The sequence below is a fragment of the Passer domesticus genome, chromosome 25 (assembly GCF_036417665.1).
Source record: "Passer domesticus isolate bPasDom1 chromosome 25, bPasDom1.hap1, whole genome shotgun sequence".
Lineage (NCBI taxonomy): Eukaryota > Metazoa > Chordata > Aves > Passeriformes > Passeridae > Passer > Passer domesticus.
The window spans coordinates 3,864,932-4,000,000 of NC_087498.1; the positions used below are offsets into that span (position 1 = coordinate 3,864,932).

The window sequence follows — 135,069 nt, forward strand, 5'->3', positions numbered from 1 at the left end:
CTGGATTGTGACAGGGAACAAGGATGGATGATGGCAGAAAGTGAGCCTGGATGGTGGCAGGGAGTGACACTGGATGGTGACAAGGAACAAGGCTGGATGGTGGCAGTGGCAGCAGCCGGTCGTGCCCTTAATCTTCGAATTCACTAAAGCTCTTTAATGAAGATTCAGAGCCAGCGAGTTCTCAATTAAGGGATGAGGCAGCTCTTGATCCGCGTTTCTGGGTCAGCCGGAGAAAGGTTCCCGACCTTTGATGTTTCCAGGGAATGCACACCTGGCTGTGCAGGAGCCGCAGCCCCGGGTCCGGCCCGGCTGCTCCTGACTCACGGGCTCCTTTTGGGAGAAAGTGGAGCTGCTGGAGCGGGGCCAGAGGTCACGGAGTGCTCCGAGGGCTGGAGCATCCCTGCTTGGAGCCAGGCTGGGAGAGGAGGCTCCAGGAGAGCTCAGAGCCCTCCCAGGGCCTGAGGGGGCTCCAGGAGAGCTGGAGAGGGATTTGGGACACGGCTGGAGGGACAGGACACAGGGAGGGCAGAGGGCAGCCATGGATGGGATTTTGGGAAGGAATTCCTGGCTGTGAGGACGGGGAGGCCCTGGGATGGATTTCCCAGAGAAGCTGTGGCTGTCCCGTCCCTGGAAGTGTCCAAGGCCGGGTTTGTGGGGTTGGGACGGGGGAGGGTGTCCCTGTTCCCTGCCCAGCTCTCCCGGAGCCACGGGGGGCTCTGCAGTTCAGCGGGACCCTCTGGCCTCATGGGTGGTCCCCGCCCCGCCGGGGCCCCCCGGCTCTCCAGGGCTCTCCAAACCCTCTGTTTACCTCAACAGCAGCCGCCCGCACGGGTGTTAATTGCAGGAGCCGGCAAGGCACTAATTAGGGGATAATGAGACGCCTTTGTGTGTGCTTGGCAGCCCGGCGACAGACGCCGTGCTCCGAACACCCGGGGGCCGGGGATGGGCCGGGGCGCTGGGGAAGGGCCGAGTGCGTGATCCTGGATCGTGTCCTTGATCCTGGATCGTGTCCGTGACCCTGGATCGTGTCCTTGATCCTGGATCGTGTCCCTGATCCTGGATCGTGTCCTTGATCCTGGATCGTGTCCGTGACCCTGGATCGTGTCCGTGATTCTGGATCGTGTCCTTGATCCTGGATCGTGTCCGTGACCCTGGATCGTGTCCCTGACCCTGGATCGTGTCTGTGATCGTGGATCGTGTCGGTGATCCCGGGCTGTGTCCGTGATCCTGGGTGGTGCCCGTGATCACCCCCCAGGTTGTTTCCATAATTCCCGTGCCGTGTCCGTGATCCTGGGCCGTGTCCGTGATCCTGGATCGAGTCTGTGACCCCCCCGAGCCGTGTCCCTGTTCCGTGTCCCTGATCCCCCCTGTCCCTGTCCCCCGCCCCTCTCCGGCTTTGTCCCAGCCCCGCTCCCATCCGCGCTGGCCCCGCAGCTGCTCCCGCGCATCCCTTTGTTCCCGGCCCGCTGGGGACATCCCGGTGCCCTCCGCCAGCCCGGGGACCGTCCCTGCGCTGCTCGGCACCTCCCCGTGCCTGGGGGGCTGCAGCCGGGGGGCTGGGGCTTGTCCCGGTGAACACCCGGGATCCTCCCGGTGAACATCCCGGATCCTCCCGGTGAACACCCGAGATCTTCCCGGTGAACATCCCGCATCCTCCCGGTGAACATTCCGGTTCCTCCCGGTGAACACCCGGGATCCTCCCGGTGAACATCCCGGATTCTCCCGGTGAACACCCCGGATCCTCCCGGTGAACACCCCGGATCCTCCCGGTGAACACCCCGCATCCTCCCGGTGAACACCCCGGATCCTCCCGGTGAACACTTCCCGTTCTCCCGGTGAACACCCGGGATCCTCCCGGTGAACATTCCGGTTCCTCCCGGTGAACACTTCCCATTCTCCCGGTGAACACCCCGGATCCTCCCGGTGAACACCCCGCATTCCCGCCGGTCCCGCCGCTCCCGTTCCTCCCCCGCCGCCGTTTTCCCCCTCCGAGCTTTCCTTCCCAAACACCGGCAGCCCCTCGGTGACCGAGGCCCGGGCCCGGTGGGGAAAGCCGGGATGTGGCCGCTGGATTTCCCCGGGTGGGGCGGGAGCGGCGCTGGGGGGGATTTGGAGATCCTGGAGCTTTTGGAGAGACCCCCAGGAGGGTTTTGAAGGTCTAGGAGGACTTTTATGGACCCCCCAGGTGGGTTTTGGAGGTCCAGGATTGTTTGAAGAGATCCCCCAGGAGGGATTTTGAGATCCAGGAGGGTTTGGAGGGACCCGCCACAAAGATTTTGGAGATCCTAGAGGGTTTGGAGAGGGCCTCAGGGGAGTTTTGGAGGTCCAGGAATGTTTGTAGGGACCTCCAGGAGGACTTGGGAGGTCCAAAAGGTTTTGAAGAGACCCCCAGGAGAGATTTTGAGTTCCAGGAGCATTTGGAGGGACCCCCCAGGAGGGTTTTGGAGGTCCAGGAGGGCTTGGAGAGACCCCCAGGCGGGACTTTGAGATCCAGAACCATTTAGAGGGACCCCCCAGGAGGGTTTTTGAGGTCCAGGAGGGTTTGGAGAGACCCCCATGAGGGATTTGGAGATCCAGGAGTATTTTTAGGGACCCCCAGGAGGGATTTTGGAAGTCCAGGAGAGCTTGGAGAAACCCCCAGGAGGGATTTTGAGATCTAGAAGCATTTAGAGGGACCACCAGAAAGGTTTTGGAGGTCCAGGAGTATTTTTAGGGACCCCCAGGAGGGTTTTGGAGGTCCTGGAGCTTTTGGAGACCCCTAGGAGGGATTTTGGAGGTCCAGGAGTATTTTTAGGGACTCCCAGGAGGGTTTTGGAGGTCCTGGAGCTTTTGGAGAGACCCCCAGGAGGGTTTTGGAGATCCAGGAGTATTTTTAGGGACCCCCAGGAGGGATTTGGAGATCCAGGAGTATTTTTAGGGACCCCCAGGAGGGTTTTGGAGGTCCAGGAGTATTTTTAGGGACCCCCAGGAGGGATTTTGGAGATCCAGGAGTATTTTTAGGGACGCCCAGGAGGGATTTTGGAGGTCCAGGACCCTTCGTGGCGGGCGCTGAGCTGGGGATGAGGTGCTGCTGATCCCTGGGGACAGGGCTGGGGACAGCCAGGACGGAGCAGCCCCCAGGGGCTCGGTGGCTCCGCGGGGCTGTCCCGGAGCCCCGGGGATGCCGTGCCGTGCCCGCGGCCCCGGTGGAACAGCCGGGACCGGTCCGGCAGCCCCGGCCGCCTCCCCGCCCCGCCCGGCCGGTCCCGCGGGGCCGAGCCCGGAGCTCCCGGAGCTGCCGAGCGCCCGGGGGGCTGCGGGGCACGGGGGAGGCTGGGCAGGGGCTGTGCCCACCCAGAGCCCACGGCTGGAAAATGCCATCCCCCCGGCACTGCCCCCGGCACCCACAGCCCGGGCCGGGCACCGGGGGCGGAGGGAGGGACCCCCGGGGGGGTTTGGAGGTCCAGGAGGGTCTGGAGAGATTTCCAGAAGGATTTTAGTGCTCTAGGAGGGAGACTCTCAGAACTGTTTGGAGGGACCCCCAGGAGGATTTGGATGTCCAGGAGGGTTTGGAGAGACTCCCAGGACTGTTTAGAAGGATCTCCAAGAGAGTTTTAGAGGTCCAGAAGGATTTAGAGGAACCCCAGGAGGGTTTTGGAGGTCCAGGACTGTCTAGAGGGATCCCCAGGAGGATTTTGGAGGTCCAGGAGGGTCTGGAGAGACCCCCAGGAGGGTTTTGGAGGTCCTGGACTCTTTGGAGAGACCCCCCAGGAGGATTTTGGAGGTCTAGAAGTGTTTGGAGAGACTGCCAGGACTGTTTAGAAGGATCCCCAAGAGAGTTTTAGAGGTCCAGAAGGATTTAGAGGGACCCCAGGAGGGTTTTGGACGTTCAGGACTGTTTAGACGGATCCTCAGGAGGACTTTGGATGTCCAGGAGGGTTTGGAGACACTCCCAGGGCTGTGTGGAGGGACCCTCAGGAGGATTTTGGAGGTCCAGAAGGATTTAGGAGGTCTTGAAGGAACTCTCTGAAGCATTCTGGAAGTTCAGCACTGTTTAGAGGGATCCCCAGGAGGATTTTGGAGGTCTTGGAGAAATATCCAGGAGGATTTTGGAGGTCCAAGAGGGTTTGGAGGAACCTCCAGGAGAGTTTTGGAGGTCTGGAAGTGTTTGGAGAGACCCACAGGGCTGTTTAGAGGGACCCCCAGGAGGATTTTGGAGGTCTTGGAGGGACCCTCAGAAGCATTTTGGAAGTTCAGGACTGTTTAGAGGGATCCTCAGGAAGACTTTGGATGTCCAGGAGGGTCTGGAGAGACCCCCAGGAGGGTTTTGGAGGTCTGGGAGGGACTCTCAAAAGGGTTTTGGAGGTCCAGGACTGTTTAGAAGGATCCCCAGGAGGGTTTTGGAGGTGCAGGCGGGTTCGGAGTGACCTTCCCGGCGGGCTGTCCCTGCCCCGTGTCCCGGCTGCGGCCGTGGCCGTGCCAGGCACGCCCCGATAAGCGGCATCCCGCAGGAATGTCACTCACGGGCCCAAGGTCACCTGCCCTGGGCACCCCCGGCCCTGGCAGGGGGCCAGGGGACAGGGCCACCCCCTCCGGGTGCCACCAAACCCCACTCCCGACCCCATGGGATCATCCCGGCGCGGGTCTGGGGGCGGAATGCGCCCCCTCAACCAGGGAAACTGAGGCACGGAGCCGCGCGGCGTGCCGTGTCCCACCTCCGCTCCAGAGGGGTTTTTTGGGATGGGTGGGATGTGCACTCGCCTGGGGCGCCCAGCAGCCCCATTTCCCATTTCCCGATCGGCTTTGGGCGTTGCCACCGCGTAATTAGCGGTAATTGCTCTCTAATGAGGCGGCAATCCTGCGGCGGGCCCGCGCTTCCCCCGCCCCGGGCCGTGCCCCCGGCGGGGGTCGCGGGGACATTTTGGGACATTTCGGGACATCCGGGGAGAGGGCGCGCTCCCCGGTGGTGGCGCTGGGGACAGCGGGCGGTGGCGTGTCCCCGCGGTGCCCGTGCCAGGCTGGCACCGCCCGCCGCCTCCGGGGCGCTTCCCCTGCCTCGCCCCCGCTTGTCCCCGCTGGTGGTGACACCCCTGGCGCTGGGCCACCTCGCTGACAGTGTCACCCCACTGTGGCAGGGTCACCTCGCCGGTGGTGTCACCCCTGGGGCGGTGCCACCCCGCTGTGGCAGGGTCACCTCATTGTGGCAGCGTCACCCCACTGACAGTGTCACCTCTCTGTGGCAGTGTGACCTCGCTGACGGTGCCACCCCACCGTGGGTCATCCCGCTGGCAGTGCCACCCCACTGTGGCCCTGTCACCCTGCTGGCGGTGCTGCCCCTCGGGCAGTGTCACCCTGCTGTGGCCCTGTCACCCCTCTAGCAGTGTCACCCCTCTGGCAGTGCCACCCCGCTGGCAGTGCCACCCCTCTGTGGCCCTGTCACTCCCCTAGCAGTGTCACCCCTCTGGCAGTGTCACCCCTCTGGCAGTGCCACCCCTTTCCCTGCCCCTCTCTTGCCCTGCCCCAGAGGAAAAGCCACCCCCCGCCAGCCCCGTGTCCCCGCCATGCCACCAAGCGTGTCCCCCCTCCTGTCCCTCGTGCCACCCTCCGCTCCCGCCCGAGCGGTGCCGGCTGCTGGAGCCTGGCAGGATGCCAGGGAGCGGTGCCACCCCAGGGGGGCATTTTGGGGTTTTTTCCCTTTAATTCTCCAATTTAACGCCAGGCCGGCTCTGCCAGGGGGTCCCAGGCGCGGGCACATCCCGGGAATGTCCCCGAGGGTGCCACCGGGAAGGGGCACCGGGGCTTGGCACAGCTTGGGGTGACCCTGGAGTCTCTCCCCTTCCCGGACTGTGTTTCCCTCCTCTCTTTTTGGGGTGACCCCAGAGTCTCTCCCCTCCACGGGCTGTGTTTCCCCCCTCTTTTCCCTCGGGGCAAGCTCAGCCGCGGTGCCCCAGTGAGGAGGAGGAGGAGGAGGAGGAAGGCTCGGGTGCCAGGTCCCCGCGCGGGTTTGTTTTCCTCGGCTCTCCTTTCAGCTCGGCTGAGCAGCGATGATTTGCAATTCCAGTTTCCGCACACCTAATGCTGGGTGTGCCCCCCCGGCGCTGGCAGGGGAGCCCTGACGCGTTATTTGCTCTGCTTTGGGATTTATTTGTTGTTTTGCTTGCGTGGTTTTGTTTTTTTTTTTTTGGTTTTTTTTTTAATTCAACTTTTCCCCTTTCCCCTGAACCAACGCTTTTCCTGATTGGGAAAGAACAACCACAGGGGAACGGGGTGGGAGTTTGAAATCTCGCCCAAGCGAGAGGCTGATGGGGGGGATGTTTGGGGGATGTTTGGGGGAGGTTTGGGGGTGCTGGACCCCTCAGCCTTGGGGCGCAGGGCTGCAGGAAGGGCTGCAGATAGCGCCGGGGCTGCCGGGCCTTATCTCACCCCGGCTTATCAGCAGACAAGCCTGAGCTGCAGATAAGCGGGGCCTTGGGTTCAGGCTCGGGTTGCTGGAGCAGGGCAGGGGGGACGCTCCGTGTCCCGCTGCTGGGGCGGGGAGGGAGGAGTTGGGGGGCTGAACCCCCCCTTTGGGAGTGGGGGAGCCCCCCAAAAGCTCGGTGTGGGGCTGGGGTCGCAGAGCAGCCCCTGGGCGAGTGGAGGCTGCGCCTTTCCGTGCGTGGATGGGGCAGGAATTGGGGCTGGGAACGGCCTGGGGGGTTGGCTCTGCTCCTTCTTCTCTTGAAGGGAAAGAAACTGAAGAGAAAAGTTCATATTTGGGGCCAGTGTGATGATTGTGCATTCAAAACCCCCATGCAGAGGCTCCCAGTTTCTCCTCCATCGCCCCCAAATCTCTCCCTGTGCTGGCAGGAGCCCCAGCCCGTGCTGGAGCTGCTCTGCTCCATCCCCGGGGATTTTTGGGGTGCTGGAAGGGGATTTTGGGCGCTGCCAGGCCTTGAGGGGGGATTTTCACACCAGGGGCACGGTGGGCGCTGTCCCCAGGAGCCAAACCCCTCGGGGTGGCCCCGGGGAGGAAATCCCCACCCCACTCCACCCACATTTCCAAATTTTGCTTTTCCAAAACGCCTCTGGGGGACGCTGAGGCTCAGCGCGTGCACCCCCTGCTCCGGGGAGTGTCCCCACGCCCCTGGCCGCTCTGGGGACAGCCGGTGGCCCTGCCCGGCCATCCGGGGGTGGATCCAGGAGCCGCAGCTCTTCCTGCCGGGCTCGGGCGGGCAGCAGGTGGCGGCTGCTGGTAAACAGGCTGGGATTGTCCCCAGGGCCGCTTGAGCAACCGGGGCGGGGAGCTGGCTGCGAGCGGCTCCCCGCACCCCCCCGGAGAATTCCAGCCTGGATCCAGCCCTGGCAGCGCAGGGAATACGGGCTGCCCCTTCCCAAACTCAGCTCCGCAGGGCTGGGGTGTCCCCCCAGATGTGCCCCCGGAGCTGGCAGAGCTCCCGGGGTTCCCCCTTTTGGGGTAATTCCCGGGATGATCCCGGGATCAGGACACCCCGTGGTGTGCGACCGTCCTAGTTTGGGGCTGAGCCTGAAAAATTGGGAAAAACGGGGCAGGGTTTTGTCGCCAGGAGGGTTTTGTCGCTCTGCAGGAAGGGCGGGAATTCCCCACGCACGAGGGAGTCCCGCGGTGGCACAAGGAAGTCGGCGGTGGCACGGTGTGCTCCTGGCCATCGCCACCGTGTCCCGCCAGGGTGGCACCGGCCGCGCTCTGCCCTCGTCACTCCCCTGGTGTCACCACTGAGGCAAGGGGACATTCATTTCCCACGGCCACAGGTGCCCCGCGCCGCGCTCAGCCCCTCCCACCCGCATTTTTAAGGCTAAACCCCGCGTTTTCCGCTTCCCCCCGCACGGCTGATTCCCCCATTCCCCGGAGCCCACCGGGGGTCCCGTCCCCTTCCCGGACCCCCGGCCCCGCTGCCAGCGCCCCTGGAGCACCACCCCGAGCGGGAGAGGCTCCGCCTGGGGCTGGCCCCGGCGAGGGCAGGGCTGGCACACGGGGCCCGGGCAGGGCTGGCACACGGGGCCCGGGCAGCGCGGCTGTCGCTGTGCTGTGGCTGTCACTGTCGCTGTCGGTGTCGCTGTCGCTGTCGCAGCGGGAGGGGCGGCGCGGCCGGGGGTGTGCGCGGTGTTTATATAGCGAGGAGCAGGTTCGCGTTTCAGCCCTCGCTGCTCCTGCCGGCTCCCCGAGGCCACCGAGGCTCCTCCCGTCCCTTCCCCGCCCGCCCGGGGCTCCGCGAGCAGGTAACCGAGGCGGCTGCCTGCCCGGCTTCGCAGGGGTTAAAACGGGATGGGGGCGATGGAGCGGGAGCCGAGGACGGGGTTTGGAGCAGCCCGTGGGGAGGGGACGCGGCCCCGGTGGCGCACGGGGAGAGTGGGACGTGCAGGCTCCCGGGGGGGCACGGGCCGGGCCGTGCCGTGCCGTGCCAGGGGTTAATTCCGTGCCGGAGCTGCGGGAAGGTGTGGCAGCAGAATAAGGCTGGCACGGCCGGGAGCGGGCAGGGGCAGCCGGTGCCTGCACAGGGCTCTGCTTCCAGCGGGACTGGGGGGAATCTTGTCCGGTTTTGGGGGATCCTGGGGAATCCTGCCCGGTGTTAGGGGGATCCTGCATGGCTGGGGGGGGGGATTCTGCCCGGCTTTGGGGGGATCCTGGGGGATCCTGCCTGGTTTTGGGAGGATCCTGCCCAGCTTTGGGGGGATCCTGCCCAGCTTTGGGGGGATCCTGCCCTGTTGGAAGGGGATCCTGCTTGGCTCGGGGGGGATTCTGTCTGGTTTTGGGGAAATCCTGCCCGGTTTTGGGGGATCCTGCCAGACTGGGAGGGGACCCTGCTTGGCTGGGGGGTCTCTCCCTGTGCCGTGGGCCAGGCCTGGAGCCTGGGGGAGCAGCCCTGAGGGAGCTGGTTGGGATTCTGGTGGAGATTCCAGCTCAAATCTCCTGGAAATTCTGCTTCAAATCCCCTGGGAGAGACCCCGCAGTGACTCCTGCTTTGTTCTCTTTAAAGGGATGTTTTAGGAAAGGCTTTTTTGAATTGACCCTTCCCTGTGGGCCCTGTCAGGCTTCCCAGAGTTTTCCTGGAGCCTGGAAAAGCCCTTTGCTCCCCAAATCCCAGTGTCAGGTGCCCCAGCCCCTGTTTGGCAGCACCGAGTGGGTGTGCTGGGATTCCCTGCCCTGCTGTGGGATTTGGGATTTGGGATGGCTGTGGTGGGATTCCCTGCCCTCCTGTGGGATTTGGGATGTGGAATTTGGGATGTCTGTGGTGGGATTCCCTGCCTTCCTGTGGGATGTGGGATTTTCCTTCCTTCTGTGGGATTTGGGATGTGGGATTTGTGCTGGCTGTGATGGGAATTTCCTGCCCTGCTGTGGGATTTGGGCTGGCTGCGGTGGATCATTCCCGCCCTGCTGTGGGCTGTGGGATGAGGGAGAGGGATGTCTGTGGTGGGATTTGGGATGTCTGTGGTGGGATTTGGGATGTCTGTGGTGGGATTCCCTGCCCGGCTGTGGGCTGTGGGATTTGGGATGTGGAATTTGGGATGTCTGTGGTGGGATTTGGGATGTCTGTGGTGGGATTCCCTGCCCGGCTGTGGGATTTGGGATGTGGGATTTGGGATGTCTGTGCTGGGATTCCCTGCCCGGCTGTGGGCTGTGGGCTGGCTGTGTTTCCATGCCCTGGCTCCCAGCCATCCCTGGGATGCCCGGGAGCTGGGATGAGCTCTGCAGCGCTGCCGGGGGCGGGTTTGGGGCTGAGCTCAGTCCCAGCTCCATCCTGCTCCGTCCTTCCTCGGGCTGGCGCCGTCCTGCTGGGCAGGAAAAGGCGAGGGGGGAAGGCACCGGGGCAGGCCGAGGGCAGGATGGCTCTGCCTGCTTCCCAAGGGGGGAGCTTGGGAATCACATTCCCGCCGTTCCCAGGGGCTCCTGGGCTGGGGGACTCCAGTCACGTGGAGCAGCATCCCTGAGCCAAACCCACGGGAAACGGGAGCCACAGGCACCTGGGGAGTGATCCCCCCTGGAGCCACCTGGGATCCCCCTGGAGCCACCTGGGATCCACCTGGGATCCCTCTGGAGTCACCTGGGATCCACCTGGGATCCCTGCCCGGGATCCCCCCCTGGATCCCCCCCTGGATCCCCCCCTGGATCCACCCCCGGATCCACCTGTGATTCCCCTGGATCCACCTGTGATCCCCCTGGAGTCACTTGAGATCCACCTGTGATCCCCCCCTGGATCCACCTGGGATCCACCTGTGATCCCCCTGGATTCCTCCCCCGTTATCCCCCTGGATCCAGCTGTGATCACCCCAGATCCACCTGTGATCCACCTGGATCCACCCCCGGATCCCCCCCTGTGATCCCTGCCCTGATCCACCTGTGATTCCCCCCCTGGATCCACCTGGGATCCCTGCCCTGGATCCCCCCCTGGATCCCCCCCGGATCCACCTGGGATCCCCCTGTGATCTCCCCAGACCCACCTGTGATCCCCCTGGATCCACCTGTGACCCCCAGCTCCCTCCCTTCCCACGCCTTTATCCCGGCTGTGCCCTCCGGGAATGCCGGACGGCCTCGGGCTCTTCCCAGGGCCGAGCAAACCCATCCCAGCTCCTCGGGGCAGCCCCTCGGTCCCAGCCCGTGAGGATCCTTGGAGGGACCCTGTGACACCCTGGGAGGGACCCTGTGACATTTTGGGAAGGATCCTGTGAGCATTCCAAGGTGGGGATCCTGTGACATTTTAGGAGGATCCAGTGTTCAGTGAGCATCCCAAGAGGGAATCCCGTGGGCATTCCAAGAGGGGGCCCTGTGACACCCTGGGAGGGATCCTGTGACATTTTTTGAGGGATCCTGTGACACCCTTGGAGAGATCCTCTGGCACTTTTGGGAGGGATCCTGTGGGCATTCCAAGGCGGGGATCCCGTGACACTTTTGGTGGGATCCTGTGACACTTTTGGAGTGATCTTTTGACCATTCCAAGTTGGGGATCCCATGACACTTTTGGAGGGGTCTCATGACATTTTTGGAGGGATCCTGTGACGGTTTTGGGGAGATCCTGTGGGCATTCCAAGGTGGGGACCTTGTGGCATTTTCAGAGGGATCCTGTGATGGTTTTGGAGGAATCCCGTGACACTTTTGGAGGGATCCTGTGGGCATTCCAAGGTGGGGACCCCGTGACACTTTTGGAGTGATCCTGTGGGCATTCCAAGGTGGGGACCCCGTGACATTTTCGCAGCGGTCCTGTGACATTTTCGGAGAGACCCTGTGAGCATTCCAAGGGGGAATCCTCTCCACCCCAAGGGGTTCATCCCGAGCTGCTCCCCCGCCCCCAAAGGCCCCTCCGGGGGCTCTCCCGAGGCGGGGCTGGCCCGGCTCCAGCCCGGCTCAGCCATCCCGTCCTTCCAGCTCCGCTCCTCCCCGCGGGGCGGAGGAAGGGCCGGGGCCGCGCTTGTTTGTGTGGGAGAAGGAAGGGGGAGCTGGCACGGCTGGGATTTCTGGGAAGCGGCGCTCTGGCGCTGGAACTGTCCCGATTCCCGACTGGAAGCATCCCACGGTGACCAAACTCCACTCCCCACTCCGTTGCGCTGGGAGGGGGACAAGCGCCACGGCCAGGGCTGTTTGGTGACACAGAGGTGTGTCCCTGTCCCCGCGCCGCCTGGGAGGCTCCCAGGGTTTGGTTTTCTGCTCTCTCTGTTTTTCCCCCAGCAGATTCCCGGCTTTTCCCCCGCAGCTGCTCCCCGGGGCTTGGGGCGCTGATGAGGACGCGGGTGGGAAGCTGGGAACGAGCTGTGATTCACCGGGACGCCGTTCCCGGGCACACCAGGGCGTGGTGGGCTGGAGGTGACACTAAATCAGCGCTGTCACATCCGAGGACAGCGAGGGAAAGGCTGCGGTTCCCCCCCGGGGACGTCCCGAGGGAATTTCCAGAGGAAATCCTGGCAAAATCCTGAGCCTGACCCTGCGATTTGGGGAGCCCCGAGAGTGTTTTTTTAGACTTTTTTCTTAGGACAAACCCGATTTGGGGGGCTTTTGGCTCTTTTTGACACGGAGGTGGGCACGTGCCCGTTTTTTGGAGGGGCTGGAGCTGCCGTGCCACCCACGTGCGCCAGCCTTGGCTCCACGGCGGCTCTTCCCAGGCACTCAGGAATGCTTTTGGCCGCTCCACGCATTTCCTGGCACCCACGCCGCGGTCCCAGGCCGCTCCCGGGGCCGTGGGATGTGCCCCAGATGGGATTGGGGCCGGAGAGCCACCGTGGCCAGCCCGGAGCCGGCGCTGATCCCGTCCTTGGGAGCTGCTCGCTGCACAGCCCTTGCACAACCGGCACGGTTGTGTCACCGCCGGTGACAGGCTGTTCCCAGCCCCGGCAAGGTGTGGGATCAGATCTAAAAAAGGACAATTTCCCCATTCACACCCAGCCCGGCGCAAGGGACGCGTGGCACCGCACCAGCAAAACAAGCGGGGACGCTCGGCGAGGCGACAACTCCGCTGTGTCACCGCAGCGCCGCCGCTCCCGCCCCGCCATCCCCGCCCTGGCACCGCGCCTGGCATCCAGAAATCTCCTGGCAGGGCCTGCATGGTGCCGCTGGCAGCTTCCCAGGCTCCCGCTCCGGCAGGTGTGGGGCTCCGGGTGCCGGCTATGCCAGGAATGTGCCGGATGTGCCGGGGCTTGACTGCGGGAGGTCGGGGTGAATCGGGGGGGCTGGCAGCTCCCGGGCTGGGCAGAGCCAGCGCTGCCCGAACCCCCCGTCCAGAGGCTCCAAACAGCGCCGGGAAATGGGATCCCATGGTGGAAGCTGCCGCTGCCTCGTGGCCCTGAGGTGCCGCGCTTGTGGCTTTGTTGTTGGTCCTGGAGTGGAAAATTGGGGGGTTTATCCAAAAAGCATCAAGAGGCTCCACAGGGAGTGGCACGGAATGATGGAGCCCAGGGGGGCTCGCCCCGAGCCCCAGCCCGGTGGGCCGGAGAGGGAATTGCAGCTGCTGGATTTGCAGAGCCGGGGAATCGCTGCTGGGAGCCGGGGGATGCCTCACTTCACCCCCTGAGCGCTCCCAGCTTGGGGTGTTCACAAGGAGCTCGTGGCTTTATATCCCGGGTGGGGGTGGGGAGTGGGAATTCCCAAAGCTGTTCCCCTTCCACGGCTTCTCCTGGACTCGGGGAGCCAGACCGAGCCCCGTGTGGGGAGTGGGAATTCCCAAAGCTGTTCCCATTCCACGGCTTCTCCTGGACTCGGGGAGCCAGACCGAGCCCCGTGTGGGGAGTGGGAATTCCCAAAGCTGTTCCCATTCCACGGCTTCTCCTGGACTCGGGGAGCCAGACCGAGCCCCACAACTGCCGGGCCTTACCGGCTGCCGCTCCTGCCTCGCTGCCCCGGGCGTTTTTGCGGCCGTTTGGTGGGGTTTGCCGTGACCGAGAGCAGCCCCCGGCCGCAGCCCGGGGGTGGTGCCGTGCAGATGTTTGTCCAAAGCTGTTTGTGATCATCCCAGCCCCCGGCGCCGCAGCTGCGGCCGGGCAAGGGCGAAATTCCCGCGGTGGCCTCGTCGGGAAGGCGGTGCCGGTGCTGTGAGCGCTCCAGGGACGGGGGACAGGGGTGAGGGACAGGGTGGGGACCCTCTGAGTGCTGGCGGGGACACGCTGAGGGGCCTGGCGGGGGATGCTCCTGCGAGCTGTGACAGAAGCGCGGGGTCCGCAGGTGGCACCGCGCCGCGGGGCTGTGCGGGGACAGCCCGAGGTTAATCATTCAACCCCTCGGCAGGTTGGGTAACGCGGCGGGGGCGGGGGGAGGCGACAGCGACATCTGTGCACCCGCTCGGCAGGGGACAGGGGACAGCGCTGTGCTCCTCCTCCTCCTCCTCCAGCCCCTCTCCGTGGGGATGCAGGTGCTGATCCCGGTGGTCCCCTGGGGAGGGACAGGGGGGGACAGGGACGCTGTGACAGCGCCGAGTGGCGGCTGAGCGGGAGCCGAGCTGGCCCCCGGCGCGGCTGAGGGAGCCAAGAGCCGCAGCTGGGCTGTAAACACGGCGGGGTAGAGTTACAGCCATTGACGATCCTTGGAAAGGCGGCGGGGAGAGGGAGAGGGAGCTCCGAGAGCCGCGAGCTGCGGCCCCGGGGTGCGGGGAGCGATCCCGGGGTGCGGGGATCAGCCTTGGGGTGCGGGGATCAGACCCGAGCTGCGGTCCTGGGGTGCGGGAAGGGATCCCGGGATGCGGGGATCACCCTTGGGGTGGGGGGAACGGCCCCGAGCTGCGGTCCCGGGGTGCGGGGATCAGCCTTGGGGTGCGGGGAGCCGTTCCGGGGTGCGGGGACCAGCCCCTGCCCCTCGGGAGCAGCCTGAGCGCGGGGACAGCGGCGGTTCCAGCCGCTCCCGCCGGGATGTGGCGATTCGGGCAGCTCGGGACACGCGGGGCTGCTCCCGGCGCTCCTGTCCCGGGGACACGGGACGCTGCAGGAGCGGCCGCGGGTCCGTGGCGGTGCGGAGCCCCTTGGAAACCCTTTTTCCTGCGGGGCTGCTGTCCCGCGGTGACTTTCCGTGTCACGGTGCCACTAAAGGCGCTTCCAGCGGGAGCGGGGATGGCTCCCGGCCGGAGCCGAGGGGGTTAAAGCTGGCGGCAGCTGCGGCGGCTGTTAATGATTGATCCCAAGGACGGTCTCCATGGGCTTGGAAGGGAAACCATCCGCCCCGGCCGGCTGCGGGAGCGCCACCGGCTCGGCGAGGGCGAGGCAGGCGGAGGGGACGCGCGGTGGCACCGGTGAGGGTGAGTGTGTGTGTGAGTGAGTGAGTGCGTGTGTGCAGCCGTGTCACGGAGCCTGGTTGTGTCACACGGACCCCAGACGTGTCACACGGACCCCAGACGTGTCACACGGACCCTGGCTGTGTCACACGGGGCCTGGTTGTGTCACACAGAGCCTGGATGTGGCACATGAACCCCAGACGTGTCACACGGATCCTGGCCATGTCACACGGATCCTGGCTGTGTCACACGGATCCTGGCCATGTCACACGGACCCTGGTTGTGTCACACGGAGCCCGGCAGTGTCACACAGGGCCGGGCCATGGCACTCGTGGCCATTGTCTGGCCAGCAGCGGGTGGCCCGAGGGTGGTGACAAGCAGAGCTGGCAGGAGCAGCGCGCCAGGCACGGCCCCGTCACACCTGGGTGCGATTGTGGAGCCCAGGGCTGGGGGTTTGTCCCTGCGGGATTTTGGGGTTTGTCCCTGCAGGATTTCCCCTGCGCTGACCCTGCAGGGAGGGGTCGGGGCCGTGCTCCTTTGATGCCGGGGATTGCTCGGGACAGGAATTCCCGGCCGTGGAAGCGGCTTCCCAAAGAGCTCAGGGAGAGTTTGAACCCTGCAGGTGGCGGCTTGGAGGTTGTGGTGGGAACGGTGGCACTGGGTGGGAACAACGACTCCAAGTGGGAATGGTGGCACTGGATGGGAACAATGACTCCAAGTGGGAATGGTGGCACTGGATGGGAACAATGACTCCAAGTGGGAATGGTGGCACTGGATGGGAATAGTGGCACTGGATGGGAACAATGACTCCAAGCGGGAATGGTGGCTCTGGATGGGAACAATGACTCCAAGCGGGAATGGTGGCTCTGGATGGGAACAATGACTCCAAGTGGGAATGGTGGCTCCTGGTGGGAATGGTGGCACTGGGTGGGAATGGTGGCACTGGATGGGAATGGTGGCTCTGGATAGGAATGGTGGCACTGGATGGGAACAATGACTCCAAGCAGGAATGGTGGCTCCTGGTGGGAATGGTGGCACTGGATGGGAACAATGACTCCAAGCAGGAATGGTGGCTCCTGGTGGGAATGGTGGCTCTGCAATCCCAGTGATCCCATGCCCAAGGAGCTGGGGCTCTGTCCCCACCAGGGGACCATGCAGCGACACCAGAGCTGCCCGGGCAGGGCCTGTCACCCTCTGTGCCCTGCTCCAGGGCTGTCACCCTCCCCACGTGTCCCCCCGGGCCCAGGATGCTGCTCCAGCCCCGGCAGCAGCAGCGGCGCTTTTTGGCCGCCAGCCCCGCGGGCCGCGCCGGGGCTGGAGCCGGCGTTTCCAGGGAGATAAAACACAAACTCCCGGCGCTTTTTTTCTGCTTTTCTTGTGCTTTTTGTGCTTCTCCCCGACCCCAGCTGGCGCGGCAGCGGGGGACTCGCCCTCCCCTCGGCCGCCGGCCGCGCTGGCTGCCAGCAACCGCTTTGTTCTCTGGAAATCCCGGCCTTGCCTTTCCATCATCCCCCGGGAGCTTCCCCCTCTGTCCCTCCCCAGCCCCGGGATGTCCCCGGGTGACGCTGCTGCTGCCGCCCGCCCTTCCCGAGGACTTTGCCCGGCTTGGCGAGGCTGGCACCGCGGCCCGGCCGCTTCCCGGGGCTCCCGGCTCGGCCCCGGCCTCCCCTTCCCTCCCTGCGCTGCTGCCACGGGGACCACGCACGAGGGGCACTGGTGGCCAGCGCGTCCTGCAGGACAGGGTGGCCTGGGATGGTTCCTGGGGTCTGGGTTACCCTGGTTTTTGGGGTCTGGGCGGCCCTGGGATGGTTTCTGGGGTCTGGGTGGTTCTGGGATGGTTTTTGTGGCCTGGGTGGCTGTTGGGATGGTTTTTGGGGTCTGGGTGTCTCTGGGATGGCTTCTGGAGTATAGGTTACCCTGGTTTCTGGGGTCTAGGTGGCCCTGGGATGGTTTTTATGGCCTGGGATGGTGTTTGGGGTCTGGGTGTTGCTGGGCTGGTGTTGGTTCTAGGTAGCCCTGATTTCTGGGGTCTGGGTGTCCCTTGGATGGTTTTTCAGGTTTAGGTGGCCATGGGATTGTTTCTGGGGTCTGGGTGGCCCTGGGCTGATGTTTGGGTGTAGGCAGCCCTGGTTTTTGGGATCTAGGTGGCCCTGGGATGGTTTTTGTGGCCTGGGTGGCCATGGGATGGTTTTTGGGGTCTAGGTAGCCTGGGTTTCTGGGGTCTGGGTGGCCCTGAGATGGCTTTTGGGGTCTGGGTGGCCATGGGATGGTGTTTGAAGTCTAGGTGACCCTGGTTTTTGGGGTCTGGGTGGCCCGGGTTTCTGGGGTCTAGGTGGCTATGGGATGGTGTTTGAGGTCTAGGTTACCCTGGTTTTTGGGGTCTAGGTGGTCCTGGGATGGTTTTTGGGGCCTGGGTGGCCCTGGGATGGTTTTTGGGGTCTAGCTGGCTCTGGTTTCTGGGGTGTGGGTGTCCCTGGGATGATTTTTGGGGTCTGAGTGTCCCTGGGATGGTTTTTGGGGTCCGGAAGTTCCTGGGCTGGTGTTTGGGGTCCGGGGGTTCCCAGCCCAGGTGACCCCACTCAAACCCTCGAGGTGCTCTGGAAATGGCTCCGCGAGCAGCAGGGGAGGAGGTGACACTGGGGACATCGCTGCGGGCACAGCCTGGACGGGCCGTGGCTGCTGTCACCTTCCCTGCCCTCTCCCAGGGCTGCCGTGGGGTTCCTGCAGCTCCAGCAGGCCGAGGTCTCACTGGCCCATGTGGAGATGGAAAATGGAATTCCATTTATTTTTTCGATCCCTGTGGTCCCTGCAGGATGGGCCCAGCGTGCAGAGAATCCCTGGGTTTTGTGCCTTATAATCAGTTTTTTCCCTGGTTTTTTGTGCTTTACAATCCATTTCCCCCCTGGTTTTTGTGCCTTATGAACTGGTTTTTCCCTAATTTTTTGCCCCCTGGTTTTTTATGCCTTATAATCTGTTTTCCCCTGATTTTTTTGCCCTCTGTTTTTTTTTTTTTTTTTTTTCTGTGCCTTACAATCCATTTTCCCCCTGTTTTTTGTGCTTTATTATCTGGTTTTTCCTGAATTTTTGCCCCCCATTTTTTATAGCTCATAATCTGGTTTTTCCCCTGATTTTTTCCCCCCTGTTTTTTAGTTCCTTATAATCTACTTTTTCCCTGATTTTTTTTTCCTCCCATTTTTTAATGCCTTGTAATCTATTTTTTTCCCCTGATTTTTTGCCCTCTGGTGTTTTTGTGCCTTACATTCCATTTTTTCCCTCCCTGGGCTCCTCTGTGGAGCGGGGCTCAGCGCTTTGTCCCTGCTCCCCCGAGGGCGGATTGTCCCTCTGGGGACCGTGGGTGACAGGGTGACCTCGACAGGCCACCCCTGGGTGCTGAGAGCTGCAGATCCCAGGAAAGCAGAACGGGAATTCTGAGGGATGGGAGGGGAAGAAAAGGGTTGGAAAAACACAGAGCAAGGAAGGGAAGGAAGGGAAGGAAAGGGGAAGGAAGGGAAGGGGAAGGAAGGGAAGGGGAAGGAAGGGAAGGGGAAGGAAGGGAAGGGGAAGGAAGGGAAGGGGAAGGAAGGGAAGGGGAAGGAAGGGAAGGGGAAGGAAGGGAAGGGGAAGGAAGGGAAGGGGAAGGAAGGGAAGGGGAAGGAAGGGAAGGGGGAAGGAAGGAAAGGGGAAGGAAGGAAAGGGGAAGGAAGGAAAGGGGAAGGAAGGAAAGGGGAAGGAAGGAAAGGGGAAGGAAGGAAGGAAGGAAGGAAGGAAGGAAGGAAGGAAGGAAGGAAGGAAGGAAGGAAGGAAGGAAGGAAGGAAGGAAGGAAGGAAGGAAGGAAGGAAGGAAGGAAGGAAGGAAGGAAGGAAGGAAGGAAGGAAGGAAGGAAGGAAGGAAGGAAGGAAGGAAGGAAGGAAGGAAGGAAGGAAGGAAGGAAGGAAGGAAGGAAGGAAGGAAGGAAGGAAGGAAGGGAGGGAGGGAGGGAGGGAGGGAGGGAGGGAGGGAGGGAGGGAGGGAGGGAGGGAGGGAGGGGAGGGAGGGAGGGAGGGAGGGAGGGAGGGAGGGAGGGAGGGAGGGAGGGAAGGAGCCTCCCTGTTCCTGCCACGCTGTCCCCAAAGTGTCCCCACAGCCTCCCCTGGCAGGTGCCATCCCGCCGTGGTGGCAGCGCCACCGGGCGAGCCCTGGCAGTGTCACCAAGGAGGGCTGGCACTGCCCGCGGCCGTTAGGGGACCTTGTCCCCGGATTCCTTGGCTGGTGGCGGTGGAGGAGCGGGCGAGGTGGGGACAGGGGGACACGGGGACATGGGGACAGCAGCACCGGGGCGTTTGGCACTGCTTCAGCCCCTGGCACGAGGCCGTGCTGCCCGTGGGCGGTGTGGTGCCCGGTGCCTTAAAAAGGTGGATTTGGTGCCTTTGGGTTTGGCTTAGTTTGGATTTTGTTTTGGTCTGGATTTGGTTCCGTTTGGGCTCGGTTTGGGTTCGGTTCAGTTTGGATTTGGTTTGGTTCAGATTTGGTTTGGGTCTGGATTTGGTTTGGGTCTGGATTTGGTTCAGTTTGGGTTTGTTTTGGTTTGGATTTAGTTTAGGTTTGGATTTGGTTCCATTTGGATCTGATTTGGGTCTGGATCTGATTTGGGTTTGGATTTGGTTCAATCTGGACTTGGTTTGGTTTGTGTTTGGTTTGGTTTGTGTTTAGTTCAGTTTGTGTTTAGTTCAGTTTGTGTTTAGTTCAGTATGGATTTGGTTCAGTTTGGATTTAGTTTAGTTTGGATTTAGCTCAGTCTGGATTTGGTTTGGTTTGTGTCTAGCTTGGTTTGTGATTAGTTCAGTTTGTGTTTAGCTCGGTTTGTGTTTAGCTCGGTTTGTGTTTAGCTCGGTTTGTGTTTAGTTTATTTTGTGTTTAGCTCAGTTTGGATTCGGTTCCGTCGCTGCCGCAGCGTTGGCACACTCTGGGATGGGCTGGCACCACCGGTGGCACTGAGCTCACCCCAGAGCGGCACAATTCGGATTTTTGGGCGGCAGACGCGGTGCTGGGCCGTGTCCCACGGTGCTCCCGGGATTTTCGGGAGCGGGGGCCGAGGCGGGAGGGGAGCCCGGCCGCCGCCCCGAGCTGCGCTTCCTTCTTTGGAGCTTTCCTGGCCGTGTCGGCCCTTCCCTGCCTCCCTCCTGCCCCGGGATTCTCCCGCCCGCCCTCAGCGCGTCGCGTTCCCTTCCCAAAGTCCAGGCTCACCCCAAATCCCGCTCTTCCCGCTCCCAAGGGCTCCCCGGGGTGGTTTTTGGGGGTGCTGATGCTCTGCGGGGTCTGTCCCCCCCTCGTTTGGTGATTGTCCCCATCCTGGTCCCCAAGATTTCCTCCCGGTGTCCCCTGGGGAAGGAACAGGCGCGAGGAGGAGGGTGACACACCCGGGGATGCTTTGGGACACCCGGGGGTGCTTTGGGGACACACGAGGATGCTTTGGGGACACACGAGGATGCTTTGGGGACACACGAGGATGCTTTGGGGACACCGGGGATGCTTTGGGGGACACACGAGGATGCTTTGGGGACACCCGGGATGCTTTGGGGACACACGAGGATGCTTTGGGGACACTCGGGGATGCTTTGGGGACACACGAGGATGCTTTGGGGACACCCGGGGATGCTTTGGGGACACACGAGGATGCTTTGGGGACACCCGGGATGCTTTGGGGACACACGAGGATGCTTTGGGGACACACGAGGATGCTTTGGGGACACACGGGATGCTTTGGGGACACACGGGGATGCTTTGGGGACACAAGCAGGGGGAAGGGACGCAGCCACTGAATCCAGGGCAGCGACAGAGCTCAGCTCAGCTCAGCGCGGCCGCCCCCCCTCGCTGTGACACCCGCCCTTCCCGCTGCCCTGCCGGCCTGGGGGGCCCCGGGAGCCCCTCACCAGCCCTTGGGAGCCCCCTGAACCCCCCCGAGCTGCCCGTGTCGCCCTTCCCGTGGCACCAGCGGCTCCCCGGCTCCGCACCTGGGCTGGGGGAGGCGGCTGTGCCGCGCTGCCCTTCGCCTCTCCTCTGCGGGGACGCGAGCGGGAGCTGCTTGTCCCCGCTGTCGCCTTCCCCGCCGGCTGCCGCACACCGGGGCTGCCCAACCCCGGAGCCCCCCGGAGCCCCCCGAGCTCCGCCAATGCCACCGGCGCGGGGCGCTGGCACGGCTGGCAGAGCCCGGGCAGAGCCCTCGCCCCCCGCCCGCGCCCCCCCGGCCCCGCGGGGCTCCCCCGCTGTCCCCGCTGTCCCCCGGCAGCGCGGCGGTGCCATGCCGGGGGCCGGGAGCGGCCGCTGAGCCCCCGGGACCATGCTGAAGTTCCGGGCGGACCGCAGGGTGAGGTAGGAGCCCGGGGGGCTCGGGGGGGGTCCGGGGGGGTCCGTGGGGAGCCGGCGGGGCGGGACCCCCGCGCCGGGCAGCGGATCCGGGCAGCGGCTGCTGCATTGCAGTGCTGGGAGGCGATGGGCACTGCCGAGGCTCCGAGCGGGGCCAGCCCCGGGCGCTGCTTCCCGCAGCTTTCGGCTGCCCCGGGGGCTGGGGGCGCGGGCAGCTTTGGGCTGGGGGCGGGAGGAGCCGGGGGGGCTGCGAAGTGGGGGTGTCCTGCCCGCAGGGACACCCAGCGTGGGGTTCAGGGATGGGGGCACCCCCGGCTGGTGGGGGCTGGCAGCGCCCGCTTGCCACGCCTGGCGCTTTCGGGGTGCTGCTCTCTCAGCTCTGCGCCCTCCCCGCGCGGCAGCGTCACTGCGGGGGCCGGGACCTGCCCCAATTCCCGGGATTTGAACCCCCCCGGGGGCAAAAAGCGCCCCGGGAGCGGCTCCAGCCCTGTGGCAGAGCTGTGCTGGAGCCGGGCCGGGCACCCAGGGCGGCGCTGGTCGGACCGGGCGGGCTCTGGGGGGGTCTGGAGAGCGAACCCCCCGAACTGTGGGGTGCAGCTCATCCCCCGGGTTTTTAAGGTTTTTAAGGTGCCCCCGGGTTTTTAAGGTGCCCCCGGGTTTTTAAGGTGCCCCCAGCGCTGCTGGAGGGGATCGGGAGCCTGGGGAGCAGCAGCACTTTTTGGGGTGTTAGTGGTGAATGGCTCCAGAGCATGGCGTGGCACGGCACGGTCTTGGCAGCGGCGTTTTTTTGCTCAAACTTCCCCCATTTTGCTGACTGGCAGGAGGAGCTGGTGGCACGCTGGGGCTGCTGGCACCGGGGTGGCTCCGTGTCCCGGGGCCCCGGCGGGTCTGGGGAGGAGGGGGTGGACCCGGTGTGACATTCCTGGCGTGGAGCTCTGAGCCTCGCCCGTTCCCCCCGGGGCACCCCGGGAAGTGTGGGAGGGGGGCCTGGGGTGCCTGGCAGTGCCACCTCCGTGGGACGGGGCAGGGATGTGGCACGAGGTGCCAGCTGGGCCTGGGACAGCCCTGGGACAGGCTGGTGCTTGGGGTCTGAGGGATTCTGGGGTGGTTTTTGGGGTTTGAGTGGTCCTGGGGTGGTGCTTGGGGTCTGGGGGGGTCCTGGGGTGGTGTTTGGGGTCTGAGAGGTTCTGGGGTGGTTTTTGGGGTCTGGGGGGTCCTGGGGTGGTGTTTGGGGTCTGGGGGGTCCTGGGTGGTTTTTGGGGCCCAGCCCCGTGCCCAGGTGACCCCACTCAAAGCTTTGAGGTGCTCTGGAAATGGCTCTGAGAGCAGCAGGGGGGGAGGTGACATTGGGGACATCGCTGCGGGCACAGCCTGGATGGGCCGTGGCTGCTGCTGCAGCGGCTTGTGACGGTGGCCCGTGGTGGCAGCTGGGAGGTGACAGCGGCAGGGGGCGGCTCGGCCACCACTGCCCTGATTTTGGCACCTGAATGAACCCATGAGAGCCCAGGGAAGGGCTGGAGTGGCCGAGGGAGCTGGGAAGGGGCTCAGCCTGGAGAAGAGGAGGCTCAGGGGGCATTTCTGGCTCTCCCTGGCAGGAGGGGCAGCCAGGGGGGCTCGGGCTCTGCTTGCCACCCCTGGGGGTGTCCCACGCAGTGGATGTGGCACTTGGGGACACGTTTGGTGCTGGGTTAATGGCTGGGCTCGGTGATCCTGGACACCTTTCTGACCTAAACGATTCCATGATGCCGTGAAGGATCCCAAATCTGGGATTAGCAGTGTGCTCAGGGCAGGGCAGGGATGCCAGCCCCGGTGCCAACCCCAGCTGGAACCAACAGAGCAGCAAACGTGGCACCAAAGGGACTCCGTGGGTGACAAGAGACCCTGTGAGGGACACGGGGGACTTTGTGGGGGGACATGGGGACTCCTAACACCCACCCCATGGCTGTCCCCACAGCCACAATGAAAGGCGGAACACCTTCCTGCACCCAGTGACGGGACAGCTCCCCGAGGACACCTCGAGGCTTGACTTGCCAAAGTAGGTCTGCTCCCAGTGCCCTTGGGCTGGAGGGGCCGGGGAGGGCTGGGAACACTGGGGGAATCAGGGTGGGCTGGGCTGGGAACACTGGGGGAATCAGGGTGGGCTGGGATGGGAACACTGGGGGAATCAGGATGGGCTGGGGGAGCTGGGGAGGGCTGGGATGGGCTGGACAGGGGGAGCCAGGGAGGGCTGGGATGGGAGACCCAGGGTGGGCTGGGAATACTGGAGGAACTGGGCTGGGCTGGGAACACTGGGGGAACCAGAGTGGGCTGGGGGAGCTGGGGAGGGCTGGGAATACTGGGGGAGCTGGGGAGGGCTGGGCTGGGGGGGGCCAGGATGGGCTGGGAGAGCCAGGGACGGTTGGGAATGCTGGGGGAGCCAGGGTGGGCTGGGAATACTGGGGGAGCCTGGGAGGGTTGGGAATACTGGGGGAGCTGGGGAGGGCTGGACTGAGGGAGCTGGGGAGGGCTGGGAACACTGGGGGAGCCTTGGTGGGCTGGGGGAGCCAGGGTGGGCTGGGAATACTGGGGGAGCTGGGCTGGGAACACTGGGGCAGCCAAGGAGGGTTGGGAGCGCTGTGGGATGACCCCCGCGGGGTGCAGCAGCCCAGACCCGCTGACTCCCCTCTCCCGTGTCGCAGACACAGCTCGGACATGTCCAGCAAGGCGGGCAGCAAGCGGCCGGCCACCGTCCCCAGCGAGCCCCCCAACCACGCCATGGTGGCCGAGGTGCCCCCGGAGCGCCCCGGAGGCCGGGTGAGTGCCCGGGGCGGTGTGACACGGCTGTCACCAGCCCGGACAGGGGACTCAGGGAGTCTGAGTCTGAGCATCTCCTCCCGCCCCGCGCAGGCTCCGCGCTCATCCCGCAAGGGCATCGCCTTCGGGAAGCGCTCCAACTCCATGAAGAGGAACCCCAACGCCGCCGTCACCAAGAGCGGCTGGCTCTACAAGCAGGTACCCCCCCCGTGCCACCCCTCCCGGCCCCGCAGAGCCCCCGGGAGCCCCCGGAGCGCTCTGAGCACCCCTCTCCCGCAGGCCAGCTCGGGGGTGAAGCAGTGGAACAAGCGCTGGTTCGTGCTGGTGGATCGCTGCCTCTTCTACTACAAAGGTGCGGCCACCCCCGGGCCCCCGGCCACCCCCGGGCCCCCGGCCACCCCCAGCCTGTCCCCAGGGCCACCGGCACAAAGTCCCCGGCTCTTTCCGCGCTCCACCCTGTTTTATCCCGGTGTTTGCCGCGCCCAGGGGTTAATCCCGAGTTTTTCCCCGCCTCCCCCGGCAGCTCCCGGGCTCGCATCAATAATTGAGGAGGATGTTTGCGAGCCTGGCACAGCTGCGGGAGCAGCAACAGGCGGGGAGCCGATCCCACAGGTGGGACGGAGCCGGGGCGTTGGGTGGGGGGCTGCACCGGGGGTCCTTCCGTGGGTGTAACCCCCGGATTCACCCCCCCCAGACGAGAAGGAGGAGAACATCCTGGGCAGCATCCCCCTGCTCAGCTTCCGCGTGGCCGCCGTGCAGCCCTCGGACAACATCAGCAGGAAGCACACGTTCAAGGTCAGTGGCCCTGCCGGGGCTGGCAGGGCACGGCGTGGCACTGGCGTGGCACTGGGATGGCACTGGGATGGCACTGGTGATGCCTGGCAGGGTCCCCGCTGCTCTCATGGCTTTCTTGGTGGCGGGGCATGGAGCACGCTGGGGTCACCGCCATGGGTTGGATCTGAGGCACAGCGGTGTCCCCAAGGTCCCCACCCCCTCAGGGTGGGGTCTGAGGCACAGCAGTGTCCCCAAGGTCCCCACCCCCTCAGGGCCCTGCCGAGGGTTGGATCTGAGGCACAGCAGTGTCCCCAAGGTCCCCACCCCCTCAGGGCCCTGCCGTGGGTTGGATCTGAGGCACAGCGGTGTCCCCAAGGTCCCCACCTGCTCTGCAGGGCCTTGCCGTGGGTGGGATGTGGGGCACAGCAGTGTCCCCAAGGTCCCCACCCCCTCAGGGCCCTGCCGAGGGTTGGATCTGAGGCACAGCAGTGTCCCCAAGGTCCCCACCCCCTCAGGGCCCTGCCGTGGGTGGGATGTGGGGCACAGCAGTGTCCCCAAGGTCCCCACCCCCCCAGGGCCCTGCCGTGGGTGGGATGTGGGGCACAGCAGTGTCCCCAAGGTCCCCACCTGCTCTGCAGGGCCTTGCTGTGGGTGGGATGTGGGGCACAGCAGTGTCCCCAAGGTCCCCACCCCCCCAGGGCCCTGCTGGGTGCTGCCACCCCTCTCCCTGCCCTGCCTTCCCCTCTCCACGGCCGCTGTCCCCAGTTCCGGCCCCGTTTGAGCCGCTTGCCTGGCAGGTGTCACCAGCCGGGGGGGAGCTGCCACCAGCGCCCGCTCTGGGGCTGGAGAGGGGAACAGGAGTGGTGGTGGCAGCTGCTGCTGCCCCACATTCATCCCTGGCAGGCTCTGAGCTTCCCTGGCGCTTTTTGGCACCGCTGGGCACCTTTGGCATCGCCGGGCACCGTCCCCAGCCCGGCTGCTCACGGTCATGGGTCACTGTGACACTGCCTCGGGGACTCCAGCGTGCCCTCCCCGTGTCCAGAGCCGGGGCTGGGCTCCCCACAGGGCACTCCCGAGTTTTCCCAGTCTAGGGGAGGGATTTGTGGAGCTGCCCCACCTTAAACATGAGTTTTGGCTCAGCTGGGCGGGGTTTAGAGGGGAGGGATGGCATGGGGTCTGCCCTGTGCCCGTGCCCACGCTGGTGTCACCTTCTGTGACCTGGGGGTGTCCAGGGAAGGGCCTGGGGAGTCCTGAGGGAGCTGGGAAGGGTTTGGAGAGTCCTGAGGGAGCTGGGAAGGGTCTGGAGAGTTCTGAGGGAGCTGGGAAGGGTTTGGAGAGTCCTGAGGGAGCTGGGAAGGGTTTGGAGAGTCCTGAGGGGGCTGGGAAGGGTTTGGGGAGTCGGGTTTGGGGAGTCCTGAGGGAGCTGGGAAGGGTTTGGAGAGTCCTGAGGGGGCTGGGAAGGGTTTGGAGAGTCCTGAGGGAGCCGGGAAGGGTTTGGAGAGTCCTGAGGGAGCTGGGAAGGGGCTCAGCCTGGAGCAAAGGAGGCTCAGGGGGAATTTGTGGCTCTGCACAACTCCCTGCCAGGAGGGGACAGCCGGGGGGGATTTGGGATCTCGTCCCAGGGAACAGGGACAGGAGGAGAGGGAACGGCCTCAGGCTGGGCTGGGGAGGCTCAGGGTGGACATCAGCAGGAATTTCCTCCTGGAAAGGGCTGGAAGGGGCTGCCCAGGGGGGTTTGGAGTGCCCATCCCTGGAGGTGGCACTGAGTGCTCAGGGTGGGGATCGGGCACAGCCTGGACTCGATGATCCCACAGGGATTCTCCAGCCTCAATAACTCCATGATTCTGTGAAATCCCTGTTCCCTGGCACCGAGGGAAAACCTCTCAAAGCTGCTGCCCACACCCCAAGCTCTGCAGCTTCAGGATTTGGGAGAACAGTTTTGTCCAGGGAAGGGCAGAGGGGTTCCCAGCCCACTCCCACTGACCCCGTGTCTGTGTTTCCTCCTCCTCCTCCTCCTCCTCCTTCGGCGGGCGAGGATGCCAGGACAGGAGGGGTTTCTTGGTGCCACCACCACGCCAGCACCCAGCCACCACCACCTAGGTAGTGTTCCACCTTCTCGTGTTCGTGGTGCATGCAGAGGCTGAGGGACCCCGGGCTCGCCCTGCTCCCGCTGATCCCGCTGATCCCGGGGATGGATCCTTCCATTTCCCCTCCTCCCCTGCCTGCAGAGCTTCCAGAACTGCATGGGGGGCTCAGGAGGTGACCCCAGCTGGGCACGGTGGCTGCATGCTCTGGGGAGGATGGCAACTCAAGGGAGGGCTTTAATCAAACCTCGTTTTTCTGTTTTAGTTAATTTTTTTTTTTTTTTAAGAGATTGAACCATTGAAATTCTTTCAGAAGGAGAACTCTGCTTCCTCCCTTCTCTTCCTCCTCGCTTTCCCCCATCCCATTCCACAGGGGGAAGGTGGAACCTTCAAAAAACCCCTCAAATAAAGGCTCCTTCCAGCACGTTCTGGGCGGAGAACAGGCACCAACACCTTGGATCAAAACCGACCCTTTTCCTCCCAAAATACTTCCTGGGCCGAGAAACCACCTTCCCCCTCCCCCTGCATGGACGGTGCTGCTCGGGCGCTGCCGCTCCTGCTGGGCCCCTTTGCCACCCCAATACCGGGGGGCTGCTCCTCTCAGGGTGGGGGCTGGACCCAAAAAACCCCCGGGAGTGACTCCGAGGGGGATAAAACCCCACAATGAGGAGCCTGCAGAGCTTTCCCCCGCACACGGAGGGGACGCAGCGCTGCTGGCAGCCCCGGGGGCAGCGGGATGCGGTGAGGATGGAAGGGGAGCTCTGACCCTGGCTGTGTCCCCCTCCCCGTTGTGTGCCCCCACAGGTGACGGTGTGCCGGGTGGAGCAGCTGCCGGCGGGTAACGGGCAGTCGCTGTCTCCCCAGGCCGAGCACGCCGGCATCCGCACCTACTTCTTCAGCGCCGAGAACACGGAGGAGCAGGAGGCCTGGATCCAGGCCATGGGCGAGGCCGCCCGTGTGCAGATCCCGCCCAGCCAGAGGTGAGTGCCACCGCCCTGCCAGCCCTCCTGGGGACATGGCCTGTCCTTGCCCAGTGCCACCGCACTGCCCTGCCCTCCTGGGGACACGCTGCTGTCCTTGCCCAGTGCCACCGCCCTGCCAGCCCGCCTGGGGACATGGCCTGTCCTTGTCCAGTGCCACAGCCCTGCCAGCCCTCCTGGGGACATGGCCTGTCCTTGTCCAGTGCCACAGCCCTGCCAGCCCGTCTGGGGACATGGCCTGTCCTAGTCCACTGCCCAGCCCTCCTGGGGACACGCTACTGTCCTTGCCCAGTGCCACCGCACTGCCAGGCCTCCTGAGGACATGGTGCTGTCCTTGTTCAGTGCCACCACACTGCCCACCCTTCTGGGGACACGCTGCTGTCCTTGCCCAGTGCCACTGCCAGCCCTCCTGGGGACACGCTGCTGTCCTTGCCCAGTGCCACTGCCAGGCACTCCTGGGGACACGGTGCCCTCCATGCCTGGGGACATCTGGGACACGGTGCTGTCCTTGCTCCACTCCTGGGTACGTTAGAGGTGTAAGGGACATTCCAGAGAAGGGAGCTGGGGGAGTGGTGACCCCAGAAGGCTCAGAGAGGGACAGGGCATTGCCACTCACCCTTTGACCCAGAGGTCAGTGCCCAGTGCCACTGCACTGCCTGTCCCTCCTGGGGACACGGTGCCCTCCATGCCTGGGGACAATTTAGGGTGTAGGAAACACTCTGGAGAAGAGACCTAGGGAAACAGTGACCCCGCAAGGCTGAGGGAGGGACAGGGAACCACCGGCCACCCCAGGGGCACTGCCAGGCCTTGCTGACCCCCCTGTGGTGTCTGGGCACCCCCAGGCACGAGAAGCCGGACTCGGAGAACATCCCCCCCAGCAAACACCACCACCACCACCAGCACTGCAACGCCGCGCACCGCGAGCACGCCAAGGCCGAGCCCGACGCCAGGACCCGCGGCGAGGGCGACGGCCGCGGCTCGGAGAAGATGGAGCGCAAGCCGTCGGAGCGGGCGGACGGCAAGAAGGAGCCTCTGGCCAAAGCCAACGGCCTGGGCGGGCAGGAGCCGCCCTCGGAGCCGGGCAGCCCCTACCCCGAGGGGCCGCGGGCGCCGGCGAGCGCCGAGCGGCCGGCGCAGCCCAACGGGTGGCCGTACCCCTCGCCCAGCCGGCCCGGCAGCACCGCCTTCCCCCCGGCGGGGGACGGCGAGAGCGGGGCCCAGCGCCGCGGCGTCGCCCCCCCGGTCCCACCCCGAGAAGGTGGCCCAGCGCAAGAGCTCCATGACGCAGCTGCAGCAGTGGGTGAACTCGCGCCGCGCCACCGCGCCCGCCGAGGAGCTGCGCAGGTGAGGGTGCGCCAGGGTGGTCCTTGGCTCCGGGGTTGGTCCCTTTGGGAGTGTGCTGCATCTTCTTGTCTGGTTTGTGGCCTCCTGGGGGTCAGAAATCTCGTTTTTCTCGCGTTTTTTCTTTCTCTCGCCGTGCCAGCTCGGAGCTGGGTGTGGGGCATCCCAGAAAGGGGTGGGTTGTAGAGGGGCATCCCTGGGAGGAGGGAGGCCAGGATGGGGGAGCCATCACAGGATCCGTTGGAGGAGGGATACAAGGACAGGGAGCCACCAGGGGATCTCTGGGATGAGGGATGCCAGGACAGGAAGCCACCTCAGTGTCCCTGCACAAGGGAGATGAGGAGAGGAGAGGAGGCCACCACGAGATCCCAGAGAGGTGGAATTCCATAAGGGGAAGACCCCATGGAGTCCCTGGGAGGAGGAATGCCAGGACAGAAAGCCACCTCAGTGTCGCTGCAGGAGGGATGCGAGGAGAGGAGACCACCACGAGATCCTAGGGAGGAATTCCTTGAGGGAAGGATCCCACAGAGCCCCTGGAAGGAGGAATTCCTTGAGGAGAAGCTCCCATGGAACCCCTGGCAGGAGGAATTCCATGAGGGGAAGCTCCTGGCAGGAATTCCACAAGCACGGAACCCCTGGCAGGAGGAATTCCACCCATCCAGCATTCCCGCTCTCCAAGCCACCTCCTCTCGGGCTGTCCTTGCCCACCACCAACCCGGCTCTCACCTCTCTCTCCCCCTCTCCAGCCCCAGCAGGTTCTACCCCGTATCCCGCCGGGTGCCCGATTATTACTCGCCCTACTCGCCGCAGTACCCCGAGGAGTACCAGTACTACCCGCCGGGCGTGCGCCCCGACAGCATCTGCTCCATGCCCGCCTTCGACCGCGTCAGCCCCCCGTGGGCGCTGGAGGACAAGCGCCACTCCTTCCGCAACGGGGGTCCCTTCCACCCCGCCTTCGGCCGCCAGGACGTGCCGCTGTGGCTGCCGGCGCCCGCCAGGCCGCCGAGCTACCTGGACGAGGTGGACGCGGCCTCGGGCTCGCTGCGGAGGATGTCGCTGCAGCCGCGCTCGCGCTCGGTGCCGCGCTCGCCCAGCCAGGGCTCCTACGGCCGCGCCAGGGTTTACTCGCCCGTGCGCTCGCCCAGCGCCCGCTTCGAGCGGCTGCCGCCCCGCGGGGACGAGATCTACGCCGAGCCCGCCAGCTTCGTGATGCGCAGGTCCATCAGCTCGCCCAAGGTGGGCACCTGCGGGGCCGGGGTGTGGATGTGTCCCGGCCGTGTCCCCTCTGTGTGCGCGGCCCGGCCAAAGTGACGCCAAGGCCGCGGCTTGTGGAACAGGGGGGATGGGAGCCTTGTTGATGTCCTGCTAAGGGTCCCTGGTTGTGTTTGTTGGATGGGATGGGATCCGTGGGATGGGATTTGTGGGATGGGATTTGTGGGATGGGATCCATGGGATGGGATCCATGGAATGGGATGGGATGGGATGGGATGGGATGGGATGGGATGGCATGGCATAGGATCTGTGGGATGTGATGCATAAGTTGGGACCCATGGGATGGGATCTATGGGATGTGGTGGTTTTTAGAGGAAATGATGTGGAGTATTTAGAGGAAAACCAAGATTTTGCCCATGGCTTTTGGAGTAAAACCCCGATTTTGCCAGGGGGTTTTAGAGGAAAACCCTGGATTTGCCAATACTTTTTGGAGGAAAAATTTGGGAGCCCAAGATGTGCTCCCAAGCAGGGAGCACTGATTCCCCTGTCCCTTGTGCTCTCTCCCCCTGTCGCGTGTCCCTGATTTTGGGGTGGGGTCCCCTCTCTCCGCAGTACGATTACCTGGGTGACCGGCGGCCCGTCCCGCCCGGGGTGTACCCCTACCACTTCCCGGCGTCCCCCACCATCCACGACAAAATGGTACGTACCTGCTGTCCCCTGGGGGGGTGACCCTGTGACAGGGGGCACAGAGCCCACCCCGGGGACGTGGGGCAGGCTGGGGGTCCTCACTCAGGTGGCCAAGGAGGAGCTGGTGCACTCCAGGGGCAGAGCTGGGCCTTTCCTCGGTGGCTCCGCTCCCTCCTGGCCATTCCCGAAGGAATCCACGTGGGAAGGCCCCTCTGTAGGAACGGGACACCCTCGGACCCCCAGGGTGGTCCCTGGCTGAGTCCAGCCCTCCCCAAACCCCGCTCTGCTTCCTCACATCTGGCCACAGCTGCTTCGTTCTCCTGCCTCGTGTCCCCTCCCGGAGCTGGGGGGTGACACCGGGAGGTCCCCGCAGATCCCAAAACCCTGGGACGGGACCGCCCGAGGAGGGAGAAGCCTGAATTTCACCTCAGCCCGCCCATGCCGCCCATCCATCCCCGCAGCCGGAGGCAGGGTCGCCCTAGAAATAAAAAGAGAAATAAGAAATAAATCAGCTGCCCAAGGTTCCACGGGGCACATTCCCATTCCCAGCAGCATTCCCGGCCCGGGGGCCATTCCACAGGCTCCCCCCTAACTGCTTTGCTTCTTCTTTTATGTGTTTTGCTGCTCGTTTCTTGCCTGCTGGCTCCTGGTAGGATGAACTTTTAGACCTTCAGTTGCAAAGAAACCTAGAATATTTGGACCAGCAGGTAGGCGGAGCTGGCTGCCAGCCTCACCTCACCGGCTGCTTCTCGTCCCCTGCCGTGTGCCCCGTGTCCCCGTGCCCTGCTGCCATCCATCCTCACCCCTCCTGGCATCCCAGCAGCATCCCAGCAGCACCAGTTGTCTTTTTTTTTTATTTTTGGTTTGGCTTCTTCCATCCTCTGCATCCGCAGGGCCGCTCATCGCCCGGCAGAAAAGTCGCCCCCCAACCTCTGGCAGTGCCTCTGAGTTGTTTTTTGGGGGTTTTGGGGCACGTTCCGGCATTTCTGGGGGTTGTCCCGGAGCTCAGGGGGTGCAGCAGCTCTGGAACGCCCCAGGTTGGTGCTGGGCACCCGCACGGTGCCAGCGGGGCCGTGCTGTCCCCAGGGCTGGCACGCTTTGCCCGGGGTGTCCCCCGTGCCAGGGGTGGCAGGTGACATGTGGGGACTGGGGCCGTGGTGATGTGGTGGCCCCTCGGGGGTGAAAGGTTTGGTGCAGGTGGGCACCAAAATCCAGCAGAGCTCAGGTGGTTCTGGAGAGGTTTTTGGAGGAAAATCTTGATTTTGCCAGGGTTTTGGAGGAAAACCTTGGTTTTGAATGGGGTGTATTGAGGAAAACCTTGATTTTGAATGAGGTTTATTGAGGAAAATCTTGGTTTTGCCAGTGGTTTTGGAGTAAAACCTTAATTTTGAATGGAATTTTTTGAGAAAACCTTGATTTTGAATGGGGTTTATTGAGGAAAATCTTGATTTTGCCAGTGGTTTTTGGAGGAAAACCTTGGAGGAAAACTGTGATTTTGCTAGGGATTTTGGAGGAAAATCCTGGATTTGCCAGTGGTTTTTGGAGGAAAACCTTATTTTTGCCAGTAGTTTTTGGAGGAAACATTAATATTGACAGTGTTTTTGGAGGAAAACCTTAATTTTGCCAGTGGTTTTTGGAGGAAACCCCTGATTTTACCAGGGCTTTTTTGCGGGAAAACCCTGGAAGGAAAACCATGATTTTGTGTGGCGTTTTTGGAGGAAAACCCTGATTCTACCAGCAATTTTTAAAGGAAATCTGCACTGACTCCATCACAGGAGCGTGGGGAGGGGGATCCAGCTGGGAGAACTCCAGTGCCGCATCCAGGCAGTGCCCAAAGCCTCAGGCTGGCACGGAGGGAGCTGCTCCCAGCACAATCCCGACCCCGTTTGGCTGCGAATCTCCCGTGGCCGGGATCTGTGTCCGTCTTGGATTGGGGCCAGGATTTCCCACTGCAATAAAAGCTCCTCGCAGCGCCGCAGGCTCTTTAAAACGCTGCCTAAAAAGGTTTGGCATCTCCTCCTCCTCCTCCTGCTGCTCTGGCAGCGGCCTCTGGAGAGGTTAATTCGGAGTGACGCTGTCAGGGGCCTCTTTGCAAGCTCCTCCTGCTCTGTTTGCTCTCTGCTCCCTCGCCCGCTGCAGCCCCAGCAGGGTTTGGGCCCCGCTGTGGTGACAAAGCGTTGTCACCTTTGGGATTTCGGCTGGGGTCTTCCCTGGAGTGTCCTGCTGGGTGGAGCTGCAGTGCTGGTGACTTGAGTGGCTTTGTCACCTGTCACCCAGGGAGCTCGGCCACCACTTCTTGGGGACAGTCGTGTCCCCGTGGAGTGGCACAGACCGTGCCCGGCAGCAGGGATGTGCCATTCCCGGTGCCACCTGGAAAAGGGGACGCCGCTGTCCCCAACCCCAGTGTCGGTCACCTCCCCAGCACCCAGGGCCAGCCCCGGCTGGGCACGGAGCCGCGGGGCAGTGCCAGGGCCTGTCCGTGTGTCCGTCTGTGTGCCAGGCCACGCCGCTGCCGTCCCTGTCCGAGCTCGTGTCCGTCTGTGCCATCCGGCTCTGTTTTATCCATGTTTTCCCCCAAAAAAAGGAGCAACAGCAGCGCCGGGCCACATCCGGAGCCCCTGGGCCATCCCAGGGGGTGGCACTTTGCGTCCTGAGGGCTCCTGGAGGGGTCACCGCTGGCACAGGCGTGTCCCCGCTGACGCTGCCCTTTCCTTCCCTGTGTGCCGCAGATGAGCGAGAGCGAGACCCTCATCACTATGGTGAACAGGATGGTGGAGACCTCCTCCCCTAGGGCCCAGCTCTACATGCAAGTAAGGCTCCGGCCACCGGGCCCCGCATGGCTCGTGCCTGGCGGCCGTGCCACCCCCGCGCCGCCCGGGGTCACCTGCTGCCGCCCGGGGTCACCTGCTGCCGCCCGGGGTCACCTGCTGCCATCGCCACCCGCTCGGCGGCATCCGGCACATCCCGCTCTCGCTCCCGGGGGAGGCGCTGCTCCATCCCAGGCTTTGCTAATCCATCCATGAGCCATTCCAAGCCGGCAAATCCTCGTGCTGGCAGCGCGAGGTGGGCACGGAGCTGCCCCCGGGGTGCCCTGGGGGACAGAGCCACCCCTGGGGACTCTCGGACGGAGCTGTCCTGGGGACTTTTGGGGACAGAGATGCCCTGGGGATTCTTGGGGACAGAGCTGTCCTGGGGACTTTTGGGGACAGAGATGCCCCGGGAAGTCTTGGGGACGGAGCTGTCCCAGGGACTCTCGGGGACAGAGCCAGCCCTGAGGACCTTGGGGACAGAGCCAGCCCCGGGGACTCTCGGATCTGTCTCGGGGATTCCTGGGGACGGAGCTGTCCCGCGGACCCCGGACACGCAGGGCTTGGCTCGTCCTTGTTTCTCAAGGAGAAGCTGTGGGGTGGCAGGGATGCAGCTCTTAAACCAGCGGAATAATTCCTGAAGCAGGGCCAGGGAACGGCCTCTCCCGCTCCCCGGAGGCTCCTTCTGTCCCCAGCGCTGCGACATCCCCGCGGTGTCACATGGCTTGAGCCCCCCCGGTGCCACCCACCCCGGGTTGTGCTGCCCTGGGCGCTTCCTGGATGGGATTTTCCAACAAAAACGGCGCCTGTTTGCCTCTGCTGCCGGCAGGGATGCGCTGGGGGTGGCTCGGGAGCTGCGGGATGCTCCCGCGGCTGGCCGGGCTCCCTGCCCGGGGGCTCCTCATCCCCACCCGCCCCGCTCTGCCTCCGGCCCCGCGGGCACTTCCCAGCTCCGGATCCATTTGCATCCCCCCGGAGCTTTCCGTGGCTCCAAAGCGCCCTCTCTGCTTTCTAGCAACAACATCCCCTCCTGCCTATCTGCTGCCTTTCATCTCCGGCTCCGCCAGGCAGCTAATTGCCGAAGGTCCCATTAGTAATTGAGATTTCCAGGAAAGGAAAATGACTCACGGAGGAGCCGGGCGGGGGCAAACAGGCCCTGCTGCTGCTTTGTGGGTGCTCCCACTCCGCCGAGGTGGAATTGCAGCTCAATCGCGCTGCCTTTGTTTTCCCCGCCGCTGGAATGGTGGCGGTTCGTGATTCACGGGGCTCTCCCGAGCTTTTCCCCGCATCCTTCCCGCTGGGAATGGGCAGGGAGAGGTCGTGCCTTCATCCCAGCGGCTCCCGAGCATCCATGGCTCCTCTGCCCGGCTCGCAGGGAGGGCAGAGGGGGCTGGGGGCTGCCTCCCCTTCCCGGGCGAGGCGCGGAGAGCCGCGCTCACCCCGCGCTCCCCTTGCAGGTGACGCCGTTCCCGGAGCCCTACAGGGACACCCTGCAGCCCTACAAGATCAGCGAGCAGGACACCGATGTAAGAGCCCGTCCTGTCCCCGCTGTGTGTCCCCTGTCCCCGCAGCCGGTCGCTCTGTGCCCCTCAGGGGGGAATCTTCCCGAGTTTCGGTCCTGCCCCATCTCCCAGTTTGTCCCGTGTCACCTCAAAGCCCCTGCAATGACAGCAGGAGTTTGGAACCCCTCCCCCCAGAGCCATAAATCCCGTAAATCCCATCAGTCCTGGCTGCATCCCAGTGGGATTCTCACCCTCCTCATCCTCTCCCCCTCTCTCTTGCCCCGGCGCAGAAGCTGCTGGGGAAGCTCTGCGAGCAGAACAAGGTGCTGCGGGAGCAGGAGCGGCTGGTGCAGCAGCTGCGGGCTGAGAAGGTACCTGGTGGCACCTCGGGTGGCCACATGGGGACCTGGGGGTGGCACCTGCGGGGTGAGGAAGTGACGTCACCACGGGAGGGTTTGGGTTGAACCTGGACATCCAGGTGAGAATGTCCCCTGTCACCTTTAACCTGGACACCCAGGTGTGAGTGTCCCCTGCCACACCCTAACCTGGACATCCAGGTGTGTGTGTCACCTGTCACCCTTAACCTGGACATCCAGGTCAGAGTGTCCCCTGCCACCCCTGAACCAGGTGAGAGTGTCCTCTGTCACCCTAAACCTGGACATCCAGGTGTCTGTCCCTTGTCACCCTTAACCTGGACACCCAGGTGAGTGTCACCTGTCACCCTGAACCTGGACATTCAGGTGTGTGTGTCACCTTTAACCTGGAGAGCCAACTGTGTGTCCACACCCTGCCACCCCTGAACCAGGTCACAGTGTCCCCTGCCCCCCCTGAACCAGGTCACAGTGTCCCCTGCCCCCCCTGAGCCAGGTGAGCAGGTCCCCTGTCCCCCCTGGCTTGCAGGGACATCACAACCTCCCGTTCCACCCCCGATTTGCTATCCCAGGTCTCCCACCTGGCTTTGGGCCCTTCCAGGGGTGTGGCAGCCACAGCCTGGGGACATTTCTGAGCTGGGGGAGACTCCTGGTGTCCTGTTGGGCAGCCAGCACCTCGTGGCTCCGTCTGTCCCCGCAGGAGAGCCTGGAGAGCGCCCTGATGGGCACGCACCAGGAGCTGGAGATGTTCGGGAGCCAGCCCGCCTACCCCGAGAAGCTGCTGCACAAGAAGGAATCGCTGCAGAACCAGCTCATCAACATCCGCGTGGAGCTGTCCCAGGCCAGCACGGTAACCCGGGATTCAGGTCCCTTCTGTCCCTTCTGTCCCTTCTGTCCCTTCCTGGCTGGGAAACGAGCAGGGAATTCCCCTTGGCTGCCTGGGGGCCAAAGTCCTTCACTGGGACAAAGCGAATTAGGCACCCCCCAGATGCCACCTCTGCTGTGCCCTGGGCACCTCAGAGCTTGTCCCCTCTGCTGGCACCCCCTCCCCAGCTCGGGGGGCTGTGCTGGGTGCCAGAGACCCCCCTGATCCCCCCGCTGTCCCCTCAGGCCCTGGCAAACAGCACGGCCGAGTACGAGAGCCTGGAGAGCGAGGTGTCCACCCTGCACGATGACCTCTGGGAGCAGCTCAACCTGGACATCCAGGTGAGTGTCCCCTGTCACCCCAAATCTGGACAGCCAGGTGTGAGTGTCCCCTGAACCTGGACAGCCAGGTCAGAGTGTCCCCTGTCACCTTTAACCTGGACACCCAGATGTGTGTGTCTCTGTCATCTTTAACCTGGACACCCAGGTGTGTGTGTCTCTGTCATCTTTAACCTTTACACCCAGGTGAGAGTGTCCCCTGCCACCTTTAACCTTTACACCCACACCCCCCTGCCACCCCTGGTGTCCCCACGGAGATGAGATCCCCCTGTCCCCACCCCTGGGCTCTCCATGCCCATCCCTCACATCCAGCTTTGCCCACCTGGGTGCCATCGAGGGGGACAGCCCAGGGTCCCCACAGCTCTGGTGGCTTCTGGGGAGCAGATCCAGGGATTCCAGCAGGATAAAACAAACCCTGGATGTGGCCAGGGTCAGCTCCCGTGGCTGGGTTTGGGGCCAGGCCCTGCCGGGTTTGGGGTTGGCACCGGTGCCCCCGGGACCCCTCTGAGCTCTGCCTCTGCCTGTCCAGAACGAGCTGCTGAACCGGCAGATCCAGAGGGAGATCTGGCGCATCCAGGACGTGATGGAGGGGCTGAGGAAGAACAACCCCTCCCGAGGCACCGACACGGCCAAGCACAGAGGTGAGGGGGCTGTCCCTGCTGGGCAGGGTGAAAACCCTCGTTATTATCTTTAATTATCTTTAATTATCTCGTTCCTCCGCAGTGGCCCTGGGCCCCTCGGGCACGTACAGCTCCAACAGCCCTGCCAGCCCGCTGAGCTCTGCCAGCCTCACCAGCCCCCTGAGCCCCTTCTCCCTCATCTCCGGCTCCCAGGGATCGCCCACCAAGCCCGGCCCCGGCGAGGTCAGTGACCCTGGGGTCCCCTCTGTGTCACCAGGGGGGTGGCAGGCTGCTGGGCACAGCTGCCCGCCCTCCCGGCTCTGCCTGGTGACATGGATGGGCGCTGGTGTCCCCTGGTGACTTTGGGGTGCGTGGTCCTTGCAGGGCTGTGTGTCTGGAGGGGCAGGAGCAGCTCCTGGTGCCACCACAGCTGCTCTGAGTGCCCTCAGCCCAGGCTGGCACCACTTCACGCACAGCATATTAATTTAGGGCACAATTTGGGGACTCCCCGACCCCTCCTGGCTGCACAGAGGTGACACCAGTGCCCGCAGAGCTGCCAAGAACCCTTCACTGGCACAGCCCCGAGCCTGGGCACGAGCAGCAGGATGTGGCACCCCGGAGTCACTCCCTCTCCTCCATCCCTCCCTTCCTCCAGGACGCTCCCGCCGTGTGTCTGTCTGTCTGTTCTAACTCTTCTCTTCCTTCTCTGCTCTCCCGCCCGGCGCTCTGCCCGCCCCAGGAACCGGGCCCGCCTCGGCCTCCCCTCCCCAAGTCCTACGTGCCCCTGGAGCCTCCTCCGGCCGTGCCCCCGCTGCCCAGCGAGAGCCGCCTCCGGCCGCACCCCGCCTCCCCCTCCTGGCAGCGCGGAGAGGCCAGGCGGGGACAGGTACCGAGCCTTCCTCCTCCTCCTCCTCCTCCTCCTCCTCGTGGCACGGAAGGCGCTGGGGTGAGGCAGGAGCTGGAGCTGCCAGCCCTGGATGCACAGGGACAGCGTGGAGGTGGCACTTGGTGTAGGGAGAGTTCGGAGGTGGCACCTGGTGTGGGGACAGTGTGGAGGTGGCACCTGGTGCAGGGACAGCTCTTCATCCTGCCCTGCCACACCCCTGCTGTCCCCAGCAGGTGGCCACGGTCAGGACAGGGATTGTCCCCTCCTCGTCCTCCTCCTGGGGAGGTTGTCCCCGGCTGTCCCCTCTGCTTTGCTCTGCCTCTGTCACTGTCCTTCCGTGTCCATGTGGCAAAGCTGGATTGGGGAATTCCTGGTGGCACCTCGGCCGTGTGTGGGGACACAGGTGACAGGAGCGTCCCCACGGCCAGGGGTGGGGACGTGTGACCGTGGGAAAGCAGCGGCTGTGCCGAGCTGGGGAGGGGCACGGTGCCAGCGCCGGTGGCACAGAGGTGGCTGTGTCATCCAGGGTGTCAGGGTGAATTTTGGGGGACACACGGGGCTGCTGGCCTGTTGTCACACCCCCCTGTCACCCCAGCAGTTCTCGTGGGATGCCGGGGGGGAGGACCCCAGAACTGTCCCTTTGCTGGCCCTCGTGCCCCTGTGTGACCCCATGGGAGCCCAGCACGGAGCCAGGCTGTCCCTGTCCCCAGCTCCTGGCGGCCGTGCAGGGATTGTCACCCTGTCCCTCACTGTGGGCACAGCGCTGGGTGCCCACCCCGACAGGAGGGGACAGAGCAGGGACAGGAGCAGAGCCCCCCCAGCCCCTCTGCCCGCAATTCTGGGGGGCTCTGCTCCCACCTGGCTGCTGTCCGTGTGTCCGTGGAGTGTGACCATGGTCTGTCTGTGCCCCTCAGAGCAGCGGGTGTCCCCTCTCCGTGTGTCCCTTGTGTGTCATCCCAAGAGCAGTGGCTGTCCCCTGTCTGTGTGTCCCTGATATGTCCTCTGTGAGCAGCGGGTGTTCCCTGCGTGTCTCTGATCTGTCATCCCAAGAGCAGCGGGTGTCCCCTGTGTGTCCCTTGCCTGTCACCCCACAAGCAGTGGGTGTCCCTGTCCATCTGTCCCTGATCTGTCACCCCACGAGCAGCGGGTGTCCCCTGTGTGTCCCTGATCTGTCACCCCAAGAGCAGCAGGTGCCACCTGTCTGCATGTCCCTGGTCTGTTTGTCACCCCAAGAGCAGCAGGTGTCCCCTGTCCGTGTGTCCCTGATCCCAAGACCAGCGGGTGTCCCCTGCGTGTCCCCTGCCTGTCACCCCAAGAGCAGCAGGTGTCCCCTGTCCGTGTGTCCCTGATCTGTCACCCCACAAGCAGTGGGTGTCCCTGTCCATGTGTCCCTTGCCTGTCACCCCAAGAGCAGCAGGTGTCCCCTGTGTGTCCCCTGGTCTGTCACCCCCAGAGCAGTGGTTGTTCCCAAGCAGAGCGTGTCCCCGTGCACAGCGTGTCCCCGTGCACAGCGTGTCCCCGGGCAGAGCGTGTCCCCGGGCAGAGCGTGTCCCCAAGCAGAGCGTGTCCCCAAGCAGAGCATGTCCCCAGACAGAGCGTGTCCCCAAGCAGAGCGTGTCCCCGTGCAGAGCGTGTCCCCGTGCACAGCGTGTCCCAAGGCCGGGCCGGGGCTCACGGGGACCTCTCCCCCCGCACAGCCCAAGCCCGGCTCGGAGCCCAGCCTGAAGGAGCCGCCCCGGCCCAGCGGCCCCGGCCCCGCTCCCGAGGCGCTCCCGCAGGGCCGGCCGGAGCACGACGGCGACAAACAGGCGGCGACAAACAAGGGTACGGCACTGGGGACCCCGCCAGCACCCCGGGGTGGCACCGGGACCCTGCCCCGGGTCACTGAGGCTCATCCCGCTGTCGTGGTGTCCCCGCAGTGGGAATCGTCCCCCCCAGGACCAAATCTCCGGCGGAGGAGGAGGCGGTGCCCAGGAGGAACGGGCTGGCCAACGGGCTGGGCTCCCGGGTACGGCCGGGCTGGGGGAGCCCAGGGGGTCTGGGGGCTCGGCTGGGGGGCTGGGGGAGCCCAGGGGGTCTGGGGGCTCGGCTGGGGGGCTGGGGGAGCCCAGGGGGTCTGGGGGCTCGGCTGGGGGAGCCCAGGGTGGCCGGGGGCTCAGCTGGGGGGGGCTGGGGGAGCCCAGCGGGGCTCCGCTGCAGCCTGGGGACAGGAGTGTGGCTCCGTGTGTCACCATGCACCTCCTGGAGACCCCCAGGGTGAATTCAGCACCTTGCCCGCTGCTGGGGAGTGACACCCTGGGAATGACATCCCCGGGAGTGACACCCCGGGAGCGACACCCCGGGAGTGACATCCCGGGAGTGACATCCCTGGAGTGGCATACCGGGAGTGGCATTCCGGGAGTGGCATTCCGGGAGTGACGTCCCAGAGTGACATCCCGGGAGCGACATCCCGGGAGTGACATCCCTGGAGTGGCATACCGGGAGTGGCATTCCGGGAGTGGCATTCCGGGAGTGACACCCCGGGAGTCACACACATCCCAGCGGCTCACGGCAGAGGGGGGTGGCACTGGGAGGATGTCACCGGCCACCCGCGGGTGACCGTGAGGCTGGGCTGGTCCCCAGGAGAGACCCAAGAGCGCCGCGTTCGCCGCCGAGACCAAGGTGAAGATGAGCGTGGAGGAGCAGATGGACCGCATGAAGCGGCACCAGAGCGGCTCCATGAAGGAGAAGCGGCGCAGCCTGCAGCTCCCCGGGCCCCAGCCCGACCCCCCCGGCACCAAAACCCCCTCCTCCTACAAGGTGGTGAGTCCCTGAGCCCGGCCCAGGGAGCGGCGGCGACACCGCGGGGTGGCACCGGCGACAAGGCGCCGCCCCCTGGGGGACGCTGAGCGCGACGCGGTCCCCCCGCAGGTGCGGCGACACCGCAGCATCCACGAGGTGGACATCTCGGACCTGGAGGCCGCGCTGCGCTCCGACGAGCCCGGCAGGGTGTACGAGACGCCGCAGGAGGAGATCGCCCGGCTGCGCAAGATGGAGCTGGAGCCGCAGCACTACGACGTGGACATCAGCAAGGAGGTGAGCGCGGCGTGTCCCCGGGGTGGCAGCAGCCCGGAGCCGTGTCCGGGCAGGGTTGGGGGTGAGCAGTGCGGGCTGGGGTCCCCAAAGTCCAGCACAGGCACCCCCTGAGGTCGTGCCGCTGTCCCCAGCTGTCCACGCCGGACAAAGTCCTGATCCCCGAGCGCTACGTGGAGCTGGAGCCCGAGTCGCCCCTCAGCCCCGAGGAGATGAAGGAGAAGCAGAAGAAGGTGGAAAGGATCAAGACTCTCATTGCCAAGTCCAGGTGAGGCTGCAGTGCCCACGCTGGCTGTGCCAGGGGTCATCCTGAGGGGCACTGACCAACCTGTGACCTGCACCACTTCCCTGGGCACCCTGAGGGGCTCTGACCACCCACCTATGACCTGCACCCCTTCCCTGGGCATCCTGAGCAGAACTGACCATCTGCCTCCATCCCTTCTCTGGCCATCCTGGACAGAACTGACCACCCATCTCCATCCCTTCCCTGGGCACTGAGGGCACTGACCACCCACTGAACCCCTTCCCTGGGCATCCTGAGCAGAACTGACCACCCACCTGCAACCTGCACCGCTTCCCTGGGCACCCTGAGGGCACTGAGCACCCATCTCCATCCCTTCCCTGGCCATTCCAAGACCACCCACCCACCTGCCCCCCTTCCCCTCCCATCCCAGGGGACCCTGCCGCCCCTCTCCCATCCCGTTTTGGGGGTCCTGGCGGGGTGCTGACCCCGGGTGCCGTTCCCAGCCTGCAGAACGTCATCCCCCTGGGCGAGGGGGAGGTGGACGCCCCCCAGGACCCCGAGGTGCAGCTGCAGGAGCAGGAGAAGAGGATCGAGATCTCCTGTGCCCTGGCTGCCGAGGCCTCGCGGCGCGGCCGGATGCTCTCGGGTGAGCCACGGGGGCCTGGAGGGTCAGACCCTGCAGGACCCTGGCACAGCGAGGTGCCAGGAGGGCAGGGGCGTGAGGGCAGGTGTGGATGTGGCAGCAGAGTGGGCAGCAGAGGGGTCAGCCTTGGGACAGGGGCACAGGGGATGCCAACAGCTCCTGAGATCCCGGGGGGAGCAGCTGGGCACAGCTTCAGCACGAGGGTGGGAGTGCCTGCCTGGGTGGCATGAGGTGGCGTGAGATGGCTGGGCAAGCACGGTGGCACCGCACGCAGGGAGGTTGTGGTGTCACCCCAAGCCCAGGGAATTGTGGTGTCACCCCAAGGCCGGGGAATTGTGGTGTCACCCCGTGCCAGAGGGACTGAGGTGGCACGGGCTGGCACCTTGTGGCTGTGCATGGTGGCGCTTCATGCTGGGGGCGGGGGGATTGTGGTGGCACGCTGTGCCCAGTGAGCATGGTGACATCCTGCACGTGGCTGACCGCGGTGCCACACTGTGCCCGAGTGCCCACGGTGCCACACCATGCCTTGTCCATGAGGAGCCCTGCCGGGAGCTCACGTGTGCGTGCTGTGCCCAGCTGTCACTCTCTGTCCTTCCTGCCAGCTGTGGCTGTTTGTCCTGCCAGCCATGGCTCTCTGCTCTGCCAGCTGTGACTCTGCTCTGCCAGCTGTGGCTGCTTGTCCTGCCAGCTGTGGCTGCCCTGACAGCTGCGGCTGCTTGTCCTGCCAGCTGTGACTCTGCTCTGCCAGCTGTGGCTGTTTGTCCTGCCCAGCTGTGGCTCTGCCCTGCCAGCTGTGATTCTGCCCAACCCGCGCTTGCTTCCCCCCTTTCCTTTCTCTTTCCTCCCTGCCCCTGCCCTCCTCGCTGTCCCCTCCGCTCTGTCCCCTCTGCTCTGTCCCCTCCCCGCTGTCCCCTCCCCCCTGTCCCCTCGGCTCTGTCCCCCCCTCTCTGTCCCCTCCCCGCTGTCCCCTCGGCTCTGTCCCCTCGGCTCTGTCCCCTCCCCGCTGTCCCCTCCGCTCTGTCCCCCCTCTCTGTCCCCTCCCCGCTGTCCCCTCCCCGCTGTCCCCTCCGCTCTGTCCCCCCTCTCTGTCCCCTCCCCGCTGTCCCCTCCCCGCTGTCCCCTCCGCTCTGTCCCCCCTCTCTGTCCCCTCCCCGCTGTCCCCTCCTCTCTGTCCCCTCCCCGCTGTCCCCTCGGCTCTGTCCCCGCCCCGCTGTCCCCCCTCTCTGTCCCCTCCCCGCTGTCCCCTCCCCGCTGTCCCCTCGGCTCTGTCCCCTCCCCGCTGTCCCCCCGCTGTCCCCCCGCTGTCCGGTGTCCTCAGCCTGTCCCGTTCTCGTTTCCAGCTCAGTGTGCCACCCCCAGCCCTCCCACCTCCCCAGCCTCCCCGACTCCACCGACCAACCCCCTCTCGTCCGAGCCGCCCCGGGCCGACGGCAGCCACCTCATGCGGGTGTGAGCCTGTGACGTAAGCACCTCTTCTCTCTGACGTCATCCCCCCATCCCCGCGCTGCCACGTCAGCCCCGGCTCCTCCATGGACCGAGCGTCCCCCCCAAAAAGCCGAGGGGGGAAATGGGGGGGCCCAGCATGAAACCCGGGGGGTCCCAGCCTCCCCCCGCTCCTCGGAGCCGCGTGTCCCCCGGGGGGTGGGTGCGGGGTGGAGCCCCCCGGCTCAGCCCCCCCGTCCTGTCCTGTCCCCCCTCCCCAGCTCAAGCCCTGGCTGCTGCCGGCGCCGTCAAGTTCCACGGGGCCACGTTTTAGTCCCCTCCTGAGGTGACACCGGACCTCTCGCCACCGTCCTCGGCTCTCCCGGACCCCCTTCCCTCCCTCCGGCGGCGACAGCAGCGGGACAGGCGGCACCCCCGGGAGCCCTGTCCCGAGGAGGCGGGCGGGGGCCGCGGTTGTCCCCAAGGAGCCCCCAGGGCTGTCAGCGGCCACCGGGACACACCCGGACAGCCGGGACTGTGGCCACAGGGACAGCTGGGACAGTGGCCACCAGGATAAAGCTGTGACAGCGGCCACCAGGGCACACTCAGACAGCCATGACAGTGGCCACCACGACAGCTGTGACAGTGGCCACCAGGACACACCTGTGACAGTGGCCACCAGGACACAGCTGTGACAGTGGCCACCAAGACACACCCAGTCAGCTGTGACAGCGGCCACCAGGGCAGCCATGACAGTGGCCACCAGGATAAAGCTGTGACAACGGCCACCAGGACAGCCATGACAGTGGCCACCAGGATAAAGCTGTGACAACGGCCACCAGGACAGCCATGACAGTGGCCACCAGGACAGCTGTGACAGTGGCCACCACGACAGCTGTGACAGTGGCTACAAGGACACAGCTGTGACAGTGGCCACCAGGACACACCTGGACAGCTGTGACAATGGCCACCAGGACAGCCATGACAGCAGCCACAGGGACACACCCAGACAGCTGTGGCAGTGGCCACCAGGACACAGCTGTGACAGTGGCCACCAGCCCAGTGGCGAGCGCAGCACTCCTGGGACGGCCCCCAAGGCCTGTGAAGGGGCTCTTGGGGTGGGGACCCGCCTGTCCCCACCGCGGATGGTGCTGCCACCTCCCAGCAGACCCGGATGTGCCCCCCGGCTCCTCGGGCACCATTTCCCCTCCCTGAGCCCTGACCCTGGTTTTGGAACCCGTCTGTGTCACCAGCGGAGGGAGAGGGGACAGGACGGGTGGAGGTGGCACTGGGGCACACGGAGGTGGCACTGGGGCACACGGAGGTGGCACTGGGGCACACGGAGGTGCCCAGGGCGCTCCGGGGCTCTCCAAGCACGGAGCTCCGGGCAGGGATGGGCACAGCAGGGAATTGGGGTGCCAGGCGGGATAACGGAGCTGTGGGGTTGGCACAGACCCCCTGTGGAGGGTGGGGATGGTGCTGAGGAGGGGTTTGGGGACAGAGGTGTCACCTGGGGACCTGCTGTCACCCTCCAAAAATCCCTTCCCGCTGCTCTCCAGCCCCTTCCAGCGGTTCGGATTTCCTGTAGCAAATTCCCCTTTTCTTCATCACCCCGGAGGATGGGAAAGAATCAGAATCCCTGGAAGGATGCGAGCGTGGCAGGGGCCAGGAGCTGGATCCCAAATCCCAAATCTCCAACCCCAAATCCCATCCATCCCAAACCCCCAGGACCCCCCTGCATCCCAATCCCAACTTAGCAATACTTGTAGGATCCCTGGAGCCCCGAACCCCGCTGCCCTCTGAGCCTCCCTCAGCCCCTTTAGCTCATAAAGCTGGCCCTTTATTTTGCTATTTACATGCCTTAATATATGTTTGATGGAAATTCTACATTTATAATATATATCTATATTTGGTTTTCCTCTTCTTTTCCCGGGAAAAAAGCTTGTGCCGAGCTCTCTCTTCTCCGCAGGATTTGTTGGCGGCAGCCCCGCCAACAAAAAAAAATAAATAAAGATTCTTTGCCAATTTATCAGAGGGGGAAGGAAATAAAAAAAATAAAACAAAAAAAAAAAAAAAAAAAAAAGAAGAAGAAAAAAAAAAGGAAAAAAACCTATTTAAAAATATATATCTATTTTTTCTGCTTTTATTAAAAGCAAATTTATTTAAAATAAAATATACAGAGACTGTAAGTTTGAAAAGAGGATGAGTTTATTTCCCCGTGTCCCCTCTCGGGTCACTGGGGCAGACCCCCCCCCTTATTTTGGGGACACCTTGGGGACATCCTGGGGTGGCTGTGGGGCAGCAATTCCCATCTCCAGGACCCAAAGCCACCAGCTGCTGTCCCCAAGGTGTGACCCAGCTGTGATTTTATTTTATTTAAAAAAAAACAATAATAAAAAAAAAGGAAACCAAACCTTAATCAATTAATTTTATTTTGGTTATTATTTTTCATAAACACTTCATAAAGCAGTGACTTGTTAACCCGGAAAGGATTTGCATCGGGAGGAAGTAAATAAAGAAAGAAATAAATAAATCTATTTATGCATTCGGAGAGGGTGGGACGGGAGGGCTTTGGTTTTCTGGGATATTTTCCTAGCGGTAGAGAAATAAAAATATCTATGAAACAACAACATTTTCCTGTCTTTTTTTTTTCCAGGGGTGGGCTTGGATGTGGATTTTAATTTGTGTTGGAGAAGCAGGGGGTGATGGGGCTCCAGAGGCAGCTGCTCCTCCCTCTCCCTGATTTTTTGGGATTTATGTTCGCACTAGGGTTGGGTTTGGTGGAGGGATAGAATTCCCATCCCTGGGCAGTTGTGGGATAAATGTTGGGTTTGGGTGGCTCTGGGGTGACAGAGCTGACACAGGGGCCCTGTGCTGGGTCTGGAGGAGCCGATATTCCCGCAGCAACCAGTAAGTCCCAGGAGTTCGGAGATTCCCAAAACTCTCCAACGGGGCAGCCTGGGATCCACGGGATCCATGGGAATCTACACGAGCTGTGATTCCTGGGAACACTGCAGGGACCTCTGCTGTCCCCTCGGTGCCACTCAGCCACCCCAAGGAAGCCACAATCTCCCTGGTTTTCCTATTTTCGGGATCCATCCCATCCCATCCCATCCCATCCCATCCCATCCCATCCCATCCCATCCCATCCCATCCCATCCCATCCCTTCCCATCCCAGGGAACCCATCCAACGGGACAGGGAGGACAGGACCAGCAGGGTCTGGTGGCCATGAGCCACTGTGTCCGCCTTGGAGCCACCATGTCCACTTAGGGCCACCACATCCTCCCTAGGGCCACCGTGTCCTTTCTGGAGCCACCATGTCCCCCTCAAGCCGCTGTGTCCTCCCTGGAGCCACCATGTCCCTCAAGAGCCACCATGTCCCCCCAGGAAATCCCGTGTCACTCAGGAGCCCTTGTGCCCCTTCTTGAGCCCCCATGTCCCTTCTGGAGCCACCATGTCCTCCTCGGATCCATCACATCCCCTCTGGAGCCACCATGTCCCTTCTGGAGCCCTTGTGTCCCTTCCGGAGCCGCCGTGTCCCTGTGCAGCCGCCGTGTCCCGCGGCGGTGGCACCGTGGGCGTTCCCGGGCCGTTAATGATTCCCAGGATGACGTGGGGACTAAAGGGCTTTTCCAAGGGTCACTCTGCGAGTGGGGCCACCCTCGCCCGGCCCCGTCACCGCCAAGATGGTGTCCCTGAGCGACTTCCAGCGTAAGCAGCGCGGGGTGGTCGTGTCCCCATGGGAATTCCCCTCCCGGCTGGAATTGGGGATCTGGGATCTCCGTGGGGACCTTTGGCAGATCCCAGTCCCGGCTGGGATCCCCCTGGATGGGGTGGTTGGGGTGAGGTGGAAAAGGGGATGGGCTGGGGGTGGGGAGATTCTCCAGGATCATCCAGGGATCGTCTCCAGCTTTTCCTGGAGGGAAAGGGGAAAGGGAAAGGCTCGGGGAAAGGCTGGGCAGGGATTTCCCGGGGAGTTTTCCTTTGTGGCTCCTGATTTATCCGGTGCCCTCGGGGGTTTCTGGGGCACCTACCTACCTTGGCCTGGGCACAAAGGGTGGTCCTGAGGTTTGGGGGAAAGCCCAAAGGGTATTTTTGGGGAGGAGCGGGACAGGGAGGTGCTGGGACCCCGGTGTGGAGCCTCTGCCCGCCCGTTTTCCACAGGGATCGGAGTGGGCCTGGTCGGCTTTGGCCTCTTCTTCCTCCTCTTTGGGATCCTCCTCTACTTCGACTCGGTGCTCCTGGCTTTTGGGAACGTGAGTAGGGCCGGCCTGGGGGTCCCCACAGCGGGATCAAGGAGCGGCCCTGACCCTCTCCCCTCCCTCCTCCCAGCTCCTCTTCCTCTCCGGCTTGGTCTTCATCATCGGCTTCCGGAGGACCTTCACCTTCTTCTTCCAGCGGCCCAAGCTGAAGGGCACCAGCTTCTTCTTCGGGGGGCTCATCGTGGTCCTCATGCGGTGGCCGATCCTGGGCATGCTGCTGGAGGCCTACGGCTTCATCTCCCTCTTCAGGTGAGGGACGGGATCCTGGGGATGGGATCCTGGGGATGGGATCCTGGGGAGGGGATCCCTGGGATGGGATCCTGGGGATGGGACCCCTGGGATGGGATCCTCATGATGGGATCCTCATGATGGGATCCTGGGGATGGGATCCTCGGGATGGGATCCTCATGATGGGATCCTCATGATGGAATCCTCGGGATGGGATCCCTGGGATGGGATTCTGGGGATGGGATCCTCATGATGGGGTCCTCGGGATGGGATGCTGGGGATGGGGTCCCAGGGATGGGATCCTCGGGATGGGATCCTCAGGATGGAATCCGGGGGATGGGATCCTTGGGATGGGATCCTGGAGATGGGATCCCTGGGATGGGATCCTGGGGATGGGATCCTGGGGTTGGGATCCTCATGATGGGGCTCTCGGGATGGGATCCTCAGGATGGGATCCTGAGGTTGGGATCCTGGGGTTGGAATCCTCATGATGGGGTCCTCGGGATGGGATGCTGGGGATGGGGTCCCAGAGATGGGATCCTCTGGATGGGATCCTGGGGATGGGACCCCTGGGATGGGATCCTGGGGTTGAGATCCTGGGAAGGGGGTCCTGGGGATGGGATCCTGGGGAGAGGATCCTCATGATGGGATCCTCATTATGGGATCCTTAGGATGGGATCCTCATGATGAAATCCTTGGGATGGGATCCCTGGGATGGGATTCTGGGGATGGGATCCTTGGAATGGGATCCCTGGGATGGGATCCTGGGGAGGGGATCTTCATGAAAGGAACCTCAGGATGGGCTCCTTGGGATGAGATCCTCGGGATGGGATCCTCGGGATGGAGCCTGTCCTCAGGATGGAATCCCGGGGATGAGATCCTCGGGATGGAGCCTGGGCTCGGGGGATGCTCCCCAGAGCTCAACGGGGCCTTTTGTGTCCACACAGGAGCTTCTTCCCAGTGGTTTTCGGGTTTTTGGGCTCGCTGGCAAACATCCCCCTGCTGAGCCAGGTGAGAGGGGGCTGGGGACCCTCGGGGAGGGCAGTGCCCGGCTGGGATCCGTCCCCACGGATGGGATTGCGCAGGAAATGTCACCGTGGAGTCCCCAGAGCTGGCCGGGTGGATGCTCCCGCTAATCCTGGTGTGTCCCTGTCGCAGCTCCTGCAGAAGATGGGGGACAGCGGCTCCATGGTGTGACCTGACCAGCTCTGGGCCGAGTGGCTGCGATGGGACACGGTGAGAGAGCGCCAGGTCTGGCTGTCCCCAAGAGCTGGTGACTCTTTTGTCCCCAGGACCCTCAGTGCTGGCCAGAGCCACCCCCCAGCAGGGACGGCGTCCCCTCACTGTCCCCCGGAGCTCCTGAGCCAGGCTCCGGGGTCCAAGGGCTGTGCCAGGCTGGATTCTGGAATTCTTGCAGTTATTTAATTCTTTTCTGTGAAAGATTTAATTTAATAAAAAAATATCTGAGAGCGAGCTCACACTCGGCTCCTTCCCCACGGCTCAGGGCTTGTCCCAGCGCTGGCACCTCCCGATGTCACCAGGAGTCACCGTGGCCATGGCTGGAGGTGGCACAGGGACATTTCCATGGCTGAGGGTGGCACAAGGACATTCCAGAGGCTGGAGGCGGCACAGGGACATTCCCATGCCTGGAAGTGGCACAGGAACCTTCTCCTGGCCATGGCTGGAGAGGGCACAGGGACATTCCTGAGGCTGGAGATGGCATGGGGACATTCCCATGGCTGGCACAGGGACATTCCTGAGGCTGGAGATGGCATGGGGACATTCCCATGGCTGGCACAGGGACATTCCTGAGGCTGGAGATGGCATGGGGACATTCCCATGGCTGGCACAGGGACATTCCCATGGCTGGAGATGGCATGGGGACATTCCCATGGCTGGCACAGGGACATTCCTGAGGCTGGAGATGGCATGGGGACATTCCCATGGCTGGCACAGGGACATTCCTGAGGCTGCAGATGGCTTGGGGACATCCCCATGGCTGGAGAGGGCACAGGGACATTCCTGAGGCTGCAGATGGCATGGGGACATCCCCATGGCTGGCACAGGGACATTCCCATGGCTGGAGAGGGCACAGGGACATTCCTGAGGCTGGAGATGGCATGGGGACATTCCCATGGCTGCAGATGGCATGGGGACATTCCCATGGCTGGCACAGGGACATTCCTGAGGCTGGAGATGGCATGGGGACATTCCCATGGCTGGCACAGGGACATTCCTGAGGCTGCAGATGGCATGGGGACATCCCCATGGCCAGCACTGGGGGTGGCACAGGGCCCTTCCCGTGGCAGGAGCTCCCCCCGTGTCACCCCAGGTGACTTTAAGGAGATTTTCCGCCCAGCTGCCGAGGTTCCTGTCCCCAGGAGAGCAGGTTGGATCCAGGGCTGAGGCTGAGCCCAGCCAGGCTCCGCGAGCGCTGGGGAAGCTGGAGTTTAATTAAACCCAAAAGCAATCTCATCAAAGCTGCTCCTCCTTAACGAGCGGGAATTAATTAACGAGTTTGAGCTGAACATGTTCCCTCTGGAGCGTGATGGGAGATGGTGGCTCTGTGTCTGCTGTCACCTGTTGTCACCGAGCAATGGCTGTTGTCACCTGGCTGTGCCCGTTGTCACCTGGCTGTGCCCGTTGTCACCTGGCTGTGCCTGGGTGGCATTGAGGAATCCCAGAATTATGGAATGATTTGGGTTTTTAGGGATTTTAATGCCCATCCCACTCCCTGCCATGGGACACCTTCCCTTACCCCAGGTGGCTCCAAACCCCACCCAGACACTTCCTTCATTCCTTCCACCCCATCTCCCCCAGGATCCTCCATTCCATCCTTCCCACTTCCTCCATTCCATCCCACCCCATCTCTTCCAGGATCCTCCATTACATCTTTCCCACTTCCTTCAGAATCCTCCATTCCTTCCATCCCATCTCCCCCAGGATCGCCCATCTCCCTCCTTCCCCATCTCCCCCAGGATCCTCCATTCCATCCCACCCCATTTCCTCCACCATTTTCCTTCTTCCCACCCCATCCTATTCCCCATCCCCATTCCCATCCCATCCCATCCCATCCCATCCCATTGATCCCATCCCATCCCATCCCATCAATCCCATCCCATCCCATCCCATCCCACCCCATCCCATCCCATCCCATCCCATTGATCCCATCCCATCCCATCCCATCAATCCCATCCCATCCCATCCCACCCCATCTCATCCCATCCCATTGATCCCATCCCATCCCACCCCATCCCATCCCATCCCATCCCATCCCATCCCATCCCATCCCATCCCATCCCATCCCACCCCATCTCATCCCATTCCCATCCCATCCCATTCCCATCCCATCCCATCCCATCCCATCCCATCCCATCCCATCCCATCCCATCCCATCCCATCCCATCCCCCTCTCTCCATTCCCCAAACCCACCCCAGCCCTGCCCGTGACCCCAATCCCAGCCCCCCAGAGATGTCCCCATCCCCCGCAGCTTTTCCAGGCTGGGAAGATCCTCAGGGAAGGGCTGGGAGCTCTTTAGCCGGAGCTCCTCTCCGGAAGGATTTTCCCAGGAATGTTTTTCCCCCAGCTCTGTAAATCCTCTCTCTGGCAGGGATTTGGTTCCAAGCAGCAGCTCCGGGTTTGCCCTGACGTCAATCCCCGAATTCCCCCGGTGCCATCCAGAGCCTCCCCCCAGCCCTTCCCAAAAGTTGTTTTTACCCCGGAGCTTTTCGGAACAAGGATCCTCACGAGCCTCGTGTTCACCAGCAGCAAAATCCTGGATTACAAAAGTGTGGAAAATGCCAGGGAAGAGAAGAAATCCACCTCCTTTTTTCTGTGCTGCTCCAAAAAAATCCCTCAGGAAATCGAAGCTGCTCGGCTAAACTTCCCAATGATTTTGTTTGGAGCGGGAAGAGCTAAAAAATTTGGATTTTATTTTAAGGAAAGCACCCACACAGCCTGGCAGGAGAGAGGAAGGAATTTATCCATGGGGAAGGCGATTTTTCCTCTCTGCGAAATGTTTTCCTTCCAATCTCCCTGAAAAACAAGCAGGAAAATAACAGGAAAATTCCCTGCTATTTCCAGAGGAGCTGCTCCTGATGGGATCTGTAACTGGATAAAACCCCGGGATTCTGGAGCAAGGTTCCCCACCTGGATCCAGTGAGGGATTCCTGCCTTTCCCTGGAGCCTCCTGTGCTTGAAATTCCACTTAAGGGATGTTTTGGGGCCGCATGGGAAGAGTTCAGGACCTTCCCTGTGGATCTGAAGGGCTGGGAATGAACCCAGAGCTGCCTGATGTCCCTGTTCGCTTCCCTCCCATGTCCCTGTCCCTCTGACTCCCCCCAAAACCACTTTTCCAGGTTTTTTAAGCTTTCTCCATCACAGCAGAGGGAACTGGGAAATTCCTTGGGGGAGTTTTCCCAGCATTGGGAACGTGTCCCATGCTGGGGACACCCCAGAGCCCTGGGGCTGGGACAGCCACCCCAGTGGCCACCCCAGAGCAGCAGCCCTTGGCTCTCTGATGGATTTGGGGAAGGTGCTTTTCCCCGTTTTCCCTCCATTTCCCATCCCAGGGGGTTTTGGGGCCACCCCGGTGGCAGGGAAGGGCCGTGCCCCTCTGCCCTTCCCTGTAGGAATGTGCTCCCTAATGACAGAGTGGCAAAGCCGGCCTTTGTCCCCCAAAAAAGGAAAGAAACCCAGAAGTTTCTCTCAATGATGAGGTTAAAAGCCACCTCAAAGGACCTCAGAGACTTCACCAAAAACTCGGGGTCATCCAATTGGATAGAAGCCAAAAAGTCCCGCCTGGGCCATCAGGTAGAAAAGAAGAGAACAAAAGAACTGAAGTGCTTTTGTGAGGTGTCCACACCAGGGGCAGACCTCTGTACCTGGCTCGAGTTTTTCTGTTTGTTATTTTGCCTTTTATTAAACCTTTTTTGTTCCTAACACTGCAACAGAAGCCATCCTGCTCATTATTTGCCCCCAAAAGTTAATAGCTGAGCCATCCTCGGGTGTGTTAGGTTCCCTTTTGAGGGTTTGTAAGACCTGGCCTGAGAAAAAGAAACCAAACACTTCCCAGCCCATCCCACCCTGGATCCCCCACGGGAGAGGGGTCCTGCTGTGCCTGCCGGGACAAAGCCGTGCCCAAACCCCCCAAATCCTCAGGGATCCTACAAATGTGGATCAGAAGGGGCTGGAAATTCAGATCCCCACCAACGGGAACCCCTTTTCCTTTGAAATCCTGCTGAGGGAGCCTGGCAGAGCCCGCGGGATGCCCGGGCAGGGATTTATGGCCGCGGGCTCCCTGCCAGGCTCTCTCACGTCCCGCAGCTCCTGACCCCGCTCCCTGCCCGCAACCTGCGCCGGGCACGAGGCTGCCCCGAGTGACGCAGGGACACGGGTCCTGCGTGGGAACGGACGTCAGGGATGGGGCAGAGCCCCGTGGGGCTGAGCCCTGCGGCCTGCCGGGGTCAGCAGGGCCCTGGCAGCCAAAATCCCGCAGGGAGTGGGGCGGTAAAACTCCGGTTTGGGGGGAGAGTTGTTTGGAGTTTGTGGAGTGGAGTGGGGTGACAGCAGCGCCCTGAGCAAATCCTATAAACGGGAGGGGGATTGTGGGGTCGGGGGGATGTGTTCTCGGGGTTCATCCATTAACAAATCCCATAAACGGGAGGGGGATTGTGGGGTCGGGGGGATGTGTTCTCGGGGTTCATCCATTAACAAATCCCATAAATGGGAGGGGGATTGTGGATTTGGGGGGATGTGTTCTCGGGGTTCATCCATTAACAAATCCCATAAATGGGAGGGGGATTGTGGGGTCGGGGGGATGTGTTCTCGGGGTTCATCCATTAACAAATCCCATAAATGGGAGGGGGATTGTGGATTTGGGGGGATGTGTTCTCGGGGTTCATCCAAGAGCAAATCCTATAAATGGAAGGGGGATTATGGGGTTGGGGGATGTGTCCTTGGGGTTCATCCATGGGCAAATCCCATAAACAGGAGGGGGATTGTGGGGCTGGGGGAATGTGTTCTCGGGGTTCATCCATGAACAAATCCCATAAACAGAAGGGGGATTGTGAGGTTGGGGTGGGGGGATGAGTCCTCGGGGTTCATCCATGAGCAAATCCCATAAACAGAAGGGGGATTGTGGGGCTGGGGTGGAGGATGTGTCCTCAGGGTTCATCCAAGAACAAATCCCATAAACAGGAGGGTGATCCTTGGACTGGGGTGGGGGGATGTGTCCTCAGGGTTCATCCAAGAACATTTTTATTGCCTTTGGAGTCATTTCCCACCGAGATTCCCGAGGTCAGGAGACCCTGGGAGCCGCGGGGCTGATGCAGCACCCCCCACCCTGGGCTGGCACTGCCAGGGGGGCACAGCAGCCTGAGGGGGGCAGGGGTGCAGCTGGAAGCTCCTGAGGGTTTTGAGCTCCATCTCCATCCCAAACACCAGGACCTGACCCCGGATGGAGCAGCCGGGATGAGTTTGGCCATTCCCTGCTCCGAGCTCCAGGCCTGGTTTAACAGAGCTGGGGCTGGGGGGGTCCCCAGAGCACCCCCAAAAGGGCAGAGGGGGCTGGGGGTCCTCACTCGGTGTCCCCATGGCCAGCAGGGCTGAGTGCCCTTCGCCATTCCCCTTCCCTTGGGGAAAATCCCATCTGCAGCTGCGGTTTGGGGACATCCTGGCTGGGATGTCACCCAGACCTGTGCCACCACCCGGCAGCTCTCCCAGCTGGCACCAGCAGGGATTTGCTGTGGGGATTCAGTGGAGGAATTCGGGAGCAATTAACCCCAAGGAATGTGGGATCCATCTCCCAAATACCCACGGCTCCCCTTGGCACGTTCCTATGGGGCACAGGGGGCATCCTGGCCCTGCCACCCCCGTGGGGACTGCCCGGTGTTCTCCATGCCATTCCCACCCTGCTGGGCATCATCCAGTCTGATGGGCACTATCCATGGCATTCCCACCCTGCCCAGTGCCATCCATACCATTCCCAGTCTGCCCAGTTCTATCCATGCCATTCCCAGTGCCATCCATGCCATTCCCAGCCTTGCCCGAGGCTCTCCATGGCATTCCCACCCTGCCCAGTTTGATCCATGCCATTCCCAGTCCTGCCCAGTTCTATCCATGCCATTCCCAGCTCTCCCAGTGCCCTCCATGCCATTCACAGCCTGCTCAGTCTGATCCATGGCATTCCCAGTGCTCTCCATGTCATTCCCAGCTCTCCCAGTACCCCCCATGCCTTTCCCAGTCTGCCCAGTTCTATCCATGCCATTCCCGGTGCCCCCCATGCCATTCCCAGCTCTCCCAGTGCCCCCCATGCCATGCCCAGCCCTGCCCCTGCCAGGGGAGGAGGATCCCGTCGGGATGGAGGATCCCGGGCTATAAAAGCTTCCTGCCCTCCGGGAGGGGCCGGCACGGAGCCGCGGGCCGGGAGGGGACAGCGGGGACACGATGGCGGTGGCACCCAGCGGGAGGCTGCGGCGCTGCCTGCTGCTCCTGGCTGTCACCTGCGGCGCCACTTTTGTCCCCTCGCCAGCGCAGGCTTTGCAGAGGTAGCCGGAGCTCGCGTGGCTGTCCCCCCTTTGACTCCCGGGGTCTGCTGAGGAGGGCGAGGGGCTTCGCTGCTTCACCCCCTTCCTCCTCCTCCTCCTCCTCTCTGCTCTTCCTCGAGCACCGCCTGCTCTCACCAGCGCGGGGGTCTTTCCTAACTTAAACCATTTGGGAGCGCCCCGAATCCCAAATAACCGAGTTTGGGGCCGGCCTCGGGGCCTGCGGCTGCCCCCAACCCACCTGGGGGTCCCCAGCCCACATGGGGGTCCCCACCCTGCTCCGGGAGCGGGACCCGCCGGGGCAGAGCGTGGAGCTGCTGCCATCTAGAGCCGCCGGGCTGGAGCTCCCGAGGCCGGGAATGCCGCTGGAAGCTGCCGGGGGGCTGAGGGGGATCCCCCGGTGCCCCCCAGCTCTGCCGTGCCCCCCAGGATCGCCCTGCGGAGGATGCCCTCCATCCGCCAGACGCTGCAGGAGATGGGCGTGAAGGTGCGGGACGTGTTCCCCGAGCTGCGCCGCGCCACCCGCGCGGGAGGGGACGGTCCCCGCAACGGGACAGCCCCCACGCTGCTCACCAACTACCTGGATGTGAGTGCGGCCCTGCCCGGGACGGGGGTTTGTCACCGCCGTGTCCCCCGGCAGCCCCGGCGGGGCTCGGTGTGAGCTCGGGGGTGCCCCCCGTCCCTCCCCCCCAGACCCAATATTTCGGCGAGATCAGCATCGGGACCCCCGCGCAGACCTTCAAGGTGGTCTTTGACACGGGCTCGGCCAACCTGTGGGTGCCGTCCTACAAGTGCTCCCCCCTCTACAGCGCCTGTGGTGAGTTGGGGGGGCACGGCACCCCCCAAAACCTCAGCGACCCCCAGGGCTGCTGGGGGGGGGGGGTCTCGTTTCTGGTGATTTTTTCGTGGGGGGTCTCTCTGTTGGTGTCCAGACCTCTGGCATTGAGGCGGGGTGGGTCCATTACCCACTCCCCAGGGGGTTTTGGGGGGACAGAGGTGCCCTGTGCCCCTCTGGGATGTCCCCTCTCGCTGTCCCCAGTGTCCCACAGCCGCTACGACTCCTCCAAGTCGCGCACGTACATCGCCAACGGCACCGGCTTCGCCATCCGCTACGGCACCGGCAGCGTCAAGGGCGTGCTCAGCCAGGACATCGTCATGGTGAGCCCTGGGCCCCCAGAGCCCCAAATCCACACCTGGGACACACAGAGCCCCCAAATCCACACCCTGGGACACACAGAGCCCCCAAATCCACACCCTGGAACTCACAGAGCCCCCAAATCCACACCCTGGGACACACAGAGCCCCCAAATCCACATCCTGGGATCCACAGAGCCCCCAAATCCACACCCTGGGACTCACAGAGCCCCCAAATCCACACCTGGAACCGACAGAGCCCCCAAATCCACACCCTGCGACACACAGAGCCCCCAAATCCACACCTGGAACCCCCAGAGCCCCCAGATCCACACCCTGGAACACACAGAGCCCCCAAATCCACACCTGGGATCCACAGAGCCCCCAGATCCACACCCTGGAACAGACAGAGCCCCCAAAATTCACACATGGAACCCACAGAGCCCCCAAATCCACACCCTGGGACACACAGAGCCCCCAAATCCACACACCTAAAATCCATAGAATCCCCCAAACCCCCAAATTCCACACACCTAAAACCCACAGAACCCCCAAACCCACAGAAGCCCCAAATTCCACACACTGGAACCCACAGAACCCCTAAATCCACACACCTAAAACCCACCAAATTCCCAAAATTCACACACTGGAACCTACAGAATCCCAAATCCCATACACTGGAACCCACAGAACCCCAACCCCACACCCCCAGTTCCTCTGCCTCAGCCAGGAGCCGTGTGTGGGGTATTTTTTGGGGTGTTCCATCCCTCCCAGCCCCCCGTGCCCCCCGCAGGTGTCGGACATCCCGATCATCCAGGTGTTCGCCGAGGCCACGGCGCTGCCCGCCTTCCCCTTCATCTTCGCCCGCTTCGACGGCGTGCTGGGCATGGGCTACCCCAGCCAGGCCGTGGACGGCATCACGCCCGTCTTCGACCGCATCCTGGCGCAGCACATCCTCCAGGAGGACGCCTTCTCCGTCTACTACAGCCGGTGGGCAGCGGGGACACCCCCAAAACCGGCCTGGGCTGGGGGACACCCCCAAAACGGGGCTGGGTTTGGGGACACGGGCATGGTGGGGATGGGGATGGGATGGGATGGGATGGGATGGGATGGGATCCATGGGATGGGATCCATGGAATGGGGTCCATGGGATGGGAATGGGGATGGGATGGGATGGGGATGGGATGGGATGGGATGGGATGGGATGGGATGGAATGGGATGGGATGGGATGGGATGGGATGGGATGGGATGGGATGGGATGGGATGGGATGGGATGGGATGGGATGGGATGGAATGGGATGGGATGGGATGGGATGGGATGGGATGGGATGGGATGGGATGGGATGGGATGGGATGGGATGGGATGGGGATGGGATGGGATCCATGGGATGGGATCCATGGAATGGGGTCCATGGGATGGGATGGGATGGGATGGGATGGGATGGGATGGGATGGGATGGGATGGGATGGGATGGGATGGGATGGGATGGGATGGGATGGGATGGGGTGGAGGATCCTGGAGGAGATGGGAGGGAAGGAGATGGAGGATCTTGGTGATGATGGGAGGGATGGAATGGGGGATCCTAGAGGAGATGGACTGGGAGGGTGGGAAGGAGATGGAGGATTCTGGAGGAGATGGGGTGGGATGGAAGAGGTGGAGGATTCTGGAGGAGATGGGGAAGGAGGGAAATGGGGGATCCTGGAGGAGATGGAGTGGAAGGAATGGAGAATGCTGGAGGAGATGGGAGGGAAGGAACAGAGGATACTGGAGGAGATGGGGTGGGATGGAATGGAGGATTCTGAAGGAGATGGGATGGGAGGGTGGGAAGGAATGGAGAATTCTGGAAGAAATGGGGATGGAGGGAAAAGGGGGATCCTGGAGGAGATGGGATGGAAGGAATGGAGGATCCTGGAGGAGCTGGACTGGGAGGGTGGGAAGGAGATGGAGGATCCTGCAGGAGATGGGAGGGATGGAAGGGAGGATCCCCAGGGGGAGATGGGAGGGATGGAATGGAAGATGCCCCGGGTTTCTGGGTGTCACCTACATCCCCTGGGCTCCCTGGGGACACCGGTGCCTCACGGAGCATCCCTCTCCTTGCAGCGCTTCCAGGTAAGAAGACCCAAAGCCACCCGCTGCCAGCCCCCCGTGTCCCCAGTGTCCCCTGGTCCCTCTGCCAGCCCCAGGATGTCCTGCCCGGGTTCTGTCCCCCCTCAGGGGCCACCACAGCCACCTGCAGCATGTGGCACCTCGCTGTCCCCGCTGCTGACAGGGCCAGCAGGGCCTCGTGGCTGTGGGAATTTTGGGAAAAAGGGGAATCGATCCCTGCCTGGCTGGGATTTTGGGGAAAAGGGGAATCGATTCCTGCCTGGCTGGGATTTTTGGGAAAAGAGGAATTGCTCTCTCTGGGCTGGGATTTTTGGGGAAAGGGGAATCGATTCCTGCCTGGGTGGGATTTTTGGGGAAAGAGGAATTGCTTCTTGCTGGGATGAGATTTTTGGGAAAAGGGAATCTCTCTGGGCTGGGATTTTGGGGGAAAAGGGAATCGATTCCTCAGGGCTGGGGTTTTTGGAAAAAGGGGAATTGCTCCCATAGGGCTGGTATTTTGGGGCAAAGGGGAATCGATTCCTGCCTGGGTGGGATTTTTGGGAAAAGGGGAATCACTCTCTCTGGGTTGGGATTTTTGGGAGAAGGGGAATCACTTCCTCAGGGCCAGGATTTTTGGGAGAAGGGGAATCCCTCCCGCTGTGTTTGGCACAGGAATGCTCCCCTGAAGGCCGGCGGGGAAATCATCCTGGGCGGCAGCGACCCAGCCCATTACAGCGGCGACTTCCACTACGTGAACGTCAGCAGGAGCGGCTTCTGGCAGATCCGCATGAAGGGGTGAGCGGGGCCAGCCCGCCCGGCCCGGGAACCCCAAATCCCGGCGTGATTATGTGGGAAAAGCCTTTGGGATCACCCAGTCCAGTATTAGCCCAGCACTGGCAGGGCCGGGGCTGCACCCCGTGAGGGTGGGATTTCCGGGATTTCAGGGGTTTCGGGGATTTCAGGGATGTTTTCCCCGTGTGGAGAGGAGAGGGGTGGGCTCCTCCAGCTCCTGCAGGCTCAGCAAGGAGCCGGGAGCAGCTGGGAATGCAGAGGGGGTGGCACCGTGGGCTGGGATTCCACTCGGGAGCTGCAGTTGGAAGAGTTTAACCCCCGTCAGTCCTGCGAGAGGAGCTGAAACAATCCCGCTTTGTTTAACAAAAAAAAAAAAAAAACCAAAAAAACCCAGCCCTGCAAATGATGGAGCTCAGATCCCACACTGGAAAAGCTGGGAGCAGCACGGGCCTGGCTGGGGAGGGATGTGACATTCCTGGTGTCACCAGGGGACACTCGGGATGGGTGTGACATTTCCAGGAGCACCCTGGATGTCACCAGGTGACAGCTGGGATGGACATGTCACTCCTGGGAGCACCCTTGGTGTCACCACAGGAGATTTGGGATGGGTGTGACACTCCCAAAGTGACACCAGGGGATATTTGGGATGGACATTTCCCTCCCAGGAGTACCCTTGGTGTCACCAGGGGACATTTGGGATGGATGTGACACTCCCAGGAATGCCCTCGGTGTCACCAAGGGATACTCAGGACAGATGTGACACTCCTGGGAGGACCCTTGGTGTCACCACGGGAGATTTGGGATGGACATCTCCTTCCCACGAGCGCCCTGGTTGTCACCAGGGGACATTTGGGATGGATGTGACGCTCCTGGGAGGACCCTTGGTGTCACCAGGGGACACTTGGGATGGACATTTCCTTCCCAGGAGCACCCTTGGTGTCACCAGGGACATTTGGGATGGATGTGACACTCCTAGGAGCACCCTTGGTGTCACCACAGGAGATTTGGGTTGGATGTGTCACTCCCAGGGTGACACCAGGGGACATTTGGGATGCATGTGACATTCCCAGGAGCACCCTGGGTGTCACCAGGGGACATTTAGGTGGGTTGTGACACTCTTGGGAGCACCCTGGGTGTCACCAGGGGACACTTGGGATGGACGTGTCACTCCTGGCAGCACCCTGGGTGTCACCAGGGGACACTCAGGGCCACCCCTCCCGCTCCAGGGTGTCCGTGGGGGCCGAGACCCTGTTCTGCAGGGAAGGCTGCTCGGTGGCCGTGGACACGGGCGCCTCCTACATCACGGGCCCCGCCGGCCCCGTGTCCGTGCTCATGAAAGCCATTGGGGCCACCGAGGCGGCCGAAGGCGAGGTGAGTGACAGCCAGCCCCCCGGCGTGTCCCCCGGGCCGCCCGGGCCGGTCCCAGCGCTGTCCCCTCCCCTGCAGTACGTGGTGGACTGCGAGCAGGTGCCCCAGCTGCCCAACATCTCCTTCCACCTGGGAGGGAAGGTGTACGGCCTCAGCGGCCCGGCCTACGTGCTGCGGGTGAGTGTCCAAAACCTGCCAGAATCCGCCCCAAAATGACGCTCCTTGTTTGTCCTGAGCCCTTCTGCTGGGTGGAGGTGCCCACCCGAGCCAGGGCGAGCTGTCCCTGAGTCCTTGGGTGGTTTGGGGGGGATTTGGGGTCAGCAGGGATGGGTTTTGATGGGATTTGGATATTAGGAAAGGTTTTTCACCCTGGGACAGCAGGAAGTGCTCACCAGGAGTTCACGGTGGGCAAATCCACATTCCCTGTGCTCAGCACGAGAGGAGCTGCAGATCACCACTGTTAGTGTCTGTCCACACCCTGAGGAGCTGTTATTCACCCAGGACAGAGCCCAGCCCAAATCAAACCTAAATCTGGGAACTGGGGACAGCAGGGACCCAGCAGCAGGAGGCTGAGGCTGCTGCTGCTCCCGGCTCCAGCTCTCTGCCATTCCCACGGGAAGGAATTCCCGTGCCAGGGGCCACCCCCTCCGTGTGAGCCCTGCTGTGGCTCGGCCCTGCCCCGGGGCTGCTGCCCGGCCTTGGCACGGGACAGTCCCACCCTGGTCAGACCCTCAGGGCTCCTCGGGCTGCTCCTGCTCGGGGCTCTGCCCCACGGCGGGATCCTCTCCCAGCGCCCAGCGCCTCTGCGGGCTCTGCCGGACCCAAAGGGCCGCAGCGAGCTCAGCCCCGGGCACAGGGTGCGGATTTTGGGGCTGGCTGTGCCGGGGATCCTGGTTCAGGATATTCCATGACCCCCGGGGAAGGAACGCCGTGGCCAAGCGGGGGGTGTGGAGCTGGGGACACCAGAACCCTCCTGCTGTCCCCTCCATCACCCCGCGGGTCTCCTTGTGGCAGCAATCGCAGTACGGCGAGGACGTGTGCGTGGTGGCTTTCTCCGGGCTGGACATCCCCCCTCCGGCCGGTCCCCTCTGGATCCTGGGCGCCACCTTCATCGGTCACTACTACACCAAGTTCGACCGGCGCCACAACCGCATCGGCTTCGCCACGGCCCGCTGAGCCCCGGGGGCCGGGGGGGCTGCGGGGAACCGGCCCGGGGGCTGCAGCAGCCCCGGCAAGCAGCGAGAGAGCAGCAGCGAGAGAGCAGCAGCGAGAGAGCAGCAGAGAGAGAGCAGCAGCTGCCCCGCAGCTCTGCCGCCCCCTCCTCCCCAAAGGCCCCCGCACCCCGCGCTGCTCCCGGGAGCCGAGCCCGGAGCGATCCCAGCGGGATCCCGCGGCCGGAGCGGCCCCTCCGGGCTCTTTCTGGGCCATGTGCGATGGAGGGCAGGAGCAGCGCACCGGGATTTGCTGCGGGGGCGGCTGAGGGGCGCTCTGGGACTGTTCCTGTTGTTCCTAAATCGGGGGCAATAATCGGTGTTTGAGGATGGTTGGAGCCGGTGTCAGCCCTGCTTTTCTCTTTGAGTTTGATATTAAACAATTTAAAGCACCAGGAGGATGAGTGGAGGGTTGGTCTTGCAGACTGAGAGGGTCAGACACCTTTATTGAGGGAACTGGGCCACAAATGTCCCTGGGCCAGGAGCCACCTCCTCATTTGTGCCACTTCCACCCCCTAAGGGTGCAACGCCCTCGCCAGCCCCGGCGGGCAAATCAAGGGCTCTGCAAAGCTCTTCCTGCAGCTGGGATGGTGCCAGGAGCTCTGCGTGTCCCCCTGGGGACAGGGCCACCCTGGGTGTCCCCTTGGGGACAGGGACACGGCTGTGCCTCAGCTCTGCCGTGGCACCCGGGGAGGGGACAGTGCCAGCGGGTCTGTGTCACACAGGACGGTGGCTCCTGTCCCAGGGTCTGTTTCCAGGAAAAAGCAGAGGTTTTCCTCTGCCCTGGCTGTGGGGATGCCCCTGGAGGTGCCCCCTGTGCCAGCTGGCCTGGAGGGAGGGGCAGGGCAGTGCTCCCAGCTGGGGGGACATTCCCAGTTCCAGCCGTGGATCCCCAGCCAGGGGAACGCGGGCTGGACTCCAGTCTGACCAGTTCAGGGGAGTGGGGAAGCTGCTCCTGGGGCAGGGCCTGGAGCGAGTCAGGATCTCACCACGGAGGAGCAGCCGCTGGCAGGAGCAACTCACCCTCAGAGCTGCAGAGCTGAGCAATTCCCAGCGCTCAGGAACACCAGAACTGACAATTCCAGCACGGAGGAACCCCAGAGCTGACAATTCCGGCACTGACAAATTCCCAGAACTGACAATTCCAGCACTGGTGAACCCCAGAGGTGACAATTCCAGCGCTGACAAATTCCCAGAGCTGCCAAATCCCCCCTCAGCTGCAGGGATATTTGGGAAGGGGAGCCAGTGGCTGCTGTGCGACCCTTCCAGCACCGCCCCCGAAGCTCCCAGCCCTTCATCCACCCCTCCCGCCCGGATCCTCATCCCTGCCCTGCTCCCAGCCCTTCATCCACCCCTCCCGCCCGGATCCCCATCCCGGCCCTGCCCCGGCAGCCCCAGAGCAGAGGATGTGCCTGGGGCGGATGTTTGTCCCTCCCGGGAGCCTCTCTGCAGCCTCTCCGTGCGGGGATGCTGCAGGGGCTCCGGGGATGGGACAATTCCGGCTCCTCTGGGTGGGATGTCCAATTTGTGGGGTTTTTTTTTCTGTCGCCTCCAGCGCCGGGGTGGTGGCAGCGGCTCTGCGGGGCCGGGGGGTGGAGGGAAGGGATGGGATGAATTTCTGCTCTCATCCAGCGTTTCCTGAGCTGCTCACAGGAAAGCCCGGGAGCTGGGAAGCAGCGGCGGGGAGGGATGGGACCACCAGAAAAGAGGGAATCTGCCGAGGTCACGTCACCCACAACATTCCGAATGTCCAGAGATGCTTGGCGAGAGTCTCCCTACAGGAGGTAAATCCCACCTGGAAATACCCCAACCTCCTCTGCCCTGTTCTCCACAGCCTGGAGAAGACTCGAGTGGGTGCAAAAGGTGCCTCCAGCCCCCGCCGCGGCTGCTGCCACATCCCCGAGCTGGAAAAGGCCCGGCCTGGCCCGAACCGGGATGGTTTTGCTGGAGCCGCTTCTGTTCCAGCTCCGGGAGCAGCGGGAGTTCAAACCCGCCCGAGTCGCGGCCGGGCCCCTTAAACCCGGCTATTAACACCTCTAATCGCCGCTCCGGGGCAATTTCCCGCTGGAAGCTCGGCCCTGCCCGGGGGCTCCGCCAGCCCGGATCGGATCGTTCCGGCCGAGCAATTAGGCCGCGCTCAGCCCAGCCAGGCGCGGCAGCAATTATGCCCGTCCCATTAACACCGACACGGCTGCCGCTATTTTTGGCAGCACGGGAAACTGCCCGGCGGGGTTTTTGTCCCCCCGCTCTTTTTCCTTAAATGATTTTTCCTCCGGTGTCCAGGGTGCGCTGGGCTGGTTCCGGGCACGGCAGGCTGGCGTTTTTGGAGGGGGCACTCTGCGCCCATGTGGCGCTGTTATTTCCTCCGATAATGAAGCGGCGTCCGGGGGCTGCGGGGGCTCTGCCAGCGGGAAAATCCCGCTCTGCCTTCAGCCCCAAATCCGCCTCCCAGCCCGGCTGTGAATGGCTGCGGAGGGTGCAGGGGGAGAGGTTATCCCGAGGGGGCTGCAGCGCGTCCCGTGCGCGGCTCCTCATCCTCCGTGACCCCAAAAGAGGGAGCGGGGCTGCGCGGAGCCCCCCGGGACGGCGGAGGGGTTCAGCTGGTGGGTGGGTGGGCACTGGGGCAGGGTGTGGCGGGGCGGTGCCGGTCCCGATGCTCTGGGGTGGATTTGGGGTTCCAAGAATGGACGGGGAAGGCACCGGCAGCAGGTGCGGAGGGGGGATCTCGGTGCGGGGCGGCTGCCGGGGGAGTTGGGGGGCTCCGGGAATGGCGGGGGAGACACGGCCAGCAGCTGCGGCAGAGCGGGGTGCCGGTGCCGGTACCGGTGCCGGTGGGATGCGGGTCTCTGCTCCCGATCCCGGTAGGATATGGGTCCCCTGCCCCCGGTACCGGTAGGATGCGGGTCCCTTCCCCCGGTGCCGGTAGGATATGGGTCCCCTGCCCCCGGTGCCGGTGCCGATGCGGATCCCCTGCCCCCGGTGCCGGTAGGATGCGGATCCCCTGCCCCCGGTACCGGTAGGATGCGGGTCCCTTCCCCCGGTGCCGGTGCCGGTGGGATGCGGGTCCCTGCCCGCCGTGCCGGTACCGGTAGGATGCGGATCCCCGGTGCCGGTAGGATGCGGATCCCCTGCCCCCGGTGCCGGTGCCGGTGGGATGCGGGTCCCTGCCCCCGGTGCCGGTGCCGGTGGGATGCGGGTCCCTGCCCCCGGTGCCGGTGCGGGCGCTGCCGCCGCTGCCGGGGAGGCGGGCGGGAGGCGGGCCGGTGACTCATGGCTTCCCAACGGCGGCGGCTCCTCCCCGCGGCCGCCGGCCCCGCGCAGCCCCCGGCACATGGGCCGCGGCTCCGGCAGCGCGGAGCTGGCCATGGCCGCACCGCCCGCCCGCTGCCCCGACTGCCCGGGGCCGGAGCGGGGGGGCGGCGGCGGGACCCCCGCCGTGCCGCACCTCGGCATTGCGGTGGACGAGGGGGACGTGCTGCCCGGGGCGCTGCGGATCGTGCGGCGGCTGAGACCCGCCTGGGATCCGGCCGCGGTGAAGACCAAGGTACGGGGGAGAGCCTGAGCCGGCACCCCGCGACCCCCGGGGGTCGCCCGCCGGGGCTGCGGAGCCCGCCTGGGGGGCGGCTGAGGGGTTCTGGGGGCTGTCTGGGGTGCTCACCCCGGCGGGGTGCGGGGGCAGCTCAAGGGGGGTTTTGGGGCTCAGCCTGGGAGCTGCGGGGTCTGTCCTGGGGGGGTTTTGGGGCTCAGCCGGGGGGCTATAGGGGGGCTGTAGGGTTTAACCTGGGGGGCTGCCGGATCTGTCCGAGGGGGAATGTGGGGCTCACCCAAGGGGTTCACTCTGGGGTGTTGTGGGGTTCATCTTGGGGGGCTGTAGGACCTGCCCCAGAGGATGTGACACCCCGTACCCCACCCCTGGGTCTCCTCTCCGTACGCCCAGAGCATGACCGAGGGTCCATCAGCTGTGCGAGGGTGTGACACCCCCACCGCACACCCGCCCCACGAGGTTTAGGGACCCCTGGGGTGGTCACCGAGCGGTGGCTGTGGGTACAAAAGTGTCCCCAGGCTGGCAGCCGAGGCGTGCCCGCAGGAGCGGCCGCTCCCGGGAGCCGCTCTTGTTTGGGATATTTGTCGGCTCCTGCATTCCCCAGGCTGCGTGGGCTGAGCCCCGGCTCAGGTGGGAGCTGGACACCAGTCCCGGCCTCCTGGCGCGGGACAGGGCTGGGCTGTGCGGGGCTGGGAGAGCTGGGCTGCCGTGGGAATCGCTCTGGCCGGGGCTGGGGTGGCACAGGCTGGTGGCACCGCTGCCCTCGGCTGTGCCCTGGCTCTGGGCACCGGAGCGTGGAGGGGCTGGCACTGCGTGCCCTTAAATGTCTGCACGTGAGCGAGTGTCCCTTCCGAAGGCGCACGCTTCCCGTCATTAAAAATGTATTAATAGCCAAGTGTAATTAAATACAAGAAGCTGCAGGAAAAGCCATCTGAAAGGGCAGATGGCAGCGGGCAGGAAGCTGGGAGTTGGAGTTTGCCGGGGCAGGAAATGTCTCGCTCTGCTCGCTGAGCTCGGTGGTTGTGGAGGGACCCCGGCTCTGCGGTATCCAGGCTCCGCAGGGGTCAGTGTTCCACAGCAGCTCGGGTGTGCGGGCGTGTGTTTTTAATTTAAAAAAAGAAAAAAAAAAAAAAAAAAGGAAAAAAACCCAAAAAACAACAAAACCACGCAGGAGTTGAGGGAAAACTCTCCCGTTGCGTTTCCCTCCGTTGCTTTCCCTCCTCCCGCGTTTCCCCTCGCAGGAGCTGCTCGGGATGGGATGGAGCGGGCCGGGGGCCTCAGCTGGTTCCCATTAGCGATCCCATTCCTGCCCGGTGCCCTGGAGCGCTGCCCCGCTCCCAGCACCTCTGTACCAGGGGCTGTACCAGGCTGTGCCGGTGGCTCGGGAAAATCTCCCAGAGCTCAGGAACACGGCAAGAAGGGTCTGGGAGCTTGGGCTGCCCTGCCGTGCCCACTTCCCAGAGCTCCTGCTCCTCATCCCCCAGGAATGTCCATGACGCTGAGTCAGCTCCCCACGTGCCCAGGGAAGCACAAACTCCTCCATCCATGGATTCCATCCATCCATGCATCCATCATCCATCCATCCATCCATCCATGGATTCCATCCATCCATCCATCCATCCATCCATCCATCCATCCATCCATCCTTCCATCATCCATCCATCCATCCATCCATGGATCCATCCATCCATCCCTCTGTTCATCCATCCATCCATCCATCCATGGATTCCATCCATCCATCCATCCATCCATCCATCCATCCATCCATCCATCCATCCATCCATCATCCATCCATCCATCCATCATCCATCCATCCATCCATCCATCCATCCATCATCCATCCATCCATCATCCATCCATCCATCATCCATCATCCATCATCCATCCATCCATCCATCATCCATCCATCCATCCATCCATCCATCCATCCATCCATCCATCATCCATCCATCCATCATCCATCCATCCATCCATCCATCCATCCATCCATCCATCCATCATCCATCCATCCATCCATCCATCCATCCATCCATCCATCCATCATCCATCATCCACCACGGAGCCGAAGCCGTGCGAGGTTGCCGTGCAGGGCTGGATGTTTTTAGCCCAGATTTGGTAACAAGTTGCCCTGCTGGTGGCCAGCTCCAGGCTGGGAGTGCCGGCACGGCGGTGTTTTGGGAATGCTGAGGGATTCTCCCGGCAGGTGAGGCACAGCAGTTGGATTTTGCTGCCTCACCCCAGCGCTTTGGCACAGGTCTCACTTTGCGTTTAATCCCTGCAAAGTTCACGGAGTGTCACTCCTCCCCTCTGTCCCTGCTGCCACCCGGCTGCAGGAGGGAAGGACCTGGGGTGGCAGCAGGGTGGCAGCAGCCTGGATCCACAGGGAACAGCACCGGGCATCCCCGGCAGCCACCGCCACCCTCGGGAGCCACCCCCAAACCCCGCGAGTCCCTGCGGGTCACGTGTGCCTCTCCAGAGCTGGTGGCCTGGAGTTCAGGGGGGATCAGGCTCAGTAATCCCCTTAAACCTGCCGGGAAGGGCTGCCCGGGCTGTGGGGCAGCAAAACAAAGCAGCACCGAGGGTTTCACTCCATGAGGAGCCGCTCAGCTGCGGCCGACCCGCGTGCGGCTCATGGTGACACCTGCAAGGACGGGATGTGTCACCTCTGCTGTCACCTCCTGAATTTCCAACCTCTGTGGCCTGGCAGCACAAGAGGAGGAAAGAGCTGAGCCCCATGGTGAGCCCAGATTATCAGCTCGGGGAAAAGCAGCTTGAGAAGGCTCGGCTGCAGCTGAGGGGCAGCACCCCTGAGGATGGGGCAGCGGCCTCGCCCTGCTCGCCCCAAATCCAGCTGTGGAATGGGGGACTCAGCCCTGTCTGGCTTGGAGGGTCTCGTTCCAGTGCCTGGAGTCTCCCCCGGGAGGCTGCTCGGGGAGCCCTATATATAGGCACCCTATAGGGGAGCGTGGGTTGCTGAGTGGGATGTCTAAAATTATCCATCCCATCCCTGAGCGCCACGGCTGCCGGAGCAGAGCCCTCTCCCCGCTCCTGCTCCGGCTCCCCGATCCCACAGGGGTGAGGGAATCGTTCCCGGGGGGGCCACAGCACCCCGGAGTGCCCAGGTTGGAGCTGGCATGCTGGGGGACAGTGGGACAGGGGTTTGCTGTGGGGTGACATGTCCCTAAACCCCTTCAGTGTCCTGGAAGTGCCCAAATCCTGGTGGGATGAGGGAATCATTCCCAGGGGGAGCTGCAGCACTCTGGAACTGGCATGGGGACAATAGGACAGGGATTTTCTGTGGGGTGACAGAGCCCCAAACCCCCTCAGTGCCCTGGAAGTGCCCAAAATCCCGATGGGATGAAGGAATCATTCCCAGGGGGAGCCGCAGCACCCCAAAACTGGCACAGGGACCATATGACAGGGGGTTTTTGTGGGATGACAGAGCCCCAAACCCCCTCAGTGCCCTGGAAGTGCCCAAATCCTGGCGGGATTAAGGAATCATTCCCATGGGAAGCCGTAGCACCACAGAGTGCCCATCTTGGAGATGGCACGGGGGACAATGGGAGTGATTTCCCCTGGGGTGACAAGTCCCTAAATCCCCTCAGTGCCCTGGAAGTGCCCAAAATCCCGATGGGATGAGGGAATCATTCCCGGGGGAGCCGCAGCACCCCAAAACTGGCACGGGGACAACAGGACAGGGGTTTCTTGTGGGGTGACACGTCCCCAAACCCCCTCAGTGCCCTGGAAGTGCCCAAATCCTGGTGGGATGAGGGAATCATTCCCAGGGGGAGCCGCAGCACCCCAAAACTGGCACGGGGACAACAAGACAGGGGTTTCTTGTGGGGTGACACGTCCCCAAACCCCCTCGGGAGCCGCGGAGGTGCCTAAATCCCGGCGGGATGGGGCGCGGAGCCCGGCTCGGGCGGCAGCAGCCGCGGCATGTGCGCGGGCAGGCGGCCAAGGCGGAGCGCCGGGAGAACAAAACTCCCTTTCCATCTGCGAGGAGCCGTCAGAGCGGTGACACGAGATGTCCCCAGCAGCGACGTCCCCGCCTATCAGCGCCCCGGCCCGCGGGGAGGGTCGGAGGAGGGGATGGGGGGTGGTGTTTGCTCCGGCCTTGTTTTCAGCCTCGTTGGGTGGTTTATTTATTTATTACTTTTTTTAATTTCGTGCCAATTTATACTGATTTTTTTTTTGCTCCCCTGGGGAGATATTCCCGGGGCTGCTCCCGTGCCAAGCGTGCTGGTGGCACATCTGGCCTGAGCTGTTCCTGAGCTATCCCTGAGCTGTTGCAGTGAAATTAGCAGGATTTCCACCCAAACCACCCCTTCTACCTGCAGAGGTGTTCTTGAGCTGTTCCAGGTGAAAAATAACAGGATTTCAACCCAAACCACCCCTTCCACCTGCAGAGGTGTTCCTGAGATATCCCTGAGCTGTTCAGGTGAAAAATAACAGGATTTTCACTCAAACCACCCCTTCTACCTGCAGAGGTGTTCGTGAGCTGTTCCAGGTGAAAAATAACAGGATTTCCACCCAAACCACCACCTATACCTGCAGAGATATCCCTGAGCTGTTCCAGGTGAAAAATAACAGGATTTCCACCCAAAACCACCCCTTCCACCTGCAGAGGTGTTCCTGAGATATCCCTGAGCTGTTCCAGGTGAAATTAGCAGGATTTCCACCCAAACCACTCCCTCTACCTGCAGAGGTGTTCTCGAGCTGTTCCAGATGAAAAATAACAGTATTTCCACCCAAAACCACCCCTTCTACCTGCAGAGATATCCCTGAGCTGTTCCAGGTGAAAAATAACAGGATTTCAACCCAAACCACCCCTTCCACCTGCAGAGGTGTTCCTGAGATATCCCTGAGCTGTTCCAGGTGAAAAATAACAGGATTTCCACCCAAACCACCTCTTCTGCCTGCAGAGCCCTGAGCCTCACTCCTCCCAAACTCATCTCGCTCCCCCAGTATCTTTCCTGGCTGCGCTGCCTCGCTCCTTTTCCCAATTTTTGCCATTTCCACGGGTTTTTCCCGCCGGTGGGAAGCAGGCACGGGGTTCCCCCATTCCCAGCCTCACCCGGGTGTCACCCTGGCCGTGTCTGTCCCCACCCAGCTCTTCACTGACGGCATCACCAACAAGCTGGTGGCCTGCTACACGGACGAGGGCATGGCGGACGCGCTGCTGGTGCGGGTGTACGGCAGGAAAACCGAGCTGCTGGTGGACAGGGAGACGGAGCTGAGGAACTTCCAGGTGCTCCGAGCCCACGGCTGCGCCCCCGAGCTCTACTGCGCCTTCCAGAACGGGCTCTGCTACCAGTTCCTGCCGGGAATCGCGCTGGGACCCGACCACGTGAGGGATCCACACATCTTCAGGTGCGTGGGATGTTCTAGGGGGATCTGGGGGTTCCTCTCCAATTTTTCCATCAGTTTTCTGGGGGTTTGTTCTGTTTGTTCTGTGTTTCCAGCTCTCCCCTGACTGCCGTGGGTGGGGGTCACTGGTGTGCCCAGTCCTGGGGTGAATGGGGGTTGGGGGGTAAATGGGTCAGGCTGCAGCCAGAGATGTCAAAATTACCAAATTTCTAATTTTTATCAGGTTTTGGTGAAGAGAGGTTCCCTGGGAAGCTGGAATTAAAGTTTCCTGGGAAGCTGAAATTAAAGTTTCCTGGGATGCTGGAATCTAGGTTTCCTGGGATGTTGGAATTAAGGTTTCCTGGGAAGCTGGAATTTAGGTTTCCTGGGAAGCTAGAATCAAGGTTTCCTGGGATGCTGGAATTAAGGTTTCCTGGGAAGCTAGAATCAAGGTTTCCTGGGATGCTGGAATTAAGGTTTCCTGGGAAGTTAGAATCAAGGTTTCCTGGGAAGCTGGAATTAAAATTTTCCTGGGAAATTGGAATTAAGGTTTCCTGGGATGTTGGAATTAAGGTTTCCTGGGAAGCTGGGATCTAGGTTTCCTGGGAAGTTGGAATTAAGGTTTCCTGGGAAGCTGGGATCTAGGTTTCCTGGGAAGCTGGAATTCCTCTGGGAAGCAGAGTTTAGGGCTGAATTTACCCCAAAAATGGCAATTCTGAAACGCTTCAGAGGCCGATCCCTGACATGGCACGAGGGCTCAGCTGTGCTCACCCTGTGTTTTAAGCAGGATTTTCAGGGAATCGCCCTGAAGACACCCCCAAAGCTCTTCAGGGGATTTTGCAGGGGGGATTTTGCGGGTTTGGGATCCCCCCTCACCCCTCTGCTGTGCTCCACGCCAGGCTGGTGGCCCGGGAGATGGCCCGAGTCCACGCCATCCACGCCAACGGGAGCCTCCCCAGGCCCATCCTGTGGCAGAAGCTGCACAAATACCTCAGCCTGGTGAAGACAGAGCTCAGCCCAAAGGTATCCAACGCCAGGTAAAGGCAGAGGGATCCCACAGAGCCAGCCTCTGCCTCGGGCACCCCCTGCCCACCCCCTCTGAGGTTCCCAGGTAAAGCCTCTGCGGGGATTTGGGGCTGGATTTGGGGCTGGATCCCTCTCAGAACGCCTGGAGCAGCTCCAGCCCCTTCCTGCTGCCAGTTTGGGGGGAATTTCAGCTTTTTTGGAGCTCTGGGATGTGTCTGTGCAGGATCCAGCTGGAGTCACAGCCTCTCACTGCTGGAACAATCATTTTCCTCCCGGATATTTAGAATAAACCCGAGCTCAAACCCTGCTGAGCTGACGATTAACTCTAAAAATTAAACCACTCAATTCCCACTTCCAGCCAGCCCATCCCGCTTTTTGGGGCGGCTGGTTTGGGCCGGCAGGTGAGAGTTGGGGTGAATGGGAAGGATTGGGGCAGCCCCAAGAGGAGCAGGAGGTGAACGAACCCCGGGCAGGGCAATCATTAACCCGCGGCAGGAGCCAGCCGCGCTTTTCTCAGCGCCCGCCGGGCCACGGGCAGACTTTACCCACCCTGCGCCTTCAGCACAGCCAATTAGGCAATCATTAACGAGCTTTTTTCTTGGAAGCCGCGCTCCTGAGGTTACCGCCGGGCTGCCAGAGTCCAAAACATCCCCGCGCCCCGGGGGCTCCGCCGGCTGCTCGGGGAGCGAGCGCTGGGTGGGTTTTTGGGGTGGGCGTGCGGGGTTTTGGGGACACGGGACGCGCTGAGGCTGAGGGGTGGTGGCTGCCTGGGTGCCAGAGGTGGTCCCCGCCCCAAAAGCAGCCTCGTTAGCCCCGCTTTGTGTCGTTAATGGGGTCGTTTGTAAGGCCGGAGAGGGAAACTGGGGAAATTCTGCTCCTGTGGCCCCAGGGAAGCGCTGGGAGTCAGGGAAGCGAAATTCTGCTTCTGAGCCCCAAGAGAAGTGCTGGAAACTGGGGAAATTCTGGAAGTTGGGGAAATTCTGCCCCTGAGCCCCCAGGGAAGTGCTGGAAGCTGGGGAAATTCTGGAAGTTGGAGAAATTCTGCCCCCGTGACCCCAGGAAACTGCTGGAAGTCAGGGAAGAGCAATTCTGCTCCCGTGGCCTCATAAAAGCACTGGAAGTTGGTGAAATTCTGGAATTTGGGGAAATTCTGCCCCTGAGCCCCCAGGGAAGCACTGAAAGCCAGGAAAGCACAATTCTGCTCTTGTGGCCCCAAGGAAGTGCTGGGAACTGGGGGAATTCTGGAATTTGGGATAATTCTGCCCCTGAGCTCCCAGGGAAGTGATGGAAATCAGGGAAGAGAAATTCTGCTCCTGAGCCCCAATGGAAGTGCTGGAAACTGGGGAAATTCTGCTCCTGTGGCCCCAGGGAAACGCTGGAAGTTGGTGAAATTCTGGAAGTCGGGGAAATTCTGCCCCTGAGACCCCAGGGAAGTGCTGGAAGCTGGGGAAAGCACTGGAATTTAGGGAAATTCTGCCTCGGAGGCCCCAGGGAAATGCTGGAAGTTTGGGAAGGGCAATTCTGCTCCTGTGGCCCCAGGGAAGCACTGGAAACTGGGGAAATTCTGGAATTCGGGGAAATTCTGCCCCTGAGCCCCAAGGGAAACACTAGAAACTGGGGAAATTCTGCTCCTGTGGCCCCAGGGAAGCACTGGAAGCTGGGGAAATTCTGGAATTCAGGGAAATTCTGGAATACAGAGAAATTCTGCCCCTGAGCCCCCAGGGAAACACTAGAAGCTGGGGAAATTCTGCTCCTGTGGCTCCAGGGAAAGCTCTGGAAATCAGGGAAGGGCAATTCTGCCCCTGAGCCCCCAGGGAAGCACTGGGAGCCCTGAAAACGCCACCCCTGAGCCCCAAGGGAAGCTCTGGAAATCAGGGAAGGGCAATTCTGCCCCTGAGCCCCCAGGGAAGCTCTGGAAGTCAGGAAAGAACAATTCTGCCCCTGAGCCCCCGGGGAAGCTCTGGGAGCCCTGGAAATGCCACCCCCGAGCCCCCAGGGAATCTCTGGAAGTCAGGGAAGGGCATTTCTGCCCCTGAGCCCCCAGGGAAGCTCTGGAGTCAGGGAAGAGCAATTCTGCCCCTGAGCCCCCAGGGAAGCACTGGGAGCCCTGGAAATGCCACCCCCGAGCCCCAGGGCCGCTCCCCGAGAGCAGCAGCGATGCCACCCTGTCCCTTTTGTCCCCTCGATGCCACCCTGTCCCTTTTGTCCCCTCGGCAGCCCCCCTCGGGACGTGCCCAGCCCCGAGGCGCTGGAGCAGGAGCTGGCCTGGATGGAGGAGACGCTGTCGCAGCTGGGGTCCCCCGTGGTGCTGTGCCACAACGACCTCCTGTGCAAGAACATCATCTACGACAGGACACGAGGTCGGTGAGCCGGGGGTGTCCCTCGGGGGGGTCACTGCCAGCGCCCAGGGACACAGAATCGAGGAATGGTTGATTATATGTCCCATACTGGGAAATGGGTGTCCCTGTTACTGGGAATTCCATGTCCCATACTGGGGAATGGGTGTCCCTGTTACTGAGAATTCCGTGTCTCTTACTGGGAATTCCCAGTCCTATTCTGGGAAATGGGGTGTTCCTATTACTGAAATTCCCAGCTCCATACTGGGAAATGGGTGTCCCTATTACTGGGGATTCCATGTCCCATACTGGGAAATGGGTGTCTCTGTTACTGGGAATTCCATGTCCTGTACTGGGAAATGGGTGTCCCTGTTACTGGGAATTCCCAGTCCCATACTGGGAAACGGGGTGTCCCTGTTACTGGGAATTCCATGTCTCATACTGGGAAATGGGTGTCCCTGTTACTGGGGATTCCATGTCTCATACTGGGAAATGGGTGTCCCTGTTACTGGGAATTCTGAGTCCCATACTGGGAAATGGGGTGTTCCTGTTACTGGGGATTCCATGTCTCATACTGGGAAATGGGGTGTCCCTGTGACTGGGGATTCCATGTCTCTTACTGGGAATTCTGAGTCCCATACTGGGAAATGGGGTGTTCCTATTACTAAAATTCCCAGCTCCATACTGGGAAATGGGTGTCTCTGTTACTGGGGGTGGAGAAGGATTTTTATCTACAACAGGACACGAGGTCTGTGAGCCCGGGGTGTCCCTTGGGGGGTGTCACTGTCAGCGGTCAGGGACACAGAATCAAGGAATTATAATTGTCATTATCAAGGAATTATAATTATCAATAATCAAGGAATTATAATTATCAATAAGCATGGAATTATAATATGCAGGTGCTTTTATTGAAGAGGTCAGGGGTACAGACCCAAATGTGACTCCACCATGGGTTTGGGATGGACACGTTTTTATACCCTTATAGTTATATAATTACATATTAATTATTAAACTTGTGTTGTTCTATTGTATACGTTGATTTCATCCAAGCATAGATTCTTCTAATTTCCATCAAAACCCCCAAACATCGTTTCTCATTACTCTTGTTACGGTTAAACAATAATTATATCCAATTACCAATCATCACATTTAACAATCACATCATTTATAATAATAATTTAATTTCTTATAGTTATTATTTATCATAAACATAATCATCATAAATATCATATAATATTTATCATTATTTACTATCATAGTCATTATCACTTGATTTATTATTCATTGAATGATTACACAGGTGCAGCCTAACATTTTCTCGGGGCCTACTGTAACATTTTCCCAGGGCCTACCCTGACGTTTTCCCAAGGCCTACCAGGCCCAACCTTTCTTTCCAACTCCCCTGACTATCCCACAATTTCAGAAACATTTTATCCCTGTGCTACCATCCCCTCTGCCCCCAGCCCTGACAGTTTTTGTCCCCAGCCCTGACAGTTTTTGTCCCGCAGAGCGCGTGCGCTTCATCGACTACGAGTACACGGGCTACAACTACCAGGCCTTCGACATCGGCAACCACTTCAACGAGTTCGCAGGTGGGGAGCAGCCGGGGACCCCCAAAGGCCCCCAGCCCCGGCCTGGGGTGTTCCTGTCACTGGGGTGGAGGAGGGCGTTGTCCCCAGTCCCATACTGGGAAATGGGGTGTCCCTCATACTGGGGATTCCCAGTGCCATACTGGGAAATGGGGTGCTCCTGTTACTGGGATGGAGGAGGGAGTTGTCCCCAGTCCCATACTGGGAAATGGGGTGTCCCTGTCACTGGGAATTCCCAGTGCCATACTGGGAAATAGGGTATTCCTGTTACTGGGAATTCCCAGTCCCATACTGGGAAATGGGGTGTCCCTCATACTGGGAATTCCCAGTCCCATACTGGGAAATGGGGTGTTCCTGTTACTGGGAATTCCCAGTCCCATACTGGGAAATAGGGTGTTCCTGTTACTGGGAATTCCCAGTCCCATACTGGGAAATGGGGTGTTCCTATTACTGGGATGGAGGAGGGAGTTATCCCCAGTCCCATACTGGGAAATGGGGTGTCCCTCATACTGGGAATTCCCAGTCCCATACTGGGAAATGGGGTGTCCCTGTCACTGGGAATTCCCAGTCCCATACTGGGAAATAGGGTGTCCCTGTCACTGGGAATTCCCAGTCCCATACTGGGAAATAGGGTGTTTCTGTTACTGGAAATTCCCAGTCCCATACTGGGAAATGGGGTGTTCCTATTACTGGGATGGAGGAGGGAGTTTTATTCCCAGTCTCATACTGGGAAATGGGGTGTCCCTATTACTGGGAATTCCCGGTCCCATACTGGGAAATGAGGTCTTCCTATTACTGGGAGGGAGTTTTATTCCCAGTCCCCTACTGGGAAATGGGGTGTCCCCATCTCTTGGGGTGCAGAAGGGAATTTTGTCTCTGGTGCTGGTGTGGGAAATGGGATTTCCTCATCCCTGGAATGGAAGAGGGAGTTGCATTCCCAGTCCCAGGGTGGAGAATGGGGCTGTCCTGGGGTCTCCTGATCCCTGGGGATGGAGGAGGGAGTTGAACCCCAAATCCCATGATGGGAAATGGGGTCTCCCCATTCCTGGGATGGAGGAGGGAGCCACACCCCAAACCCTACAGCAGGAAATGGGGCTGCCCATGCTCACAGCAGGGTCTCTGCTGCTCTTGGGCACCCCGATGTCCCCGAGGGCCAGCAGCTGATCCTGGCTTTGTGCCTGGCTGGGGTTGTGCTCTCCTTGCTTTACTGTGGAGACCCCAATCCCTCCCTGTCCCCCCCGTGTCCCCCCGTGTCCCCGTGTCCCCCCAGGTGTGAAGGAGGTGGATTATGGCCTCTACCCCAGCAAGGAGACGCAGCTGCAGTGGCTGCACTTCTACCTGCAGGCCTACAAGGAGCTCAGCCAGGGCCAGCCAGGTGACAGCCAGGTGTCCCAGGAGGAGCTGGAGACCCTCTATGTGCAAGTGAACAAGTTCTCCTTGGTGAGTGAGGAGGAGGAAGGAGCCGAAAGCAGCCCAGGCATGAGGGGGTTCTCTGCTCTTGGCCTTGCAGCTGAGCTGGCCAGCGCCAGGTGCCAGCCTGGGGGCTTGGGGACATCGGGGACAGGCTGTGCCATGCCCTGGCACTGCCTCAGGGACGCCGAGCCCCGGGCAAGGTCACGGGGGTGTGTTGGGGACAGCGTGTTGGGGACAGCTGTGCCCGACAGGGCGGCCTTGGGCAGCCCTTCAGAGGGGTCAGGCACGGCTGGAGTGAGGAAATCCTCTTTGCTGTCTGCCCGGGGCGGCCCCAGCCGATTTTCTGGAATTTTTGGGTGAAATATTCTCTGTTTTCCTGGCTGCAGCTGCCGGGAGGGCAGCACAGGGGTGGCACCCCGAGTCCAGCACCCTCCCTGCTGCCAGCCCTGGCTCCAGCCTCGGGAGGGCACAGAAATCCCGCTGTGGCTCCGTGTCATGTCCTTGTCCCGTGTCCTGTCCTTGTCACAGCCCAGGGCATTGGGGCACGGGGGTTTCTGTCCCCGTGGCAGTTCCCTGATCCTTGTTCTGCCCCTTGCAGGCGTCCCATTTCCTCTGGGCCTGCTGGGGCCTGATCCAGGACAAATATTCCACCATAGACTTTAATTTCTTACGGTGAGTCCACATCCACACGGGCTGCTCCAGGGAAATGGGAGGGGTGGGAGGAGCCCGGGGAGGATCCTGGGGAGGATCCCTGGGGAGGATCCCGGGAATCCCTGGAGAGGATCCTGGGGAAGATCCCAAGGATCCTGGGGAGGATCCTGGTGGTCCCTGGGGAGGATCCTGGGGAGGATTCCAAGGATCCTGGGGAGGATCCTGGTGGTCCCTGGAGAGGATCCTGGAGAGGATCCTGGGGAAGATCCCAAGGATCCTAGGGAAGATCCCAAGGATCCTGGGGAGGATCCTGGTGGTCCCTAAGGAGGATGCTTGGGAGGATCTTGGGGAGGATCCTGGCAGTCCCTGCAGAGGATCCTGGTGATCCCTGGGGAGGATCCCAGCTGTCTTTGGAGAGGATCCTGGGGAACATCCCAGGGAAGATCCCAGGGAAGATCCTGGCAGTCCCCAGGGAGGATCCCGGGGAGGATCCCAGCTGTCCCTGGGGAGGATCCTGGAAGTCCCTGGGGAGGATCCTTGGGAGGATCCTGGGGAGGATCCCAGTGGTCTCTGGGGAGGATCTCGGGGAGGATCCCAGGGAAGATCCCAAGGAAGATCCTGGCAGTCCCCGAGGAGGATCCCAGCAGTTCTTGGGGAGGATCCCGGGGAGGATCTCGGTTGTCCCTGGGAAGGATCCTGGGGAGGATCCCAGTAATCCCTGGGGAGGATCCGGGGGAGGATCCAGGGGAGGATCCCGGGGAGGATCCCGGCAGTCCCAGGGGACACGAGTGGCTCAGAGCCGTCCCTCCTCTCTCTCTCTTTACAGATATGCAAAGCTGAGGTTCAAACAGTACTTCAGGATGAAGCCGGTGGTCACAGCCCTGCAGGTCCCCAAGTAGGGGCCGCCCCGCGCTCTCCTGTCCTGGCCGTGCCCACCTTGCCCCTCGCCCAGCGGTGCCAAGGGGGACAGGAGGAGCCACCCCCGCTCCCAGGAGAGCCTGGCCACCCCCAAGAGTGGACCACGAGATGCTGGAGAGGACCAGGGCCCCGCGAGGCCCCAGGAAGCCCCACCACCGCCTTAATGCCCGGCGCCGGTGCCCGGCAGGTCCGTGCCCGCTGGCACTGCTGCTGCTGCCGGGCCTGGCACCACCCCCTCCCCTGCGCTGTCCCCGAGGGGGACACGGCGTCACCCCGGCCGCTCAGGCCCCCCAGAGCTGCCCCACTGTCCCCTCCTGCCACCCCCAAAGCAGCGCTGTCCCACGTCCCTGCTGGCCCCAGGCTTGTCCCTGAGGGGTGGCAGCAGTGGGCAAAGGGGCAGTGCCAGCCGTGAGCCCCTGGCGCCTGTGGGTGCTGCTGGTGGGCACGGGGTGCCCGCCCCCCTGCGCTGTGCCAGCCCCGGGGTGTCCCCACAGCTGCCCCCGCCTGTCCCCACTGTCCCCTTGGCTTGGTGGCTTCCCCCCCACCCCCAGGGGGTTCTGGGGACATCCAGGGGGGTCTGTCCTGCCTGTCCCCACCCCTGTCCTCCTCCCTTGGCCGTGTCCCCAGCCCCCTGCCCTGCTGAGCCCTGTCCAGCTCGTCTCAGCAATCAGGGCCCTGTGCCCCCCTGGGCCATGGGGACAAGGTGGCTGTCCCTTCTCCGGGCACAGGGATGTCCCCCAGAGCCTGTGCCCCCCTGGGCCATGGGGACAAGGTGTCTGTCCCTTCTCCGGGCACAGAGACCTCCTGTGCCCCCCCAGCCATGGGGACAAGGTGGCTGTCCCTTCTCTGGGCACAGGGACCTCCCCCAGAGCCCTGTGCCACCTCAGCTGTGGGGACAAGGTGGCTGTCCCTTCTCTGGGCACAGGGATGTCCCCCAGAGCCCTCTGCCCCCCCCCAGCTGTGGGGACAAGGTGGCTGTCCCTTCTCCGGGCACAGGGATGTCCCCCAGGCAGACCCAGGGCTGCTGGCACGTCCGTGTTTGTTTTGGTGGGAAATTAAAGCTGCTGGTAGCTGAATTTGGGGCTGTGGATCTGGGGCTGGAGCTGGCGCAGCCCCCCCGGGCTCTGGGGGTGCTCCTGTCCCTTCTGTACCCCGAGATGTCCTCAGCCAACCCTCACCCCCACTCTGGTGACGCCCAAGCCCCGCTCTCTGCTCCAAAAAGTCACTTTTATTGTGCCAAGGGCCAGGGGGAGGAACGATTGTAAACAGGGATGTGAAATATACAGGTTAAGTTACTCGTCGTCTTATTAACAAAATAAAGCTCTATCTATATTTACAATCTTTAAAAAACCAAACGAAACAACAAAAAAAGAAAAAGAAAAAGTAATGGAAGAGAGACAAGAAGAGCTGCAGCTGTGGGGAGGGGACACATCTGCTGCCAGTCCCTCTGCAGCACAGCCCTGGAGTGGGACCCCTCCCCAGGGACCCCCTTCCATCCCCAGGGACCCCTGTCCCTCACTGGGGCCCCCTGTCCTTCCCCGGGACCCCTGGCCCACCTCAGGGACCCCCGTCTGTCCCCATGGAGTTGGGAATAAATAAAGCACTGACAAAGGGCAGGGGAGCAGGGAGGGGCTGGCAGGGCAGGGCAGGGGCTGGCAGGATGTCCCCTGGGATGAGGGATGTCCCCTGGGATGAGGGATGTCCCCAGGGCAGTGTCCCCAGCACTGGGGTGCTGGTGATGCTGAGATTCAGATCTCCAGTCCGGCTTGGGGACAAGGGGACCGAGGGACAAGGGGACAGAGGGACACGGGGACAGAGGCTGGTGCACGCTTTGTGCAGCCTCGAGCCCAGGTGGCCACGGCTCCCGTGGTGTCCCCAGCGCTGTCGCTGTCCCCGCGGTGTCCCCAGCGCAGTGACAGTCCCTGCAGTGTCCCCAGCGCTGTCCCTGCCCCCGCGGTGTCCCCAGCGCAGTGACAGTCCCTGCAGTGTCCCCAGCGCTGTCCCTGCCCCCGCGGTGTCCCCAGCGCAGTGACAGTCCCTGCAGTGTCCCCAGAGCTGTCGCTGTCCCCGCGCTGTCCCAGGCTCGGGGCTGTTCCCGGCTGTGCCACAGGGAGGTGCCGGAGCCCCGCGCACAGAGGGACAGCGGGGACACGGCCGGGGAGAGAGCGGCTGGGCACGGGGGGACAGGGCACACACCTGGGCATGGCACACACCTGGGCACTGCAAAAACACACCTGGGCATGGCACACACACCTGGGCATGGCACACACACACCTGGGTATGGCACACACACACACCTGGGTATGGCACACACACACACCTGGGTATGGCACACACACACCTGGGTATGGCACACACCTGGGCATGGGACACACACACACACCTGGGCATGGGACACAAACACACCTGGGCATAGCACACACACACACAGGCACTGGCACACACACACCTGGACATGGCACACACTGCACACTCACCTGGGCACTGCCACCCACCTGGACAAGTCACACACACCCAGCCGCCCCTAACCCACCTGGCCACCCCCATGCCCAGGCACACCCCAGCCCCTGCCCCAGGCTCTGACCACCCCAAGCTCATTTTTCCTCACAATTCCTTCCCCTCAGCCGCTCCCTTCCCTCCCTCCCGCCCCGCAGGGCTCAGGTGCAGCCCGGGCTGCAGGGCCCTGTGCCCGGGCACAGGCGGGCACGTCCCCCCTGGCTGGGGGCTGGCAGGGCAGGAACAGCCCCCGCTTTATTCCCAAAGTGGGCCAGAGCTGCCGGCAGCACAAAGGGCCCCGAGGAGCCCTTGGCCGGGGCCGGGGCCAGGCTGGAGCTAAAATTGGCTCGGTGGGAATTCGCTGGCAGGCGCCAAAGAGCGAGCGGGAAGCGCGGAGGGGAGGTCACACCGGGATAGAGCAGGGACGAGTGTGTCCCTGTCCTGTGTCCCCAGTCTCTGTCCCCATCCTGTGTCCCCATCCCGTGCCCAGCAGCGCAGCGGGTGAGGCTCTCCAGGACCCGCAGGTGCCACAGGGCTGGAGATGCTCTGGAGGTTCCCCGCAGCCTCAGGTCCCCTCAGGGGTGACAACGCAGCAGCCACAGCATCACCAAATCTCCAGGCTCCACGTGCCACCAAAGCAAGGCCAAGCCAGTCCTTGCCACCCAAAATCCCAGGTGCCCACCCTCGTGGGACCCTTCTAGAGGTGGGCAGCACCGCTGTGGCAGAGTGCCATCCCACCAGGACACGCCGTGCCCTGCCGGAGGTGGCAGCCAGCCCTGCCACCCCCTCGGCTGTCCCCTGTCCCCCTCAGTCCGTCAGCACCACCAGCTCGCCGTCGCTCTTGTCCTCGCCCTCCGAGTCCTCGTCCTCGCTGTAGCGGTACATGTCCCCCTCGGGCACCGAGTGCCCGTCGTCGCCGGTGTCCCCGTCCTTGAGGCTGCGCGTGTTGACGATGACGGGCATGGTGGGGTCCACGCCGCGGGGCAGGTAATGCTCCAGGAGGGGCGGGGGCAGCTGCATGCCCACCGGCCGCGGGTACAGCACGTCCGAGGAGCTGGGGGGCACCTGGCTGCCCTGCGGCCTGGGGGGCACGGGGGTGGCACTCAGAGGGGCAGGCAGGGCTCAGGGGGCTGCCCTCGGCCACCCCGAGGGGGGAGTTATGTGCAGGGCAGGTGGGCATCAAACCCACGGGCACGAGGTGGACACGCACCTCATTGACATCAAGTGGGCACCAACCCCATGGGCACCAGGTGAGTCTCACCCATGTCACCAGGTGAGCCCCACCCCAGCACCACACCCCTGAGCCTGTGGGGTGGGGCACACAAGGTGTCCCGTACCAATCCCCCTTATCAACTCCCTCTTATCAATCCCCCTAACCAATCCCTCTTACCAATCTCCCTTCTCAATCCCCCTTATTAATTACCCTATCAAATAGCCCTGCCTGGCATCCTGGCACTGGTTCCTTATCAATCCCCCCTTTACCAATACCCCCATACCAATCCCCCTTATCAATTCCCCCTTTGCCAAACCCCCTTACCAATCCCCCCTTACCAATCCCCCTTTATCAATTCCCCCTTACCAATCCCCCTTTATCAATTCCCCCTTGCCAATCACCATTACCAATCCCCCCTTACCAATCCCCCCTTATCAATCCCCCTTTACCTATCCCTCATACCAATCCCCTTTACGAATCCTCCTTTATCAATCCCCCTTTACCAATCGCCATTACCAATCCCCCATTTATCAACCCCATTACCAGCTCCCTTACCAATCCCCCTTTATCAATTCCCTCTCATCATTTGCATGATTACTAATCCCCCCATTACCAATACCCCCTTACCAATCCCCCTTATCAATCCCCCTTTACCAATCCCCCCTTTATCAATCCCCCTTATCAATCCCTTTTCTCAATCCCCCGTTACCAATCCCCCTTATCCATCCCCCATTTATCAACCCCATTACCAGCTCCCTTATCAATCCCCTTATCAATTACCCTATCAAGTAGCCCTGCCTGGCGTCCTGGCGCCGGTTCCTCATCAGCGCCTTGTACTCTCCCACGCGCAGCCGCTTGCCCTCCACGATGCAGGTGCGCTTGGGCCGCGGTTTGTATTTGTAGTCCGGGTACTTCTCCAGGTGCTGCCGGCTCAGCCGCGCCTGCTCCTCGTAGTAGGGCTGCTTCTCCTGGTTGGACATGGACTTCCAGCGGGATCCTGCGTGGGGAAAGGGGGAGAGCGTCTCACAGCCTGCCTGAGCGAGGAGATCGGGGCGAACCCATCCCGAGGTTGGTTGGTGCTGTTGGTTGATTAATTAATGATGGTAATTAATGGTGCTGGTTGTGGGAATGGCACCTGGATTTAGGGTGGTGCTGGTGGGAGCCACGTGCTGCAGCTGGTTCTGCTGGAATATTGGGAACAGCTTCCCTGAACTTCCCTGGGCATTTCCAGGGATTCATTCCCCGTTCCCTGACCTTCCCTCCTGGATTCATCCTCTCATTCCCTGACCTTCCCTTCTGGGATTCATCCCCTCATTCCCTGACCTTCCCTCATGGATTCATCCCCTCATTCCCTGACCTTCCCTCATGGATTCATCCCCTCATTCCCTGACCTTCCTCAGGTCAGGGAGGTCCCTCTGTGGCAATTAAAGTGGACCCCCTATCTCCAGATCTTGTTCCCATTCCTCCTGGAGGATCCTGCTGGATCCTCCTGGAGAGTTGATCCTGCCCCAGGATCTCGTTCCCATCCTTCCATGGAGATGCAGAGGGGATCCCCCATCCCCAGATCTCATTCCCACCCCTCCAGGGGCTGCAGAGGGGCTCCTGCCCCAGGATCTTGGGGGGGATGCAGAGGGGATCCTGCTCCAGGAGCTCATTCCCATCTCTCCAGGGGATGCAGAGGGGATCCTCCATCCCCAGATCTCATTCCCATTCCTCCAGGGGCTGCCCCGGGATCCTGGGGGGGATGCAGAGGACATCCCCATGCCCGGATCTCATTCCCGTTCCTCCAGGGGCTGCAAAGGGGCTCCAGTCCCGGGATCTTGGGGGGGATGCAGAGGGGATCCTGCCCCAGGATCTTGTTCCCATCCCTCTATGGCTGATGCAGAAGGGATCCCCATTCCCAGATCTCATTCCCATCCCTCCAGGGGCTGCAGAGGGGCTCCTGCCCCCCATCTCACCCAGGATCTTGCTGATGCTGGAGTTGTGCATGTCTGGGAAGGCCTGCAGGATCTTCCTGCGCTCATCCTTGGCCCACACCATGAAGGCGTTCATGGGCCGCTTGATGTGGTTGTTGTTCCTGGACTCCGGGAAGTGCCGGGAGCCTGCGGGGACACGCGGGATCAGGGCAGGAGCCGGGGGACAGAGCCAGGCGGGGGTCACCACCGTGCCCTGGCCACCCTCACCGTCCATCTCGCAGCTCAGCAGAGCCTCGTCCAGCCGGTGGCTGGGGGTCTCCTCCATCCGCTCCTTCACCGGGGAGGAGTCAATCCCGACGGGCTCCTGTGGGACAGCGGGGTCAGGAGCCAGCCCCAGCTCGGGGACAGCTGCACTGGTGAGCTGGGGTGGCAGAGGGGCCGGTGACAGCACGGAGTGACGCTCACCTTGCGGTAGGGGCTGCTCAGGGACGCCTCCATGGCGGCGCCGTGGCCGTGCAGCAGCTGCCGCGCGTCGTGGATGGCTTTGGTGATGGCATCGCCCTCTCCCAGGAACCCTGGCAGGACACGGGCACCCGTCAGGGCCAGCGGCCACCCCAGGGACCCCCCAGAGTACCCGTCAGTGCCAGCAGCCACCCTACTGACCCCCAGAGTACCCATCAGTGCCAGCGGTCACTCTGCTGACCCCCCAGAGTACCCACCCTCATGGACACCTATCTGTGCCAGTGGTCACTCCACTGACCACTCACAGTACTGACCACTAAGGTCACCCATCAATGCCAGTGGTCACTCCACTGAGCCCCCAGAGTACCCCAACTTATGGGCACCCGTCAATGCCAGTGGTTACCCCACTGACTCCTCACACCACTGACCCCTAAAAGCACCCGTCAGTGCCAGCGGTCACTCTGCTGACCCCCCAGAGTACCCACCCCTAAGAGCACCCGTCAATGCCAGTGGTCACTCCACTGACCACTCAACCCACGCCCATGGCCACCCATCGGTGCCAGCGGCCACCCCGCTGACCACTGATGACCACTCACAGCACCCATGCCCATGGGCACCCATTGGTGCCAGTGGTCACCCCACTGACCCCTCACACCACTGACCCCTAAAAGCACTAATCAGTGCCAGCGGTCACTCCACTGACCACTCAACCCACCCCATGGGCACCCATCGGTGCCAGTGGCCACCCCGCTGACCCCCACACCACTGACCCCACCCTGACCACCCCAGCTGCGCCCCGGGCGGTGGCACAGCCCAGGGTGACAGCGATGTCCCTTGTGTCCCCACCCAGCGGGAGGTTGGAGGGGCTGCTCTGCAGCTCCCTGCCGGCGCCGTGGCTGGGTGGCAGCGCCTGGCAGCCGCTCATCTTCAGACTGGGCGAGCTGGAGGCGCTGGGCAGCTCGGGACCTTTGGGCTTGGCCGTCAGGTTCAGCGGCTGCGAGGTCTCCTGGGGGGGAGAGAGGGGTGGGGGGTGAGGAGCTGACCCCAAAGCCCCAGCCCAGGGTTTGGGGGGCTGTACCAGGGCTTGAAGGGCGTTTTTGGGGCTGTACCAGGGTTTGAAGGGGGTTTTGGGTTTGTACCAGGGGTTGAAGGGCATTTTTGGGGCCATACCAGGGTTTGAAGGGAGTTTTTGGGGCTGTACCAGGGTTTGAAGGGGGTTTTGGGTTTGTACCAGGGGTTGAAGGGCATTTTTGGGGCCATACCAGGGTTTGAAGGGAGTTTTTGGGGCTGTACCAGGGGTTTAAGGGGGTTTTTAGAGCTGTACCAGGGTTTGAAGGGGGTTTTGGGGGCCATAGCAGGGTTTTGGGACAGTACCAGGGTTTTCAGGGCTGTACCACGGTTTGGGGGGCTGTACCAGGGTTTGAAGGAGGTTTTTGGGGCTGTACCAGGATTTTTGGGGCTGTACTAGGGTTTTTGGGGCTGTACCAGGGTTTTTGGGGGCTGCATCAGGGTTTGAAGGGTTTCTTTGGGGCTGTACCAGGGTTTGGGGGGTTATACCAGGGTTTGGGGGGCTGTATCAGGGTTTGAAGGGGATTTTTGGGACTGTACCAGGGTTTTTTGGACCTGTGCCAGGGTTTTTGGACCTTTACCTGGGTTTTTGGAGGCTGTCCCAGGGTTTTGGGGGCTGTCCCAGGGTTTAGGGGGCTGTATCAGGGATTTTGGGGGCTGTATCAGGGTTTGAAGGGTTTTTTTGGGGCTGTGCCAGGGTTTTGGGGCTGTACTTGAGTTTTTGGGGTTTTTGGGGCCGTACCTGCATCGGGAGGTGGCCCGGGCCCGCGGGTCTCTTCAGCGTGGCAGGAGGGGGGCTGTGCAGGAGCTGCACCGGGTAATCCACTGCGGGAGCAGAGGGACAGCGCTTGGGGACAACAGGGACGCGGCTGGGGGACAAGGCCGCCCCGCAGGGCCGGGCCAGCCCCGACTCACCCGGTTTGCAGGGGATGGGCTGGATGGGCAGGGCCAGCTGGGACTCGGGGCTGACCGGCAGCGGCTGGTGGCCGGGGGTGAAGGCGGGGATCATCACGTAGGGCATGTTGACCTGCTGGAGGGGACAGGGACACCAGATCAACGCTGTGCCACCCCCGCTGGGGACAGCAGGACAGCGGTGACAGGGACAGAGGTGTCCCCTGCCTTTACCTGGATCTGCTGCTGGAGGAGGTTGATCTTGTGCTGCTGCTGGATGAGCTGCTGCTGCTGCTTGGCGATCTGCGGAGGGGACAGCGGCGTTGGTGGCATCAAGGACAGCGCTGGGCTGGCCTCCAGCCTGGCAGAACCCGGCCAGCGCCGCAGAAAAAGGGTGGCAGGGGGTCCCCAGGAAGGGCAGGAGGAGGGGCTGAGCTGCCCTGAGCCACCTCGAGGGACACAAGGGCTGTGTGTCACACCCCAGGCGTGACAGCGGTGTCACCCCTGCCCTTGGGAGAGGTGTTCAAGGAGCAGGTGAGCACAGGCAGGAGGCACCTGGGGTGGTTTGTTCATCCTGGGGGGCTCAACCCCCATCTCCATCCACCCGTGGTCCTCCCAGCTCCAAGGGATGGGATGGGAACACAAAATGGGACCCCAAAGCACACCCCAAAGGGATCCCGAGGGGTGACGGTCCCCACCTGCTCCTGCTGCTGCCGTGCCAGCTCCATCTGCTGCTGCTGCTTCTCGAAGAGCATGGTGGCCATGTTCTTCTGCTCCGAGTGCGCCGTCAGCAGCTGGTCCCGCAGCGTGGACAGCTGGTTGATCATCACCAGCAGCTGCAGCTCCTTCTCCGCCAGGCTCTCCTGGGTTCCTGGGGGAAAACACGATTAGGTGAGGGTCAGAGAAGTCCTAAAGCCACCAGAGCCACCATGGGGCGACCAGGGAATGTCAGATTTGGGAGGAATGGAAAGATCCCCACACTCTGAACCCCCCACCCTGCAGTCAGAGGCAGCAGAGATGCTCACCTCCAAAAAAAAACAATCAAAAAAACCAATTTTCTTCTGCATTCCTGGGGGGAAAACACCTGACCGGGTGAGGGTCAGGGGGTGGGGAGGGGGAGAGGGTCAAGCACAAAGTGGGATGGAGGTGGTTTTGTTTAAGGAGTGTAATTCCTATTTCCTCTGAGATTGAAGACTTTGGGGTGGGAAATGTGAGGCAGAGAAGTTCTAAAGCCACCAGAGCCACCATGGGGCAACCAGGGAATGTCAGATTTGGGAGGAATGGAAAGATCCCCACACTCTGAACCCCCCACCCTGCAGTCAGAGGTAGCAGAGATGCTCACCTCCAAAAAAAAACCAATTAAAAAAGTGACAAATCCCCACGAAATGTGGACATTTCCCCTCCTGCTTTGGTGCTCCCGGCTGGGAGGCAGGAGGGAGCTTGGTGGAGGTGGATCCCACCTTTCACTTCCTTGGATTCAGCCGTGTTCCTGCCCAGCAGCCGCTCCTTCCAGTCACTGGCCAGCAGCTTCTCGATGGTTGGCATCACTGGGGACAGGGACAGGGACAGGGGACAACCACATCAGCACATCCCGAGGCTCTGCAGCACGGCTCAGTCCATCCCACAGCTCTGGGGAAATCCCGAGGGGCAGGGAAGGGATCCCAAGAGGTCCCTTGGGAATGTTTCCCACCTTCCTTCAGGTTCCTGTTGAAGTCCAGCTTCTCCTGGCCGCTCCCGGCCGGCTCGAAGGCGGAGCGCCGGGGCTCGGGGACATCCCCGGCGGATTCCTGCGGGACACAGATGTCACTGCCACCGCCAGGGACACCCCCAGCAGGGGACATCCCAGTCCGGTGGGATGCTGGGAGCTGGAGCACGCTCTGCCAGGCACATTCCCTGAATCCCACCCAGAGAGCAGTATGGAAATGCTGGAATTCTCTCCCATGGTCCCCTGAGCTCCTCTCCCCTCTGAGGGCAGAGCAGGGAGAGGAGAACCCCAGGACAATGGGAAAGGGAGGCTGAAGGGATGGGGAACACCTGGAGGGGGTCGTTGGGGGTTCCACACGGAAGGTGAAGCCCTCAAAGCCCAGAGATGACCCCAGAAAAGCCCCAGGTTTTCCATGGGCAAAACTGAGCTCTTGTTCCCAGTTTTCCAGGATTTTGGGGCTTAAACCTCAGAGAAACCAGCCCTTCACACCCTGGGAGCTCTTGTTCCTGGTTCTCCAGTTTTTCGAGGCTCAATCCTCAGGGAAACCAACCCTTCACTCCCTGGGAGCTCTTGCTCCTGTTATTCCAGGTTTTTTGAACTCAGTCCTTGGGGAAACCAACCCTTCACACCTTGGGAGCTCTTGTTCCCACTTTTCCAGGTTTTTGGGGCTCAATCCTTGGGGAAACCAACCCTTCACACCCTGTGAGCTCTTGTTCCCACTTTTCCAGGTTTTTGGGCTCAAAAGAGCAGCCAAAAAAACCTTGGGAGAGCCTCAGGTTTCAGTTTTAATTCCTTGGCGTGAGGAAAAACCACGCGGGGGAGCAGCCACCGCCTCGTCCATGGGATGGAGGGTCTGGAGCAGGGCTGGGCAGCACCACCTCTGTCACACCCACCTGTGGCAGGGCCTGGGGGTCGGTGCCATCCCTGGGAGGTGGCCCCGGGGGGTCGTGGGGCCGGGGCTCGGCGCTGGAGGCAGCCCCCGGGGGGGTCTCGGGGCCGCCCTCCTTCTTCTCCTCGGTCTTGACGACGCAGTTCACCATGGTGCCCGCTCCATCCAGCTCCGGGGGTGGAGAGACGGGGCTCCTCATGGACATCCTGGGGACAGCAGGGACGTCACCACGGCCACCGGGCACCCCTGGGCGTGGGCAGCCCTCTCCCAGCCCGGTGCCACCCTGGTGTGCCCCACGGTGCAAGGACAGCGTCCCTGGGGTTTGCCAGGGGGAAAGCTGAGCTCTTGTTCCTGGTTCTCCAGGATTTTGGGGCTCAGTCCTCAGAGAAACCAGCCCTTCACACCCTGGGAGTTCTTGTTCTTGGTTCTCCAGGATTTTGGGGCTCAATCCTCAGAGAAACCAGCCCTTCACACCCTGGGAGTTTTTGTTCTTGGTTCTCTAGGTTTTTGGGGCTCAATCCTCAGGGAAATCAACCCTTCACACGCTGGGAACTCTTGTTCCCACTTTTCCAGGTTTTTGGGGCTCAAACCTCAGAGAAACCAACCCTTCACACTCTGGGAGCTCTTGTTCCCGGTTCTCCAGGATTTTGGAGCTCAATCCTCAAGGAAACCAGCCCTTCACACCCTGGGAGCTCTTTTTTCTGCTTTTCCATGTTTTTGGAACTCAATCCTTAGGGAAACCAACCCTTCACACCTTGGGAGCTCTTGTTCCTGTTTTTCCATGTTTTTGGAGCTCCGTCCTTGGGGAAACCAACCCTTCACACCTCAGGATGAAGGAATGAATTCCTAAAGACAACCCAGAGATCCCAGAGATTGGGATTGAGGGACAGCTTGAGGGGCCTTCATGCCACGTCCAGCAAGCCCAGGCTCAGGGTGACAGGGCCCAGCAGCCCAGGGTCCCTCGCAGCTCCAGGAGCCGTGCCTAGAAAGCCATCGGGGCAGCCACGGGTTCCCGATCCAACGGGAAGGGGAAATCCTGGCTCTGCCCAGCAATGGCTGGGACGGCACCGGAACGGCTCCTCCAGGAACCCCCGGCACGGGAGGGACCTGGGAGTGGGAATGGGACTGGCCACCAGGATGGCTCCTCCAGGAATCCCTGGAATGGAATGGAATGGAATGGAATGGAATGGAATGGAATGGAATGGAATGGAATGGAATGGAATGGAATGGAATGGAATGGGACTGGCCACGAGGATGGCTCCTCCAGGAATCCCTGGAATGGAATGGAATGGAATGGAATGGAATGGAATGGAATGGAATGGAATGGAATGGAATGGGACTGGCCACCAGGATGGTTCCTCCAGGAATCCCTGGAATGGAATGGGACTGGAACTGGGACTGGCCACCAGAATGGTTCTTCCAGAAATTCCTGGCACAGGAGGGACCTGGGACTGGGACTGGCCACCAAAATGGCTCCTCTGGAAGTCCCAGTCATGGGATGGATCTAGGACCAGGAGTGGCCACCAGAAGAGCTCCTCTGGGAGCCCTGGCCCAGCACTGCCAAGGCCCTGCCAGGACAAGGGGCTGGCCCCGGGAATGGCTCTCCGTGATCCCACAAACCCCTGTGGGTGCCAATCCCAGTCCCAGTGGGGATGGGCACTGCAGGAGTGACCATGAGTTTTATAGGGAATGGGTTATAACACCCCATGGGGACCCCAAGCACTGGCGTTCCATGGGGTTTGTCCCCAAAAAATGTGTCCCCACCCCTCGTTCCGGGTGCCAGGGCTGCCAAGAGCCAGCGCCAGGATCGGTGGTGCCCACGGGGATTTGCCTTTGGTGGCCACCAAGCCTCACACCACACAGCAAGAACAGGAACAAGCATTGTCCTCGCCTTTCAGCGGGAATAATGGGAAAAGGAGGAAGGGATTTACCCTGGAATCGGGATCTGCGTTGTGGGACTGCCCTGAGATGGGGACAGCGCCTGCCACCCCAAACCCAGCACCCTCTCACCTCCCAGACCCCCCTCAGGAGCCCCTAAAGCCAGTTTGGGGGTGCAAAGCGGGGTGGGGAGGGCTGAGCTGGGCCGCCCGGCTTGGGGGCAGCAATTACATAACAAACAAAGCCCGGCTCAAGCTGCGAATTAATCAAACGGCTGAAAATAAAACCTTCCTCTCAGGAACTTCAAACAAAAGAAATGAAAACAACAAGGCCGGCTGGGTAATGAAAAGCCAGGGCTGTGAATAGGGGACAAAAGGAAGTGGAACAATGGGGTGTTGGACAAAAGCAATAAAGTAAAGGGAAGTGTGACAGCTCCACAATAGGGCACTGTGCTCGCCAGCCTTTCTGATCTTAGCGGGCCTTTTTTTAATCTCGGTTCCCTCGCCCTCCGCCGAACAAACCCGCCGGGTTTCCTCCCGGCCCCGCATCGCCCGGGGGCTGCCGCATCCTGCGGCGCCCCTTCCTGCCCCGGCTCACCTTGGCCGGGGCCACCCGGCCCCCCAAAATCCACTGCCGGGAAGGACCGGACCCGGCGGGAAGCTGTGCCCGCTCCAGCAAGGATTGGCCTTGTGGGGATGTTATAGGTGGGGAAACTGAGGCAGGAATGCACAGCACAGCACCTCAGGTGTGCGTGAAATGCCATTTTCCCGGCTTTTTTGGCGTTTTTTCCATGCAAAAATGCAAATTTTTGTAGGTTTGGGATGCTGCAAGAGCAGCACCGCAGCACGGAGCGATGGCTTTGGTTTGAGGCAGAGACAAAATCCCATCGCAGCCCTCCCGCAGGTCCCGTTCCCATTGTGCTTCACCTCCCGGTGCCACTGGAAGTTCACTCTCAAAATGGGGCCAGGCTTTAATAGGGCCGTGTTTGAAAGAGGCCTCCGTGAGGGTTTGTTATCCACCCTGCCGAGCAAACAGAAAAAAAGGGGAAAAGGGGAAAACTGCGCTGTTATCTCATTCCGGGCGGGTCTCAGGTGTGGGCTCCGGGGCTGCCTGGGGCACACAATGGGCACGGAACAATCGCCCTGGCACGGCGCTGAAAGGATCTTCTCGGTTTTTAATGTTCCCCGTTAAATCCAGGGTGGGGAGGAAGGGAGGGAATGGGGTCGGGATGGAAAGTGCCAGCCTGGAGGATGGAAACAGATCCCGAATCCTCATGGGATGCTTCCTTCCCTCACAGCTCTTGGGGGGCTCATCCCACAAGCAGCAAAGCCCTGAAATTCCAATTTTGAAGCCATATTTCACCTTTCCTCCCAATCCCAGCCCGGCAGCTCCGAGATTTTGGATGTGGGATGGTGGCAGCTCGTGTTTCCCGGTTCGTACCCGCGAACGGCACGTCCTGCAATTCTCCCGGTGGCCGTGCCACCCTTCCTGCCCGCCAGCCAGGCCTGATCCTATCGGCCCCGCTGTGTGGAGCAGAACTGCTCCAGGGGCTGGGAAAAGGGGATGAGGTGCCAGGAAACCCCCACCCTGCCCGGCACCGGTTTGGGGATCCGAGAGGTGCCAAAATCCCACCAGTGCAGGAGTTGGGGATCCAGGAGATGCCAAAATCCCACCAGTGCAGGAGTTTGGGATCCAGGAGATGCCAAAATCCCACCAGTGCAGGAGTTGGGGATCCAGATGTTGAGATCCTGGCACTGCAGGAGTTTGGGATCCAGGAGGTGCCAAAACCCCACAGCTTGGGATCGAGGAGATTCCAGGAGATGTTGAGATCCTGGCACTGTAGGAGTTCAGGATCCAAGAATTGTTGCAATCCCGGCACTGCAGGAGTTTGGGATCGAGGAATGCCAAAATCCTGGCACTGCAGGAGCTTGGGATCCAGATGTTGAGATCCCAGCACTGCAGGATTTTGGGATCCAGGAGATGCCAAAATCCTAGCACTGCAGGAATTTAGGATCCAGATGTTGGGACCCTGGCACTATAGGAGTTTGGGATCCAGATGTTGCGATCCTGGCACTACAGGAGTTTGGAGATCCAAGAGGCAATGGGATTCCAACAGAACAGGAATTTGGGGATCCAAGAGATGCTGAGATCCCAGCACTGCAGGAATTTGGGATCCAAGAGACACCAAGACCCTGGCACTGCAGGAGTTTGGGATCCAGATGTTGAGACCCTGGCACTGCAAGAATTTGGGATCCAGGTGTTGAAACCCTGGCCTTGCAGGAGTTTGGGATCCAGGTGTTGAGACCCTGGCCCTGCAGGAATTTGGGATCCAGGAGATGCCAAAATCTCGGCACCGCAGGACCTCGGGGATCCAAGAGCCACCACGATCCCTCACCCCGTGTCACATCACTCCTGCCTCAGGGCTCAGCCTGCCCCTCAGTTTGGGGACAATCCCACCCCAGGGACAGCCAAGAGACCCTTGGCGAGCTGGCTGGGGGAGCTGCTGCCCGGATTTTCGGGATCACCCTGCCCTCTCCTGCCCATCAGGTTGTCCCAGCTGCTGGAGTTCTTCTCTCCTCCCTCCCAAAGCTCTCCATCCACGTCTCTTCCCCTCAGGAACCCAACGTGGCTCCCAATCATCCCAAAAAAACCTCACCCCACCACCAGAGCCCAGGAAACCGGGCAAAACAGGGGAAAATCCAAGGAGGAAACACCAGAGGAGCAACGCCGGCACGAGCAGCAGCCGCGACACCCCTGGGAGAGGGCAGAGGAAAAAATAAAGACACACACGGAGATTTTCCTCTTCCAGGCAGGACCTGAGGAATCCCGGCCGGCCACCGGGACAGACAATAGCCCATCTCCTGCCAGACGAGCGGGGCCGCTTTCCTGCCAGACTTGGAATGTCCTTTCGGGGCCGCTTCCAAGCGTTTCCGCCCCGGGTGTCTTCCAAGAGAAAAGAATGGATGTTTGCTCCACCGTGCCCGGCAGGGATGGCCGGGGTGGCCCATGGCCCTGCCTGGGGGAAGTTCATGGGGCTGCTGGGTTTTCCCTGGGGATCCAGAGCATCCCCGGGATTTGGGGTCATTCCCTGGGAACGGCAGGTGGCCGTGGGGGAGGTGGGATGTGCCGTCCGTCCATGGGGGTGGGAGGAATGTGGGTGAGGAAATGCAAGACCCCGGGGTTTGATGGTGTGGAAAAATTGTTTTTGAACCCCAAAAGGCAACTGGATGAGAATTTTCAGCCCCAGAAACGCCACCACCACCATGTCAGATCCACGGAGTTTGCTGGGTCTATAAAATTCTTTTTTAACCCCAAAAGGCAACGGGATGAGCGTTTTCAGCCCCAGAAATGCCACCACCACCATGTCAGAGCCACAGGGTTTGATGGTTCTGAAAAGTCATTTTTTAACCCCAAAAGGCAACGGGATGAGGGTTTTTAGACTCACAAATGCCACCACCACCGCATGAGAGGCACTGGATTTTCTGGTTGTGAAAAAATTATTTTTTGACCCCAAAAGGCAACGGGATGAGCATTTTCAGCCCCAGAAATGGCACCACCACCACGTGCGAGCCACAGCTCCACGTGTCACTGCTCAGAGCCCGTGTCCCCTGCCCGGGCTGTGTCCCCACCCCGCTGCCTCACAAAGCAGCAGCGGAAAGCTCCAAATTTGGGCTCAGCCCCATCCTCGGCCGCCTCCGCTTTTTCTTCCATCTCGACCTCACTTGAGCTCAGCAGCAGAAAAACCCAAAGCTCCCCTGCGCAGAGAGCTCGGGGCGCCGGAAAAGCTGCAAAATCCGCTGTGAGATGGAAGATTTTTGGTGTCCACCAGAGATTTGGGGAGGGGGCTGCTCCCAGGGGCAGCAGGAGCAGGATGGGAATTGCCTGGTTTGTCCTTCCCAGTGGTACTTTATGGAAAATCCCATCCCAAAGACACCGCCAGACCCCAAATGCCCCTTTCCATCCTGGCACGGCCTTTGGGGTGAGCAGGAGCTGGGATTTCTCTCTGTCCCTCCAAACCAGGTGGGTGTTTGTCCATCCTCCACCCACCCTCAGCTCCCTGAAGGAGATTTCTCCTTCCCCAAAGGACAACCGGCCTCTGGAAACATCCGGAAATGTCCCACGAGGTCAGAGCACGGCGGTGACGCGCCGGTGACAGCACCAGCATCACGGAAACTGCCGGCACAGGAAGGAGTCGGGGTCACCCCTCTGCTCGTGCCACCCCATCCCTCCAGGTGCCCTCTGCAGGGACCATCCTGGTGTCCCCGGGGAGGGATGTCCCCTCCTCACGCCTGGAATTCTCAGCACGGCCACGTCATGGGGTTTTTTGGGGGTGCAGAGCATCAATTTTCCATCTTTTAAGATAGAAAGGAGCAATCTGGGTTGCCAGGTTGAATCCTCAAGAAATTACAAACATTTTTGTCAATTCTATCCCAAAAAAACCCAGCCTGCCCCTTCTGGAGGCCTCCAGGCCTTACCCAGGGTTATTAATGAGGTGCACATCGCCCTGATGAATTCCTGCAGAGTTCTGGGGGCAAATCCAATCAATCCCCCCCTCCAAAACTTGAGGAAAGAGGGAAAATAACAGGGATTCATCCCTAAATTCTCTCAAATGCAAGGCAGGGAGGAAAAGGGGAATTCCTGGGCCAAGGGGAAGAGGAGGATCTGGGATGCTCCATGGTCTCCATCGGGTGTTTCCCATGCCCTAGAAATCCCAGGATCCTGCTGTCCCAGGAGATGGGATGAGGGCTAAACTGCAGCTCCTGCTTCTCCCATGGGATTGTCCCTCTGGGCCAAAGCCACCCCATCCCTTGGGGCTTGTCCTCCCTGTGTCCAGCAGGACTGGGGGGCAGGAATGGGGAAACAGAGCCCCCAACAAAGCCTGAGAAGGATGAGTCAACCCCCACACATCCCCTGTGGGCACTGGGATCAGGATCTGTGTCCCACACACCCCTGGGATCAGGATCCATGCCCCACACATCACAGGGATCAGGATCTGTGCCCCACACATTCCCTGTGCCCCATACATCACTGGGATCAGGATCCATGCCCCACACACCACTGGGATCAGGATCCATGCCCCACACACCACTGGGATCGGGATCCATGTCCCACACATCACCAGGATCAGGATCCATGCCCCACACACCACTGGGATCCATTAGATCCATGCCCCACACACCACTGGGATCAGGATTTCCTGTGCCCCACACATCCCTGGGATCAGGATCCATGCCCCACACACCCCTGGGATCAGGATCCATGCCCCACACACCACTGGGATCAGGATCCATGCCCCACACACCACTGGGATCAGGATCTGTGTCCCACACACCACTGGGATCAGGATCCCTGCCCCACACATCCCTGGGATCAGGATCCATGCCCCACACACCACTGGGATCAGGATCCATGCCCCACACATCCCTGGGATCAGGATCCATGCCCCACACACCACTGGGATCAGGATCTGTGCCCCACACACCACTGGGATCAGGATCCATGCCCCACACATCACTGGGATCAGGATTTCCTGTGCCCCACTCATCACTGGGATCAGGATCCATGCCTCACACACCACTGGGATCAGGATCCCTGCCCCACACACCACTGGGATCAGGATCCATGCCCCACACACCACTGGGATCCATTAGATCCATGCCCCACACACCACTGGGATCAGGATCCATGCCCACACCCCCTGTGGCCACCAGGATCCGCAGGATCCATCCCGGAGCTCTGGGACATCCCAGGGTCCCTTTGGATGGGGAATTTCCATCTCCCCCTTCTTTCCCACTACTCCAAGGGGGTTGATCCTTTAGGATCCCAAAAGCAGCTGGGACCTTCCTTCCCAACCCCAAATCCAGGGATTCTGCCTCCCGCGAGCCTGTGCGACAAAACCCAGCCAGGAGGTCCATAATTATCCAAATTAAACCCCATCCCTGGAACATAATTACCCAAACAAAACCCAACCCCTGGACCATAATTGTCCAAATAAAACCCAATCCCTGGAACATAATTAGCCAAATAAATCCCAATCCCTGGAAGCAGCCGGATCCTTCCCTGGCCCAGGGCCACCCCTTCACAGCCACGACCCAAACACATTTTTCCTTTTGCTGTGGGGAGGGTTGGAAATAGGAGGGGAAGGGGAAAAAAAAAAAAAAAGTCTGAACCTCAGGTGGAACTTCCTGGCCGCGGGATTTATGAGGCGGGAATGATCTCATCAGGGAAGCGGAGGAAACTCCGCTGGAATTATTTCCAACCCCAATCCCGGGAACAATCCCAGGACGAGCCACGTGACGCCCCGGGAGCAGCGCTGGTCATTCCCGTTTCCTGGCTCCAGAGGGGACTTTGGGGGTGGTTCTGCTGCTCCAGGAGGTAAATCCCGGAGGAAAAGGCTCCTCGCAGCACCTCCGGCTCTGCAGGGTCCATGTCCAAGGAATTTTATGGGGTTTTAGGGGAAGGGGATGCTCAGGAGAGGGAAATTAAGGGCAGGGAGAGTCTGAGAGCACTAAGGTTCCTTCCCAGAAAATCACAGGTCTAAACGTCGAGGAAAAAGCAAAACCTTTTTTTTTTTAATCCCCCTTTTCCTCTGCCCTTCCCACTCCCCTGCATTAAAACCCTAAAAAACCCCAAAACGTTCCCTCTTTAATAGAGGCAATCCTGGCACTCTGAAAAATGGGGATTTACCCTTTTTTCCCTTTGTTTTCTGCCTCAAAAATAAACTTTAAAAGGTATTTTGAACCCAAACCCCCCTGGCCTGCGGGTGCTGAGCCTTTATCCCAAACCCAGCGGGGCAGGATCAGCCCCATGACCCCACAGAGGGGTTCTGGGGCCACCCCCAGATCTTTGGGACCCAACAGAAATCCCTGGAGCAGCTCCCAAACCCCCTCCAGGCCATCCCCTCGCTCGCCAGCGGAGCCACCCGTGATGGAATGAAATTCCGAAAGCGCCGAAACGCAGAGAAATAAAGAAAATCCCAGGACGAGGATGGGGACGACTCACCCAGAGGTTGGCACGGCGAGCCTGGCACGGCGAGCCTGGCACGGCACGGCTCCCTCCCTGCCCTGCCTGGCCCCAGAGCGGGCTTTATCGGGGTGGCCGATCTCGGTGGCGTTTTTGTGTCACTTCTGTCACTCAGCGTTTCCAGGCACGGCCGGGGGTGGGGGGCTCGGCTGAGGCGCTGAGCGCAAACGAGATTTTAATCAAGGCTTTGAAGCAGCCTTGGCTCGAAAGCTGACTTTAAGGCAGAATTTGAAGAAGGTTTTAAAAGCGGAATTTAAAGGAGAATTTAAAGCAGATTTTCCTATCGCCTGAGGGAGGGAGGGCCAAGATTTCTGATTCTTTTTCCTGGCCCTATTGGGAAAAAAAAAAAATCCCAAAGCAGGGCTCACCCTCTTGCCCACAGCTCCTCGTGGGAGGGAAGCTCTTCCCAAATCCTTTTTCCATGGGAAACCCATGGGTGGAGTTGGGGATGAGCAGAACTTGGTGCTGGTTTGGGCCCATCCCACTCCATAATCCCCCATCCCTGAGATTTTATGGGATTTGAAACCTCCAATAATTCCATATTTTTCCAGGTTTTTGGGGGTTCATCCCATGCCAAAACCCATATCCATAACCCCCCATCCTAGAGCTTTTATGGGATTTTAAACTTTCCAATAATTCCATATTTTTCCAGAAGTTTGGAGTCTCCATTCCATGTCAAACCCCCATATCCGTAACTCCCAACTCTTGAGCTTTTATGGGATTTTAAACCTTCCAATATTCCGTATTTTTCCAGGTTTTTGGTGTATCCATCCTACGTCAACAACCCCCCATCCCAGAGCTTTTATGGGATTTTACACCTCCCAATAATTCCATGCTTTTCCAGGTTTTTGGGGTCTCCATCCCATAACAAACCCCACATCCATAACCCCCCACTCTCGACCTTTTATGGCATTTCCCACCTCCCACTTTTTCCAGCTTTTCCCATTTGTGGCCACCAATCCCACCTGGAGTTTCCCAGGATTGCTGGGCACACCCAGGAGCACCCAAGGGTGCTCAGAACCAGATTTGGGGTCTCTCACTCTCAGCACCCAAGCCCCCAGTCGCACCCCAAAATCTTCTGGGGCCGCGTTTCCGCCCCGCAGCCGCAGCCGGCAGCGCCCCGGAAACCTTTGGGGTCCCTGTGCTCGGCACCCTGAGCTGCACAAACACGTCCTCACCTCCAGATTGTGCCCAGAAGGGGACACGGAGGGACAAAAGGGGACACGGAGTCACTTCCCAAATGTGGGGCACAGGGAGTTCCAGATGTTGGGGTTGCTTCACGTTCCAGCAATGGGATTTTTTTCTGGTGTTTTGGGAGCTGCCCCAAAGCCATCAGGGCCTTCGTGAACCTCACTCTGAGGGAAAAGGTGCCACTGGCTGCTCCTCACCTGCCCCAAAGTCATCTCCTGTCCCCAAATCATCTGCCCCAAAGTCATCTCCTGCCCCAATATCATCTTCTACCCCAAAATCATCTCCTGTCCCCAAAATCATCTTCTGCCCCAAAATAATTTCCTGTCTCCAAATCATTTCCTTCCCCAAAATTGTCTCCTGTTCCCAAAATTATCTCCTGTCCCCAAATTTTCTGCCCCAAAATCATCTCCTGTCCCCAAATAATCTCCTGCCCCAAAATCATCTCCTGCCCCAAAATCATTTCCTGTCCCCAAAATTATCTTCTGTCCCCCAACCACCCCCTGCCCCAAATCCCTCCCAGGTTCAGCCCTGACTCCGTTCCCGCGGGGCTCACGGGGAGCAGGGATGGACGGGGTTGGATGAACCCCCCTGGGCAGGACGTTTGGGCTCTTTGGGTGCTCTCTGCCCTGCTTTGGGGGTTTGGGGTGCGGGTTTGGGTTCTGAGCTCATCCCCCGCCTCGGGTGACGCCGAGCATCCGGCGGCGCTTCCGCGGCCTCGCCAGGAGCTGCAGCAGGGCCTGGCAGCCTTGCTGACACTGTTTTGTCATTTTTGGGGCACTAATTCAGCTCACAGAGACACCCCCTGGTTCTGGGGTTTGGGGTTTGGGACGCCCCACTTTGCATCCCGCTGCAGGATCCAACGGGATTTGGGAGCAGCGACTTCCAGATTGCCACGATCCCAAAGGGATGGGTTTGGGGTTTGGGGCTCACCCCTCCTCTCCCTGCTGGGTTTGGGGGAATTAAAAACCCGTAAATTCAGCTCTGGGATGGGCTCCTCGCCTCGGGGGGAGCAGAGGGATTTGGGAATTAGGTTTTGGGGATTTAGGGGTTTGGGAACGAGGGTTTTGGGGTGGTGTTCACAGCACAACAAAAACCCAGCATGGACCAGAAGTTTTGGGAATGAGTGGCTTGGGAATGAGAGTTTTGAGAATGAGGTTTTGGGGAATGAGGTTTTTGGGGTGTTTTTCACCACACAACAAAATCCCAGCATGGACAAGAAGCCGCCAGCCCTCCCCATTTGGGACGGGGTGTCAAACTGGGGCTCCCCATGTCCCACACAAGGGGCTCGAGGTGCTGGTGGCACCTCTGTCACCCCCCGCCCTGTCCCCACGTCTCCTGGGCTCCCTGAGCACCGGGAATTGGCAGCTCTGGCCTCCAGGTGCCCATGCCAGCCTGGTCCCAAGAAACTGGGGTGTTTTGCTCCCCTCTGGGAAAACAAACGGATTTTGGGAGGATTTTGGGGCTGTGCTTGCAGCCCGAGCAGTCCCAGGCTCCTGTGTCTCTTCCCTGAGCTGTGCCAGCTCTGCCCAGCCCCCAGGATGAGTTTTTTTGGGAAAACACACAAACCCCACATCCAAAAATGGTTTTTCCCCAGCCAGATTCCCAGCACGGACCCACAAACCAGAGGAAACCCATCAGGAAGGAGCCGGAATGGGATCCCAGAGAGCCCAAATCCCTACAAGAACCCCTAAAAGCAGCAAATCCTGCCCTGCCCTGCCCAGCCTGCAGCTGGGCTCTCCAGGGGACCTCCCTGCTCCTAAAATCCACATGGAAAGCCAGCGGGAAAGGGCTCCCTGCGGGAACTCGCTGCAGCAGCCACGAGGGGTCCGTGCCACCCGTGCCACCCCCGCCCGTCCCCGCCGCGGCTCCGGGCACGCTCCCGAGCCAGCCCCTGCCCCGGGGGACCCCGCTTTCCGCTGGGCGTGAGAGCAGAACAATAGGGCCGAGCCCTCCATTGTTCCAGACAAAAGATAAGGCCGGCTCTGGCATTCCCCAGCGCCCGCCCTGCTCGGGAGCTGCTGTTCCCGGCCCTGCCATTCCCAGCCCTGCCATTCCCAGCTCTGCCTTTCCCCATTTTTGCCATTCCTAATTCTGCCATTCCCATCTCTGCCATTCCCAGGCTCTGCCATTCTCAGCTCTGGCATTCCCAACTCTGCTGTTCCAAATTTTCTGCCATTCCCAGCTCTGCCATTACCAGGATCTGCCATTCCCAGCTCTGCCATTCCCAGCTCTGCCATTCCCAGCTCTGCCATTCCCAGCCCTGCCATTCACGGCTTTGCGATTCCCCATTTCTACCATTCCCAGGCACTGCCATTACCAGGATCTGCCGTTCCCGGCTTTGCCATTCCTGGTTCTGCCATTCCCCATTTCTGCCATTCCCAGGCTGTGCCATTCCTATTTCTGCCATTTCTGGTTCTGCCATCCCCATCTCTGCCATCCCCATCTCTGCCATCCCCATCTCTGCCATCCCCATCTCTGCCATTCCCAGCTCTGCCATCCCCGGGGTCAGGGCAGAGGATTTTCCAAGCCATCCCACAGCAGGTGACCCCGTGGGGCTGATGGACTCTGAAATATTTGAAACTTTGCCTCTCCACAATTTAAAGCTCTTTTCCCAGGTCTGAAATGTCCGAAATTTTGCTTTTCTGTGGTTCCCTGAGCTGCAGGAGCCCGGGCAGTGCCCAGCCGGGGCAGGGCAGCTCCAGGGGCCGGGGCAGATCCCACCCCGCAGGGGCTCCCTGCAAGGCGCGGGGTGGGCTGGGAACACGGAGATGTTTCCCAGCAGAACTGTCAGAAACCGCGCTGATTTATTTCCCTTCTGCGCGTTCCCGCGGGGCTGGAGCGGCTGGGATCGCTGAGGCCCGGAGAGCCCCGGCCCGGAGAGCCCTCCCTGCGGCACGGACAGACCAGAACCAGAACCGGAACCAGAACCAGAACCGGAGCCAAAACTGAACACAAACCAGAACCAGAACCCAAACCCAAAACTGAACCAGAACCAAACCCAAACCAGAACTAGAACCAGAACCCGAACCCGAACCCAAACCCAAAACTGAACCTGAACCCGAACCAGAACCAGACCTGAACCCGAACAAGAACCAGAATCCAAACCCAAAACTGAACTAGAACCAGAACCCAAAACTGAACCAGAACTGGAACCAAACCCGAACCAGAACCAGAACCCAAACCCGAACCAGACCCAAACCCTAACCAGAACCAAACCTGAAACCAAACTAGAACCCGAGCCCAAACTCAAACCTGAACCTGAACTCAAACCCAAACCCAAACCTGAACCCGAACCCAAACTCAAACCCGAACCTGAATCAAACCCAAACCCAAACCTGAACCCAAACTCGAACCCAAACCAGAACCAGCACCCGAACTCAAAATGGAACCCAAACCTGAACCCAAACCAGAACCTGAACCCCAAATCTGAACCTGAACCCAAACCCGAACCCAAACAAAACCCGAGCCCCAAAATGCTGCGGGAAGGAGCGCGCAGAGCCCAAACAGCCCGGCCCCGGCTCTCAGCGTGACCGCGGAGCTGCCGGGACCCCCGGCCCGGCTCAGCCCGGCCCAGCTCAGCCTGGTCCGGCTCAGCCCAGCCCGGCTCAGCCCGGCCCGGCTCGGCCCGGCCCGGTTCAGCCCGGGGGCTGCCCGGCTCTGCGGGCTCAGCCCGGCCCGGGGGCTGCCCGGCTCTGCGGGCTCTGCCTCCCACCGGGCGCGGCGGCTCCGGCAGCCCCGAGCCCCGCGGCTCGGCCGGGCTCAGCCGGGGCTGCTCAGCTCCTGCCGAGCCCCGCAGATCCTCCTGAGCTCCCCAGAGCTCCTTCACTGTCATCCCTGAGCCCCCAGATCCTCCCGAGCCCCCCAGATCCTCCTGAGCCCCCCAAGATTCTCCTGAGCCCCCAGAGCTCCTTCATTGGCATCCCTGAGCCCCCAGATCCTCCTGAGCCCCCCAAGATTCTCCTGGGCACCCCCTAAGCACCTCCTGAACCCCAGAGCTCCTCCTGAGCCCCCCACAGCTCCTTCATAACCATCCCTGAGACCCTCAGATCCTCCTGAGCCCCCCAAACTTCCCCTGAGCCTCCCAAACTCCTCTCTCCATCACCTGAACCCTCTCAGATCCTTCATCAGCTCTGAACCCCCAACTCCCCAACTGACCCCGAGTCCATCTGCCCCATCAGCCCTGAGACCCCCCCAGCCCCTCCTGAGGCCCCCAGCCCCTCAATAATCACCCCAAACCCCCCCAGCCCCTCCTGAGCCCCCCAGCCCCTCAATAATCTCCCCAAACCCCCCCAGCCCCTCCTGAGCCCCCCAACTCCTCCATCCTCACCCCTGACCCCCCCAGCCCCTCCTGAGCCCCCCAGACCCTCAATAATCTCCCCAAATCCCCCCCAGCCCCTCCTGAGCCCCCCAACTCCTCCATCCTCACCCCTGACCCCCCCAGCTCCCACCCCCCCCCGCCCCTCTCAGACCCCACAGCCACTCTCAGCCCCCCAAAACCAGCAGCCCCTCTCTTTCCCCAGGGGTTCAGGCCGTGGCGGTGCCGCCTTTAGGGGCTCCACGATCCCAAAATCTCTTTTCCAGCCTTGGGAAGGCCGGGATGGGAGCAGCGGGGACTCCTCAGCCCGGCCCGCAGCGCTGCTCCCCCGGAGCAGAGAACAAAAGAGGGCAGCGGCTCCTCCGGGGCCCCGCGGGCTCGGGCCAGGCGCTGCCCCGCCATGAGGGGATTGTTTTGCTCCGAAAACAAAAAAAAATAAATGGAATTTTGAAGGAAAATGAGCGGCGGGAGTTTCCCCAGCACGGCCGGGAACTGGCGGGGCGGGACAGCAGGAGCCAGGGGCTGTGAAAGCGGCCCCGGGGGGTGTTCAAGGTGGTCCCTGGGTGGTCAGAGCCTTTTGGGAAGTTCTTTGGGATTGCGGCCACCCCACGTGCAGGCACAGAGCCCTGGTGCCAGCTGGGAGTGTTTGCAGTGGGATGAACTGGAGTGAGCAGGATGTGGATCTGAGGTGACAGCACCCCTGAGCCCCCAAATCCACGGGCACAGCTCCGAGGGACCCCCGAGGTGATGCCAGAGCTGTGGCCACCCCAGCGCGCCTGGAAGTTTGTTTGGGTTTGTTGTTTGTGGGTTGGGATCTGGAGCTGAGGGCTGGGACAGCAGCGGCTCCCAGAGCATCCCAAAGATTCCTCCTCACATCCCAAAGATCCCCTCCTCACATCCCAGAGATTCCCTTCACCTTCATCCCAAAAATTCCCTCCTCACATCGCAGAGATTCCCCCCTCACATCCCAGATTCCCCCCTCACATCCCAGAGATTCCCTTCACCTTCATCCCAAAAATTCCCCCCTCACATCCCCAGTGCATCCCAGAGATTCCCTTCACTTCCATCCCAGGGATTTCCTCCACCTGCATCTCCAGGATTCCCTTTCCCTGCATCCCAAAGTAATTCCTGTCACATGTACCCCACAGATTCCCTCTGCACATCCTATCTGCACCCCAAAGACTCCCTCCATACAGCCAAGTGCATCCCAAAGATTCCCTTCCCCTGCATCCCAAAGATTCCTTTCCCCTGTACCCCAAAGATTTCCATCACCTCCATCCTAAAAATTCCTGTCATCTGCACCCCAAAGATTCCCTTCCCCTGTATCCCAAATATTCCTGTCACCTCCATCCCAGAGATTCCCTTCCCCTGCATCCCAAAGATTTCCTCCATCTGTATCCCAAAAATTCCCTTCATCTGAATCCCAAAGATTCCCATCACCTGTACACAAAAGGAATTTTTCCCTGTATCCCAAAGATTCCCATCACCTCCATCCCAGAGATTTCCTTCCCCTGCATCCCAAAGATCCTGTCACCTCTATCCCAAAGATTCCCTCCATCTGCATCCCAAAGATTCCCATCACCTGTACCCCAAAACATTCCTGTCACCTGTACCCCAAAGATTCCCTGACCCTCCATCCCACAGGGATTCACTCTCCCACCCCCCATCCCCAGCAGGAAAATCCCAACCCCTGTGTCCCAAATCCCAGGAATTCCGAGCAGGGATGGACTCCCCACCATTTTTTGGGGGGTTTGGACCCCCCAAAACCACCCCAGAGCCACCTTCACCCCACGGCTGCTCTGCCCTGGAGAGCCCCGCTGCCAGCGGAGCACAAGGGACCCCAAAAACCCCAAAACTAAAACTAATCCCACTGAAAAAGTGGCTTTAAAATGCTCCCTTCCCAGGGATCTCAGCAAACCCCAAAATATAAAACTAATCCCACTGAAAAAGCAGCTTTACTGTGCTCCCCTCTTTGGGGACCCCAGAAACCCCAAATTAAAAATAATCCTGCTGAAAATTTGGTTTTAACCTGCTCCCCTTCCCAGAGACCCCAGAAAACCCCAAAAATAAAAATAACCCTGCTGAAAATTTGCTTTTAACCTGCTTCCCTTCCCAGGGGTGCCAGCAAACCCCAAAATTAAAAATAATCCTGCTGAAAATTTGATTTTAATGTGCTCCCCTTCACAGAGACCCCAGAAAACTCCAGAATTAAAAATAATCCTGCTGAAATTTTGGTTTTAACCTGCTCCCCTTCCCAGGGGTGCCAGCAAACCCCAAAATTAAAACCGATGGCGGTGCCAGAGCAGCTTTGCCGGGGACACAAACCCTTCCTCCGCAGCCATAAATGAAATTGAAACCCCGGAGCACATAAAAAACAACTTTAGAGCTGCTCCAGCTCCCCCAGCCCGGCCCGGCAGGGCACGGATCCCCCGGAGCAATAATGGACATTTCGGCAGCGAGACAAAAAGCCCAGAAATTCCCCTCAGGACATCTCCCAGCCTGGGATAAACTTCGGGACAGATTTAGGGACAGGGGAGGGTTTGGGTGGAGGTAAAAAAAGCAACGGGGGAGCTGGGCTGTTCCAAGAGAGGAAAAAGGGATTAAAAATAAATAAATAAATTAAAAAGAATTAAAGAAAAAAAAATTATTACAAATTTGGGATTTAAAAAAAATGGGATAAAATAAATAAATAAATAAATTGGGATTTCTGCTGGAAGGGAGAGGTGGAGGTTCCTGGTGGCATGGGAGGGAGAGGATGGTGATGATGATGATGATGATGATGAGGGTGAAAATGTGTCAGGGAAAACTGTCCGGAGCCTGGCCGCGGTTGTCAAAGGCCGGCTGCTATTTTTAACAGCACAAAAGCTTCTGAAAATCGCCGTTTTGAAAAGAAAAGAGGGGGGGGGGAAAGAGAGAAAGGAAAAAAAAAATAAAAAAGGAGAAAAAAGTGTCAGTGTCACCGGAATGGATCCTCCGAATGAAACCGACCCGGGAGAGGAAATTGCAGGAATTACAGCCCGGAGTTCTCGGCTCCACAGGGGAGGGAGGGATGTTATCGGGAGAAATCCCATTCACCGAGCCCATTCTCCTTTTCTCACTGCCCAAATCCATCGCTCCCGCTTTTTGGGGGAGTTTTCGGAGCCCCAGGTGCTCCGTGAGGCTCCAGCGCGTTTTCCGCCCAGCGCCATCCCTCCCTGGCAGCGCCCGCTGCAAACCGCTCCTCGCAGGTGGAAACCGCCGAAAAATTCTGCTTTTTCTCCTTTTTCGCCTCAAAACCTCCCCTCCAGGAGCGCGCGGCTCCCGCCTTTCCCTTCCCCGCTCAACTTCGCCGAGATGAGATTCCCCCGCTCTCGAGGGGTGAAAAAACCCCAAATTCCCCCAAATTCCCCCAAATTCCCCCCAATTCTGCAGGACCATCCCCGGTGCGGGGTCTCCCCCAGACCCCCGCCCGGCGCGGTGGCCGCGGGGCTGTCGCCGTGGCGGTGACACGGTTTGTGGCGGCCAAGGGACAGAGCTGAGCGCTGTCCCCGCTCCCCGAGCCTCTGTCGCGACAGTGTCGCGGTGCTGGCGCCTGTCGCCACCCGCGGGTGTCACCGGCCGGGTTTCCCTCCCTCCCTGCGGGGGTGGCCGGAGCCATCGCGTCCCCTGGCCCCGCCGGGACCCCCGGGGGATGCTCCCAAGTGTCGCTTGTCCCGCGGGGACAGCCATGAAGGAGGCGACACGCGGCGGCGACAGCGGCCGCGTCCCCCCAGCCCCGGGACACGCGCGGTCTGTCCGTGCCGCCACGGCGCGTCCGTCTGTCCCTGCGCAGCGTGGGGACAGCGCCAGAGCGCGCCGGGGGGCTGTCCGCATGTCCCCCTGTCCTCCTGTCCGCGTGTCCCCCTGTCCGCGTGTCCCCCTGTCCCCGTGTCCCCCGTCCCCAAATCCCCCAGCCAGGACCGCGCTCTGTGCCCGCACACGGGGACGCGCAGACCCCCGGGCCGGGATTAACCCCTCTGCTGCCGGGTTAACCCCTCTGCTGCCGGGCTCCCCGGCGCTGCAGGGTTGGGGGGGCTCGCAGCCGAGTTCGCAGCCCCGAACTTCGCGGGGCTGAGCGGGGCCGGGCCCCGCGCCCCTTCCCCGCTTTTCCCTTCTCCTCCTCAAGCCCGGGGGCTCCGGGGGGCTTCTCCCGCTCGGTTCCCTCAACCGCGACCCCCGGGGGTGCTCCGCGACCCCGCAGGGTGCTCGGCACGCCGGGGCTGTGTCGGTGCCCCCCGGGCTGTGTCTGTGACCCCCGGGGCTGTGTCGGTGCCCCCCGGGGCTGTGTCTGTGCCCCCCGGGCTGTGTCTGTGATCCCCGGGGCTGTGTCGGTGCCCCCCGGGCTGTGTCGGTGCCCCACGGGCTGTGTCTGTGCCCCCCGGGGCTGTGTCTGTGCCCCCCGGGCTGTGTCTGTGACCCCCGGGGCTGTGTCGGTGCCCCCCGGGGCTGTGTCGGTGCCCCCCGGGCTGTGTCGGTGCCCCCCGGGCTGTGCCGCTGCCCCCCAGCCGCACTCACAGCTCCGCCGCGCTGAGCCCCGGTGCTGCCGGTGCCGCCGGTGTCGGTGCCGGTCCCGCCCCGGTGCCGGTGCCGCTTCTGCCGCCGGTTCCGCCTCTGCGGGCTCCGCCACCGCCTCAGGTCCGCTCCATGTCCCCCGCGCTCCGCTGGGAGCTGCCCCGGCGCCGGGCGGAGAGAGGGAGGAGGAGGAGGAGGAGGAGGAGGAGGAGGAGGAGGAGGAGGGAAGGAGGAGGGGAGGAGGAGGAGGAGGGACACCGGGGCAGCCAGCCAGCGGCCGGCTCGGGGCGGCCCCGTGCCCCGTCCCCTCCCCTCGCGACCCCCGAGTGGCAGCGCCGGGGCTGCCCCGCTCCGCCCGGAGCCCCCGGAGGGACCGAGCCCCCCCAAAGGCTGGGCCGCCACTCGGAGGGGTCTGGGGGCACCCCTGAGACCCCCCCGGGGCCGAGCGGGCCCCCCTCGCTGCCGTGCCTGGATTTTGGAGCGCCCACCCCACATTCCCGGGGTGGGGGTCCCCAAAACCACAACGCGCCAGTGGCAGAGCCCAAAATCCTCCTTCCAACTTGGGGACCAGCCCGAGCTTCACCGCTTGTTCATCCCCCACCTCCCCTTTTCCATCCAAATCCATTCCAGCATCCCAGAAATTCCCGCGGAGCCCCCCGGGCGGGGCCGTGAGACCCTCCCTGACCGCACCGGGGAGGGGGCACCCCGGACACCCCACCTGGGCACCGGGGGGATCCCGGCGGCCCTGGCACCGCTCTGCCCTGGGTGCCAGCCCGGCCCCATTGTGAGGCTCAGCCCGAGTGGAACGGTCCCATTGTGGCCGCGCTTCGGGAATTCCTCCCATCCCCTGCTGGCTCCGGGCCAGCGTGGAAACTTCCCGATGCCCCAAATCAATCAGGGCCCGGCCCTAGGAACGCCTCAGAGGTGAGCTCGCCTCCCTCGGGGCCTCTCGGAGCTCCCAGACTCTCAGCTTTGGGATTTTCAAAGGGTTTTGGGGATTACAACCCCACAAAACATCCCCAGGCTCCTCCAGGTGCCTGGTGGGAATCCCAAAAGGATTTCCCCTTTTCCAATCCCAAAAGGATTTCCCCTATTCCAATCCCAAAAGGGTTTCCCCTTTTCCAGTCCCTAAAAGATTTCCCTTTTCCAATTCATAAAGGTTTCCCCTTTTCCAATCCCTAAAGTTTCCCTTATTTTCAGTCCCAAAAGAATTTCCCTTTTCCAATCCCTAAAATTTCCCCTTTTCCAATCCCAAAAGGATTTCCCCTTTCCTATCCCTAAAAGATTCCCCTTTTCCAATCCCTAAAAGGTTTCCCCTTCTCCAATCCCAAAAGAAATTTCCTTCTCCAATCCCTAAAGGATTTCCCCTTTCCCAATATTAAAAGGATTTCCCCTTCTCCAATCCCTAAAGTGTTTCCCCTTTTCCAATCCCTAAAGTTTCCCCTTTTCATCCCTAAAAGGTTTCTCCTTTCCAATCCCTAAAGGATTTCCCCTTTCCAATCCCTAAAGGATTTCCCTTTTCCAGTCTCTAAAGTGTTTTCCCTTTTCTAATCCCAGAAGGATTTCCCCTACTCCAATCCCAAGAGGATTTCCCCTTTCCAATGCCAGAAGCTTTTCCCCTTCTCCAATCCCAAAAAGGGATTTGATTTATTTCATAATTAAATCATAATTTTAAGGAAACCCGTGGAATCATTCTTTTAAAAGGATGAAGTGCTGCTAAACCCTTTTTTATTTTTGCACCCACCCCTTTGTGTGCCTTGGCAAGGCTGGCACGGAGCAGGGGGAACAACCGGCAGCCCCCCAGCTGGACAGACAGACAGACGGACACCATTCCCACACCTTTGGGGATGGAAGCCCAGGAGCTCAGTTGGATTTAGGAGGTTTTTCCCACCTGGGGCCCCTCAGGATCTCCCCCACCCCAAACCCAGCGCGCCTCACCCCTCGAGCAGCTCTGGGAATTCCATCGCCCGCCTTCCCCAGGGAATGAATTCCCCCAGGAGCAGCCGGGCAGGGACGGGGCTGCCTCGGGTGTTGACGAGGAGCTTTTTTATTTTTTTTTTTCCTGCCGTGAAACCTTTAAAATGTTGTGTCAACACGGAAGGGCTGTTTATGTTCCAGCAGCCGGGAAAGTTCCCATTGACTCCGGCCTCTTTCCTCCCCCACTCCGTTATTTTCTTCCCTGGGAATTTCTTTTTTTTTCTTTTTTTCTTTTTTTCATCCTAGGGCAGGATGGAGCTGCTGGGGTTTGGGGTTTGCTGAGCTGAGCTGGGGGTTTGGGGGTTTGGGCACCCACACCCCACTCCCAGCCCTCTCCCTGTCCCCATCCCATGCAAAGAGCACAGCAGAGACCTGGGATCATTTCCCATCCCCTCCCCGAGGATTTCACGGGAAATCAGGGAATTGAGCTGCACCCCCAGCCCCCAAACCCTAACGGGCTCAGTGGGACATTCCCATTAAACCCCGTGGGACATTCCCATTAAACCCCGTGGGACATTCCCACATTCCCAATCCCACATTCCCATTCCCATATTCCCATATCCCCATATCCCCAACCCCATATTCCCATTCCCACATTCCCATTCCCAGATTCCCATTCCCAGATTCCCATTCCCAGATTCCCATTCCCATATTCCCATTTCCACATTCCCATTCCCAGATTCCCATTCCCACATTCCCATTCCCACATTCCATTCCCAGATTCCCATTCCCACATTCCCATTCCCATATTCCCATTCCCACATTCCCATTCCCAGATTCCCATTCCCACATTCCATTCCCATACTCCCATTCCCAATCCCAGATCCCCAATCCCAGATCCCCAATCCCACATTCCCATATCCCCATTCCCATATCCCCATATCCCCAATCCCACATCCCCAATCCCATATTCCCAATCCCACATTCCCATTCCCACATTCCCAATCCCACATCCCCAATCCCACATTCCCATCCCCACATTCCCATTCCCACATCCCCAATCCCACATTCCCATTCCCACATTCCCATTCCCACATCTCCAATCCCACATCCCCAATCCCACATTCCCACATTCCCACTCCCACATTCCCACTCCCACATCCCCAATCCCACATCCCCAATCCCACATTCCCATTCCCACATTCCCACTCCCACATTCCCACTCCCACATCCCCAATCCCACATCCCCAATCCCACATTCCCATTCCCACATCCCCACTCCCACATCCCCAATCCCACATCCCCAATCCCACATTTCCGATCCCACATCCCCATTCCCACCCGGACACTCATCCCGGGGAGGACGGGACGGGTCCCCCCAGCCCCGGGAGCCCCTCCCCGGCCGGGGGCACGGCTGGCCCCGGTGCCACCCCCGGCACGGGCAGCCCCGGCTGTCCCCAGAGCCACCAGCCCTCGGTGCCACCCCTGACCCGGCAGGGAGGGGCTGTGGGGGACAGTCCCCAAAGGGCTGGCAGGGGGCGGGGGGCGCTGTCCCCAGGCTGGAGGGGACACAATTCCCGGAGGGGCCGGGGACCGCGCGGCGGAGCCAAAAAAAGGGAGCGGAGCCAGAAAAGGGAGCGGGAGCTTTGTGGGGGTCGCCATGGCAACGGCCGGCCCGCCTGGACTTTCACTTTCCTTTCCTTCCTCGCCCGCCCCGGTGGCCCCGGGGACCCCCGGTGCCACCAGAGCTGCGGACCCTGCCCCCCGCACCCCCCGTGTGCCCGCTGGGCACCCCCGGGACCTGCTGGGCACCCCCAGGACAGCACAGCCCGGGACAGCAGAGCCCGGCCCGGGACAGCCCAGCCCAGCCCGGGACAGCAGAGCCCGGCCCGGGACAGGCACAGCCCGGCCCGGGACAGCAGAGCCCGGCCCGGGACAGGCACAGCCCGGCCTGGGACAGGCAGAGCCCGGGACAGCACAGCCCAGCCCGGGACCGGCGGGGTTGGGGCAGGGAAGGGCTCCAGACAATGGCCCGGCCCCCGGAACCGGCCCGGGACAAAACCGGGACAGCAAAGCCGGGACAGAAAAGATGGGACAGCAAACCTAGCCCGAGGGGCAAAACTGAGACAGAAAACCCGGGACAGCAAAGCCGGGACAGCAAAGCCGGGACAGCAAAGCCAAACCTGCCTGGGGCAAAGCCGGGACAGCAAACCCGGCCCGGATTCCTGCACGGAACCGGGGCCTTTGTTTAGGAACGGGCACGGCCGAGCTCCTCACCGGCCTGGGAACGGCACCACGGCACCCCACAGGGTCCCTCTGTCCGTCCCCGTGTCCCTCTGTCCGTCCCCGTGTCCCACCTGTGGAAATTCCAGGCTGAAGCACTGAAGGCGCTGCCAGTGCCCAGAGCTCGCTGCCACCCACCCCCAGGTGCCAGCAGCTGGCGAGGTGGCACTGCCCACCTCCAGCACCCAAATCCCCCTTCCAGCACCCCAAATCCCCCTTCAAACACCCCAAATCCACCTTCAAACACCCCAAATCCACCTTCCAGCACCCCAATTCCGGTCGGACTCCAGGCTCCCCCCACCCCTGCCCACCCTGGGTGTCCCCCCCGTGTGGCACCGCTTGTGCCAGCCCTCCTGGGGACAATCGGGGATCCCCAGGGCTCCTCTGGGGCTCAACTCCCGACCTGCTTCTCACCCGGGTGTTCGGATTGTCCCCCCTGTCCCTGTCCCTGTCCCTGTCGCTGTCCCCGCACGAGGGGCCAGCCCAGCCGCTCACCGCGGCAATGCCACCGCGGGCAGGGTGGCACTGCCAGCCTGGCACTGTCCCCACCGCGTCCCAGCCGTGCCCAGGGGCGGCAGCGGGGCACGGAGGGGGTGACACTGAGCTGGGAGGGACACGGGGACAGCGGGAGGGACAGAGGGACAGCGGGAGGGACACGGGGACAGCGGGAGGGACACGGCCACAGCGGGGACAGCCGGACCACCCAGCGGGCCCGGGGGCAGCGGGGCCGAGCTGCGCCCCGACCTCCCCCGGGGCCCGAGCCTTCAAAGGCGACCCCGAGGCTGTCGCAGGGCTGTCACCCTCGGCCAGCGCGGCCCCGGCGGGGACCCGGTGCCACCCAGCCCCACAGAGGGGCTTCTCTTGTCCCCCCGCCTTTGTTTTCCATTTTGTGCTTTTGTTCCCCCCTCTTTGGGGCTTTGTTCCAGCTCGTCCTTTGTTCCGACGCCTTTGGTTTCTCTTCCCTTTGATGCTTTGTCACTCCCTTCATCTTGGTGCTTTTCTTTCCCCGGGATTTTTTTTTTAGGTTTTTTAGTTTGTTTTTTTCTTGTTGGTCCCTTTTTTTTTTAAAGCCGGCTCTTTGGTTTTTTGGGGATTTTATTGGGGTTTTTTTGTTGTTTTTTTTCTGTCCTGGCTCTTGGCATTTTTCTCCTTTCTCCTGCCTCGTCCACTCTCGGGTCACATGGACGCGGCCGGGATTGTCTCCAAATCCCCATTTGTCTTGTTTTGGTGCCTGCATTTCCCTGCCTTTTTGTCCTTTTTTCTTAAGAGGCTCTCAGCGATTCCTTCTCCCGGCCGCGGGGAGAGCGGAGGGGGGCTCGGGGATTAATTAATTAGCGAGTGTAATCTCGAGCTGCGGGATGTGCGGAGCGTCATTACGGCTGTCATTAGGGCGCCGGGGTTAGCGAGGATTTAAACACCAGCTAATTGCAGCCAAGAGCTCCCGACCCCGCCAAAAATCCCAGCGCGAAGAGCCGGGCTTGGATTTTGGGGAGAAATTCCCGACAGGGGAGGACAAGAAACAGGACGGGGAGAAAAACCCAAAAATGGTCACTCGAGGGGTGCTCGGTGTCACTTTGGGGACTCCCTGGCACTGCAGAGGCGATGCCAGGGGAGGACGAAAAGGGTTAAATGCCCCGGGAGCGGCGATTTTCCCCCGTTCCCATCACCCGGGAACCCTTTGGATGCGGGAACCCGCGGGGACGAGCCCGGCCCGGGTGCCACCGAGGGGACGGGGACTTCAATGTCGCAACTGTCGCCGGGGCTCGGGGCACGCCGCAAGATCTGATAGCGGGGTTCGGGAGCCGCTTTCCGCTCTGATTTGAGCGCCCCGAATCCCCCCCGGCAGCGGGCAGCGAGGGCACGGTGGCACCGCCGAGGCTGGCATCGCCCCGCAGCGGGCTCGGGGTCTTTTTTCAGGCACCCCAAACCCCCCCGGGCCGCAGTTTCGAGCAGCTGGCGCCGCTCCCCAGCTGCCGAGGGGAGGAAACAGCGAAAATAGCAACAGGATGCGCCCCCAGATAAGGTGATCGATATCAGAAAGCGCCGCCGCTCTCGGGGCACAGCCGAGCCCAGCTGCTCGAGCAGCAGATCGGGCCCCGATAGGGGCGGCCCCGGCTTCTGGCACCCCGATTTTTCCTGTCCCCGCGGGTTTTCGGTGACGTCCTCGGGGTTTTGGAGGGGTTGGGGAGGGAGGAGGGGGCGGATTTTGGAAGGGGAGAGGGCAGGAGGGTGCCAGGAGCTGCAGGTTTTGTGGGATGTCCTAAAGGAGGGATTGGGGTGGATCAGGGGTGATGCTAACCCACCCCAAAAATGCTGGGGGTTAACAGTGATTCCCGGGGTGAGCCAGGCACTGGGGGACAGCTGGGAAAGTTCCAGAAGGGGATTTTTTGGGATGACACCTCCGTGACCCCACAGATCAGCGTGGGCACAGCCGGAGCTCCCCGTGGGTGAGGAATTCCAGGGAATGGGCACAGCAGGAGGGCACAGGGCAGCCCCAAACAGCTCCTGCCAGCCCCAATCCCACTGGAAAAACGGGAGCTGTGGCTTCAGGAGTGCCAAAACCTGAGCAGGACATCCCTGGGGATATCCCTGGGGACATCCCTGGGGACATCCCTGGGGACATCCTGGCCCCTCCTGCTCCGGCACGGGCCAGCCGTGCCCTGCACATTGTCCCCCCCAAGCCGTGCCACCGCCAGTGTCACCGGGCCCGGGTGAGTCCTGCGCGGCCGAGGGGTGCCAGGGAGCCGTGCCAGCCGTGCCAGCGCCCGCAGGGGTTAAAAACCAGAGCGCTGCCGACAAAAGGAGCCGCCAAACCCATCCTGCAGGTCTGCCCGCTCCCTTCAAATGCAAACTGCGAGCCCGGGATGCCCATCCCAAAACTCTAGATTGTCCATCCTAAAATTCCAGATTGTCCATCCTAAAACTCTGGGTTTTCCATCCTAAACCTCCAGACTGTCCATCCAAAACTCCAGATTGTTCAGCCTAAAACTCCAGATTGTCCATCCTAAAACCTGCGGTTGTCCATCCCAAAACCCCGGATGGTCCATCCTGAAATTCCAGATTGTCCATCCTGAAACCCCGGGTTTTCCATCCTAAAACTCCAGATTGTCCATCCCAAAACTCTGGACTCTCTATCCTAAAACCCTGGACTGTCCATCCCTAAATCCCGGGTTGTCCATCCTAAAACCCTGGGTTTTCCATCCTATAACTCCAGATTGTCCATTCTAAAGCCACGAGTTGTCCATCCTAAAATCCCTGGTTTTCCATCCCAAAACCCCGGATGGTCCATCCCAAAACTCCAGATTTTCCATCCCAAAACCCCAGATTGTCCATCCTAAAATTCCACATTTTCCATCCCAAAACCCCGGATTGTCCATCCTAAAATTCCACATTTTCCGTCCTGAAATCCCGGATTTTTCCCCCAAAACCCGGACTCTCCACCCCAAAGCCCCCTCGGCTCCCTCTGCTCCGTGGCCCGTTCTGGTGCCACCTCCCGATGCCACCCCCTCCCCTGGCATTGTCACCGCGTCCCCCTCAGCTCGCTCTGCCGCGTCCTCCAAAGGGCTGAACCTGCTTTTACGGCAGAGCTGGCACCGGGAAAGCTAAAAAAAAAAACCCAAAAAAAGGCTGCCCTGATCTCTGTATCTGCAGCCATGCAAGGAATATTGTTCGGCGCGGCACAAAAGCATCCCTGAAAATAGAAGCGCCGGGGCCAGGCCTGCCAGTGGCTGTGTGAGATAACGTCTACTCGCAAACAGTGTGTCTTTGTGCCGCTGTCACTGTCCCCATTGTTCCCGAGCCCATTGCCTCGGGGATATTGTTCCCTCCTTTTGTCTCAGCCCGGCTCCTTTTTGTTTGACTTTACTTTACCATTTCATTCCTCTCCTTTGTGCCGCCGTTCTTGCTTTTGTCTCCCTCTCTCTCTGTCTCTCTCTCTCTGTGCCTTTTCTCTCGCTGATTTGTATTTAGCGATTGTTCCCCGCTCGCCGCGAGCACAAAGTGCTCCGGGCTCTTTTCTCACTCCATTCATTCCCCATTCAGGTGCGGTTGTGTGCCCGTAGGTACCGCAGGAGCGGATTTTGGGGGGGATTTGGGGTTTTAGGGGGTTCTGGAAGCCAGCGAAGGGAGTTGACGGCTGCTGGTGGCCTTTGGGGACAGCCAGGTCCCCGTGTGCCCCATCCCCGCCCCAAAAAAGCACAAACGAGCCCCCAGGTGGCCCCAGAGCGGCGGCCAGGATGCTGGCAGGGACACGGCGGTGGCACCGGGGAGGTGACCGGGCCCGCTGCCAGCTGGGCTCATCCCAGAGCGGCTCCGAGCCCGGTCCCGGCTCCCCCAGCCCTGGATTGCAGCGCGCCCGGATTTTGGGAGCCCCTGGGGGCACCAGGAGAGGTTCCACGGCCTCCGCCCCGCGGCCGTGCCCTCCCAGGGTGGCACTGCCACCCCCCGGTGTCCCCAGCTGGGACCCGCCACCCTCGGCTGCTCCCGGGGACCGCGGGGACAGCGCGGGGAGCCCCGAGGGGGGCTGGAGGTGGCCTGGGGACATCGGGGGAGCGGCTCGGAGGCTCCCGGGGTGCCCCGTGCAGGGTGGGGGGCACCCGCTGCCCCCCGCGCCCTGCCGGCCGCAGGGCCGGCGAGGAGGAAGAGGAGGAAGAGGAGGAAGAGGAGGAGGAGGGTTCGGATTCCCCAGGAATCCTCCAGGCCGAGCTGACAAGCGGCCACCCCCGGAGACAACAAAGCCCCGCTGTTCTCCGGGCACGGCCCGCCTGACCCGACGGGACTTTTCCATCCCCTCCCCGCCACCCGAACCCCGGCGATGCGAGGGGAAAACCTCCTCCTGTCGAGCGGGAGCACCCCACGCGAGCGGGAGAGGCCGCGGGGACCCCCCAGACTCACCCCGGGAGCGAGGGACGGAGCGGGAGCGGGGGCAGCGAGCGGCGAGCGCGGCTCCCGGGGGGGCGTGCCGGGGAGCGGGGGGAGCGCACCGAGGGCCATTGTCCCATTGTTCGGGCTCCCGAGGACAATGGGCCATTGTTGTCCCCGGGGATGCCATTGTTCGCCCTCCCCGCGGAGCCCAGGGCCGGCTCCGTGTGTGGGACGCCGCGGAGCAGCGAGGCTGGCACGGTTCCTTCCCCAGCCCGGCTCTGGCGCGGTTGTACCGTCCTGGGAAGGCTCGGCACGGCACGGCACGGCCCGAGGGGCTGCGACCTCCCGGAGACCCCCGGGGACGGGCTGAGAGCGGGGGGCTCGTCCTCCATCCCTCATCCCTGCACATTCCAGGCTGAAGGCACAAACCCGCCTCTGCCTCCGCCCGGCAATATCCCGATATTCCATCCCCGGGGTGCCCCGGAGCTGCCCCGGCACGGCGCGGTTCGGCTCCCGGGAAGCCAAAGAGCGCCCGGGAAGGGACGGCCCGGCCCGGATCCCCGGGGCTGATCCCGCTGGGAAACTCAGCTGAGGGGCCGAGGAACGGCTGGGGGAGGGGGAAGGAGCGGAATTCCAGGAGCAGGGAAGGACAAGGAGCAGAATTCCAGGAGCAGAGAAAGGAACAGAATTCCAGGAGCAAAGTTCCAGCAGCAGGGGAAGGAGCAGAGTTCCAGGAGCAGGGAAAGGAGAGGAATTCCAGGAGCGGAATTCCAGGAGCGGAATTCCAGCCCCTCCGCAGCCCGAGGGATGGATGGAGCAGGGGAAGGACCCGCTGTGGCCAGGGACATTCTCGCTGTGTCAACAGCCGGGAAAGGCAGGAGGAACTGCGGCCGGGAGCGCGGGATGAGCTCCGGGATGAGCTCTGGGGTGAACACCGGGATGAGCCCGGGAGAGCCCCGGGACGAGCCCCGGGATGAACCCCAGGAGAGCCCCGGGACAGCCCCGGGAGCGCTCCGCGCTGGGCTGGGCGAGAAGCGGACGCAGCCCCCGCGGGACTCAGCCCGGCCGCGGCTCCTGCCTGCCCGGGGATGCAGCCCCGGGACGACCCCGGCCCGGCTGGAGGAGCCCCCGAACCCCCCGAACCCCCCGAGCGCAGCCCCGGGGCTGAGGAGCCCCCAAGGTCGGGCTCAGCCGCTCCGGAGCTTTGTCCCCCCACTGTCCCTGGGGGTCACCCGGCCACCCCGGGGGGATCCTGGGTCTCCACCGCCAGCCCGGGGAGGTGACAGCGGCTGGGGACACGGGGAGGTGACACAAACGGGGAGGTGGCAGTGGCCGGGCACAGGGGGAGGTGACACAAACGGGGAGGTGGCAGTGGCCGGGCACAGGGGGAGGTGACACAAGCCCGGCCCCGGGTCCTTCACCGGTCCCCGGGATGATCTGCACACCTGCGGGGTGCCACTGCCACCCTCGCTGTCGCCGTTTCCTGTCCCCTTATCTCGCCCCCGTTATCTCCCCGCTGCCGATCGGGGCTCGCGGCTGACGGGCCCCGAGCCGAATTTTGGGGCCCCCGAACGGAATTTTGGGGCCCCCGAACGGAATTTTGGGGCCCCCGAACGGAATTTTGGGGCCAGCTGTCCCCAGACCCCTCCGTGCTGCCGTCACTGCCCCAAATCGGGGCTCCCCCCCTGCCCCCCAACACCGAGCGGCTCCGGGGGTGACAGAAAAGGGTCGGGAAAAGAGGAGAGCCCCGGGAATCCCGGCCCGGCTCCTGCTGCTCCTCCTGCTCCCGGAATTCCGGCCGGGATTGGGATCGGGATCGGGAATTCCGGCCGGGATCGGGATCGGGGCCGGGCAGAGCCGAGCCCGCAGCTCCCCCTTCTGTCCAGAGCCCTCCGGAAGATTTTTCCCGTCCTGGCAGGAATTTGGGATGCCCCAGGCAGAATTCCCGAGGTTCGGGAAAGGAATTCCAGCTGGGAAGGAAAAATCCCCTGGGGGAGGATGGGAAGGGATTTCTTGGGAAAAAGGGATTTGATTTTGGGATAAAGATATTTCTTTTGGGGGGTAAAAAAGAAGATGAATTCGGCATAAAGAGATTAGTTTTTTGGGAAAAGGGATTTGTTTGGGAAAAGGATTTTTTTGGGATAATGATATTGGTTTTGGGGAAAAAAAAAAAGATTATTTTTAAGAATAAGGGATTTTTTGTGGGGAAGAAGGGACTGGTCTCAGGAAAAAGGGATTTGGTTTGGGAAGAAGGGATTGGTTATGGGATAAAGGGATTTGTTTGGGGAAATTAAGGATTATTTTTGAGAAGAACAGATGGATTTTAGAAAGATGGGATTGATCTGGGGCAGATGGGATTGTTTTTGGGATAAAGGGTTTTGTTTGGGAAACTTGAGCCCCCAGACCCAATCCCCAGGGAAAACCCCTGGAATCATTTCCCCACCCGAGCCTGGGACCCCTGGGACTGCCAGCTTTTGTGAAAAAGCCCGTTTTATTCCCCAAAAGCCGAGTACAAAACAGATCCCGAGGAGCTCGGGGGTGTCCCGGTCCCTAACTGGAGACGCTCTGCAGGAGGGTGATGTTGTCCCCCTTCAGCATGATCCGACCTGCAACCAACGGAGCGGCATGGGGCGGCTGGGGGGCCCCAAAGCCTGGATAGCAGCCCCAAAGCCTGGAGCACGGCCCCAAAGCCTGGAGCACGGCCCCAAAGCCTGGAGCACGGCCCCAAAGCCTGGAGCACGGCCCCAAAGCCTGGATAGCAGCCCCAAAGCCTGGATAGCAGCCCCAAAGCCTGGAGCCCGGCCCCAAAGCCTGGAGCACAGCCCCAAAGCCTGGAGCACGGCCCCAAAGCCTGGAGCACAGCCCCAAAGCCTGGAGCCCGGCCCCAAAGCCTGGAGCCCGGCCCCAAAGCCTGGAGCCCGGCCCCAAAGCCTGGAGCACGGCCCCAAAGCCTGGATAGCAGCCCCAAAGCCTGGAGCCCGGCCCCAAAGCCTGGAGCACAGCCCCAAAGCCTGGAGCACAGCCCCAAAGCCTGCATCCCAATACCTGGAGCACGGCCCCAAAACCTGCATCGCAGCCCCAAAACCTGGAGCACAGCCCCAAAACCTGGATCCCAATCCCAAAACCTGGATCCCAATCCCAAAACCTGCATCCCAGCCCCAAAACCTGGATCCCAATCCCAAAGCCTGCATCCCAGCCCTGCACAGGGAGCCTCCCAAAGCTGGAGCCCAGCCCCAAAACCTGCATCCCAATCCCACAGCTGGAGCCTCCCAAAAGCTGGATCAGGGCCCCAAAACCTGGAGCCCAACCCCAAAACTTGGATTTCAGCCCCAAAACCTGGAGCCCAACCCCACAGCTGGAGTCCAATCCCACAGCTGCAGCCCAGCCCCAAAACCTGAATCCCAATCCTAAAACCAGGATCCCAATCCCACAGCTGGATCCCAATCCCAAAACCTGGATCCTAGCCCCAGTCCCACAGCTGGAGCCTGGCCCCAAAACCTGGATCCCAGTCCCAAAGCCTGGATTTAAGGTCCCACATCCAGGTTCAGGACCCCATCCCTGGATTCCAGGTCCCACCCCGGATTTTAGGGTCCCACCCCGGATTTTAGGGTCCCACCCCGGATTTTAGGGTCCCACCCCGGATTTTAGGGTCCCACCCCGGATTTTAGGGTCCCACCCTGGATTTTAGGGTCCCACCCCTGGATTCCAGGTCCCACCCTGGATTTTAGGGTCCCACCCCTGGATTTTAGGGTCCCACCCTGGATTTTAGGGTCCCACCCCGGATTTTAGGGTCCCACCCTGGATTTTAGGGCCCCCAGCTCCAGCCCCCCTGCCCTACCCAGCTGCTTCCTGGATTTGGTTTTGGAGTGAATTTCCTCAGCATCGTCCAGCACCAGGTTCATGTACTCGTCAAAGCCCTGCAGGAGCAGCACAGCCCCAGTGAAACCCCAAAAACACCCTAAAAAAACCCCAAAAACACAAAAAACACCCAAACAAACAAAAAACAAACCCAACACCACAAAAATCCACCCAAAACAGTCCAAAAACTCCAAAAAAACTCAATAAACCCATCCAAAACCTCAAACAAGCTCAAACATCCCCAAAAAGCCCAAACCCCTCCAAAACACTCAAAAATCCCCCCCAAAAGCCCTCAAACCTCCCAAAAAAATCCCCCCAAAAAACCCCAAACCCCCCAAAAAAAACCCAAAGAAAACCCAACCCCCCATAAAAAAATCCCCCAAAATCCCCCCCCAAAAAAACCCAAAACACCAAAAAAAACCCAACAAAAAACCCCAAAACACAAAAAACCCTCACCTCCCCAAAAATACCCCCAATACAAAGCAAAAAACCCCTCAAAAGACTCCAAAAAACACTTCAACCCCCCAAAAAACCACACAAAAACAACAAAAAAAACAAACCCCAAAACCAAAAGAAAACGAACAAAAACAAAAAACCAAAAAATCCCAAAACAAAAAAAAAAACCCAAACAAACAAAACACACCCAAAAAAAACAAAAAAAAACCCCACAAAAACAAAACAAACAACAAAAAAAACGAAAAAACCCCCCAAAAAAACCCAAACAAAAAAAAACAAACAAAAAAACCCCCAAAAAAAAAAACCACAACAAAAAAAAAACCAAAACAAAACAAAAAAACCACCCAAAAAACCCAAAATAAAACCCAAAAAACACCCCAAAAAAGCCCCAAACCCTGCAAGTACCAGGAGAAAAGGAGGCAGAAATGGGTTCAGGGGAGGGGAGAAGGCAGAGCAGGGGTGACAAAGGGGGTGACAGGGGGACAGGGGGGTGACAGGGGGTGACAGGGGCACAGGGGGTGCCAGGGTGCCAGGGTGCCAGGGGCACTCACGATGATGCAGCCCTCGATCCTCATGTTCACCTGCTCGTAGAGCCACACCTGGATCCGGGATCTCTGCAGGGACACAGAGGGGGCTGGGGGCTCGGGGGGGCTCAGGGCCACCCCAAACCAGGGAGGGGCAGGGGGGCTGCTCGGGGTTTGGGTGGGTGAAATGGAAAGGAATGGGGCTAAAATGGGGTTAAATGGGGTTTAAATTGTGTTTAAATGGGGTTAAATGGGGTTTAAATGGAAAGAAATGGGGTTGAAATGGGGCTAAATGGGGTTTAAATGGGGTTAAAATGGGGTTAAATGGGGTTTAAATTGGGTTAAATGGGGTTTAAATGGAAAGAAATGGGATTTAAATGGACTTTAAATGGAAAGAAATGGGGCTAAAATGGGGTTAAATTGGTTAAAATGGGGTTTAAATTGTGTTTAAATGGGGTTTAAATGGAAAGAAATGGGGTTAAATGGGGTTAAATGGGGTTTAAATTGTGTTCAATGGGGTTAAAATGGGGTTAAATGGGGTTTAAATTGTGTTTAAATGGGGTTTAAATGGGGTTAAATGGAAAGAAATGGGGTTGAAATGGGGTTAAAGTGGAAAGAAATAGGGTTTAAAGGGGGTTAAATGGAAAGAAATGGGGTTTAAATTGGTTAAAATGGGGTTAACATGGAAAGAAATTGGGTTAAAAAGGAAAGAAATATGGTTTAAATTTCGTTTAAATGGGGTTTAAATGGAAAGAAATGGGGTTAAAATGGGGTTTAAATTGGTTAAAATGGGGTTAAAATGGAAAGAAATGGGGTTAAAATGGGGTTTAAATTGGTTAAAATGGGGTTAAAATGGAAAGAAATGGAGTTAAAAGGAAAGAAATACGGTTTAAATGGGGTTTAAATGGGGTTAAATGGAAAGGAATGGGGTTTAAATGGACTTTAAATGGAAAGAAATGGGGTTTAAATGGGGTTAAATGGGGTTTAAATTGGTTAAAATGGGGCTAAAATGGAAAGAAATTGGGTTAAAAAGGAAAGAAATATGGTTTAAATCGGGTTTAAATGGGATTGAAATGGGGTTTAAATGGAATGAAATGGGGTTTAAATGGACTTTAAATGAAAAGACATGGGGTTTAAAAGGGTTTAAATGGAAATAAATTTGGTTTTAATGGGGTTAAAATGGGGTTAAAGTAGGTTTAAATTGAAAGAAATGGAATTTAATGGGGTTTAAAAGGAAAGAAATAGGGTTTAAATGGGTTTAAATGGGTTTAAATGGGGTTTAAATGGGTTAAAATAGGGTTTTGGGAAGGAATCCCTCCCTGGGAGGGGCTGGGATGGAATTCCCAGAGGAGCTGAGGCTGCTCCATCCCTGGGAGAGTCCCAGGCCAGCTTGGAGAGTGGATAAAATGGAAAAAATGGGTAAAATAAATCAAATTACAGCCTGGGACAGTGGGAGGTGTCCCTGCCCATGGCACTGGGTGATCCCTCCCATCCCAACCCATTCCAGGGTCCCCTGGGCTGCTTGGGATGGGATATTGGGAATAAATCCCTCCCTGAATTCCCAGGGATCCCTGGCTGCCCCTGGATCCCTGGGAGTGTCCAAGGTCACGTTGGGTAGTGGATGAAAAATGGATTAAAAATGGAAAAAAATTAGATAAATAAATATAGATAAAAACACAGCTCAAATATGGATAAAGTATGGGTAAAATATGGAAAAAAATGTGATTAAATGCAATCTGGGACAGTGGGAGGTGCCCCTGCCCCTGGGATTGGATGATCCCTTCCCACCCAACCCATTCCAGGATTCCCTGGATGGGATATTGGGAATAAATCCCTCCTTGGAATTCCCAGGAATCCCTGGCTGCCCCTGGATCCTGGGATGTCCAAGGTCAGGTTGGGTAGTGGATAAAAAATTGATTAAAAATGGAAAAAAATATAGATAGAAATACAGCTAAATATGGATAAAAATGTGATTAAATGCAATCTGGGACGGTGGGAGGTGTCCCTGCCCATGGCACTGGGTGATCCCTCCCATCCCAACCCATTCCAGGGTCCCCTGGGCTGCTTGGGATGGGATATTGGGAATAAATCCCTCCCTGAATTCCCAGGGATCCCTGGCTGCCCCTGGATCCCTGCGAGTGTCCAAGGTCACGTTGGGTAGTGGATGAAAAATGGATTAAAAATGGAAAAAAAATAGATAAATAAATATAGATAAAAACACAGCTCAAATATGGATAAAGTATGGGTAAAATATGGATAAAAATGTGATAAAATGCAATCTGGGACAGTGGGAGGTGTCCCTGCCCATGGCACTGGGTGATCCCTCCCATCCCAACCCATTCCAGGATTCCCTGGATGGGATATTGGGAATAAATCCCTCCTTGGAATTCCCAGGAATCCCTGGCTGCCCCTGGATCCTGGGATGTCCAAGGTCAGGTTGGGTAGTGGATAAAAAATTGATTAAAAATGGAAAAAAATATAGATAGAAATACAGCTAAATATGGATAAAAATGTGATTAAATGCAATCTGGGACAGTGGGAGGTGTCCCTGCCCATGGCACTGGGTGATCCCTCCCATCCCAACCCATTCCAGGGTCCCCTGGGCTGCTTGGGATGGGATATTGGGAATAAATCCCTCCCTGAATTCCCAGGAATCCCTGGCTGCCCCTGGATCCCGGGAGCCCCCAGGGCTGGATGGGGTTTGGACCATGGGAAGCGGCACGGGGTGGGGATGGGATGATCCTGCGGATCTCCCAACCCAAACCACTCCAGAATTCCATTAAAACCCCCAATTCCAGCACTGCGGGCTCATTCCCGGGTGCCGATTCCCACAGATCCCGAGGCTGCCCCATGCCCGGCGTGGCCGGGGCGGGGAAGCTGTCGCGGCCGGGGCAGGGGCACTCACGTTCTGCAGGTAGCGGAAGATCAGGTTCTGGAGCCGAGCGTTAAGGACGGAGCCGAGCGCGGCCGGGAGCCCCGGGCCCCGCCATGGAGCCCGCCCGCCCCGCTCCCTGCCCGCCCCGCCGCCCCCCTCCCCGCGCCCTGAGCGCCGCCGGCAGGATACGATGGGCTGCACCATCACCTTCTGCACCTTCTGGCCCTGCCCGCGGTACGCCATGGCTGCGCGGGGCCGCGGGGGGACGGCGGCGGTGTGAGGGGATGGAGGAGCGCGGGGCGCCGTGAGGGGACGGAGCGCGGGGCACTGTGGGATAGCGGCGGTGTGAGGGAAATGGAGCGCGGGGCACTGTGGGATAGTGGCGGAACAGGAATGGGGGCACTGTGGGATACTGGTGGTGTGAGGGGAATGAAGGCGCGGGGCACTGTGAGAAAGCGGCGGTGTGAGGGGAGAACAGCGCAGGGCACTGTGGGACAGCGGCGGAACAGGAGAGACGGCGCCGTGAGGGGATGGAGCTCCGGGCACTGTGGGACAGCGGCGGTGTGAGGGAAATGGAGCGCGGGGCACTGTGGGATAGTGGCGGAACAGGAATGGAGGCACTGTGAAGGGAATGGAGCGCGGGGCACTGTGGGATAGTGGCGGAACAGGAATGGAGGCACTGTGAAGGGAATGGAGCGCGGGGCACTGTGGGATAGTGGCGGAACAGGAATGGGGGCACTGTGAGGGGATGGAGCGCGGGGCACTGTGGGATAGCGGCGGTGTGAGGGCAGCCGTCTTTTCTTACTTTTTAAATCATTATTTTTAGGAATTTTTTTGTTTTTTGGGTTTGTTTTTTTTTTCTTGCTAGTGTTGCGTTTTTTTTTTTTTTTTTTTTTTTGCCATTATTTTATTTTAATAACCACAGTTCATCGAAAAAAATTTCCTAAAAATGTTCCCCCGGCTCAGAGCTACAGCAGCGCTGTGACCTGAGACACCCAATTCTAAAATAAAAGTAATTTTTGTGCTCTTACAGCACCGCAGCTTTCCTGTTCATTTATCCCTCAAGGTCACAAAACACCTGAAAAGCAAAAAAAAAACCCCCTGAAAACATCTCCCACGCTCCCTTCTCCTCCTGTCCCTGTTCCCTGGGAGCAGATCCCAAATCCCCCCGGCTGTCCCCTCCTGGCAGGGAGTTGTGCAGAGCCACAAATTCCCCCTGAGCCTCCTTTGCTCCAGGCTGAGCCCCTTCCCAGCTCCCTCAGGACTCTCCAAACCCTTCCCAGCCCCCTCAGGACTCTCCAAACCCTTCCCAGCCCCCTCAGGACTCCCCAAACCCTTCCCAGCCCCCTCAGGACTCCCCAAACCCTTCCCAGCCCCCTCAGGACTCCCCAAACCCTTCCCAGCTCCCTCAGGACTCCCCAAACCCTTCCCAGCTCCCTCAGGACTCCCCAAACCCTTCCCAGCTCCCTCAGGACTCTCTAAACCCTTCCCGGCTCCCTCAGGACTCTCCAAACCCTTCCCAGCTCCCTCAGGACTCCCCAGACCCTTCCCAGCTCCCTCAGGACTCTCCAAACCCTTCCCGGCTCCCTCAGGACTCTCCAAACCCTTCCCGGCTCCCTCAGCTCCTCCAAACCTTTCCCATTTCCTTCAAGATTTTCTCCAAACCTTTCCCATTTCCCTCAGGATTTCTCCAGCCCCTTCCCATCTCCCTCAGGATTTTCCAGCCCCTCAGGATGATCCCCCCTCATTAATTCCTAATTAACACTCAGCATTCCCAAGCTGTTTGATGCCATTCCTCAAAAACAACCCCAGGGACACCACAGTGAGCAGCCTACCTTTAATCCCTTAAATAGAATCATACAAATATAAAATGGAAGAATAAAATATTTACAGAAAAAAAAAAAAGAACAAAAAAAACCAACCCCAAAACGAAATGAAAAACCCAAACCCCAGGGGGATTCCAGGCAATCCCATCTCCACGGGGCTGGAAAGGAGGGAAGCAGCCACGGGGGAACATTCCAGGTGGTTTTTTTTGTCCCTTCCCAGCTGGATGTGGGAGGTTCACTGCAGGGGGAGATCCTCAGAACGCAGAGGCACTTGAAGCAATGCTCCTTTCCCCCCAGTTCCAGCAGGAATTTTGCTTTTCCCCCCAGTTCCAGCAGGAATTTTGCTTTCCCCCCATGGCAGGATCCCAGGAAAACAAAAACCCCCGGCTCATCCCGAGCCAGGCTCACCCTGGCAGGCTTTGGTCCGAGATCCCGCCTCAGCTTTGCCCTCTTTTCCCTGAATTCCCCCCAAATGCGAGTCCATCCGTGGCGTCCGGAGTTGACACAGTAACTCCAGGCTTTTTTGGGATCCTCAGCCGGCAGGGAGCTCTGGGGATGGGGCCGGGCCCCTCGGGGCGCTCCAAGTGCTCTGTCCTGTCCCGTGGGGCACAAACCCAGCCCGGGATTTTGGGAGAACTGAGAGCAGACTCTGCCCAATCCAACAATCCAGCTGGCCAAGGATCTCCTCCACGGATCCAACAACACTCACAGCATTTCTGTGGGATGCGAGGAGGAAATTCTGCTTTTTCAGGGTTTTTTTTTTTTGGTGTCGCGTCTTTTTGTCCTGTTTTGTCGGTTTTTTCCCCCCAAAACCTCCCCTCTCAGCTGTCAATCATCTCCGACAGTTCCAGCAGGAGATCATCCTCATCCTTGCCCGGATCCAGGTCGATTTCTGCCTCCAGTTTTCCCCCCGAGATCTCCCAGATGAGCTTCTCAAAGTCGTCCTCCACCGAGAGCGCGGCCTTGGCGCCGGCCGAGCTCAGGCGCCGCAGCTTCAGGGGAGCCTCCAGCGAGGAGGAGGAGGAGGAGGAAGAGGCAGAGCCCTCGGAGTGTGCCAGGGAATGGCCCTGGCTGCCGGGCTGCAGCTCGGGGCTGGGCAGGGCACAGGACAGAGAGTCAGGGGGAGCCTGAGGGGGTGAGGCTGGGCTGGGCAGGGAGGGGAGAGGGCTGGGGCTGGGTTTGGGGGGTCCTGCATTGGGTTTGGGGGGCTGGGATTGGGTTTTCAGGGCTGGGATTGGGTTTGGGGGGTCCTGGATTGGATTTGGGGGTCTGGGATTGGGTTTGGGGGTGGTTTGGATTGGATTTGGGGAGTCCTGGATTGGATTTGGGATGCTGGGATTGGTTTGGTGGGGCTGGGATTGGATTTGGGGGTCTGGGGTCGGTTTGGGGGGTCCTGGATTGGATTTGGGGGGCTGGGGTTGGGTTTGGGGAGTCCTGGACTGGGTTTGGATTGGTTTTGGGGGCCTGAGACTGGGTTTTCAGGGCTGGGATTGGGTTTGGGAGGTCCTGGATTGGATTTGGGGAGTGCTGGATTGGGTTTGGGGGGGCTGGGGTCGGTTTGGGGGGGCTGGGGTTGGGTTTGGGGGGCCTGGGGCTGGGTTTGGGGGGTCCTGGATTGGTTTTGGGGGTCTGGGGTCGGTTTGGGGGGGCTGGGGTTGGGTTTGGGGAGTCCTGGACTGGGTTTGGATTGGTTTTGGGGGCCTGAGACTGGGTTTTCAGGGCTGGGATTGGGTTTGGGGGGTCCTGGATTGGATTTGGGGAGTGCTGGATTGGGTTTGGGGAGTCCTGGACTGGGTTTGGGGGGGCTGGGGTCGGTTTGGGGGGTCCTGGATTGGATTTGGGGGGGCTGGGATTGGGCTTGGAGAAGGTTTGGGGTGGGTTTGTGGGGTCCTAAATTGGATTTAGGAGGCTGGGATTGGGTTTGGGTTTGGATTTGGGGAGTCCTGGATTGGATTTGGGGGTCTGGGGTCGGTTTGGGGGGGGCTGGGGTTGGATTTGGGGAGTCCTGGATTGGATTTGGAGGGGTTTGGATTGGTTTTGGGGGGGCTGAGATTGGGTTTTCAGGACTGGGATGGGGTTTGGGAGTCCAGGATTGGATTTGGGGGTCTGGGCTCGGTTTGGAGGGGCTGGGATTGAGTTTGGGGAGCTGGGATTGGATTTGGGGAATCCAGGATTGGATTTGGGGGGCTGGGATTGGTTTGGGTGGGTTGGGATTGGTTTTGGGAAGTCCTGGATTAAGTTTGGGGACTCCTGGATTGGTTTTGGGGGGGTTTGGATTGGTTTGGGGGGACTGGGATTGGGTTTTCAGGACTGGGATTGGGTTTGGGAAGTCCTGAATTGAGTCTGGGGAGTCCTGGATTAGTTTTGGGGGGGTTGGGGTTGGTTTTGGGAAGTCCTGGATCACTTTTGGAGCCCAGGATCAGTTTTGGAGTCTGGGATTAGTTCTGTGAAGTCCCGAATCACTTTTGAGAGTTTAGGATTGGATTTTGGAGTCCAGGATCAGTTTTGGGGTCCAGGATCAGTTTTTGGGGTACAAAGGTGCAGCATTTGTAGAACCCCAGACATTAATGCACAGACATTAATTACAATTAAGGGCTCCTCTGTAGCATTTTGGGATTTCCCCCAGCCCACATCCATCCCTGGGGGCAGCAGGGAGAAGGGAATTGGGGATTTGGGGTTGGGATTTGGGGTTACCTGCTCTGGGAATTCTCCCTGCGAGGGTTGGAGCCCGGGCTGTCCTCTGGAGAAGGGGGAACAACCTGAGAATGAGGAGCAGGACAAGTTTGAGGATCTAAAAAATCCCAAATTTTTCCTTTTCCACTTCACCTGAAGCAGGACATTGCAGAAATGAGGAATCTGGAATTTTTTTAAAAGGAATTTTTGCCTTTGGAAAGGACAAAATATTCCCAAATCCCAGCAGAGAATTCTGGAGAACCTGAGAGGTTTTAGCACCTAAAAAATCCAAAATTTTAGGAGATTCTTCCTTTTGTGCTTCACCTGAAGCAGAGCATTCCTGAAATGAGGAATTTTGGGTTCTTTAAGGAATTCTTGCCTTGGAAAGGACAAAACATTCCCAAATCCCAGCAGGGAATTCTGGAGATGCCTCCACAGCAGGAATGTGCAGCCCCTGAGGGTTCTGGGGTGAAAAGGGCTGGGAGAGAGGGAGAAAATTTCAGTTTTCCAGGTATTTTTTTGGGAATTTGGGGCCTCACCTTGGCGGGGGGCTCCTGGGTGTCCCCGCTGGTGGCACTGAGTGGCTTCACTGCCACCACTGCAGGGGGGGGGGCCCTCGGGGCCCTTCCTCTTCAGGGGCTGCTTGGGAGGGGCTTTGGCATCCAGAGGCTTCAGGCACACCTTGGATTTGGCTGGGGTGCAGGGAAAGGAGGGAAAAAGGGAAAAATTATCCATCTAACCTCTTCATCTATCAAATCCCTTCCTTTATGAACCCCTTTATCAACCACACCCCTTTATCAAATCCCTTTATCAACCAAATCCCTTCCTTTATCAATCACACCCCTTTATCAATCACACCCCTTTATCAAATCCCTTCATTTATTAAATCCCTTCCTTTATCAATCAAACCCCTTTATAAATCAAACTCCTCTATCAATTAAACCCCTTCATCAAGCCCCCACCTCTGCCTCTCCTCTCGGGCAGCTGAGCTCCCAAAATCCCAACCCCACACTGAGCATTCCCATAAATCCCAACCCTACACTGAGCTGCCCACACTGAGCATTCCCACAAAACCCCAATCCAAGATGAGCATTGCCATAAACCCTAACCCCAGAACATTCCCACAAACCCCAGTCCCAGAGCATTCCCCTAAACCCATACCCCAGAACTTTCCCAGGAACCTCCAGCCCCAGATCAGTCCCACAAACCCCAAACCCAAAATTAGCATTCCCCTAAACCCCAACCCCAGAACATTCCCACAAACCCCACACAGACCATTCCCCCAAACCCCAGCCCCAGAGCACTCCCAGGAACCCCAACCCCATACACAGATCATTCCCATAAATCCCAACCCCACACAGACCATTCCTACAAACCCCAACCCCAGAGCACTCCCAAGAACCCCAACCCCATACACAGAACATTCCCATAAACTCAACCCCACATAGACCATTCCCCTAAACCCCAACCCCACACTGAACAGTCCCACAAATCCAAACCCCAGACCATTCCCATAAATCCCAACTCCACCCAGACCATTCCCAACCCCAGACCATTCCATAAACCCCAACCCAACACAGATCATTCCTTAAACCCCAGCCCCACAAAGGACATTCCCAACCCCACAAAGAACACTCCCAACCTCACAAAGAACATTCCCACAAACCCCAACCCCACAAAGACAAATCCCAACCCTACACAGATCATTCCTTAAATCCCAGCCCCACACAGAACATTCCCAGCCCCATTCCCAATTCCCATTCCCAGCCCCACAAGGACATTCCCAGCCCCATTCCCAATTCCCATTCCCATTCCCATCCCCACCTCTGCCTCTCCTCTCGGGCAGCTGAGCTCCCTTTTTCCCCGGCTCCTTCTCCGGGGTTCCCGCTCCATCCTCGGCGGCTTTTCCCCCTCTCCTCCTGCCCGCCTGGGCTGGCCCCACAGCAGCCTCGGGGCTCCCTGATCCTGGGCCTTTCTCCTGGTTTTTGTCCTGGGTTTTTTCCTGGTTTTCAGCTGGAATTGCCCCAGCTCCCTGCTGCAGTTTCTCCTCCTGCCGCTGTTTCTGCTGCCGTTTCTCCCACATGATTTCCTCCAGGCTCTTCACCTGAATTCCGGAATTCCCTGAATTCTGACAGGGGAAAAACACACCAAGAGGGTTCTTAGGGGAAAAATCCTGGGATAAAAACCTATGGAGATGTCAGGGACTGATCAGAAATGGGAGGGACTGATCAGAAATGTGAATTTTTTGTCATAAATTCGTTCAGACTCACCTCAGCAGGGGCAGAGCCGTTTTTGGGGGAAGGTTTGTTCAGCTCCACGATCATTTTTTCTTCTCTTCCAGGTGCTTTAAACAAAGAAAAACATCAAAAAATTGGGTTTTTTTGTTTTCTTGGGGGGGTTATTTCCCTATTTGTATTAACAGGAAGCAATTCCTGCAGGATTTTCTCTCTCCTTCAGTCCCACCATGGAGTCTCATTATTATTATTATTATTATTATTATTATTATTATTATTATTATTATTATTATTATTAATTGTTGTTGTTGTTGGTAATGCTCAGAAATTGATAAATCATTCCCAAACAATATTCCAAAAGGGAATGGGATGGATTCCAGCACTGGGAAGATTCCAGCACATAAATCCAGGGCAGAAAAAAAAGAGAGAAATTGCACCACAATTCCCAAGGGGCAGCACAATTCCCAAAGAGGAGCAGAATTCCCAAGGGGAAAGCAGAATTCCAATGGAGGAGCAGAATTCCCAGAGGGAAGCAGAGTTCCCAGAGGGAACCAAAATGCCCAGGTGGAAAGCAGAACTCCCAGGGGGCAGCACAATTCCCAAGAGGAAGCAGAACTCCCAGGGATAAAGCAGAATTCCCAAAGGGAAGCAGAATTCCCAAGAACAATCAGAATTCCCAGGTGGAAAGCAGAATTCTGAAGGAGGAACAGAATTCCCAAGGACAACCCCAGCCCCAGGGCCAATCCCAAACCCAGGAACAATCCCAACACCCAGGGCCAATTCCAACCCCCAGGAGAATCAGAATTCCCAAGAACAATCAGAATTCCCAGGTGGAAAGCAGAGTTCTGAAGGAGGAGCAGAATCCCCAGGGCCAATCCCAACCCCCAGGGCCAATCCCAATCCCTGAGGACAATCCCAAGCCCAGGAACAATTCCAATCCCAATCCCAACCCCCAGGAACAATCCCAGCCCCAGGGACCATCCCAACCCCCAGGGCCCATCCCAATCCCAATCCCAACCCCCATCCCAATCCCAATCCCAGCCCCAGGGCCCACCCCAGCCCCAGGAACAACCCCAATCCCAACCCCCAGGAACAATCCCAGCCCCAGGGCCCATCCCAATCCCCATCCCCATCCCAATCCCCATCCCAATCCCAATCCCAGCCCCAGGGCCCATCCCAATCCCCATCCCAACCCCCAGGGCCAATCCAAATCCCCATCCCAATCCCCACCCCAGCCCCAGGGCCCATCCCAATCCCCATCCCAATCCCCATCCCAACCCCCAGGGCCAATCCAAATCCCCATCCCAATCCCCATCCCAATCCCAGCCCCAGGGCCCATCCCAATCCCCATCCCAATCCCAATCCCAGCCCCAGGGCCCATCCCAATCCCCATCCCAATCCCCATCCCAATCCCAATCCCAGCCCCAGGGCCCATCCCAATCCCCATCCCAATCCCCACCCCAGCCCCAGGGCCCATCCCAATCCCCATCCCAATCCCCACCCCAGCCCCAGGGCCCATCCCAATCCCCAGGGCCCATCCCAATCCCCATCCCAGCCCCAGGGCCCACCCCAATCCCCACCCCAGCCCCAGGCCCCCCCTCACCCAGCAGCCTGGTGACCCGCAGCAGTTTCCTGCCCCTCAGGGCGGCCTCAGCAGGAGCTCCTCCAGGAGCAGCAGGGATGTTCTCCCCGCTCTGCTGCAGCCTCAGCGCCTTCTCCCTCTTGATCTCCTCCAGGGTTTTGATCCGAACCTCTCCGGCCCCTCTGGCTCTCCCAGCCTCAGGCTGCACCCTGCCAGCCCCGGCTGCAGCAGGGCTGCTCTGTTTCCTGGGCTCAGCCTCACTTCTGGCCCTGCTGCTCAGCTCCTCAGGTTTTTCCTTCTCCTCTCCCGACCTTTTGTGGTTTTTTTCCGCCAGGGCTCCACTCAGGGATTTGCTGCGGGCAGCAGGGGAGGGTTTTGCTCCTGGATTGGGATCTTCAGCTTTCCTTCCTTCTCCTGGGATTTTGGCTGGGGGCTCTCCTCTCCTCTGGTGGGCTCTCTCCAGGCGGATTTCCTCCAGGGTTTTCACCCGGATCTCCTCGATGGGTTTGGCAGCTTTGTCTGGAAAATCCAACCCGGGAATGAGCAGAGATCAGGGAGGGGGAAAAGCCTCCAGGACTGCTCCCAGCACTGAGGGAAACTGGGATTGGGGGCTCTCAGTGCTCCTTGGGCTGGGAGGACTCTGAGGATCATCCAGGGACACTTTCCCCTGCCCAGGGACACTCCAGGGATGGGGCAGCCACAGATTCCCTGGGAATGAGCCTGGAGTGCTGGAATTGGGGTTTTTAATGGAATTCTGGAGTGGTTTGGGTTGGAAGATCCTCAGGATTATCCCACCCCTACCCCGTGCCACTGCCCCAAACCCCATCCAGCCTTGGGGGCTCCCGGGATCCAGGGGCAGCCAGGGATTCCTGGGAATTCAGGGAGGGATTTATTCCCAATATCCCATCCAGGGGACCCTGGAATGGGTTGGGATGGGAGGGATCACCCAGTGCCATGGGCAGGGACACCTCCCACTGTCCCAGGCTGTAATTTGATTTATTTTACCCATTTTTTCCATTTTATCCACTCTCCAAGCTGGCCTGGGACACTGCCAGGGATGGAGCAGCCTCAGCTCCTCTGGGAATTCCATCCCAGCCCCTCCCAGGGAGGGATTCCTTCCCAAAATCCCATCCAACCCCATCAGTCTGCAGCCACTCCCCTCATCCTGGGCCTCCATTCCTTGGGGATATTCCATCTTTCCTTCAGGCCACAATGAGATCACCCCAAAATTCCTCCTCCTCAGTCTGAACAATCCCAATTCCCTGAACAATAAATTCCTCCCCC

General features: G+C 60.6%; 8 protein-coding genes and 2 long non-coding RNA genes across 24 annotated transcripts in view; 5 read left to right on the forward strand and 5 right to left on the reverse strand.

Annotated features, from left to right (window-relative positions):
• The first annotated feature begins 22,975 nt into the window (after window positions 1-22,975).
• Window positions 22,976-44,924, forward strand: PLEKHA6 (pleckstrin homology domain containing A6). Its single transcript, XM_064398861.1, is given in 27 exon segments — window positions 22,976-23,056; window positions 23,700-23,814; window positions 23,908-24,012; window positions 24,094-24,166; window positions 24,509-24,609; window positions 27,537-27,652; window positions 28,495-28,879; window positions 28,881-28,996; window positions 29,740-30,229; window positions 30,818-30,904; window positions 31,546-31,599; window positions 33,622-33,702; window positions 35,157-35,225; window positions 35,492-35,572; window positions 36,273-36,422; window positions 36,683-36,778; window positions 37,305-37,416; window positions 37,499-37,638; window positions 38,135-38,281; window positions 39,979-40,105; window positions 40,201-40,289; window positions 40,904-41,083; window positions 41,192-41,356; window positions 41,488-41,621; window positions 42,101-42,243; window positions 43,581-43,702; window positions 43,944-44,924. Coding segments are annotated over 25 exon segments (3,456 nt in total). The 5' UTR covers window positions 22,976-23,056; window positions 23,700-23,712; the 3' UTR covers window positions 43,694-43,702; window positions 43,944-44,924.
• Window positions 24,616-25,982, forward strand: LOC135286004 (uncharacterized). Its single transcript, XR_010350580.1, has 3 exons — window positions 24,616-24,796; window positions 25,088-25,147; window positions 25,271-25,982. It is a non-coding gene; the product is annotated as an uncharacterized LOC135286004 (long non-coding RNA).
• On the reverse strand, window positions 33,661-34,303 carry LOC135286005 (uncharacterized). Its single transcript, XR_010350581.1, has 3 exons — window positions 34,172-34,303; window positions 33,817-34,011; window positions 33,661-33,776 (listed from the first exon to the last, which is right to left on the reverse strand). It is a non-coding gene; the product is annotated as an uncharacterized LOC135286005 (long non-coding RNA).
• Window positions 44,925-47,282: 2,358 nt separating the features above from the next.
• On the forward strand, window positions 47,283-49,627 carry GOLT1A (golgi transport 1A). Its single transcript, XM_064399097.1, has 5 exons — window positions 47,283-47,375; window positions 47,829-47,920; window positions 47,997-48,175; window positions 49,102-49,165; window positions 49,313-49,627. The coding sequence occupies exons 1-5, from the start codon at window positions 47,351-47,353 to the stop codon at window positions 49,349-49,351; spliced, it is 399 nt and encodes a 132-aa protein (XP_064255167.1). The 5' UTR covers window positions 47,283-47,350; the 3' UTR covers window positions 49,352-49,627.
• Window positions 49,628-56,042: 6,415 nt separating this feature from the next.
• On the forward strand, window positions 56,043-63,399 carry REN (renin). Its single transcript, XM_064398979.1, has 8 exons — window positions 56,043-56,285; window positions 56,393-56,516; window positions 56,739-56,857; window positions 57,627-57,823; window positions 59,593-59,715; window positions 60,939-61,083; window positions 61,159-61,257; window positions 62,095-63,399. Exons 1-8 carry the CDS (start codon window positions 56,145-56,147, stop codon window positions 62,254-62,256), a joined length of 1,110 nt encoding a protein of 369 aa, XP_064255049.1. The 5' UTR covers window positions 56,043-56,144; the 3' UTR covers window positions 62,257-63,399.
• Window positions 63,400-65,481: 2,082 nt separating this feature from the next.
• On the forward strand, window positions 65,482-80,438 carry ETNK2 (ethanolamine kinase 2). Of its 5 annotated transcripts, none has more exons than XR_010350588.1 (9): window positions 65,482-65,835; window positions 70,949-71,208; window positions 72,084-72,221; window positions 74,428-74,570; window positions 76,055-76,138; window positions 77,406-77,575; window positions 78,147-78,220; window positions 79,026-80,017; window positions 80,089-80,438. XR_010350588.1 is itself a non-coding variant. In XM_064398952.1 (8 exons), the coding sequence occupies exons 1-8, from the start codon at window positions 65,482-65,484 to the stop codon at window positions 79,096-79,098; spliced, it is 1,296 nt and encodes a 431-aa protein (XP_064255022.1). In that variant the 3' UTR covers window positions 79,099-80,438. The 5 variants fall into 5 exon arrangements, 1 of the variants encoding a protein (XP_064255022.1); XR_010350587.1 differs by having other exon boundaries at window positions 79,026-79,820; window positions 79,949-80,438; XR_010350589.1 differs by having other exon boundaries at window positions 79,026-79,820; window positions 80,018-80,438.
• SOX13 (SRY-box transcription factor 13) lies at window positions 80,326-117,915 on the reverse strand. 11 transcript variants are annotated; one of them, XM_064398948.1, is made up of 15 exons: window positions 117,788-117,915; window positions 89,762-89,963; window positions 88,854-88,950; window positions 88,624-88,710; window positions 87,862-88,034; window positions 87,398-87,466; window positions 87,188-87,299; window positions 87,015-87,097; window positions 86,051-86,210; window positions 85,208-85,317; window positions 85,010-85,106; window positions 84,785-84,928; window positions 83,607-83,823; window positions 81,476-82,694; window positions 80,326-81,437 (listed from the first exon to the last, which is right to left on the reverse strand). In XM_064398948.1, exons 1-14 carry the CDS (start codon window positions 117,892-117,894, stop codon window positions 82,421-82,423), a joined length of 1,932 nt encoding a protein of 643 aa, XP_064255018.1. In that variant the 5' UTR covers window positions 117,895-117,915; the 3' UTR covers window positions 80,326-81,437; window positions 81,476-82,420. The 11 variants fall into 11 exon arrangements, with proteins under 11 accessions (XP_064255018.1, XP_064255017.1, XP_064255014.1 ...); XM_064398947.1 differs by having other exon boundaries at window positions 87,188-87,302; XM_064398944.1 differs by having other exon boundaries at window positions 80,326-81,370; window positions 81,413-81,458; window positions 81,499-82,694; window positions 87,015-87,302.
• Window positions 112,798-117,437, reverse strand: LOC135286184 (uncharacterized). The gene is made up of 3 exons (XM_064399195.1): window positions 117,093-117,437; window positions 113,298-115,789; window positions 112,798-112,968 (listed from the first exon to the last, which is right to left on the reverse strand). The coding sequence occupies exons 1-2, from the start codon at window positions 117,435-117,437 to the stop codon at window positions 114,464-114,466; spliced, it is 1,671 nt and encodes a 556-aa protein (XP_064255265.1). The 3' UTR covers window positions 112,798-112,968; window positions 113,298-114,463.
• A 2,314-nt stretch (window positions 117,916-120,229) lies between the features above and the next one.
• Window positions 120,230-125,845, reverse strand: SNRPE (small nuclear ribonucleoprotein polypeptide E). The gene is made up of 5 exons (XM_064399092.1): window positions 125,660-125,845; window positions 125,501-125,527; window positions 122,623-122,685; window positions 121,596-121,674; window positions 120,230-120,363 (listed from the first exon to the last, which is right to left on the reverse strand). Exons 1-5 carry the CDS (start codon window positions 125,711-125,713, stop codon window positions 120,308-120,310), a joined length of 279 nt encoding a protein of 92 aa, XP_064255162.1. The 5' UTR covers window positions 125,714-125,845; the 3' UTR covers window positions 120,230-120,307.
• Window positions 125,846-127,292: 1,447 nt separating this feature from the next.
• ZC3H11A (zinc finger CCCH-type containing 11A) overlaps window positions 127,293-135,069 on the reverse strand; it is a 17,716-nt gene continuing 9,939 nt past the window's right edge. Inside the window, 7 exon segments of the mRNA XM_064399320.1 lie at window positions 127,293-128,388; window positions 129,991-130,055; window positions 130,509-130,574; window positions 130,576-130,661; window positions 131,794-132,097; window positions 132,240-132,313; window positions 133,807-134,304. Of these exon segments, the coding sequence (XP_064255390.1) occupies window positions 128,118-128,388; window positions 129,991-130,055; window positions 130,509-130,574; window positions 130,576-130,661; window positions 131,794-132,097; window positions 132,240-132,313; window positions 133,807-134,304 (1,364 nt within the window). The 3' untranslated portion in view covers window positions 127,293-128,117.

Excerpts from the sequence above, each read along its gene's own strand:
- GOLT1A (XM_064399097.1), top strand. The coding sequence starts at position 47,351 with ATGGTGTCCCTGAGCGACTTCCAGC. Across the intron at positions 47,921-47,996 it reads TGCTCCTGGCTTTTGGGAAC|CTCCTCTTCCTCTCCGGCTT; the intron begins GTGAGTAGGGCC and ends CCCTCCTCCCAG. Across the intron at positions 49,166-49,312 it reads ACATCCCCCTGCTGAGCCAG|CTCCTGCAGAAGATGGGGGA; the intron begins GTGAGAGGGGGC and ends TCCCTGTCGCAG.
- REN (XM_064398979.1), top strand. The coding sequence starts at position 56,145 with ATGCCCTCCATCCGCCAGACGCTGCAGGAGATGGGCGTGAAGGTGCGG. Across the intron at positions 56,517-56,738 it reads CCCCCTCTACAGCGCCTGTG|TGTCCCACAGCCGCTACGAC; the intron begins GTGAGTTGGGGG and ends CGCTGTCCCCAG. Across the intron at positions 61,258-62,094 it reads GCCCGGCCTACGTGCTGCGG|CAATCGCAGTACGGCGAGGA; the intron begins GTGAGTGTCCAA and ends TCCTTGTGGCAG.
- ETNK2 (XM_064398952.1), top strand. The coding sequence starts at position 65,482 with ATGCGGGTCCCTGCCCCCGGTGCCGGTGCGGGCGCTGCCGCCGCTGCC. Across the intron at positions 72,222-74,427 it reads CCAAAGGTATCCAACGCCAG|CCCCCCTCGGGACGTGCCCA; the intron begins GTAAAGGCAGAG and ends TCCCCTCGGCAG. Across the intron at positions 76,139-77,405 it reads CCACTTCAACGAGTTCGCAG|GTGTGAAGGAGGTGGATTAT; the intron begins GTGGGGAGCAGC and ends GTGTCCCCCCAG.
- LOC135286184 (XM_064399195.1), bottom strand. The coding sequence starts at position 117,437 with ATGTCCCCAGGCCACCTCCAGCCCCCCTCGGGGCTCCCCGCGCTGTCC. Across the intron at positions 115,790-117,092 it reads GGCCACCTGGGGGCTCGTTT|GATGGACAATCTAGAGTTTT; the intron begins GTGCTTTTTTGG and ends CTGGAATTTTAG.
- SOX13 (XM_064398944.1), bottom strand. The coding sequence starts at position 117,894 with ATGGGACAATGGCCCTCGGTGCGCTCCCCCCGCTCCCCGGCACGCCCC. Across the intron at positions 86,211-87,014 it reads CGGGCCACCTCCCGATGCAG|GAGACCTCGCAGCCGCTGAA; the intron begins GTACGGCCCCAA and ends TCTCCCCCCCAG. Across the intron at positions 85,107-85,207 it reads TGAGCAGCCCCTACCGCAAG|GAGCCCGTCGGGATTGACTC; the intron begins GTGAGCGTCACT and ends GCTGTCCCACAG.
- SNRPE (XM_064399092.1), bottom strand. The coding sequence starts at position 125,713 with ATGGCGTACCGCGGGCAGGGCCAGAAGGTGCAGAAGGTGATGGTGCAG. Across the intron at positions 125,528-125,659 it reads AGGTGATGGTGCAGCCCATC|AACCTGATCTTCCGCTACCT; the intron begins GTATCCTGCCGG and ends GCTCGGCTCCAG. Across the intron at positions 122,686-125,500 it reads TCTTCCGCTACCTGCAGAAC|AGATCCCGGATCCAGGTGTG; the intron begins GTGAGTGCCCCT and ends GTGTCCCTGCAG.